This window comes from Salmo trutta, chromosome 27, assembly GCF_901001165.1.
Source record: "Salmo trutta chromosome 27, fSalTru1.1, whole genome shotgun sequence".
NCBI classification, from domain to species: domain Eukaryota; kingdom Metazoa; phylum Chordata; class Actinopteri; order Salmoniformes; family Salmonidae; genus Salmo; species Salmo trutta.
In genome coordinates, this window is record NC_042983.1 from 35787751 (window position 1) to 35931929 (window position 144179).

Genomic DNA, 144179 nt, shown 5'->3' on the forward strand with positions numbered 1-144179 from the left:
CTTTACAGTTGGCACTTTGCATTGGGGCAGGTAGCGTTCTCTTGGCATCCGCTAAACCCAGATTCGTCTGTCGGACTACCAGATGGTGAAGCGGGATTCAAATCAAATCAAATCAAATTGTATTTGTCACATGCACTGAATACAACAGGTGTAGACCTTACTGTGAAATGCTTACTTACAAGCCCTTAACCAACAATGCAGTTCAAGAAATAGAAGTAAGAAAATATTTACTAAATAAACTAATGTAAAAAAAGTTACACAATAAAATTACATAACAACAATGAGGCTATATACAATAATTGTTCAGCAGTCTTAGGCTTGGGGATAGAAGGTGTTAAGGAGCCTTTTGGTCCTAGACTTGGTGCTCCGGTACCGCTTGCCGTGCGGTAGCAGAGAAAACAGTCTATGACTTGGGTGACTGGAGTCTTTGACAATTTTTTGGGCCTTCCTCTGACACTGCCTAGTATATAGGTCCTGGATGTCAGGAAGCTTGGCCCCAGTTATGTACTGGGCCGTACGCACTACCCACTGTAGAGTCAGATGTCGAGCAGTTGCCATACCAGGCGGTGATGCAACCGGTCAGGATGCTCTCGATGGTGCAGCTGTAGAACTTTTTGAACTTTTGTAGAACTTTTTCCCCCGTCAGTCTCCTGAGGCTGTTGTTGTGCCCTCTTCCCAAATGTCTTGGTGGGTTTGGACCATGATAGTTCTTTGGTGATGTGGACACTAAGGAACTTGAAACGCTTAACCCGCTCCACTTCAGCCCTGTCGATGTTAATGAGGGCCTGTTCGGCCCTCCTTTTCCTATAGTCCACGATCAGCTCCTTTGTCTTGCTCACATTGAGGGAGAGGTTGTTGTCCTGGCACAACACTGCCAGGTCTCTGACCTCCACCCTATAGGCTGTCTCATCATTGTCTGTGATCAGGTCTACCACTGTTGTGTCGTCAGCAAACTTAATGATGGTGTTGGAGTCGTGCTTGACCTCACAGTCGTAAGTGAACAGGGAGTACAGGAAGGGACTGAGCACGCACCCCTGAGGGCCCCCCAGTGTTGAGGATCAGCGTGGCACATGTGTTGTTGCCTACCCTTACAACCTGGGGATGGCCAGTCAGTAAGTCAAGGATCCAGTTGCAGAGGGACGTGTTTAGTCCCAGTGTCTTTAGCTTAGTGATGAGCTTCGGGGGCACTATGGTGTTGAACGCTGAGCTGTAGTCAATGAACAGCATTCTCACAAAGGTGTTCCTTTTGTCCAGGTGGGAAAGGGCAGTGTGGAGTGTGATTGAGATTGTGTCATTTGTGGATCTGTTGGGGCGGTATGCAAATTGGAGTGGGACTAGGGTTTCCAGCATGATGGTGTTATGTGAGCCATGACCAGCCTATCAAAGCACTTCATGGCTACCGACGTGAGTGCTATGTGGCGGTAATCATTTAGGCAGGTTACCTTCGCTTTCTTGGGCACAGGGACTATGGTGGTCTGTTTGAAACATGTAGGTATTACAGATTCGGTCAGGGAGAGGTTGAAAATGTCAGTGAAGACACTTGCCAGTTGGTTCGCTCATGCTTTGTGTACACGTCCTGGTAATCCGCCTGGTCCCGCGGCTTTGTGAATGTTGACCTGTTTAAAGGTCTTGCTCACACCGGCTACGGAGAGCGGGATCACACAGTGGTCTGAAACAGCTGGTGCTCTCATGCATGCTTCAGTGTTGCTTGCCTCGAAGCGAGCATAAAAGGCATTTAGCTCATCTGATAGGCTCGCGTCACTGGGAAGCTCGCGGCTGTAGTCCGTAATATTTTTCAAGCCCTGCCACATCCGACGAGCATCAGAGCCGGTGTAGTAGGATTCATCACTCCAGAGAACGCGTTTCCACTGCTCCAGAGTCCAATGGCGGCGAGCTTTACACCACTCCAGCCAACGCTTGGCGCATGGTGATCTTAGGCTTGTGTGCAGCTGCTTGGCCATAGAACCCCATTTCATGAAGCTCCTGACAAACAGTTATTGTGCTGACGTTGCTTCCAGAGGCAGTTTGGAACTCGGTAGTGAGTGTTGCAACGGAGGACAGACGATTTTTACGCTTTGCGCGCCTCAGCACTCAGCGATCCCATTCTGTGAGCTTGTGTGGCCTACCACTTCGCGGCTGAGCCGTTGTTACTCCTAGAGGTTTCCACTTCACAATAACATCACTTAGAGTTGACCGGGGCAGCTCTAGCAGGGCAGAAATTGGACAAACTGACTTGTTGGAAAGGTGGCATCCTATGACGGTGCCACGTTGAAAGTCACTGAGCTCTTCAGTAAGGCCATTATACTGCCAGTGTTTGTCTATGGAGATTGCATGGCTGTGTGCTCAATTTTATACACCTGTCAGCAATGGTTGTGGCTGAAATAGCTGAATCCACTAATTTGAAGGGGTGTCCACATACATGTGTATATATAGTGTAGCTTAGCCAACTACATTTCCTTACACAGTGTAGTATCATGGATGACACCTCTGGACGTGTGCCTCCAGTCATCTCTGAGTTGCAGAAAAATCTGCTCTAGCAACAGCTGGGGCTCTTGAACAAAGGTAGACCAAAATTAGAGGGATCTATTTGACCCAGTACCTTTGATTCGAAATGGACAATCTATGGGTATTATAATTCTATTCATTCCATGTTTTGTTTTTTTACATTGAATGTCTTCGGCTACTTGGGACGATGGTCTTACATGGTACAATGATAAAAAAAAATAATTTAACCAGGCAAGTCAGTTAAGAACAAATTCTTATTTACAGTGACAGCCTAGCCCAGCCAAACCCAGATGACGCTGGGCCAATTGTGCACCACCCTATGGACTCCCAATCACAGTTGGATGTGATGCAACCTGGATTTGAACCAGGAACTGCAGTGACTCCTCTTGCACTGAGATGCAGTGCCTTAGACTGCTGCGCCACTCAGGAGCCCAGATATCAATTGTCTTCCTTTTGCCTCTTATGTTCGTTCACTTTGAAATAGGTTTTTGACTCTCACTGAAAATCTGAGATAATGACAGTAGCACTAGCTTGGATGAGCGTTAATACTAACTTTTTAATTTGACTTACAGCGGGGTGATATAGGTCATTAACCTTTCAAATAGCTTTAGAATCAGGCATTGCCATTTCAAATCAACACAATCAACACATACTTGAAATGATTCTGTAATTAACATGTTAAAGGAAAAACAAGGTATAAAGACTAACATAAGTGCAAAGTGCAAATGATGTCCAAAGATGTGGACATTGTTTCCCCAACACGTCATTGACAATGTTTTTTTTCCAGAGATAACACAGTCACAAAGTCTGCATCGACTAAGGGTGGGCCGAAGTGAGGTGCACTCCAGTTGGTGGAAGGGGCAGCAGGTCCTAACAGCCTCTCTAGGAAATGCATAGCAGACCACAGCGATGACAGGAGGAAGTGGAAAAAGAATCAGTCATGCGTTCATTCATTATCATGCCTCCTCTGATAAGCACAATAATGTATTTGGTTTAATCTAGTTTGCTTTCACATTTTACACAATTTTTTCCACCCCTATACCATAACAATAATATGTTTATATATATATATATATATATATATATATATATATATACTCTCTCACTATAGAAATAAATTATCCAGATATGCCCTGCAGAAACGCATGTACTTTCAGAAGAATGACAGCCTTCTTTAAAACACGCCTTTCATCCCACGGAATAAAAAAAATATCCTATTTTTAAATGTTACAATCTCTGTAGAAATGTTTTATAAATATATAAATATATACAAATAAAATGTAATGCAAGTTATTCTTTCTTTAAGTGCAGGCCATATCTTTGCGAGCAACTTGTATGACATTAATCATACATAGATTTCTATACACTCAACAAAGCATTCCGAACACAAATTAGTGAACATCCTCAATTCCTATATTTTAGCCATTTAACTTGCCTCATATTGTATGTTGGATTTTCAATATGACACATGTATGTATTTCATGTTCCTGTATATTAAGAGCAGTCACTGCAGATCAACAAATCTTGACCAGCAGATTTTACTGGCTGTTTATGTCTAATATCTCACAATTCACAAAAACCTGTAACCAACACATACAATTATGAACTGTTCTTGTTCAAATGATGTCATAAAAAAGTAACATGAACATGGTTTGGTTTCTCTCTCTCTCTCTCTCTCTCTCTCTCTCTCTCTCTCTCTCTCTCTCTCTCTCTCTCACACACTTTCAATAGGAATGTCTGCTATAAGCAGACTTCCCACCCTTGAAGAGTTCTCAGAATGCTGGGGACATCAGTAATTCCACTGTCTATAATTATACATAGAATCTCCATTTCAATTGTAAATGAACCAGTCACATTTGGATGCAATGTTTTCATCTTATGTTTGCATTACATTTGAACTTTTACCATGCTTCTCCCATGAATAAAACTGTGCTACTATGTCTTCCAATTCTCTATGAGGATTAATTATTTGGCCTTGGCTCAGAGGATCTGGTATTCTGTCAAAGGTAGGGAGCCTCGTTCTCAGTGACTGTATGATGAACCAAAATTGATCCGTTTCATGTCAGTAAAGGCTGTTTCCACTTTTACCCAGAAGGACCTGCAGGGGAAACAAGGAAAACACATTAATGTGAGCATTCTGATAGGAAGAGGGAAATGCAATTGAACTTGCATAACAGCAGTAGCATGGGAATGAACAGATTAAAAAAGAACATGACCACAATTCAAATAAAAGGACGGGGATGTTTTTTTGGTCAGAACATTATTGCACAATTTCTTTCAGTGCATTCAAGGTTACATTAAACGTATTTGTTCATAAAATCACAAGGATTGTGAACAAAATAGTACATTGTGAATTCTCTTATGTTTTCGATGTGCATGCAGCTACACCATAATAGCCAACATCAATAATCCAGTATGTGGTTGGAACCTTACACTTTCTAACTCACAGATAGATGTTGGTCAACTTGAATGCCTTGTACTTTGACTAAATATCTTTATCTAATCATCAAATTCAAATGGATTACTTCAATGGTGATTACACATTATAGTAAAATGTTGATACTGTCCCTTTCTTTACAGTTTCTGGGTGACATAACATCTTCTGCATTTTAAGTGTCAGACAGAGGAACTGTGTGTGTTTCGTACATTCTTCATAGTCTCTTGACCAATTCTTCCACTTGACAAATTCTTGAGTGTAGAGCTGTACAGCTGTATCACCATTTGAAAAACAAACAAGTCCCAATTGCAATATTGTTTATCTTAAAAAAGGAGATGCAGCTGATGTCTCTCCTTTTAATAGTCTCCAAAGGAGAATAATAATCTGATGTCTCTCCTTTTAGTCACCAAAGGAGCATAATAATCTGATGTCTCTCCTTTTAGTCTCCAAAGGAGCATAATAATCTGATGTCTCTCCTTTTAATAGTCTCTAAACGAGCATAATAATCTGATGTCTCTCCTTTTAGTCTCCAAAGGAGCATAATAATCTGATGTCTCTCCTTTTAGTCACCAAAGGAGCATAATAATCTGATGTCTCTCCTTTTAATAGTCTCCAAAGGAGCATAATAATCTGATGTCTCTCCTTTTAGTCTCCAAAGGAGCATAATAATCTGATGTCTCTCCTTTTAGTCACCAAAGGAGCATAATAATCTGATGTCTCTCCTTTTAATAGTCTCCAAAGGAGCATAATAATCTGATGTCTCTCCTTTTAATAGTCTCCAAAGGAGCATAATAATCTGATGTCTCTCCTTTTAATAGTCTCAAAAGGAGCATAATAATCTGATGTCTCTCCTTTTAGTCTCCAAAGAAGCATAATAATCTGATGTCTCTCATTTTAGTCTCCAAAGGAGCATAATAATCTGATGTCTCTCCTTTTAATAGTCTCAAAAGGAGCATAATAATCTGATGTCTCTCCTTTTAGTCTCCAAAGAAGCATAATAATCTGATGTCTCTCATTTTAGTCTCCAAAGGAGCATAATAATCTGATGTCTCTCCTTTTAATAGTCTCCAAAGGAGCATAATATTTTAAGATTAACATTGCTTCACAACATTCTCAAACACACCCTCTCTCTCTCTCTCTCTCTCTCTCTCTCTCTCTCTCCTAATATGTATGAGATGTATTATTAGCACTCTGATGTTTTGATAATGTACTGTAGGTGAGCACTATTTTGATATCTCCATTATAGATGGAACGCCTCTGGAACAAAACTGTCTTGCCATATTTCACTTTCCATTTTGTTTAATGTCTTTTCACTTTATTTCAATTTAGGAAGCATGTATCCAATTGAAATGAAAGACCTAACCAAGTGATACATGTTGAGTATATCAACAATTGTGTCTGGAACTGTAGTACGATATGGAAGTGTATGATAGCTAATTGTATGATAGCTAATTGTATGATAGCTAATTGTTCATTGGAACAACTGTAATTGTGTCACATTTATGCATATTCCTCTTTGCCAGGTCGGCAAGCGATGATGTCACGCAGAATTTTTAACCATCAGCTCAATGGATGTTAGAGTTTTGCACAATAAGTTTTACACCAGCATTCTAAATGTCCAGAATAGTTTCCCACCCACAGGCACATGCAGAACATGTACTGTAGCTGGGTGGGTGGGATTCATCATTGCGATAGATATCTCTATATATAGTTCTGCTGTGGGCACACTGGTGGAAGTCTTTTCTGATCACCCTACAATGCCCATTTCCTTTTAGTGCATTTATGTATTTCAAGGGAATTGTTCTTAATTTGTTAGTATTCAATATGACATACATAGAGCTGTACTACTTGATGAAGGTTAACACATTTATTTTATTTCTCCAGAATAAAATGTTTTTTTACTAATCTCATCCACAATGCGACCGGGCGAAGCAAGCCTGCAGGGCATAAGCTGATATCGCTACATCCTTCATGGCATTCCTCATGTTTGTTACATTTTTTTCATGTTTCTGTTTATTTAAAATGCTTGAATAAGCACCAATCCCTATCTAAATGTTGAATGCGGGTTAGTAAGCTTGTCCATGAGAGCAAAGACATCATGCATTGAATCTCAGCAGCGTTCACATCCCACTTTATGTCTTTGTTCACACAGACTCACACACATTTTACACACACATCGCTTTCCCATGTCTACTTTAGAGCATTGTCAACATTTGTGTTGGTACAAAGGCAGTATGAAATAGTGTTATCAGCACAGTAATAGCCTAATCCTGCTCATTAGAAGGCTTGCTAGTAGGAGGTGCTACTATTTCCATCCACCTCCAGGGTATGCCTAATTTGTTCCCTTCCAAAGCACTGAAATGCTTTGTGCTTTCAAACCCTTTTGATCATTCCTTTCTGAATGACATGATAACATAATAAAGCACCACACACGGCCACCACTGTTTAATTACAGTTCTATAAATGTATGGTAAATTAAGATTAAAATACCAACATATGTTGAATGGTAATACATCTATCTAAGATTTAACCTCAAAACATCTGAGGTTAAACACTTTTGAATAGTGTCTGTTCAGTCCACCATGGGAGATTTGACATGGTTTGTCTTCACAAGCTAAACTCAATGTGACTATATTTATTTGATCTTCATATAACCTAAGCCACCAGTAGATGTTGCTCTAGATTCAGTAGTGTGACACCCTCCCCATCTCAAAAGGTGAAGTATGGCAGTGAAGCAATATCAGGTGACAAGAGATACTATATGCCATCATTGTATTACTGTCTCAGCCCTATACACAGAGGTGTACTGTAGAATATTTGGGTCAGCGGTCGGATTTGAGGCAAGCTTGATTTGTTGTTTAACCCAGAGCATAAATGAATGACATGTTCTAACACAGCTTCTTGTTTCTAAAAAAATCCCTTAAAAAGAATGATACAATGTTATTTCCCATCTCTCAAACCAATCCTGCCAAACCCTTACACTAGCAGGACAGTTGTTAGATGCCACTCACTCACCTCACCGTTCATTCTCTCCTTGTGCTTTTCTGAGCTCATGGCCAAGTCTTCTAGCTCTTTTTTCCCCTCATCGTTTAGATAATCCACGTTTGACTAGAGTAGAAAGTGCTCATGAAATAGAAAACACTATAAATTATTTAGAAATATTTAAATTAAGGGTGATTAACATCAAACCGTTGTGGTGGTTGATTTTCGAAGGATGGTTTTCTGTGGTTTCAGGGAAGGGTTAGAATGAGGCACACAAGGCAGTTTTGTAGGAGGGAAACTATGGCTGACACTGAGGCCGCCATTTTCTAACATGAGCTGGGATGGTGGTGAGGAGGAGGAACACTGATGGACAGGGCTCATGTCATCAGTAAATTCTGCCTGTAAGTGCATATCTGTGTTGTCAACGTCATATTGCAGGTCACAGTCAGGGCAGTACCCGTGATACTGGACCTTTTCACTGAATCGGACCCTCTCCCGGGTTGCCTGGGGGCATTTGGTCTTTTCATGCCGAAGCAAAGGCATAGGCATAAGTCCTCTCTCTTCCTTTGTACTATTAGAGATGCAGTATGATAAGTCTCTGTTTGGCTTCCCTGGGAAAACACCATTACGCATAAGAGTCCCGTTAGCCTTGGCTAGTAGGCTCCCTGATAGTGGGTTCTTGTTGTGCTCCTCTGCTTTGATAGGTGTCAGCCTGGGAGGGGGCAGCGGAGGGTGGGGCTTCTTCATCACGGTCAGGATGGCGTGGCTGACAGACGGGGGCCTAAAGATGGCGATCTTGATCTTGTCAATGCTGGAGGCTGTGGTGGTGGTGGTGGTGCTGCTAGAGCTGCTGTTCAGGGTGTCTGTCTTGGAACTGTCTGTCATTTCCTCCTCCAGCTGTAGGTCACACGTGAGGGAGTCGATCTCATGCACAACCTGCACCAGGAGAAAAGGAAAAGGAGGACAGTACATATTTAGTTTGACAGACATTGAAATATAACAGACTAATAGAGTAGAAAATACAGCAGCAGCCAAAATGTTACTGTATGAAGCACTTGTTGTTGTCCAACCTGGTTAGTAAATAGTTAGGCAGGGGGAGGGGGCTTCTACTAGGCTAACATATGGAATTGTTTTAAGATGATCATACCAAGGATCATTTAGCTATTTGATTTTGAGTTTTAGGAACCCTTTAGGTATATAATTAAAAAATATATATATACTCTATATAAAAAAAATATTTGATGAAATATTGAATTTGGCCTTACTGCTATTAGCCCATAGAAACACATTGAATAACAGATTCATACATAGTCCAAAAAATGTATACAAAGGAATTTTGTTTTAAAGTGTCTGTCCTATAGCTGAGAGATATAAGAAAGATACAGAAATTATTTGTATTTTTTTTACCCATATTTACCCCCTTTTTCTTTTGCACTGAACTACTTCCATATAGATATACACTACATGACCAACAGTATGTGGACACCTGCTCGTCTAACATCTCATTCCAAAATCATGGGCATTAATATGGAGTTGGTCCCCCCTTTGCTATAACAGCCTCCATTCTTCTGGGAAGGTTTTCCACTAGATGTTGGATCATTGCTGCAGGGACTTGCTTCCTTTCAGCCACAAGAGTATCACTGAGGTTGGGCACTGATGTTGGGCGATTAGGCTTGGCTCACAGTTGGCGTTCCAATCCATCACAAAGGTGTTCGAAGGGGTTGAGGTCAGGGCTCTGTGCAGGCCAGTCAAGTTCTTCCACACCGATCTCGACAAACTATTTCTGAATGGACCTCGCTTTGTGCACGGGGGCATTGTCATGCTGAAACAGGAAAGAGCCTTCCCCAAACTGATGCCATAAAGATGGAAGCACAGACTCGTCTAGAATGTCATTGTAGGCTGTAGCGTTAAGATTTCCCTTCACTGGAACTAAGGGGCCTAGCCCGAACCATAAAAAACAGCCCCAGATAATTATTCCTCCTCTACCAAACTTTACAGTTGGCACTATACATTGGGGCAGGAAGCGTTCTCCTGGCATCTGCCAAACCCAGATTCGTCTGTCGGACTGTCAGATGGTGAAGCGTGATTCTTCACTGCAGAGAGCGCGTTTCCACTGAGTCCAATGGCGGCGAGCTTTACACCACTCCAGCCGACGCAGGCATTGCGCATGCTGATCTTAGATTTGTGTGCGGCTGCTCTACCATGGAATCCCACTTAATGAAGCTCCCGACGAACAGATGATGTTGCTTTCAGAGGCAATTTGGAACTCGGTAGTGAGTGTTACAACTGAGGACTGACTATTTTTACGCATTATGCGCTTTAACACTCGGCGATCATGTTCTGTGGGCTTGTGTGGCCTACCACTTCGCAGCTGAGCCTTTGTTGCTCCTAGACGTTTCCACTTCACAATAACAGCACTTACAGTTGACCGGGGCTGCTATAGCAGGGCAGAAATTTGACGAACTGACTTATTGTAAAGGTGGCATCCTAAGGCGGTGCCACGTTAAAAGTAATTGAGCTCTTCAGTATGGTCATTCTACTGCCAATGTTTGTCTATGGAGATTGCATGGCGGTGCCCTCAATTTTGTACACCTGTCAGCAAAACAACCGACGTGTATGTGTTCGTGAGAGTCTCACCTTTTCATAGAGGCATATTCATATGTAGCCAAACAGTTTGGACGCTACTACAGACGTTTTCGTGAGAAGACCAATTTTTGGGATGTCTCATGGTCTGACAAACATCGCTGTAGCTCGGCCACCTTCCACCGCAGATGCGGAAGGCCGTCATTGGTGGATGCAGTAGAATGAGACATAGACATCGACTCTAGGGCGTTATAAAGGCCCACTGCAGTCAAAAACTTGTTTTACAGTGCCTTCAGAAAGTATTCACACATTTTCCACATTTTGTTGTGTTGAATTTAAAATTGATTAAATTGAGATTTTGTGTCACTGGCCTACACACAATACCCCATAATGTACAAGTGGAACTTTGTTTTTAGACATTTTTACAAAGCTGACATATTTTGAGTCAATAAGTATTCAACCCCTTTGTTATAATAAGTTCAGGAGTAAACATTTGCTTAACAAGTCACATAATAAGTTACATGGACTCACTCTGTGTGCAATTGTAGTGTTTAACATGATTTTTGAATGACTACCTCATCTCTGTACCCCACACATACAATTATAAGGTCCCTCAGTCTTGCAGTGAATTTCCAACACAGATCCAATCACAAAGACCAGGGAGATTTTCCCAATGCCTCGCAAAGAAGGGTGCATATTGGTAGATGGGTAAAAATCTTAAAGCAGACATTGAATATCCCTTTGAACATGGTGAAGTTATTAATTACACTTTGGATGGTTCATCAATACCCACAGTCACTACAAAGAAACAGGCGTCCTTCCTTACTCAGCATGCGGAGAGGAAGGAAACCGCTCAGAGATTTCACCATGAGGCCAAAGGTGACTTTAAAACAGTTACAGAGTTTAATGGCTGTGATAGGAGACTGAGGATGGATCAACAGCTTAGTATTCACTTTACAATACTAACCGAAATGACAGAGTGAAAAGAAGGAAGCCTCTACAGAAAGAAAGTATTTCAAAACATGCACCCTGTTTGCAATAAGGCACTAAAGTAATACTGCAAAAAATGTGGCAAAGAAATGTACTTTATGTCCTGAATACAAAGCGTTATGTTTTGGGCAAATCCAACATAACACATCACTGAGTACCACTCTTCATATTTTCAAGCATGGTGGTGGCTGCATCATGTTATGGGTATGCTTGCCATCGGCAAGGACCAGGGAGTTGTTTTTTAGGATAAAAAGAAACAGAATAGAGCTAAGCACAGGTAAAATCCTAGAGGAAAACCTGGTTCAGTCTGCCTTCCAATAGACACTGGGAGACAAATTCAAGGCCAAAAAACACAAGGCCAAATATACAATGGAGTTGCTTACCAAGACGACATTGAATGTTCCTGAGTGGCCTACTTACAGTTTTGACTGAAATCATCTTGAAAATCTATGGCAAGACTTGAAAATGGCTGTTTAGCAATGAGCAACAACCAACTTGAAAGAGCTTGAAAAACAAAAGTACTAATATTGTGCAATCTAGGTGTGCAAAGCTCTTAAAAACATACCCAGAAGGACTCCCAGCTGTAATCGCTGGCAATGGTGATTATAACATGTATACTTACAGTTAAAGGTTTGGACACACCTACTCATTCCAGGGTTTTTCTTTATTTTTACTATTTTCTACACTGTAGAATAATAGTGAAGACATCAAAACTATGAAATAACACATGGAATCATGTAGTAACATAAAAAGTGTTAAACAAATTTAAAAAAAATTATATTTGAGATTCTTCAAAGTTGCCAACCTTTGCCTTGAGGACAGCTTTGCACACTCTTGGCATTCTCTCAACCAGCTTCATGAGGTAGTCACCGGGAATGCATTTAAATTAACAGGTGTGCTTTGTTAAGTTCATTTGTGGAATTTCTTTCTTTCTTAATGAGCCAATCAGTTGTGTTGTGACAAGGTAGAGGTGATATACAGAAGATAGCCCTATTTGGTAAAAGACCAAGTCCATATTATGGCAAGAATAGCTGAAATAAGCAAAGAGAAATGACAGTCCATCATTACCTTAAGACATGAAGTTCAGTCAATCTGAAAAATGTCAAGAACTTTGAAAGTTTATTCACATGCAGTCGCAAAAACCATCAAGCGCTGTGATGAAGCTGGCTCTCATGAGGACCACCACAGGAAAGGAAAACCCAGAATTACCTCTGCTGCAGAGGATAAGTTCATTAGAGTTACCAGCCTCAGATTGCAGCCCAAATAAATGCTTCACAGAGCTCAAGTAACGGACACATCTCAACATCAACTGTTCAGAGGAGACTGAGTTAATCAGGCCTTCATGGTCAAATTGCTGCAAAGAAACCATTACTAAAGGGCACCAATAAGAAGAAGAGACATGCTTGGGCCAAGAAACATGAGCAATGGACATTAGACCGGTGGAAATCTGTCCTTTGGTCTGATGCGTCCAAATTTGAAATTTTTGGTTCCAACCAGCGTGTCTTTGTGAGACGCAGAGTAGGTGAACGGATGATCTCCGCATGTGTGGTTCCCACCATGAAGCGTGGGGGAGGAGGTGTTATGGGGAGGGGGTGCTTTGCTGGTGACACTGTCTGTGATTTATTTAGAATTCAAGACACACTTAACCAGCATGGCATCCACAGCATTCTGCAGCGATACGCCATCTCATCTGGTTTGCGTGTGGTGGGACTATCATTTGTTTTTCAACAGGACAATGAACCAAAACACACCTCCAGGCTGTGTAAGCGTTATTTGACCAAGAAAGAGAGTGATGGAGTGCTACATCAGATTATCTGGCCTCCACACTTACCCGACCTCAACCCAGTTGAGATGGTTTGGGATGAGTTGGACCGCAGAGTGAAGGAAAAGTAGCCAATGAGTGCTCAGCATATGTGAGAACTCCTTCAAGACTGTTGGAAAAGCATTCCTCATGAAGCTGGTTGAGAGAATACCAAGAGTGTGCAAAGCTGTCGTCAAGAAAAGCGTTGAAGAATCTAAAATCTAAAATATATTTTGATATGTTTAACACTTTTTTGGTTACTACATGATTCCATATGTGTTATTTCATCATTTTGATGTCTTCGCTATTATTCTACAATGTAAAAAATAAAGAAAAACCTTTGAAAGAGTAGGTGTGTCCAAACTTTTGACTGGTACTGTATGTAAATTAGATATTTCTGTATTTCATTTTCAATAAATTTGCAAAAATGTCTAAAAACATGTTTTCACTTTGTCGTTATAGGGTTTTTGGGGTAGATGGGTGAGAAAAAAACTTTCTGAAGGCACTGTATATAACGTATATTCCCACACTATGCGGTTGGAATAATATTGTGAAATTGTGAAAATGATGATAATGTCCTTATAGTGTAAGAGCTGTTTGAAAAGTCTGCCTGAAATTTCAGCCTGTTTTGGTGGGATGGAGTTTTGGCCTGCCTGGTGACATCACCAGGTGGTTAATTAGTTAATAGACCAATAAGAGAGTTTCAAGCCTCTTCCAATAACAGCTAGTCTTGCGTTTCCCCTCCCCACTCAGACCACTCGCAGACAGTCCTAGCAACATTTTTGCTTGAGAAATTACTCATTGCTGAGAAGCTATTTTTGCTTCTTTTTGACCATTTTAGTTGAAAACAATCACAGTAAGGTGCTTAATTGTTACCAGAAATGATTTGATATGGAAATAAAAACTGCTTAATTTGGCCTTTAAACTAATGAATTATTATAATAACTTTGTAGACATTATGGTCCTCTCAAGCCAGATTCGCATGCAACACAACAATATTACACAGTATTCTCTGATTAATTGCAGGTCATATTTGATTAATTAATTTGCTAGACGTATTTGTAAGGTAAGGGCAAACTAGAAACTACCCATAATAGTCCAATGAAAAGAACACACACCAAACTGTATGAAGACTCTTAATCAAAAGCAAGACCCTCTGGCAATACTAACTTGATAACATACATGATCAGTTTATATAAGAATGAATTCTGTGAGTATGCTCTTGCACGTGGTGGACATATTAAGATGAAATTGAAATGGTTGAAAGCACATACTTGGCCCCTCCATACATTCATGGTTGAGGTGATAATAATATACCTACAGGACAAGCAGTGAAAATTGCAAAGACATTTCTTTGTAGCAAATGACTACATCTTCCCTTAGGCATGTTTACTAGTTTTGAGTAGAAATAAACCTTGATTACTCTATGTGTATGTGCATATAGAAAAATACACAATATTCAACACTATTATGGAGATAGTCTGAAATTACTTGTTATTTTGTAATCTATTACTGACACAATACCTACTAATTAAGACCTATGAGATAGACCCTAAGATATAAGTTGCCTATCATTTCACATTTCAGTAGTAGCCAATACTTTGCCAAACCAATTCTGAGAACAGTATCCAGATAGTATACCATTTTAAAAGTCATTATATTTTTAAGTAAATGACGCTAGTGAAGTAATATCAGCATATTCACATTTAATGGAATATAAAACTGAGGTTGGGTTAAAAGATCATGTAGAGTGAAATCTCCATGCAGTCTTAAATGGATCGTTTAGTAGGACACAAAAGAGAGTCACAGTATCCATTGCAACATGCTTAGGGGCATGATAGTTCTCTCTGTGCCAAGCATCTGGGTTCAGCTCCCCTTAAACATAGGCTTCAATCCAATAATTCAAGTGTGTGAGTTGCACTAGATAAATACTGCATCTAAATGGGATTTACTGAAACATTGGCTTTGACAATGAACTGACAATCCCCGAGGTGGGTTGTTTTAGTAGCGCTGTTAGATTAACAGATAGTGTACACTCTCCTAAATAGAATATTGATTTGTATTTTTTACTTCTTATTTAACCTTTATTTAACTAGGCAAGTCAGTTAAGAAACAAAATCGTATTTACAATGACGGCCTAGGAACAGTGGGTTAACTGCCTTGTTCTGGGGCAGAAGAACAGATGTTTACCTTGTCAGCTCGGGGATTCGATCTAGCAACCCTTGGGTTAGATCAACGCTCTAACCACTAGGCTACCTTCCGCACCAGATTGATGTTTCTATAACATTGTGTTTATTTCAAATACTTGTTGAAAATGTTGAAAGAGTAGCACTATGTCAGAGGAAATGTGTGTCTTGTATCCATCCATTACATCCATCAATGAAGAAGAACAGTGTAGGTTTCATCTAAAGTGACAACCTGTCGTGAAAGGGCGGGGATTTCAGCACCAGCAGGCCGGACAGTTCCTTCCGTACAAACATCTAGGTAGGCTACATCCACCCGTCAAAGCAGGTTAGATTGCGTGTCATTATAGGGACGATGGAAGACCACAGAAACAGAAAACAGAAGATCAACAGAAAACAAATATAGTATGAGTTAAATTAATGAACACACTAAAATTGATATTCCCAACAATTGTATATCACTTAGACACAATGACAGCGCTGACACAATCCTGATACTGTAACAAGGTGCCTATCGAGAAGAGAGCTGCTGTATAATTTGACAGGAGACAATTATCATAAAAACAGTAGGCTAGACTGCATTTAGATGATGAAATGCAATGCAAAACCATACCGGTGAACTACACGTGATCAATCATGATACATGTTTGCACTTAAATGATCAAAGCCCAGTGTACGCACTAAGGCGCAGCTGCTTTGTCATCCTTCGCACATACTACGTGTCCTATGTCTTTCATGTTCACTGATAAGATATTTGGTCACATACGAAAGGGCAATGCATAGGCCATGGACTTAATTATATCTGAGCCTTCAGATGTTTATTATAGAACAATCGTTTTCCCAATCAGCAAAAAATCTATACCCTAAACATACCTGCGTTAAATCATAACAATGTTCATCTCAAATAAAAAACAAAACATAAGCCAGACATATTCCACTTACCTCTTTGAGTTCCTTGGCTACATCCCTCAAGTCTCCCAGTATGGTCTCCAAATCCTTCACGATAGTCTTGATCTGCTTTTTGACTTTAACTTTGGAGACTACTCCTTCGGCAGATTCTACATTTGATGTCCCTGACATTCTTCGTTGGCACAATGTATTTTTAAGGATCACAAGTAAATCCTTCCGCTGCCGTCAGACCACTTTGCCTATGCATTTTAATGTTCTGTTTTCTTCACTTTCCTCCCATACAGACTAAATCACGCAATAATGTAGCGAAGCGTGGTGACAGCGTCCCGGCCAGCACGCCTGCGCAATAGAGCATAGCAAAAATAATATTATCTTAAAAATATTGAACAAAATAATGTTGCTGGAGAGGTGTTTCTAGACAGTCGCTCGTGATCATTCCGCCGTTACCTTTCAACATTTCTGTCAAAAAAAAAAAAAAATGCTGATATGTCACATTTCCTTGTGGCAAGATGCCTAGTCAGATATCCGGTCCATAATTTTAATCAGACTGAAATAATAAGAGAATGAAAAGGAACATGGTACATAGTACACATCAATCCAATCCAAGTCCAATATTCTAACATAATGGTCCATAGGCTGCGCCAGACATCTCCATTGAATGGATTGTCTCTCAAAAATACATGTATATTCTATAGGCTACATACGACAGGCATAGTATATTCATAAACTGCAGTTACTATACTGAATAAATGACAAGTGATAATAATCCCTTCTTCACATTGCATCTACATCGAAGCCTCCGTGGTGTCTGATAGCCTGCCCATACACCAGGGGAGAGAATGGTCTTTGCACGGCTGCGCGTGTCATGACACGCGCGCCGCAGAAGCAGGTCACCTAAGGCTGCTCTTCATGTTTTGATTTGGAAAGTGATACATTCGTGTTACTCACCATTATTTCCATAGTGTTATGGTTTAAAACAATGTTTCCGAACCGGTACACGTGACATTACCCTCAGCCAACACTTTCACATAGGCTATGTCATCTATTCCAACACTAGCACACCTGATTCAAGTAGTCAACTACGGTTGGATCAGGTGTACTAGATAAATAGCCTTTAGATCACATTTGTCGAACGGCTGCGGTTCCCGATGACACGTTCCTGGGTTAAAGCATGGCTGCATTGAAGCAGTTTGGGAAAGTTTTGCACATTTCTCTTTAGACTTTCTAACTTTGGAACAACATAGATGGCTTTCCAACTCATGATTACATAACATTCATCAAGTTCCTGGAATATTTTCCAATGGGCTTGTTTCTTCTGTTTGGACAACTCATCTTATATTGCCTGCATGTTTATATGAGAACAGCTTTTGACTTCTGCTTTTTTTGGGTGATTATGCCTATAGACAAACTTTAAGACGTAATGAAAGAATATTTCCAACCATACTAATCGGTAATACTGTAGGCTGAATATCATCAGATGGATAGGGTCATTTATTGTTGAAGATCTCATGTCCAAGTTAAGCAATCACATCCATCATCATTGACCTGTGTGTGTCTTGCACACTTCACAAGGCATGGATTGCTTGCCCAGGGTAAGCACTCATTTATAATACTTAGGCCCCACTTGGACATCTAGTTCAATTTTGGAATAAGCGGTGGGGAGCTTCTGTGGTTTGGTCTGTATCCTCAAACCTTGACCCAAAAACATGTCTAGGCTATTTTTGCCATATATGATCAGAGACAGGTGTGATCAATGATTTCATTTGAATAACTTCATATAGGCCCTATGACAAGGTAGGCTATGTGAACAGACTAGAGATATTGGCTTTGTGAAGCTGTGTTTTTTAATTTGAGAATAAAATGAAAGGACATTTAAATGCTCCCACTTCTTTTCATTGATTTTCTCATAATAATGCAAAATGCTGAAGGCATACAATTGCAAGTATGTATCAGTCCAAGTTGAGTCACTCAAACGCCCACTAAATTGTCTTAATCCTTCCTCACACAAACAAAGTGATTTGGCTGGTAGTGCTGCAGTCTTAGTTGTATGTCAAGAATGTATCTAAGATCCCATGATTGAGGAGCCCTTTAAAAAGTGCTCCTCAATGTAATTGTCGAACTATAGCCTAGACTATAGCCTATTAACTCACCTGTATGTCTTATTGGCCAGAGTCAGAGCAGGGTCATCATCACTTATGTTGAGCCTGGTATTAAATTAGGCTACAACCTTCTGAAGATATATTTTGTTTGCTTGGAGAACTCAATGACAATGCCTTGCCATCCACAATGGTTTGGAGAGTTGTGACATTTGTTTGACAAGCTTTTCTTTTTTTTTCTTTTGCATCTGATGCCTCTAATTTGAATTCATTTGTGCATCAAATAAGCACTGGATCATTATAGCAGAAGGTTCAGCTCAAGACGTAAGCACTTTTCAGCAGAGGGCATTGAAGTAATTAACAGGTTAAATTATATAGGATTTATAATGGTTTGTACTTGGATCTCTGTGATTGGTTGTTGTTACCTTTGATTACCCAGCGCCCCCCTTGCGGAAGTAAGGCAAAGTTCACCCTGATAGCTGTTAACACGCTAGTCGTTGCCCTGCTGTCTTCGCATACTACCAGCACAGTTTTGAATCTGGACACAAAGTTAAAATCCAGAAGTACTTCATCATGTCTGTGCGTTTGGTTTTCGACGGGAAAGTTGTTGTCGTCACTGGGGCCGGTGGAGGTAAATGACTGCTATTCTTTGCTAACATAGCTAGCTCCATTGGGATATGCTCGTCTTGTTAACTAGCTACGTTGTGCAAGGTGGTGTTGTGTTTTAGTGGTAGTTGACATGGTTGTGAATCCATTGTAGGGATTGTGGTCAAGGGTATTCTTATTTGTCTGGTAGTAACAGTGGCTAACTAACTAGCTATCCTAACCAGCAGCAGTGCTTGGTGGCTAGGCGCTATGTCAGAAAGTAGCCAGCTTGCTAAGTTACTGTAGCAAGTTATCCACTGCTGTCATTGTTGCAACACTTTATGCTTGAGTCGGATATCGCTCGGCCGTACAGGACAAAGTACATTTAGTTCATTCCAGATACCTAATGTGAAGGCATTCTTGCAACAAAGTACCCAGTAGCCCATCCACGCATGACGACAACATGGACTGTACTGGACACTTTGCTGCAACCGTAAGTCTTATTTAACTTTTTCATTTGACCAAGTATTAACTTAAGCTTATTTCCATAGGACTTGGGCGAGAATATGCATTGGCTTTTGGTGAGAGGGGTGCCTCAGTAGTTGGTAAGTATTGTGAATGTATGTTTTTAAGATGTACATTAAATAAGCTGGCAACTATACAGAAAATATGCTGTTCAATGCTTAGTTCTTGGTTTAATTGTTTATCTTTTCTCTGCACACAGTTAATGACCTTGGAGGAGATATTAAAGGGGGAGGGAAGAGCTCCGATGCTGCTGATAAAGTCGTGGAAGAGATAAAAGCCAAGGGAGGCAAAGCAGTGGCTAACTATGGTGGGTAGATGGACCAAGTTATCTAACTCGATTTGAACTTTTGCACATGGTTCAAGAGTCTTGCGTGGCCAACCTTTCAAATCCTGTCAAGATCCCTGGAATCTGAAGTTAGGTTCAAGGCTATGTGGGCAGGTTACAGAGCAAAATCACAGCCTTGATACAGTCTCAAATTCCATCCTTCCATTGCCCAATTTTACTTCCTTATGTTTTTTTTTTTTTGAGCCCTCAATGAAACTACGACTGTAGACATCCAGAACTGTTTAGGAGCATTATATCAGCTGTGAAAAGAAGCCATGCACATTTGTCTGTTTGACGGTTCCCTTTTTTACCTGACCACCCAGAAGAGCATAGACTGGTCTCTTTCTTCCCAGAGTTTCTTTGCCACCATCACACCTTGGTTAGGCATTTTGGGGGTTTATTCTCATGTTTGTTAACCTGCTCATATTTGCACCACAGATTCTGTAGAAGATGGAGAGAAATTGATCCAGACTGCCCTGGATGCTTTTGGGCGAATAGGTGCGTATTTAGACAACTGTTTTCCTTGTTTAAAACCAATAACACTATGCACATTTAACAATAATTTTAAACATAGCATTGCTGATGGTGTTAAGTCAAGCATGATTGTACAGTGGGTTTGGAAAATATTCAGACACTTGGACTTTTTTTTTTACATTTTATTATGTTAAATCCTTCTAAAATTGATAATTGTTTTTTTCCCCCCACATCAATCTACACACAATGCACCATAATGAGAAAGCAAAAACGTGTTTGAAATTTTATACATAAGTATTCAGACCCTTTACTCAGTACTTTGTTGACGCACCTTTGGCAGCGATTACAGCTTTGTCTTCGCTACAAGTTTGGGGAAAAACTCCCCAAATACAGGTGTGCTGTTCTTCTCTGCAGATCCCCTCAAGTTCTGCCAGGTTGGATGGGGAGTGTTGCTGCACAGCTATTTTCAGGTCTCTCCAGAGATGTTCAAGTCCGGGCTCTGGCTGGGCCACTCAAGGACATTCAGAGACTTGTCCAGATGCCACTCCTGTGTTGTCTTGACTGTGTGCTTAGGTTTGCCCTGTTGGAAGGTGAACCTTTGCCCCAGCCTGAGGTTCTGAGCGCTCTAGAGCAGATTTTCATAAAGGATCTCTGTACTTTTCTCTGTTTCTTTCCCTCGAGCCTGACCAGTCTCCCAGTCCCTGCAACTGGAAAAACATCCCCATAGCATGATGCTGCCACCAGCATGCTTCACCCTAGGGATGGTGCCAAGTCTCCTCCAGATGTGATGCTTGGCATTCAGGCCAAAGAGTTTTGGTTATTAGGCCAGAGAATCTTGTTTCTCATGTTCTGAGAGTCTTTTAGGTGCTTTTTGGCAAACTTCAAGCAGACTGTCATGTGGCTTCCGTCTGGCCACTCTACCATAAAGGCCTGATTGGTGGAGTGCTGCAGAGATGGTTGTCCATCTGGAAGGTTCTCCCATCTCCACAGAGAAACTCGAGAGCTCTGTCAGTGACCGTCGGGTTCTTGGTCAGGGAGGTGACCAAGGCTCTTCTCTGATTGCTCAGTTTGGCCAGGCTGCTAGCTCTAGAAAGAGTCTTGGTGGTTCCAAACTTCTTCCATTTAACATTGCTGGAGAACTGATTTCTTGGGGACCTTCAATGCTGCAGAAATGTTTTGGTACCCTTCCTCAGATCTGTGCCTCCACAAAATCCTGTCTGAGCTCTACGGAGAATTCTACCACCTCATTCCTTGGTTTTTGCTCTGACATGCACTGTCAACAGTGTGATCTTTATATGGATAGATGGATAGATGGATAGATATGTGTGCCTTAGCAAATCGTGTCCAATCAATTGAATTTACCACAGGTGGACTCCAATCAAGTTGTAGAAACATCTCAAGGATGATGACTGGTAACAGGATGCACCTGAGCTCAATTTCAAGCCTCATAGCAAAGGGTCTGAATACTTATGTAAATAAGGTATTTCAGTTATGTTATATAAATTTGCAAACATTTAACCTGTTCACTTTGTCATTTTGGGGGGGAGGTCTGAATAAGGCTGTAACAAAAGTCGAGGGGTCTGAATACTTTCCGAATGCATTGTATGTTCAGGCTTGATTGAGCACATAATTACATGTTGATGTGCAAATGGTTTGTTTTGGCATCTTACAGTACATGATTTGGTGATGAGAATTTTGATTTAAACAGACCTGTTGCTTTTCTTTTCCAGATATTGTTGTTAATAATGCTGGGTAAGAATGTGATTTATCTAAATCTCTTTAATCAGATTTGATGAGCACTTTTTGCTAAATAAACTGTAGTGTTTCAGATGGATATGTGACATGGAAAACTATTCCATTTTACTCAATGTATAGAATAGAGGTCAAAGTGAACAACACCCTGTTTTATTGATTTCAAGGATACTTCGGGATCGTTCCTTTGGCAGAACGAGTGATTTGGATTGGGGTAAGGAGTTTATTTCTGAGTACACATTAATTCTGTCAATCATCACAGAAGGAGAATATTGCATATTAAACAGTCATATGGAATGAATAGTAAATGTCTATCAGGCTGGAGAAGAGCTTTAATTCCAAGGACTTCAGCGTAGAGAAATTAATGACGAATAAAGTCTGAGTAGTAATTTGCAAGGACAGGATAACCTCTACACAGTTATTGTAATGCAACATTCGAGCCTGGTTCCTCTCTAGGTTTCTTCCTAGGTTCTGGCCTTTCTAGAGTTTTTCCTAGCCACTGTGCTTCTACATCTGCATTGCTTGCTGTTTGTGGTTTTAGGCTGGGTTTCTGTACAGCACTTTGTGACAACGGCTGACATAAAAATGGCTTTATAAATACATTTGCTTGTATTTCAGACCTCATCCATAGAGTCCACCTGAGAGGGTCCTTCATGGTCACTAGAGCTGCATGGAACCACATGAAGAACCAGAAGTTTGGGAGGTGATGTCAAGGGTCAGACCCAGCACCATGTTGCCTATGTAAAAGGAAGTTGAGATGACTGTTCTGCTGAATCCCAAATCGTACCCTAGAACAGGCTCTGCAGTCCTGTAGATCAGTGTGGATTGGATAGGAATAAGCAACATGGTAATTGCCTTCTGATAGCCTGGATGGAATTCTCACCACCGCTTTGCTGTCATCTATTCCAGGGGTTCTTAAAGTGGGGTCCGTGGAGGTACTTCAGGGGGTTTGGGCTAGATCCCCCCCACATTATTATTTTTAAAATATACTGCTCAAAAAAATAAAGGGAACACTTGAACAACACATCCTAGATCTGAATGAAAGAAATAATCTTATTAAATACTTTTTTCTTTACATAGTTGAATGTGCTGACAACAAAATCACACAAAAATAATCAACCCATGGAGGTCTGGATTTGGAGTCACACTCAAAATTAAAGTGGAAACCACACTACAGGCTGATCCAACTTTGATGTAATGTCCTTAAAACAAGTCAAAATGAGGCTCAGTAGTGTGTGTGGCCTCCATGTGCCTGTATGACCTCCCTACAACGCCTGGGCATGCTCCTGATGAGGTGGCGGATGGTCTCCTGAGGGATCTCCTCCCAGACCTGGACTAAAGCATCCGCCAACTCCTGGACAGTCTGTGGTGCAACGTGGCGTTGGTGGATGGAGCAAGACATGATGTCCCAGATGTGCTCAATTGGATTCAGGTCTGGGGAACGGGCGGGCCAGTCCATAGCATCAATGCCTTCCTCTTGCAGGAACTGCTGACACACTCCAGCCACATGAGGTCTAGCATTGTCTTGCATTAGGAGGAACCCAGGGCCAACCGCACCAGCATATGGTCTCACAAGGGGTCTGAGGATCTCATCTCTGTACCTAATGGCAGTCAGGCTACCTCTGGCGAGCACATGGAGGGCTGTGCGGCCCCCCCAAAGAAATGCCACCCCACACCATGACTGACCCACCGCCAAACCGGTCATGCTGGAGGATGTTGCAGGCAGCAGAACGTTCTCCACGGCGTCTCCAGACTCTGTTACGTCTGTCACATGTGCTCAGTGTGAACCTGCTTTCATCTGTGAAGAGCACAGGGCGCCAGTGGCGAATTTGCCAATCTTGGTGTTCTCTGGCAAATGCCAAACGTCCTGCACGGTGTTGGGCTGTAAGCACAACCCCCACCTGTGGACGTCGGGCCCTCATACCACCCTCATGGAGTCTGTTTCTGACCGTTTGAGCAGACACATGCACATTTGTGGCCTGCTGGAGGTCATTTTGCAGGGCTCTGACAGTGCTTCTCCTGCTCCTCCTTGCACAAAGGCGGAGGTAGCGGTCCTGCTGCTGGGTTGTTGCCCTCCTACGGCCTCATCCACGTCTCCTGATGTACTGGCCTGTCTCCTGGTAGCGCCTCCATGCTCTGGACACTACGTTGACAGACACAGCAAACCTTCTTGCCACAGCTCGCACTGATGTGCCATCCTGGATGAGTTGCACTACCTGAGCCACTTGTGTGGGTTGTAGACTCCGTCTCATGCTACCACTAGAGTGAAAGCACCGCCAGCATTCAAAAGTGACCAAAACATCAGCCAGGAAGCATAGGAACTGAGAAGTGGTCTGTGGTCCCCACCTGCAGAACCACTCCTTTATTGGGGGTGTCTTGCTAATTGCCTATAATTTCCACCTGTTGTCTATTCCATTTGCACAACAGCATGTGAAATTTATTGTCAGTGTTGCTTCCTAAGTGGACAGTTTGATTTCACAGAAGTGTGATTGACTTGGAGTTACATTGTGTTATTTAAGTGTTCCCTTTATTTTTTTGAGCAGTGTATATTTACATTTCATCTATTTTGCCATTTCTGTTCTTAACCCTGGCCTACATGGGCCTGGGAGGCTCACAGGGATATTGGTATCCCCCCCCCAACTCCATACAACAAAATTCCCTATTACAAATTGTGTAGAATTGCAGGAAATTTGCTTGAAAATGGCAAAATTTGCAACCCATGCCAAGAAATGGGTCTTTAAAATGTTCCTGCTCGGGACTTGGTTTTTCAGGACATGCACTGCCATAGTCCTAATATAACTCCCTGCGTGCTATTTCTATCTCACTCAAGTTGTTCTGATTATGAGGGGGGTCCCTGATGACTTCGCCATTATAAAAGGGGTCCCCGTGCCCAAAAAGTTTGAGAACCCCCTGACCCATTCAATAATTTCAGCTCATAAGCAGTGCCTAGGGATTCAGAAATCCTTTTGCACATCCAATCAATCCAGCTCTCATACTGAGCACACTCCGAACAGTTAGGTAATGGTCGGTGCGGAGTCTAGAGCTGTTTCAGTTAGGTAATGGCCGGTGCGGAGTATAGAGCTGTTTCAGTTAGGTAATGGCCGGTGCGGAGTATAGAGCTGTTTCAGTTAGGTAATGGCCGGTGCGGAGTATAGAGCTGTTTCAGTTAGGTAATGGCCGGTGCGGAGTATAGAGCTGTTATAGGTTTGCGCACAGGTGGACCCTGTCTTAAATGAATGTAGAGAAATCATCCTTATGATACCCCTTGATTTGCAGCATCGGCACCAAGAATACATGAGAAAACAGTCTTCAAATGTTCTAGAATAGTTTTTAGGTGGCTGCTAGCTTTTGACAGGCAGTGAAGCGTATGGGTTTCTTAACTATTGTTATTGCCGCGTGCCTGAAACAGCCTTGGCGCTTCAGTCTAATTCAGTGCACAGTGTTGACTCAACGTGCCACGGTGCCCTGTCTGTGCCCAGGATCATCATGACTTCATCGGCTGCTGGCATCTACGGCAATTTTGGGCAGGCGAACTACAGCGCGGCGAAGCTGGGTCTGCTGGGATTGGCCAACACCCTAGCCATCGAGGGCCAAAAGTACAACATCCACTGCAACACCATCGCACCGACCGCAGGCTCGCGCCTCACAGAGACTGTTATGCCCCCAGGTCAGAGGAGCTGCTGAGAAACTGCTCTAAACAGGCTGAGCAGCACACATTACTGGGTCATCTTATTAAGACTCAATGATTTGAGTTGATCTGTTGTGTAATATTGCGATTGAGTTACCAGTGCTTGACATGTACTGATGGGTGCCTGTATTGTTTACATTTAGATGCAGGAGCTCTACATACTTTTGAGCTAATATTCTATTAAAGCAATAAGGCCTGAGGGGTTGTGGTATATGGCCGATATACCACGGCTATGGGCTGTTCTTATGCGCGACTGAACATGGTGTGCCTGGATACAGCCCATAGCCATGGTATATTGGCAATATACCACAAATCCCAGAGGTGCCTTATTGCTATTACAAACTGGGTACCAACGTAATTAGAGCAGTAAAAATACATATTTTTGACATACCTGTGGTATACGGCCTGATATACCATGGCTTTCAGTCAATCAGCATTCAGGGCTCAAACCACCCAGTTTAATACAGGAACTCGAGCAGTAGAAAACATTTGAGGTGCCGGTACTCTGCTCCAGTGATCTGCCTAAGTCAAGCACTGTTGCATCATGTAATATTATGAAGGAAAAAGGAAACCGCACACTGCTCTTGACAGTATCACTGATATTTAATAAGCTTACGTATCGGCCTAACGGCCTTCGTCAGAGCTTTTGTGAATTTTCTGAAAACAGCACTTCTATGTAGACCTAGCCCCACCCACATCCGTTCCACGCATGGAAAGGGGTTGGAGGCAAAGGAAAATAAGTAAGTGCTACCAAACATAACAATATGCATTTAAATATCAGTGATACTATCAAGAGCAGTGTGCGGTTTCCTTTTTCCTTCATCCTGTTTCAACTGTTGCTATGCACCTGCAATAAGATTGCTCAGATGTGCGAGTGCCTTTTGAATTTTGCATCATGTAATATTGACATGTAAATGTATTACTAAAGTTACCTGCTATTGTCAAACTAGTGCACTCACAAACTGAGTGAACACTGAGATTAATCATGCCTTCTGACAAATGATGTTTATTTATGGGTTGGGCATTTTAATGAGGTGTCGTAGATTGCTTTGGTGGCCTCTGCTTGGCTGACATCTGTTTTTATTTTATTTTATTTTCTCTGGTGTCTGCCACGTGATGCCCTTTTTATATCCCATATGAAAGTCGTGTGATACTGCCCCCTTTGCTGGTATTGAAAAAAAAAAGTATCTTAAACTGTTGGACATGGGTGGTAAACTCATTCCACAGAGGGCAGTGTGTCTCTGGTTTTCACTCCTCCCTTGTACTTGATTGCTGAATTAAGGTCACTACTTAGTAAGGAACTCCCCTCACCTGGTTGTCTAGGTCTTCATTGAGAAAAGATAAAACAGAAATCTGAGGACACTCGGCCCTCTGTGGAATGAGTTCGACACCCCTGTCCTATGGTTTATGAAGTTTCCAAAAATATAGTTGTGTATATACCAGCAAAGAGCTGGTATATCCCCACAATGTGCAAACCTTTTCATGTTATTAGCAACTTAACATTTAGCTTTTTTTGTCATAGATCTGTTGGAGTCCTTGAAAGCAGAATACGTGGCGCCTCTAGTTCTGTGGCTGTCTCATGACCAGTGTCAGGAAAATGGAGGCCTGTTCGAGGTTTGTTAGAGAACTGTATGAAATGTTCACTTATGCCTTAAACTGTATCGGCTTACTCCCAATCCTTACTGATTACTCTGTTCATGTTCTCTCCCTGTTAAGGTTGGTGCTGGCTGGATTGGAAAATGTGAGTTGAATTTATTATTGTCATTTGGGAGTATTTTCACCGTTGTACAATATTTTCCATCAATGTGTTTGTGTAGTGCGCTGGGAGCGTTCACAGGGCTGCATTGTGAGGAACAAGAACCAGGGCATGTTTCCTGAGACTGTACGAGACCAGTGGGACAACATCTGTGACTTCACCAACGCCACCAAACCTGCCAACATCAATGGTAACCAAGTCGAGCAGCCCTTAGACTGAACACCTATGCTGGCATATTTTGCCTCTGCCAGATACGTTACAGATATTATTCATTGACTTATACACAGATGTATTGAATTTAAACTTTTTTATAAAACATTTTTTAACAATAATATAAAATGCAGAAAGTTACTGACTAGGTCAGTGAAACATTCAAATAATAGTCCACCTGCAGTAAATGCTGGAACTCTTTTGGTGTTGTAATAACAACCAATTTCATGGGACAAGGTCTGCAGTGTAAACCGAGTGGCTCACCAGGGATCAAACCTCTAAGAGAAGGGGGGGGGGACAAGCTAGTAACCCAGTGAACAAACTCATTGGCTTGTGCTGCTATGACACAATGTCAATTCCACCGCCGCTATTTCCCCCTCGTCTTTGAATAAAGAGCACAGTATCGAGCGGAGCGCCTTTGGGTCAGACACAGAAGAGAACATGGCAAGTGTTCATCATTATTCTCTCCTCCCTCGGCTTGCCCTTGGATGTGCAGCAGCAGCATGGGGGTGGCAGCCTCCAGAGGAGTGCCTCATTACCATGACTTTGTAGTGCTCCTCATTTGTACCTTATTAGAGGACTTGTGGCCGTCTTTGTTCCACAAAATCCTTATTGAGTGACTAATGAATCTCCTCTTTTCCTGTTTTTTTATTTATATATTTTTTAGAGTCCTTGGCCACATTGGTGGAGGTGCTGTCAAGAGTGGAGACTGATGAGGGACTTGCCCCCAACCCCACCAGCGCTATGGCCACTGCTGCATCTGGGATCAGTCCTGTGAGTGGAGAGGTCAACAGTACTAGGCTGGATTGAAGTGACATCATGCCTGTTGGTGACAGATGGTCCCATAATGATGCTCTGTGTGCCATGTCTTCAAAGATGTCTGTTTGGAGTGTCTTTGACACCAAGGGGCCATGGCTCCAAGTCATACAGTCCCTGGCAGGCTGATGTCAGTGTATCCCTAGCTGACCTACGGGGCCTGGTTCTATCTAAAGGCATGCATAGTAACGACATGGCTTGTGTCCACTTCGTACTGTGCTGATTGTCACTGTGCTTCCCCTTCAGCTGGAGGCGGTGGGACAGAAGCTTCCGGAGTCGACCTTCAGCTACTCCCACACTCAGTGCATCCTGTATGCCCTGGGAGTGGGCATGTCCACCAAGGATGACCACCACCTCAAGTTCCTGTACGAGGGCCACGAGGACTTTAGCTGTCTGCCCACCTTTGGGGTCATCCCCTCCCAGGCGGCCATGATGGACGGAGGGCTAGGTTCCGTGCCTGGACTCAATTTTGACTTCACCAGGGTAAAAGCTCCAGGAAACAATCCCAATCATCTTTATTTCTGCAAGTACAGTAGAATTGACAGTTTATATGCATTATATAGAAAATAGATGCAGTAAACTCAGAACTCATCCCATACAGAAATGGCAAGCAACTGTTGCTGTTCTCACACATTTCATTTAGTGGGTAAATAATACATTTTATTTTGCTTGGAGCAAAGACTGAAACCGCTATTGTAACCATAACCAATTTACTCACCTTTGTTCATTCTGATATTGTCACTCTCTCTCAGTTGTTGCACGGAGAGCAGTATCTGGAGCTTTTCAAACTATTACCCACCTCCGGTATGTGTGCCCATTACAGATTCTAAGTATCTCTGAGAACAACATTTTCTGCTTACAAAAGCCTGTTAAAATAATTTGTCTGCATTTGCAGGAACACTGACGTCTCAGGCTAGAATCGCAGATGTGTTAGACAAAGGATCTGGCGCAGTCATTCTCCTGGATGGTTAGTTTTGTTACGCTTCCTTGTCCCTGAGAATTAGTGTGGTAGTGTAAAGGGTATGTAAGTGACGTTCCACAGGGTTGCATGAGATGAGCGAAGAAATAGCAGAGGAACTTTAAGAATTAGTTATGGACCTGATATTGAAGGAAGGAAATTGAACACATGCAGTCTAAAGATTATTTCAGAGAAACATAAAATAATATTTTATTTTCTCCTGTGGAATATAAAAAAACAACAAAAAAAAGCTATTTAGCAGGCACTTTTATCCAAAGCGACTTAATCATGTGCACACATTTGAAGTCCACTGTCGTGGCATTGCAAGCACCACACTGTACCAACTGAGCTACAGAGGACCATTTGGAAGATAACAACATTGTCTTTCTCCACAGTCCACACGTACAGTGGTAAAGAGCTGGTGTGTTACAACCAGTACTCTCTGTTCATCGTGGGGGCTGGTGGCTTTGGAGGAAAGAGAACATCTGATAAAGCCATGGTAACAAGGAGTGTGTTAACACCACCAATGCTTTCAAGCTTTTCAGAAGTAGTACCATTATTTTTTTTCTACAACAAAATGACACCTACTATTTTTCTTTCAACGTAACTTAATCTCATTCTTTCAGAGCACAGTGGCGCATCCAAATAGAGCTCCTGATGCTGTGATGACTGACACCACAACAAGGGACCAGGTTTGTTTCTCATCTAATGTATACACTGATTTTTTTACTACTAGTGCCCAAACTGCTAGGATTCTTTTCCAAAGTTGAAGCATCAAATACGTAGCCATAATGGCTCAACAGGAGCCCGACTCTCAGGATATTTCTGAAAGGAGGGACTTGACATTGATCCCATGCTTTCAGGCTGCATTGTATCACATTGATCCTATGCTTTCAGGCTGCCTTGTATCGTCTGAGTGGGGACTGGAACCCCCTCCACATAGACCCCAGCTTTGCAGCAATGGGAGGTGAGTCTTCTGACCTGGTACCAGATCTGTTTTGGCAATCGTGTCAACTCCTTGTCATGCCAAAAGAAGAGTGCCAAGGAGTTGACATGATTGCACCAACAGATCTGGCACCAGGCTTTGAGTCTTCTATATGAATAAAACACTGCACAGTGTTATGCAGGATATTGTGTTGAATCATAAAGACCACTTCTCTCCATTTTTCAGGATTCAAATCCCCTATTCTGCATGGCCTGTGCTCCTTTGGGTTTGCGGCTAGGCATGTGCTGAAGCAGTATGCCAACAACGATGCCTCCAGATTCAAGTCCATCAAGGTGAAGCACGATCTTGGCAGTAACGTCATAGACTGAATAGAACGGCCGTTCCCATCCAAATCAATGATGGCATAATGGGGGGACTGGCGGCCGTTGCGAGTGTACCCATCAATCTGTGCTGTGATTTGAGTCAGCTCAGCTGACATTACAAAAATATAGATTAAATTGCATGAGTGACATCAGTTAACTTTCTACATTACCATGGAAACCAGGCAGCCATTGTGAGTGCACCCATGAGTTTACCGGTCAAATTGCCAGGGTTAGAGGTTCCAAGCCCATTCTATGTTAACAGTTCCCTATATCTTTTTGGAAAAATAAGAACACCCTATCGTTGCACTTACCTTTTCTTACACTTGTCTCTTGACTATCACTGACTTTGCTGATAGCTGCTTTATCGAGGAAGGTTTGACTTATGACTGTGAGATGTGGTTGTCTCACCTAGCTACCTTAAGATGGGTGCTCTAACTGTAAGTCACTCTGGATAAGAGAGTCTGCTAAATGTCTAGAATTGAAAATGCAATCAGCTGTTTTTAAACAACCATTTTTTTCCTGGTCCCTACCGTATCGTTCAGGTTCGCTTTGTAAAGCCAGTGCTACCAGGCCAGTCCCTACAGACTGAGATGTGGAAAGAAGGAAACCGAATTCACATTCAATGCAAAGTAAGCAGTTTTATCATGGTTGTGCTAGAGGTTAATAGTGATCCATTAAGATTGAAAGAATTACCCAAATTAAGTCCAGTAACCTCTTTCCATGCGATACAGAATATCCATGTTAAATTGATTGGGTTATGTCTTATTCCTCAGGTCAAAGAGAGCGGTGCTGTGGTTTTGTCAGGTGCCTATGTGGACTTGCATGCTGCTGCAGATGGCTCCCCACAAATTCTTCCTGAGGTACATCAGTCAGACTTCATGTGTGACGCAAAAACACAAAGGTGGAAATTACCTCTGACTAGTTTTTCCTGTTTTGAACCCTTCTAGGCAGGGGGACTCAAGAGTGAGCTGGTGTTTGCTGAGATCGGCCGTCGCATTAAAGACCTAGGGGCTGAGATGGTGAAGAAGGTCAATGCAGTGTTTGGCTGGGAGATCACCAAGGGGGGAAACACTGCAGCCCAGTGGAGTAAGTGAACCCTTGTTGCTTTCCAAGCCCTTCTGTCAATCAATGCAGTCATGTTGAACCTATGCGGCTTCCCGGGCCCTGATTAAGCCAAGTCCTGGACTAAAAATGATTCTCGATGGAGAATTACCATTGTGCACTTTAGTCTACTACTAAACTTAATCTGGATCTGAGAAACTGGCCCATAGTGCTAATGCCTCAATCATAATTTCATTATGCTCTCCCCCAGCCATTGATTTGAAAACTGGAGCTGGCGCCTTACACAAGGGCCCGTACAGTGGCAAAACCGACGTGACCATCACTGTATCTGATGATGACTTCATGGAAGTAGTGCAGGGAAAACTCAACCCTCAGAAGGTACAAACATCTCCCCAATCCTACATGCCTGGCAACATCTGTGAGACACTGTAGAAAGCTGCAAGATGACTCAGCAGAGAGAACTGCCAATGTGTAGCACATTCACACTTCAAGCTTGTTTTATTTATTTTTTAAACTAAGTACATCCCAGTAAGAGTGGGTTTTCTTGGCAGGAATGAGCTACATTTCACCTTTCATTGTTTTGTGACTTTTGATCAGGGATGGACAACTGGTGGCCCTCCTTTTTGTAGGCCCGTGGATCAATTTCTGTAAAATAAAATGTTGGGGGGTCTCAACTTAATGTTGAGGTAGAATACACAAGGTGCAGTTTTGAAATGTGTTGTGCATCAGCAGTTTCTCAACAAAATTTCACTTAGGGCCCCCAAAAGGCTAGGATTGCCCTTTACTGCCTGTGTGGGTATGCAGACCTGTGAGCCACTGCAGCCCATCATGAGTTCAGATTTTTTTTGTGGCTCCCAATCAAAGTTGCCCATCCCTGATTTTTATACAGAACAAAAATATAAACGCAACATGTGAAGTGTTGGTTTCATGTGCTGAAATAAAATATCCCAGACATTTTTCATATGCACAAAGAAGCTTTTCTCAAATTGTGTGCACAAATTTGTTGACATCCCTGTTAGTGAGCATGTCTCCTTTGCCAAGATAATCCATCCACCTGCCAGGTGTGGCATATCAAGCAGCTGATCATGAAAATAAAAGGCCACTCTAAAATGTAGTTTTTTTTCACACAACACAATGCCACAGATGTCTTGAGGGAGTGTGCCATTAGCATGCTGACTACAGGAATGTCCAGCAGAGCTGTTGCAAGAGAATTGAATGTTCATTTCTCTACCATAAGCCACCTCAATGTCATTTTTAGAGAATTTGGCAGTATGTCATAACTGCAGACCATGTGTAAACCACGCCAACCCTGGACTTCCACATCTGGCTTCTTCAGCTGAGGGATGTTCCGAGACGTGCCACCTGGACAGCTGATAAATGTGGGTTTGCACAACTGAAGAGTTACTGCACAAACTGTCTCTGGGAAGTTCAGCTGCGTGTTCGTCGTCCTAACCAGGGTGAGGAAGCTGAAAATGTCCCAGTTCTTCCATGACCTGCATACTCACCAGACATGTCACCGTTGAGCCTGTTTGGAATGCTCTGGATCGACGTGTACGACAGCGTGTTCCTGTTCCCGCCAATAGCCATCAACTTCACACATGCCAATGAAGGAGGAGACAACATTCCTCAGGCCACACATCAACAACCTGAGCAACTATGCGAAGGAGATGTCGCGCTGCATGAGGCAAATGGTATCACACCGGATACTGACTGGTTCTGATCCAACCCTACCAACAACAATCTGACCAACCGATGCATATCTGTATTCCCAGTCATGTGAAATCCATAGATTAGGGCTTAAATTAGTTTATTTCCTTAACTGTAAATCTTTTTAAATTGTTGCATTTTATGTTTGTTCAGTGTCGCTCCAGGAAGCCCTTAGCTTATGAACATTAATATTGGATTGTAAGAGCATATATTTTTCTCAAAGTGACCTGAGACTTGTACTTGTTCCTCCAGGCGTTCTTTGCAGGCAAGCTGAAAGTGCGAGGGAACATCATGCTGAGCCAGAAGCTGGAGGTGATCCTCAAAGACTATGCTAAACTGTGAGGTTGAGCCACAGGAGAACCAATCATCTAACTTGTTTGTTTCACCTGAGGTAGCAGCATTAATTGCCAATGTGCATAAAGATGGCAGAACTCACGTCATTGTTATAACACCATCCACTGAGTTTTCCAATATGCCAATAAATCAGCACAATGTTCTTTTCTTTGGTTTTTCAAATTGCAGGTGTCTAAGATAAAATTGCGCCTCTATTGTTGCACTAATTTCACTGCATCATATGTGGTGAAATAACCTAAATGTGAGTTAAAATGATCATTTGTCCAGTGATTTTAATGCTATTTCAACTAATGTGTTACCTGGGGCTGCGATCATGATTTGTACTTTGACGCTGATGAAATGTATAGCGACGTTTATTGAACAAAGCGCTTATGTGGAATTCTGAATGTCAGTCAGATGACGGGGCCAATAAATTACTGATGCAGAACACTGGGCTATGCAGTAGGTGTGAAACTGTACATGAACAATATACTATAGTGTCAACTGGGGATGCTTGCTGTATTCCAGGGCAATGAAGAAAAGGCTAGCAGAACCTGTCTACTGTGCTACATCTTTTCACTAAAATTTCATTTGTGCTCCCAGATAAGGCATTGTTTTTTTTTCTCCAAGTGACCTAAAATCCAATGTAACCTACATTAATGTAATAAAACTGTAGCCATAGTGTTGGCTTGGTGCAACATGCTACACTAATTTCTAATAAATCTAATGCACTTTCATCATGTGGCTTCTGACGGGGATAAGCTTTAATACCCTTTAATCAAGGTTCCAAACAGACAAGTGTACGTTACATTAAGTTGCTTTATTATATTACACTTGTAAATCTGACTTAACATATTCATAAAATTAGCTTTCTGAGCATATTCACAGTGTAAAGGAAGAAAAACATGGAACCCCTATTGTATATGATGGTTCTAGTTAAATACTCATCCCTTGTCTGCGATGGCTATAAACCTAGATGTTATAGCATATTACACTAAGCAATTTGTATCAGGAAATTAACATATCTCCTACGCATCGTTGATTAAAGATTTTATTCAATTACTTTGCAATGAGTATGCAGTGAAATGTGTTTTTACAGGGACAGCCATAGTTGTACTGCACCTCGGGAGGAAATTAGGGTTAAGTGCCTTGCTCGAGAGCACACTGATTTTTCACCTCAGTGATTCGAACCAGCGACCTTTCGGTTACTGGCCCAACGCTCTAACCATAAATCAATGTACTTTGATTCTTATGATATTAAACAAACCCAATTCTGCATCATGATCAGACAGTATTGTTTAAAACACAATCCATAAATATTACTGGTATTTCACAGAATTGTCTTCATAAAGCAGGACTTGCTAAAACATCACAGTAAAGTTGTGAGGTGTAGTTTGTTCTATTTACAGAATGCAATAACTATTTTATCAAGAAAGCTTTTCTCCAGCTTATACCCCAAATATAGATTTTTCTACAGCAGCTATGTGACAGTATGTCAAGGGGGTGAAGTTATTGGGAATAATCGATATCACAATATACATGGGCCTAGATTCAATCTATAAGTTTATAAGGTCATTTCCTGAAGGCAATGCATTTTGTAAAAATAAAAAGCTATTGTTATTCGTCAAACCACACAAGTACCCCACTAAGGCAGCCAAATTCTGATTTTTTTTTAACCAATCATAAGCTCTGAAAATATCAGATGTGATTGGTCAAAAGACCAATTAGTGGAAAAAAGATATTTGGGCTGCTTGTCAAAATGCATCCTAACTGACAAGCTAGTTAACTCCATAATTTAAGTGACTTATCTATGCATCTGTGGTTGATTTGGGGATGGGAGTAGGAAAGTGCTGTGTTGGAATAAAACAATTTCATACTCAAGACACCCATTCAAATTAGTGCTCTCTTTCTCTTATTGGCTAAAGAAAAGGGTGCTTACGTGGTGTTACTATAAGCTTCTTGATAGTTACAGCATTCTGTCTAAAATAATCAAGGGGAAGAACAGACCAATTATATTGGTGTCCCCTGATAAGTGAGTCCTTATTAAAGCTACGAGTGTACCTCAATAAGATGAAGATCACTTGATTGGTCAATTGCACACAAGGTCCAACCAAAACTAAATACCACTCAACAATACCTAGGGGAAATGGGTGCAGTACCAGTATGAGTTAAAGATTTATAAGGACACATCACCACTGTTTGAATCTAGACCACAACATTACTAAACAGAATATTCTACTTAAGGCTTGGCTTGCTCTCTGGGATCTAAACTATGCACTGCATATCATTTTACCTTATTTATGAGCAAACAAAGCGAATTCCTTATGATTCGATAATGTGCTTTATATCAACTGGCCTTAACAACTCAAGCAAGCAGGGATGTCAGTATTTTAGTCTTAAAATGGATGCAGAGCACTGTAGAAACACCTGACATCCCAAATCATACACTGCACAGATAATCTCATCCTGACATGTAAGATTCCAATATGATGATTGCCTTAGAAAAGTGATCACTGGTGAGAGGAGGAAGCTTGCGTCCATTTTTGAGTGTCCTCTCCTTGTGCAGACAGACAGTCAGTCCCTCCACACTCATCTTGCAGTAACTTGTGCAAACAAAGGCAGTCTTGGTCACGTAAACCACAAGCTGAGGCTGTGCTCGGTTAGCTAAATTATGAACTTGACGTCGTTCTTCAGGTTGCCATTGTTGACGCTGAAGCGGTCAGGAAGAATCCTCATCTTCATGGTACCATCGGCGCCACAGGAAAAGATGTGGTTGGCTGGGCCCACCTCGATCTGCATCACGCCCGTGCCCAGATTCCGGAACAGGGACTGACGAGCGTGCTCGTTGGGGAACTGATGCAGTAAGCACTGCGTGGACAGGCTCCACACCTGCAACAACACGCCACAGTCAGGGTTGGAGCTAAAGTCACCTTTTTGTTATACTTGCATACGATTTATCGATTTAAATCTTTAACATGCTATACAGGGGGGAACCAATTATCTATTGTAATCCTGATTTTGCAATAGGCTGCTCCCACTTGAACCTCCCAAAATCTACCCATAAACCCACCCTATACCGATCCACAACCGTTGTTTTTGACCCATCCTAACCCAGTCACCTAGAAAGAATAAACAAACAACAGGTGCAGTGAGGGGAGGGCACCTTGATGTTGCCCTCGGCAGAGCCGCTGATGAAGCTGCCCTCGGTGGGGTCCACGGCCAGGGCCTTGACGGGGGAGTCGTGGGCCTGGAAGCTCTGGCGCTGGTGCCTGTGGGGGAGCTCCAGCACGCTGATCCAGCCCTTCCTGCCGCCTGTGATCAGCAGCTGCTGCCTGGCGGCCAGCGACAGCACCGTGGCCCCCGACTCATGACAACTAAAGGCTGCAGAGAGAGGAGAGGGGCAGAATAGGAACAACTTAAATGTAGCTAACTTGGCCACTCTGTATTATTGTTGATGATGTACTGCCTTCAATAGAAAGAGCCAGTGTTAGAGGACTCACCGTGCACTAGACTGTTAATAGTGTTGTGGAGGACTCACCGTGCACTAGACTGTTAATAGTGTTGTGGAGGACTCACCGTGCACTAGACTGGTAATAGTGTTGTGGAGGACTCACCGTGCACTAGACTGTTAATAGTGTTGTGGAGGACTCACCGTGCACTAGACTGGTAATAGTGTTGTGGAGGACTCACCGTGCACTAGACTGTTAATAGTGTTGTGGAGGACTCACCGTGCACTAGACTGTTAATAGTGTTGTGGAGGACTCACCGTGCACTAGACTGTTAATAGTGTTGTGGAGGACTCACCGTGCACTAGACTGGTAATAGTGTTGTGGAGGACTCACCGTGCACTAGACTGTTAATAGTGTTGTGGAGGACTCACCGTGCACTAGACTGTTAATAGTGTTGTGGAGGACTCACCGTGCACTAGACTGTTAATAGTGTTGTGGAGGACTCACCGTGCACTAGACTGGTAATAGTGTTGTGGAGGACTCACCGTGCACTAGACTGTTAATAGTGTTGTGGAGGACTCACCGTGCACTAGACTGGTAATAGTGTTGTGGAGGACTCACCGTGCACTAGACTGTTAATAGTGTTGTGGAGGACTCACCGTGCACTAGACTGGTAATAGTGTTGTGGAGGACTCACCGTGCACTAGACTGTTAATAGTGTTGTGGAGGACTCACCGTGCACTAGACTGTTAATAGTGTTGTGGAGGACTCACCGTGCACTAGACTGTTAATAGTGTTGTGGAGGACTCACCGTGCACTAGACTGGTAATAGTGTTGTGGAGGACTCACCGTGCACTAGACTGTTAATAGTGTTGTGGAGGACTCACCGTGCACTAGACTGGTAATAGTGTTGTGGAGGACTCACCGTGCACTAGACTGTTAATAGTGTTGTGGAGGACTCACCGTGCACTAGACTGGTAATAGTGTTGTGGAGGACTCACCGTGCACTAGACTGGTAATAGTGTTGTGGAGGACTCACCGTGCACTAGACTGTTAATAGTGTTGTGGAGGACTCACCGTGCACTAGACTGTTCATTGGATTCACCAATGTATCCCAAAGACACACATTCCTATGGAGACAAAACAAAGCATTACTTACAGCGCATTAGACCAACTGAAACAGGCCCTCCATAACATCAGCCCATTTGGTCCCCAGTGAAGTGATAGAGAGGTTTGAACACATGGCTCTGTAGCAGGGCTACGTAGTGTACCTGTTGTCTGTTGACAGCCCTGCTGTGGCTATGAGGGAGGATGAGCCCACAAACACAAAGTCGTGAGCCGTCTTATTATGGCACTGCAATGTCTGTGGAGGGAAGAACATCACCAATAAATAACAACAACGCTACCAGACAGTAGGAGGCACAGCTAACTGCCAAAATAAAGGAAACACCAACATACAGCGTCTTAATAGGGTGTTGGGCTACCATTAGCCACCAGAACAGCTTCAATGCATCTTGGGATAGATTCTACAAGTGTCTGGAACTCTATTGGAGGGATGCGACACCATTCTTCCACAACAAATTATGTTGGAAAATGCTGTCTCAGGCGCCGCTCCAGAGTTTCCGATAAGAGTTCAATTGGATTGAGATCTGGTGACTAAAACGGCCATGACATATGGTTTACATCGTTTTTATGCTCATCAAACCATTCAGTGACCAGCCTTGTCGTGTGGGGGGGATTTGTCATTCTGCCCATCATTTTTATACATGACCCTAAGCATGATGGGATGTTAATTGCTTAATTAACTCAGGAACCACAATTGTGTTGAAGCACCTGCTTTCAATATATGTTGTATCCTTCATTTACTCCAGTGTTTCCTTTATTTTGGCAGTTACATGTAGACAGAGACAGACGAGTGCTTTGTTCCTACCAGGTAGGGTTTAGGGGTGTTCCCAGTCGTATTGGTCTGCCATAGACGTAGGGCTCCGTCAGCGTCAACGATACCAAACTGGACAACACAGCCAAGAGATGACCATATTAGGAAGATCATTCAAATAGGGAGTAAAAGTAATGTCCAGCAACTACATCCATTCCTCAGCAGTAGCCAAGTTGTTTAGGGACTGAGATGGGCGGGGAAAACGTTACTCGGTGGATAATTCAATGTTCCAAATGGCACCCTATTCACTTAACAGTGCACTACTTTTGACCAGATTGTTATGAGCCCTGGTCAACAGTAGTGCACTATAAAGGGGAATAGGGTGCAATTAGGGAAGGAAAATGTAGTCACCTTGTTTCCTTGGTGGTTGAATCGTATCCGTGTGACTCTGGAATTGCCTGGACTTCGGAAGCAGATGATCTGCTGAGAGTGGCCCCACTCAAACATCCGGACACTTCCGTCCTGCGCTCCTGTTAAGTCTGAGGGAGGGAGGGACTTGGTAATCAAAACCACAACAATAGGATTCTCCAATCCCAATGTAGTACTGACAATAAAAGGACTATATTCTTGGAATATTAGCACAAGGCAAGGATGATAACACATAGCTAGCATGTGTGGCAGTTTCAGTCATTGTATACAAGCAGGAAAGAAGTCACATCTACTTACAGTAAGGCAAGGTTGGGTGGGAGGTCATCCTTCTCACGTTGTTGATGTTCCTTTTGATGAGCTGCACCAGGAAATAAAAGGACAAGATATTTGACAAGACATGCTAGTAGAATGTACTGCATTGTGCTCAATATCAGTGGCAAAAAAAGAAAAGGAACCGCAGTAAAAGCTCTATCAGTCTCACCACGGCAGCGCCTCTCCCCGTCTGCAGGCCCCCGAGCCAGGGCATGTTGATGGGCGTCCCTAGGCTGCTGTGGGTGTAGGGGGTGGTGCCGTGGAGGGTGTTGAAGTCATCCCGGGCCTGGATCACCAGGAAGTCATCACTAGTGTGAGAGTGTGTGTGTGTGTGTGTGTGTGTGTGTGTGTGTGTGTGAGAGAGAGTGAGAGAAGAGTTTGAGAGGACACTCCCAGACAGAACAGTATTAACACAGTGCTGACTGCATCCAAGAGCTAAGCTTGAGGCTTTTACTTCTTGCCAATCTGAACATCTCTGATATGGTCAATAGGAGGTATTCAGCAGCCAAATCACAGGTAGGTACACAGAGGGACACTCAAAGTTCCTACACAACTCTAGAAGACACTTTATTTTCTTGTTTGGGTAATTGAGATCCGGGCTCACCCTTTGGCCTCGGCCTCGGTATCGTCGTCGATCCACGTCAGAATCTGAGTGGCCAAGATGGAGGACACGTCCAGTTCCTGGATGTCATGAGTGGAGGCCATGACTAAGCAGTTCCGATTAGCCTGGGACACAGAGAGAATAGAGAAAGAGGAGCGAGAAAGAAAAGAGAGAAATCCAAATCAGTCCTTCCACTTCACACAGCCTACATGCGTAGAACAGACGTCTCCTGTGGAGAACATGCGTAGAACAGACGTCTCCTGTGGAGAACATGCGCAGAACAGACGTCTCCTGTGGAGAACATGCGCAGAACAGACGTCTCCTGTGGAGAACATGCGTAGAACAGACGTCTCCTGTGGAAAACATGCGCAGAACAGACGTCTCCTGTGGAGAACATGCGCAGAACAGACGTCTCCTGTGGAGAACATGCGCAGAACAGACGTCTCCTGTGGAGAACATGCGTAGAACAGACGTCTCCTGTGGAAAACATGCGCAGAACAGACGTCTCCTGTGGAGAACATGCGCAGAACAGACGTCTCCTGTGGAAAACATGCGCAGAACAGACGTCTCCTGTGGAAAACATGCGCAGAACAGACGTCTCCTGTGGAAAACATGCGCAGAACAGACGTCTCCTGTGGAGAACATGCGTAGAACAGACGTCTCCTGTGGAGAACATGCGTAGAACAGACGTCTCCTGTGGAGAACATGCGCAGAACAGACGTCTCCTGTGGAGAACATGCGCAGAACAGACGTCTCCTGTGGAGAACATGCGTAGAACAGACGTCTCCTGTGGAGAACATGCGTAGAACAGACGTCTCCTGTGGAGAACATGCGCAGAACAGACGTCTCCTGTGGAAAACATGCGCAGAACAGACGTCTCCTGTGGAGAACATGCGTAGAACAGACGTCTCCTGTGGAAAACATGCGCAGAACAGACGTCTCCTGTGGAGAACATGCGCAGAACAGACGTCTCCTGTGGAGAACATGCGCAGAACAGACGTCTCCTGTGGAAAACATGCGCAGAACAGACGTCTCCTGTGGAGAACATGCGTAGAACAGACGTCTCCTGTGGAAAACATGCGCAGAACAGACGTCTCCTGTGGAGAACATGCGCAGAACAGACGTCTCCTGTGGAGAACATGCGCAGAACAGACGTCTCCTGTGGAGAACATGCGCAGAACAGACGTCTCCTGTGGAGAACATGCGTAGAACAGACGTCTCCTGTGGAGAACATGCGTAGAACAGACGTCTCCTGTGGAGAACATGTGTAGAACAGACGTCTCCTGTGGAGAACATGTGTAGAACAGACGTCTCCTGTGGAGAACATGTGTAGAACAGACGTCTCCTGTGGAGAACATGTGTAGAACAGACGTCTCCTGTGGAGAACATGTGTAGAACAGACGTCTCCTGTGGAGAACATGTGTAGAACAGACGTCTCCTGTGGAGAACATGTGTAGAACAGACGTCTCCTGTGGAGAACATGTGTAGAACAGACGTCTCCTGTGGAGAACATGTGTAGTACCTTGTTGATGGCGAAGGCGGTAATGATGTCCGAGTCCTTGTGGATGATCCGGGCCTTGCCTCCGGGGTAGCCCAGATCTGCCTCGCTCTGTAGAGCAACGCATGAATCATTACACAGTCTCTGCATGTCTGAATCATTATACAATCTCTGCCCGTCTGAATCATTACAGTGTGACCTAAAGGAAGTGGTGGGAGATGAATGGACGACGCATGCCTGTCTGCAGTAGGAGGGTGTGTATCTCTAACAGAGCCTTGCCTCAGGGCTACAGGGTGGGAGACTAGAGCATCAAGAACCCACAGTTATCAGGATTAGTGCCATTTTCAATCTCTAGAGACAATGCTCAGCACATGAGGCTCAGCAAACCCACTGAGATGGGCGTCTTATTGTATAATATAAAAGGGGTGTATTGACACGAGACGGCGAACGGAGGATGGAGGCTTTCACAGAACATTAGGTTCAATTACATTCTACATCACAATTATTTAAAATGGTAAATACCACGTTTCCTCTCAGAGTGTTCGGCTTGACTATGAAATCTAAATATGGTGACTTGCCATTTTCACATAGTACTTATCTTAACCCGACGAACATTCAACGTGACACTCTGGGCCTGCTATTCAGAACCTATTGGACTTCATGACAGTCTCATTCTCCTCTGCACATTCTGTGGAATTAGTTAGTGACGAACTATTGCAACTTAATCACTGTATAGACTAGGAAAAGGCTTTATCACAGAACATGCATTTCATGTCATTATTTTACCGTTCAATAATTCTGAAAGTGTTATTTATGGTTCTATTAAGTAAAATCACACCATATACCCTCAAGAACGTATATATAGTGAATGTTGTCTCAGATCTAGTCTACTGTATAACATTCAGATAAAAGCATGGCAATGTCTTTCATGTAGCTCTATACCATGACAGTATAAACATTGTTTGATTCTTTATGAAGCTGTTCATTACAAAATTCATACAAATCTCAGATTGCCTAATGAAAGCAATGCACATGCATTTGTGATCCAACTCTTGTGAGCTCATGCTAACAAGATTTCAATAAAACCAATGCAGCTTTTTGAAATGAGCCAAATTGCTTAACTAATTGGTTCAATTATTTCAAGAAACTTGGGAAATTTGCCAAATGAATAATGCGCTGGGAAAGTGTGACATACACTTCCGTATTTTATTTGTTCCGTTTTTTAAATGGACTTCAAGTGCAAAATGCACAAAATGCAATGTAAAACCTTCATAAAATGCATTAGGTTGAAGTAAATTAATTCACTAATCTAATTTGATATACAATGCATCTGGAAAGTATTCAGACCCCTTGACTTATTCCACATTTTGTTACGTTACAGCCTTATTCTAAAATGTATTAAATTGTTTCTTCCTCCTCATCAATCTACACACAATATCCCATAATGACAAAGTAAAAACCAGTTTAGAAATGTTTGCAAATGTATTAAAAATAAAAAATAAAATATTACATTTACATAAGAACGTTTGAAAAGGCACACACCTGTCTATATAAGGTCCCACAGTTGACAGTGCATGTCAGAGCAAAAACCAAGCCATGAGGTCGAAGGAATTGTCTGTAGAGCTCTGAGACAGGGTTGTGTCGAGGCACAGATCTGGGGAAGGGTACCAAAAAATGTCTGCCGCATTAAAGGTCCCCAAGAACACAGTGGCCTCCATCGTTCTTAAACCACCAAGACTGACCGGGCGGCTGGCTCTAGGAAAACTGCGCAATCGGGGGAGAAGGGCGTTGGTAAAGTAGGTGACCGGTAGCGCAGCGGTCTAAGGCACTGCATCTCAGTGCAAGAGGTGTCACTACAGTCCCTGGTTAGAATCCAGGCTGTATCACATCCGGCCATGATTGGGAGTCCCATTGGGTGGTGCCAATTGGCCCAGTGTTGTCCAGGTTTGGCCGGGGTAGGCCGTCATTGTAAATAAGAATTTGTCCTTAACTGACTTACCTAGTTATATGATGGTTAAATGTAATCATTATTTTTGTTTTAACCCGATGGTCACTCTGACAGAGCACTAGAGTTTCTCTGTGGAGATGGGAGAACCTTCCAGAAGGCCAACCATCTCTGCAGCACTCCAATCAGGCCTTTATGGTAGAGTGGCCAGACGGAAGCCACTCCTTAGTAAAAGGCACATGACAGCCCGCTTAGAGTTTGCCAAAAGGCACCTCAAGACTCAGACCATGAGAAACAAGATTCTCTGGTCTGATGAAACCAAGATTGAACTCTTTGGCCTGAATGCCAAGCGTCACGTCTGGAGGAAACCTGGCACATCCCTACGGTGAAGCATGGTGGTGGCAGCATCATGCTGTGGGGATGTTTTTCAGTGGCAGCGACTGGGACACTAGTCAGGATTGAGGCAAAGATGAACGGAGCAAAGTACAGAGAGAGATCCTTGATGAAAACCCGCTCAAGAGCGCTTCAGACCTCAGACTGGAGCGAAGGTTCACCTTCCAACAGGACAACGACCCTAAGCACACAGCAAAGATAATGCAGAAGTGGCTTCGGGACAAGTCTCTGAATGTCCTTGAGTGGCCTTGCCAGAGGCTGGACTTGAACATCTCTGGAGAGACCTGAAAATAGCTGTTCAGCGACAGTCCCCATCCAACCTGACAGAGCTTGAGAGGCTCTGCAGAGAGGAATGGGATTAAGTCCCCAAATACAGGTGTGCAAAGCTAGTAGCGTCATACCCAAAAAGACTTGAGGCTGTAATCACTGTCATAGAAAGTACTGAGTAAAGGGTCTGAATAGTTATGTAAATGTGATTGTTTTTTTATTTGTAATAAATTAGCAAACAATTCTAAAAAAGTTTTTTTTGCTTTGCCCTTATGGAGTATTGTGTGTAGATTGATAAAAATAAATAAAACGTGTAATCAATTTTAGAATAAGGCTGTAACTTAAAATGAGGAAAAACTAAATGGGTCTGAATACTTTCAGAAGGCACTGTGTGTGTGTGTGTGTGTGTGTGTGTGTGTGTGTGTGTGTGTGTGAGAGATACATACATAAACTCAGCAAAAAAAGAAAACGTTCCTTTTTCAGGACCCTGTCTTTCAAAGATAATTTGTAAAAATCCAAATAACTTCACAGATCTTCCTTGTAAAGGGTTTAAATGCTGTTTCCCATGCATGTTCAATGAACCATAAACAATTAATGAACATGCACCTGTGGAACGGTCGCTAAGACACCAACAGCTTACAGACGGTAGGCAATTAAGGTCACAGTTCTGAAAACTAAAGAGGCCTTTCTACTGACTCTGGAAAACAACAAAAGAAAGATGCCCAGCGTCCCTGCTCATCTGCGTGAATGTGCCTTAGTCATGCTGCAAGGAGGCATGAGGACTGCAGCTGTGGCCAGGGCAATAAATTGCAATGTCCGCACTGTGAGACGCCTAAGACAGCGCTACAGGGAGACAGGACGGACAGCTGATCGTCCTCGCAGTGGCAGACCATGTGTAACACCATCTGCACAGGATCGGTACATCCGAACATCACACCAGCGGGACAGGTACAGGATGGCAACAACAACTGCCCGAGTTACACCAGGAACGCACAATCCCTCCATCAGTGCTCAGACTGTCTGCAATAGGCTGAGAGAGGCTGGACTGAGGGCTTGTAGGCCTGTTGTAAGGCAGGTCCTCACCAGACATCACCGGCAACAACATTGCCTATGGGCACAAACCCACCGTCGCTGGACCAGACAGGACTGGCAAAAAGTGCTCTTCACTGACGAGTCGCGGTTTTGTCTCACCAGGGGGTGATGGTCGGATTCGCGTTTATCGTCAAAGGAATGAGCGTTACACCGAGGAGCAGTGGAGCGGTGGAGGGTCCGTCATGGTCTGGGGCGATGTGTCACAGCGTCATCGGACTGAGCTTGTTGTCATTGCAGGCAATCTCAACGCTGTGCGCTACAGGGAAGACATCCTCCTCCCTCATGTGGTACACTTCCTGCAGGCTCATCCTGACATGACCCTCCAGCATGACAATGCCACCAGTCGTACTGCTCGTTCTGTGCATGATTTCCTGCAAGACAGGAATGTCAGTGTTCTGCCATGGCCAGCGAAGAGCCCGGATCTGAATCCCATTGAGCACATCTGGGACCTGTTGGATCAGAGGGTGAGGGCTAGGGCCATTCCCCCCAGAAATGTCCGGGAACTTGCAGGTGCCTTGTGGAAGAATGGGGTAACATCTCACAGCAAGAACTGGCAAATCTGGTGTAGTCCATGAGGAGGACACGCACTGCAGTACTTAATGCATCTGGTGGCCACACCAGATAGTGAGTGTTGCTTTTGATTTTGACCCCCCGTTGTTTCAGGAACACATTATTCCATTTCTATTAGTCACGTGTCTGTGGAACTTGTTCAGTTTATGTCTCAGTTGTTGAATCTTATGTTCATACAAATACTTACACATGTTAAGTTTGCTGAAAATAAACACATTTGACAGTGAGAGGATGGTTCTTTTTTTTTACTCATTCCAGGGTTTTTCTTTATTTGTACATTGTAGAATAATTGTAAATATATCAAAATTATGAAATAACACATGGAATCATGTAGTAACCAAAAAAAGTGTTAAATACAAAATATATTTTGATTGATTTAAGATTCTTTAAAGTAGCCACCCTTTGCATTGATGACAGCTTTGCACACTCTTTGCATCCTCTCAACAAGCTTCATGAGGTAGTCACCTGGAGTGCATTTCAATTAACAGGTGTGTCTTGTTAAATGTTAATTTGTGGAATTTCTATCCTTCCTAACCCTACCTTGTCACAACTCAAATGATTGGCTTAAACGCAGAAGATAGCCCTATTCGGTAAAAGACCAATTCCATATTATGGCGAGAACATATCAAATAAGCAAAGAGAAACAACAGTCCATCATTACTTTAACCTGTTGGGGCTAGGCGGCAGTATTTTCACGGCCAGATAAAAAATGTACCCGATTTAAACTGGTTACTACTCTTGCCCAGAAACGAGAATATGCATATAATTAGTGGATTTGGATAGAAAACACTCTAAAGTTTCTAAAACTGTTTGAATGGTGTCTGAGTATAACAGAACTCATATGGCAGGCCAAACCCTGGGAAGATTCCATGCAGGAAGTGCCCTGTCTGACAATTTGTTGTCCTTCTGTTGGATCTCTATCGAAAATACAACATCTGTGTTGTTACGTGACACTAAGGCTTCCATTGGCTCTCTAAAGCGTTCAGAAAGCGGAAGGACGTGTCTCCTGTCTCTGGGCAAAGTACAGCAGCATAGTTTGTAAGTGGCCTGCCTGGGGACAGTGAGACTGAGATGCGCGAGACTTCTCCATTTTTTTCTTTCAGTCTTTGAATGAATACAACGTTGTCTGGTTGGAATATTATCGCTATTTTACGAGAAAAATAGCATAAACATTTATTTTAAACAGCGTTTGACATGCTTCTAAGTACAGTAATGGAATATTTTGAATTTTTTTGTCACGAAATGCGCTTGCGCGTCACCCTTCGGATAGTGACCTGAACGCACGAACAAAACTGAGGTATTTGGATATAACTATGGATTATTTGCAACCAAAACAACATTTGTTGTTGAAGTAGAAGTCCTGGGAGTGCATTCTGACGAAGAACAGCAAAGGTAATCCAATTTTTCTAATAGTAATTCTGAGTTTAGGTTGCCCCAAACTTGGTGGGTGTCAAATTAGCTAGCCTGTGATGGCCGAGCTATGTACTCAGAATATTGCAAAATGTGCTTTCGCCGAAAAGCTATTTTAAAATCTGACATAGCGTTTGTATAAAGGAGTTCTGCATCTATAATTCTTAAAATAATTGTTATGTATTTTGTCAACGTTTATCATGAGTAATTTAGTTCACCGGAAGTTTTCGGTGGGTATGCTAGTTCTGAACATCACATGCTAAGGTAAAAAGCTGTTTTTTGATATAAATATGAACTTGATTGAACAAAACATGCATGTATTGTATAACATAATGTCCTAGGAGTGTCATCTGATGAAGATCATCAAAAGTTAGTGCTGCATTTAGCTGTGGTTTTGGTTTTTGTGACATATATGCTTGCTTTGAAAATGGCTGTGTGATTATTTTTGGCTGGGTACTCTCCTGACATAATCTAATGTTTTGCTTTCGCTGTAAAGCCTTTTTGAAATCGGACAACTTGGTGGGATTAACGAGAGTCTTATCTTTCAAATGGTGTAAAATAGTCATATGTTTGAGAAATTGAAGTTATAGCATTTTTGAGGTATTTGTATTTCGCGCCACGCGATTCCACTGGCTGTTGACTAGGGTGGGACGCAAACGTCCCACTGGCCCAGAGAGGTTAAGACATCAAGGTCAATCAATGCGGAAAATTTGCAGTCACAAAAAGCATCAAGCGTTATGATGAAACTGGCTCTCATGAGGACCGCCACAGGAAAGGAAGATCCAGAATTATCTCTGCTGCAGAGGATAAGTTCATTAGAGTTACCAGCCTCAGAAATTGCAGCCCAAATAAAAAAAGCTTCAGAGTTCAACACATCTCAACATCAACTGTTCAGAGGAGTCTGCATGAATCAGGCCTTCATGGTCGAATTGCTGCAAAGAAACCACTACTAAAAGACACCAATTAGAAGAAGAGACTTGCTTGGGCCAAGAAACACGAGCAATGGATATTAGAGCTGTGGAAATCTGTCCTTTGGTCTGATGAATCCAAATTTGAGATTTTTGGTTCCAACCGCCATGTCTTTGTGAGACGCAGTGTAGGTGAACAGATCTCTGCATGTGTGGTTCCCACCGTGAAGCATGGAGGAGGAGGTGTGATGGTGCTTTGCTGGTGACACTCTCTGATTTATTTAGAATTCAAGGTACACTTAACCAGCATGGCTACCACAGCATCCTGCAGTGATATGCCATCCCATCTGCTTTGCGCTTAGTGGGACTATCATTTGTTTTTCAACAGGGCAATGACCTAACACACCTCCAGACAGTGTAAGGGCTATTTGAAGGAGAGTGATGGAGTGCTGCATCAGATGACTTGGCCTACACAATCACCCGACCTCAACCCAATTGAGATGGTTTTGAATGAGTTGGATAGCAGAGTGAAGGCAAAGCAGCCAACAAGTGCTTAACATTTGAGGGAACTCCTTCAAGACTTTTGGAAAAGCATTCCAGGTGAAGCTGGCTGAGTGTGCCTAGAGTGTGCAAAGCTGTCATCAAGGCAAAGGGTGGCTATATAAAATATATTTTGATTTAAGACTTTTTTGGTTACTCCATGAGTCCATATGTGTTATTTCATAGTTCTGATATCATCACTACTTTTCTACAATGTAGAAAGTAGTAAAAATAAAGAAAAACCCTTGAATGAGTAGGCGTGTCCAAATGTTTGACTGGTATTTTCTACATTGTAGAATAATAGTGAGGATATCAAAACAATGACCGTGTTTTTATGTATTTCATGATATAATCTTGAAGTCCAGTTAAAAACAGAAAACGCGGACATGGAAGCGGACGCGGAAATAGATTACATTTTCCCAGCGTTAAAACACAGGCGTCAATTAAAAACAGGAAAAAAAACCAAATGATTTTACTGGTCAATGAACATGATAATTACAACCCATAAACCCCCACCACCAAAATGATCCAAAGCAGTACCTGGTTACAGCTAGGCTCCTCCATCCCTGAACATTTGTCATTTTCATTGTGGTCCTCAACCGACTTAATTATTTGAGAAGCCCCCAAGACATCAGACAAAACAATGTGATGAATCATGCAGAGTCAACAGGAAACACAATCTAGAATTAGACGGTTAATTATCAGTGTTTAAGAACAATATTATTCACCAGAAATCCATAAAGTAAAAGGCAATTAGGATATAAATACAGGAACCATGCAAAACAAAAGCACAAATGCGTCAACAGGGATAGAAAAAGTTAATGACTCTCTCTGGGACTAGAAATTATGTTTTAGGTATTATTCAATGGGAGATGTTATTCAGTGACAGTATGCAATGTGTCAGTGCTCAGACTGCTCAGCTGTCTGCATGCGGTGGGTGGATGGGTGAAGTGGAGCGGTAGCTACCTCGTTTTGGTCTCGTTTTTTGGTGAAAATATTGCGGATGAACGTTTCCTGCACCTCTTCCTGTTTGACCAGGTACTGCCACAGCCTCTTCACAGGCAGGGCAGAGTGGTGACTGGACCTGTAGCCACACAACACTCCCCTCGGTTATACAGCTCACTTACAACAGGCATTTATGACATTGTGTGGATCATATCAGAGTGTACCGAAAACCTACATTTACAGCAGTGGTCACTAACCTTTTTGGAGTCAAGATCACTTTCGATGTCAAAAAGCAAGCCTAGATCTGACACTCAGATTTATTTTAAAAATGACTTGTAATGCGCATATGCAATATTAACTTAATAAAAAAAATTCTGTAGGAATGTTTTGTGCAGTAGGACTGATACATTATCACAGCATATTGACTATGCTTGGCCTGCCAATATTGTTCTTCTCAGACCATATTATATTTTAAAACTCAATCTTTTATAACAAATTAGATCATTTGTTGTATCAGTTGGGAGGCACAGCTGAGAATACATTTAAATAATTAGCTTTTTTATTTTACTGGACTGATGGTCAGTCTCAGTGGTGGGAGAGAAAAGCAGAGGGTCCATCTCTCACTGTCCTCTCTTTTTCTCCAGTGAAACTGACCAGAGAGAGGAGACTGGCCCAACTTGAGACACACCACATTATTTCTGTCTCATGCACAAATTCATGTTGTTCCTATGACCAGAGAAAGTGAAATATCCCTTGATATTAAAATATACACGACAAGCTGCTAATAATACAAAATCTGGCCTATCGATATACTTGGCTACTCATGTACTGCAGCTGCAGTGCTGGTTGTAGCGTGAGTGGAAGTAGCGAGAAACACGTTTTATGTTTTGCAGAAGTGCTGAATAAAAACAGTTAACAGAGTTGAATAAAAACATAAACATGAAGTCACTCATAGAAACAGCAGCTCTTTGCTGTATTGTTTGACAGTCTCTCTGGTCATGGTTTTAAAAGTTATGAGATCTCACGTAAGCTAGTATCAAACTCTACTGTTGGGTGGTGAAAGCTGTATGCATGGTATTTTGAGCTATCCGACTGGCCAGAGCAGTAGGAGCACTTGATTTAGCTCTCCTGATCCATCTGGTAGGTGGAGTTTGTCCCTTCAGACAAATGAAATGGTTCAAAATGGGAACACTTCGCCTACCTAGCGCGGAGGGCCTCTGAATCAAGTGCACCTACCATCAACCTCGCAAGACGAATAGAACAAAAAACAATAGCACGCAAGGCTTTGGGCGCGTTCCTCTGCCCAGGCGTTGCTGATGCTTGCCAGATCTTATAATGACTGGATAGGTATTTTACGTATCAGCTAACCACATCATATGTTATAGCAATCTGTCAGTCGATGACGTGGCATGTAACCTCTGATCAGGGGACCAGCATCGTTGGCTTTTCTACAGAAACGCCTTGATGACCGACCAGGAACGCGCCTTGATGACCGACCAGGAACGCGCCTTGATGACCGACCAGGAACGCGCCTTGATGACCGACCAGGAACGCGCCTTGATGACCGACCAGGAACGCGCCTTGAAGATCAACCAGTCGAATGCAATTGACTGGTTGGTGACCACTGATTTACAGAATGTTATGGCAAACATATCAATATACAGAGAATTCCTGTTTGGAGCTCACCTGAAAGGTGTGTTGGAGGGCTCAAACAGGGCTTTGTGTCTGAGGATGGCAGGGCCCGAGGCAGCCGTCTCGTCTAGAGGGTGCGTGGAGATGTACTTGGAGGGCGGCCCCCCGAAGATCTCCAGCCTCTTCAGCAACACCTGCTCCCAGCGCTGGAGGGTCTTCAGCACCGCGTGACACAGAGGAGAGCCCACAGGTAGATCTAAGAGAGAGACACAAACACTAGGTGACATTAACAACAGTACATTCAGAGGCGTGAGACTTCACAAAAAGGGCAGGCAGTTATCTAAAAGGGAGGCTGGTTCAATATCACAGAATCCCTCTCTTAGTTTGGACTTCACAAGCACTAATGCTTCCAACTAAAATTGTCTCCACAAATAGACATTAGTCCAGTGGTTGTGTAGGCTAGTTGTCGTTAGTGTACGGTACCTAGTAGGTCGTGTCCTGCCATGGGGTAGAATGACTTCAGGTTTCCTAGGACCAGCTGGACCATGGCCAGGCGCATCAGACACCAACTGGACACACAAACACACACACAGAGAGCAAAATCACCATTGTTATGTCCAACCATCACTGACAAGCATAACGTCCATTTGCTTTGATAGTGCTGCCCACCGACTGTACCTGTAGGAGTTGGGATTGGAATGTTCTTGGCTAGGAGAGTTGGGGTCAATGTCTCCAAACTCGTCTTCATCATCATCATCATCCTCGTCCTGACTGCCTTGGCTCTCCTCCGAGTCGTACTCCACCCTGCTCTCTGACGGAGGGAGGAAAGGCTGTGGGAGGAGGAGGAGGAGAAAACACTATAAACACAGACATACAGTTGAAGTCGGAAGCTTACATACACCTTAGCCAAGTACATTTAAACTCAGTTTTTCACAATTCCTGACATTTAATCATAGTAAAAATTCCGTTTTAGGTCAGTTAGGATCACCACCTATTTTAAGAATGTGAAATGTCAGAATATAGCAGAGAATGATTTATTTCAGCTTTTATTTCTTTCATCCCATTCCCAGTGGGTCAGAAGTTTACATACACTCAATTAGTGTTTGGTAGCATTGCCTTTAAATTGTTTAACTTGGATGTCTGGAGATGTTGCTTCAATATATCCCCATAATTTTTCTCCCTCATGATGCCATCTATTTTGTGAAGTGCACCAGTCCCTCCTGCAGCAACGCACCCCCACAACATGATGCTGCCACCCCCGTGCTTCACGGTTGGGATGGTGTTCTTCGGCTTGGAAGCCTCCCCCTTTTTCCTCCAAACATAACGATGGTCATTATGGCCAAACAGCTCCATTTTTGTTTCATCAGACCAGAGGACATTTCTCCAAAAAGTACGATCTTTGTCCCCATGTGCAGTTGCAAACCATAGTCTGGCTTTTTTTATGGCGGTTTTGGAGCAGTGGCTTCTTCCTTGCTGAACGGCCTTTCAGGTTATGTCGAAATAGGACTTGTTTTACTGTGGATATAGATACTTTTGTACCTGTTTCCTCCAGCATCTTCACAAGGTCCTTTGCTGTTTTTCTGGGATTGATTTTCACTTTTCGCACCAAAGTACGTTCATCTCTAGGAGACAGAACGCATCTCGTTCCTGAGCGGTATGATGGCTGTGTGGTCCCATGGTGTTTATACTTGTGTACTATTGTTTGTACAGATGAACGTGGTACCTTCAGGCGTTTGGAAATTGCTCCCAAGGGTGAACCAGACTTGTGGAGGTCTAGAATGTTTTTTCTGAGGTCTTGGCTGATTTCCTCATGATGTCAAGCAAAGAGGCACTGGGTTTGAAGGTAGGCCTTGAAATACATCCACAGTGTACAATCTCCAATTGACTCAAATGATGTCAATGAGCCTATCAGAAGCTTCTAAAGCCATGACATCATTTTCTGGAATTTTCCAAGCTGTTTAAAGGCACAGTCAACTTAGTGTATGTAAACTTCTGACCCACTGGAATTGTGATACAGTGAATTATAAGTGAAATAATCTGTCTGTAAACAACTGTTGGAAAAATTACTTGTGTCATGCACACAGTAGATGTCCTAACCGACTTGCCAAAACTATAGTTTATTAACAAGAAATTTGTGGAGTGGTTGAAAAACAAGCTTTAATGACTCTAACCTAATTGTATGTAAACTTCCGACTTCAACTGTACATACATGTTAGAATGAGCTGAATGACTGGGTCTTTCAGAGGGGTGTGGTTTAAGTTAACTATGAACCTGAAAGTGTACACTACTACGGTACCTTTGCGATAAAGTAGTCCCAGATGCTGAGCTCCGGGGGGACAAAGTGCTCTTTGAAGATGGAGGTCTCTTGCTCCACCACAGGGCTGGTTGGGCTGGGGCTCTCTGGCCCCTCTCTGGAGGCACTGCGTGACGACGACGACAGCAGCTTGAAGCGCCTGGGCTTCCTATCGAACTCCTCACTGGCTGCTGAGACAACCACATACATGCCATATTTATATACTGGACTTGCCATTTTTCAAGGTAGTGATGCTTTATATTAGTGCGTAAAACTGACATAATATTATGGATATTAATGAGATGAACAAGAGCTGCAGTGTGTGTAGACTGTTGTTCCAGCCCAGCTGTAATACGCCTGATTCAACCAATCACAATCTTCAACAGATCTTTGAATCAGGGGTGAAGCCTGCCCACACGGCTCCGAGTTGCCCACCCTTCCAGTTCCAGTTAAATCAGCCTCTACATCTGGCGCACACACACACACACACACACACACACACACACACACACACACACCTGGAGATGACTTGGTCTGACTGGGCTTCTCTGTGATGGGGGTACGCGCCCCCCCTCCGAACACAGCCACCCACAGCTTGCTGTTGAGCGGGTGGGCCACGATGCGGAACAGCTCGTTGCTGGAGTGGGTGGCCAGGCCGTGCACAAACAGGCTGAGGAAGACGGCCGTCAGGATCTCACACAGCAACACGGCCAGGCCTGGCTGGCTCTCCTCACCAGCAGAGTTCAACAGGCGGATCAGGGTACTGATACCTGACACACAGAGACCGTGAGGGAGTGAGAGTGAATGAATTGACTAGAATTAAACAACCACTTTATTCAAAAAACATATTTCAGTATGTTGTTCATTAGTCCACTGTTGATGTGGTCCCAATAAATCGTACACTGTTTAAAAAAAAAAAAAAAAGATGAAGCACTTTCAGTAAAAAGCATCACACTTTTTTGCAAAATACTATTTAACAAAATACAAAAATGTGTTTTTGTGTTTAAAGTGATCCTTTAAAAGTTGTATGTTTAGGACTGTGGTGTTAAAAGGGCAATCTGCAATTGCTACATACATTTCACTTATAAATGAATACTAAGTACCCATTGATTCTTGAAGAATATTACTTAGAAATGCTTCATAAGATTAGTTCAACTCTCGTAACCCATCAGAACCCAAAATATATATATATATTTACTCCAATGTTTGCAAACAATGTAATTGTAAACAAACACTATCGCCTCAAGCCATGGTTAAAACTGTCATTTTGATCTCATGGATGGTCAGTCATTGCATCCCATAGCTGTCTATGAATTTGAGAGTGTTTACATTTCTCCAGACCCATCCCTCAGCTTTTTAGCAAAACAGGGGCGGGGTCTACACTTTGTTATTGCTTGAACTGCAGATCGCCCCTTTAATGTAGCAAACAAGCAATGGTTCTCCAAACAGGATACATGGGGCTCATTTCTGTGAAATGAAGTGAAGACTGGCGGAAGTAAAGTGGGTTTACCTGGCCACTGTGCTGGGTGGGTGTTGGGCAGTACAGTCTCCTCCATGCTCACGGTGCGTACCGGGTGGTGCTGGAAGGAGAGGATACTCTGGTACACTATCCCAGTGAACTGGTTCACATGGCTGGGAGGAGAGAAAGACAAGGACACCCACGGAGTCATTTAGCAAGAAGGAAGGAAAACGTTCCATTAAACAAGGGATTATCAACCAGGGGAAATGGCAACGTGTACATAGGCCTATATGGAGCGGACTGTAAATGTTTTAACTTCTCTGAATCCAGAGAAGTTTTGCCCGGCGGGAGGCAGACCCATTTAACACATAAAACACTAATACTGTGTAACTAGAGGGTGGCTCCTCACCCTCTAGTTACAATAAAGAATTCAGGAGATCTATAGATGAAGCGCAGAAGTATATTCTGACATCAAACAGCCTTCTCTAGATATTTAATGAGTTGGGAGGCAGCACGGAGTTCCATCTCTCACGGGGGGGATATATAGCTCTCTCAACATGATGGTTCTATTTCAGTATACTGACGGGTATATTACAGTGCATTGTATATCTACTAAGTCCTCTATTAAGCTTGCATGAAAGAGCTGATTCCTGTCACATAACACAGAATTGAGTTACTGGAAGTGTACCGGCTAAATCTGCAATATTAGAACATAAAGTGCTTCTTTAGTGGACAGAGCATGTTGAAAAGGACCGTGAAAGTGTCTGCTGTGCAACAACATAAAAAGCCAGCGTCCAAAGCCTTTCACATGTTCGCCAGATGGAATCACCTACCATGAGTTGAATTTAGAGTCAACGTTTCGACAAACCTCTAGCACGACTGCGGCGTGGGTTTTCATTAGCATAACAAAAGGGGAGTGTTGAATTAGAAAAAGCTAATTTAGTCGGACTGCACCGCTTCATTCTCCACACGAGAGGGGGAACTGTTGGGCACGGCTCAAAACAAAGTCCTTACTCATTTACAGATCTGTGAGCTTTGAAATGCCAAGGTCAGGCGGAGGGCCGGGCGCAGACACGTGATTCCTATTTTAAGGTCATTCAACTGCTAGATGAGTCAAAGAAAAAAAAGCCTTTTCTCTACTTTTTAACGTCATACACTTTTCTCCTTGTAGTAGTACAGCTGTTAGAGAATCAAAAAAACAGGATAATGTTTTAATGATCATTATCACATACATGCACTGACAGGCAGATTCTCAAAATCAGATGCACGGTGCAGTTCAAATGTCTGAACTGTTGCCTAATGTGCATTTCCCAGCATGCTCTTGGTTGTGTGCCGTTCTAGTACAGAGATCAGGAGCACAGATCAAAGTTGGCGGCGTTAGGATTCAGACTAACCTGTGGTTGTGGCCGTCGCAGAGACACTGGTATATGCAGGCGGACAGCGAGGCTGCCAGTGTGTGCATCACATAGATCTGGAAGAGCAGGAGGTATTAGACAGACACATTAGGAGCAGCAGAACACTCCCTCCCACCATCAACTACCGCCCCTGTCAAATTCACAGCACATTACCGCCCCTGTCAAATTCACAGCACATTACCGCCCCTGTCAAATTCACAGCACATTACCTCCCCTGTCAAATTCACAGCACATTACCGCCCCTGTCAAATTCACAGCACATTACCGCCCCTGTCAAATTCACAGCACATTACCGCCCCTGTCAAATTCACAGCACATTACCGTCCCTGTCAAATTCACAGCACATTACCTCCCCTGACAAATTCACAGCACATTACTGCCCTCCCCATCCACCAATCCACCACGCACAACCAACACAAGTACCACTCTGATCTCTCAACATGCTCTTTGTTTGGAGCACACAGCACGACGATAGCCTTGGCTGGTACACGTGTGTCTGACCTCGTTGTTGACGACGTCTGGGTGTGGCGGGGAGTCCAGTGCGTTGATGGTGTGCAGGATGTCGTGGGTGAGGTTGGTCAGATGGACGATGGGGTTGGCCACCACTGTCTTGGCACTGGCAGTGCAGGCCAGCAGGAGAGGAATGGAGGCGTGGTGCAGGTAGGGGGCGACGGCTGACTGGACACCGTCATCCTGTGGACATAGAGTAGTGTGGCGTGAAGTGTGGCTCCAAGACTAACAAAGAAAATACATAAACAACTGAGCTGCAGTTGGAGCTGTCTGAGCTAACTCTCTGTGTGTGTGTGTGTGTGTGCTGAGCCATATGGCAGACTGAGCATCTACCACTATAACATAGTTTTTGGCCCCCCACTTTTTTATCTGAAATGATCATCACCCACTGAGTAACTTCACATATAACAGTTTAAAATGTTTTGAGCTAGTAATGTCAATATTTATTTTTTACAAATTAGCTATGACATACATAGACAATTAATGTAATGCAACTTTGGATTTCACCCCCATTTGGAACTTTACAGAAAGCTGCTCTCTTCTCCCGCTCTGACCAGTACATCTTGCAAAAATGATTGCTGTCCATGTTATGAAATTACATCTTTACCCTGTTCATTTAAAAATTACCAAATGCACTGGCTGTTAGAAGCAGAACTACCAAAAATATTTTGTATAGTGAACCTGGCAATCGAAAAGCCCCAATCATCAGTTTAATGTGCAATCAGCAGCAAGATGTGAGCTGTGTCCACGATGGTAGACTACACAGCCCCGCTGGTAAAACACAATTTTATACAGCGCATTTGGTAACAATGACATATAAAATTACATTGGTTGTCCCTAAAGCCTATGATTTATTATTGCAAAAGCCATTTCCCAAACATCTGAATGCTGAAGGTGCGGCGCAGATATAGCCTACGCATATTGAAGCAGGGATAGGGGGCGGCCTACTTCTCGTTGGCGCGAGAAGCTGCTTCTCCTGCACTGTGCGCAGTTATCTGAATTTTAGATCAATGTCAAAAGCAGTTACGGATATAAAAGTTCAATAGGCTGAAGGAGAGGACGCATCAACTCAGTCACAACATGAGGTATTTTCGTAATAAGGCAGAAAAAAAGGAACAGAACACGTCAATGAACAGCCGATTCGGTTTTATTACCGATTAATGCTTTACTTTGATCAGTTTGGGATCCGCGGACCGATGCATTCGCATTTTAAACATTTGAACCGGTAAACGATGCGTCTCGGCGAATTGTTACATTCCTAAAAAAAAATTGCTACAGAATTGCATCCTGGCTACTATTCTGCGGTTCACTCATCAGATCAGATGCTTTGATGTCAAACTTAAAGTAAGTCATCTCAGACAGAGGCGTTTACTGTCACGTGGTATGACAGGAGCATCTGATGTTCCAAACGCTCCAGAGGAGAGCAGTGTTTGTGTGTTCCTGGTGTTGGTGACTCGAAGCGTGTCTCCCTATAAGTAGGACGAGACATCAGAAGAGAATTGGAATCAGTCTTGTCTGTCAGACAGCCACTGCAGAAGTCACTGATTCCAACCATCAGCTACGCGAAACCCCAGCCCGGCAAACGCGAGGCTGAGACAAAATGGCAAGCTCCGTTTTCTTTGCTTCAGTTTTTGTGTTGCCCTTTCTTCGTATCCCTCCTCAGAGAACTTGCTGTCAAGTACTGAGATGCAAGAGCCTTTTTCTTAGTCTTGTTTACAACAAAGATACTTTTTTGTTAGAAGAGTTTTAATAGTACAGTGAACAAAAAAAAAAAAAATATATATATATATATATATATAAACGCAATGTGTAAAGTGTTGGTCCCATGTTTCATGAGATGAAATAAAAGATCACAGAAATGTTTAATACGCACAACAAGCTAATTTCTCTCAAATTTTGTCCACAAATATGTTTACATCCCTGTTAGTGAACATTTCTCATTTGCCAAGTTAATCCATACACCTGACAGGTGTGGTATATCAATGATCTGATTAAACAGCATGATCATTACACAGGTGCACCTTGTGCTGGGGGCAATAAAAAGCCAGTCTAAAATGTACAGTTTTGTCACACAACACAATGCCACAGATGTCTTGAGGGAGCGTGCAATTGGCATGCTGACTGCAGGAATATCCACCAGAGCTGTTGCCAAAGAATTTAATATTAATTTCTCTACCATAAGTCGTCTCCAATGTTGTTTTAGATAATTTGGCAGGAGGTCTAACCGGCCTCACAACCGCAGACCACGTGTATGGGATTGTGTGGGCGACCGGTTTGCTGATGTCAACATTGTGAACAGAGTGCCCCATGGTCGCGATGGGGTTATGGTATGGGCAGGCATAAGCTACGGACAATGAACACAAATACATTTTATAGATGGCAATTTTAATGCAAAGAGATACTGTGACAAGATCCTGAGGCCCATAGTCGTCTCAATCATCCACCGCCATCACCTCATGTTTCAGCATGATAATCCACAGCCCCATGTTGCAAGGAGCTGTACAGAATTCCTGGAAGCAGAAAATGTCCCCGTTCTTCCATGGCCTGCATACTCACCAGACATGTTACCCATTGAGCATGTTTGGACTGCTCTGGATCGACATGTACGACAGTGTTCCAGTTCCCGCCAATATCCAGCAACTTTGCACAGCCATTGAAGAGGAGTGAGACAACATTCCACAGGCCACAATCAACAACCTGAGCAACTATGCGAAGGAGATGTGTCGCCCTGCATGATGCAAAATGGTGGTCACACCAGATACCGACTGGTTTTCTGATCCATGCCCCTACCTTCTATTTTTAAGGTATCTGTGACCAACAGATGCATATCTGTATTCCCAGTCATGTGAAATCCATAGATTAATCGATTTCAATTGACTGATTTCCTCATATGAACTGTAACTCAGTAAAACCTTTGAAATTGTTGTTGCGTTTATATTTCTGTTCAGTATAATTATAAAACTGGGTGGTTGGAGCCCTGAATGCTGATTGGCTGAAAGCCTTGGTATATATCACAGAATGTAATTACGTTGGTAACCAGTTTATAATAGCAATAAGTCACCTCAGGGGTTTATGATATGGCCAATATAGCTATGATCCTTATTGATGTCACTTGTTAAATCCACTTAAAATCAGTGTAGATGAAGGGGAGGACACAGGCTAAAGAAGGATTTTTAAGCCTTGAGACATGGATTGTGTATATGTGCCATTCAGAGGGTGAATGGGCAAGAACAAATATTTAAGTTCCAATAGGGTATGGAAGTAGGTCCCAGGCGTACTGGTTCGAGACAAAAACTGCAACGCTGCTGGGTTTTACATGCTCAACAGTTTCCCGTGTGTATCAAGAATGGTCCACCACCCAAAGGACATCCAACCAACTTGACACAACTGTGGGAACCATTGGAGTCAACATGGGCCAGCATCCCTGTGGAACACCTTGTAGAGTCCATGCCCTGACCAATTGAGGCCGTTCTGAAGGCAAAAGGGGTTCCTAATGTTTTGTACACAGTATATATGGTTATTGTATCCATTTGTTACTCATTTCAATAAGATTGACAACATACAGTGTGTGTTAGTGTGTGCTGTACCTGTTGGGACTCCTGAAGCAGCAGGATGAGTTCCATGCGTACCGAGGCCAGGCCTCCTCCGTGGGAGCCGTGCAAGCTGCAGTAGCTGAGGAACATGCGCAGGAGAGGCTGGTTGCTCTGGAGCCAGTATCTGCGGGTGCGCTGGGCCTCACCAGGCTGGGCCTCACCAGGCTGGGCCTGGGCCGCCTCCTCTCCACCTGGCCCTGCCATTCCCAGGGCCAGCTCCGGCAGGCAGGGCTTGTAGCTGCAGCACCTCTGCAGGGCCACCACCTCCCTCTCCAGCCACTGGCACAGCTGGTAGCGTAGCTTCCCCCCGTCCAGCTCGTAACCCGTGGACAGGGTCCGCAGCTCCGTGGTCAGGATCTTCAGGCAGGCGCTGAATTTGAGTTGAGCGGCCAGGATGTCCTCAGAGGGCATGAGGACGTCACCCTCGTCCAGCAGCGTCTCCGTCAATGGAGAGGTGGCGTCTTGAAAGACGCTACTGGTGTTGTCGGCACTCTTCATGGCCAAGCCCTGTGGTTCGTCGTCGTCGTCCTCCTCCTCCTTGTCGCTGTCCCATTTCAACTCCAGGGCTTCATCCTGAACCGACACAGAGGGCTGGCCCCAGTCAAAACTCAGCACAGAGTCCGATTGGCTATTGGACAAGCTGTCTGACACAGACTCGAAGCCGTTCAAAGCGGGCTGAGACCAGTCCAAATCTGACGCCTGTTCCTTTTTCGTCTCGCTCAGGTCGGGGTTGGTGGTATCGTCTTGGTGGAGCTTGGATCTTTTGACAACTTTGGGCATTTTGGAGAGGACCTCCAGGGCCAGCATGGGGCAGCCGGCCTGCAGGTGAGCGTAGGCTGCGGTGAAGAACAGCCTCCTCTCCACCAGGCTGATTGAGTTTGCCATGCGACCCTCCGCTGTCAGACCCACCCTGGTCTTCTCAGACGAGCCAAAATGGCGGCGCAGCAGTAAGGGATGTGTGCGGAGGTAGGTGTAGAAGTTGAAGACCTCCGGGCTACAGAGGGACGTGGACGAGGTACCTGCAAATCATAGCTTTGTCATTTCCCCAGGCATTCACATCATCAATTTACCTCAAAATAATCAAACGTCAAATCTAAGAAGGGAAAAAGCATCGTTCTCTTACTACTACCTGGTTGAGTTGTGTGGCCAGCCTGAGTGGGGGACGCTAGGTTTGGGGCAGCAGGCTGCTCCAGCAGAGTATCCAGGGCCCGGCTGTAGTCCTCCAGTACCCAGTAGGCCGTGCTGCGCAGGAAGGGGTCCTGGTGGGCAGGGAGCTGGCGGTCTTGGCCCAGCACGTGCCTCTGCAGGATGCGTTTGTAGGTGGAGGACGTCTCAAACTCGGACTCATAGAGCCGGGAGATCACCAGGGCCAGCTGCAGGTCCTGCATCTTCTCCAGGCAAACCTGTACAAGGCAGGCCAAACCAACAGTGTTGAAAGCATTTGCAGTAGCAGCACAGAAAAATACCTCACAGAAATATCAAATAAGGTCACCTCTACCCTTTGCATGGCCAGACGTAATTTGCATAAATGCTCAAAGATACAACTTTGTATTTAATTATATATATTTTTAAAGAGAGCTACCTCTCTCCTGAAAACCTTTGTATGAAAAAGGTGGACATCATATCTACTGTAGCTGCTGACAGTGAAATTAGGACATTTTTACCTCCACAGCATCCTTGAGGGAGCCTGCCAAAAGAAAGAAGGCTGCAGAGTGCTGGAAGCGCTGCTTCCCCAGCAGAGAGAAGGCGTTCTTCAAGGCAGCCCTCCTCCACCTTTCCTCACCGAAGTTGTTGCTGAAGAACGTTGTCATTTTGGCATTCTTCTGAGACCTTGATGGAACAACACACGTTGGCATTAGACTATCTGTAATGTGAAATAATTGTTTCAATCTTTTCAGGGGTTATGGGAAATTATATTCAAGAACTACTCAAAGACGTTACCTGTACAGTCCCCAGACCACTGCTTTCTTTTTCATAGCGAGATAGAAGATGGCGGCGTCCAGAGGATCGTTCTGCCTTTGAAAAGACGCTTTTGCGACCTGATGAATAACGGAGGTAGAAAAACACATTTGTATATAGGTCACTCCACATTCTCTGATTGATATTACTGAATTCTGTGTTGCAGCACAATCTGACTCTGTTCTCCTTTTGTATCTCAAAGGCAACCAATAACTTATCTATACACACACACGTTCAAAAGTTAGAGGTCACTTAGAAATGTCTATTTTTGAAAGAAAAGCACATTCTGTCCATTAAAAATTCTGTCCATTAAAATAACACTGAATTGATCAGAAATACAGTGTAGACATTGTTAAGGTTGTAAATGACTATTGTAGCTGGAAACGGCTGATTTGTAATGGACTCTACATAGGTGTACAGAGGCCCATTATGAGTAACCATCACTCCTGTGTTCCAATGGCACGTTGTGTTAGCTAATCCAAGTTTATCAGGCTAATTTATCATTAGAAAACCCTTTTGCAATTATGTTAGCACAGCTGGAAACTGTTGTCCTGATTAAAGAAGCAATACAACTGGCCTTCTTTAGACGAGTTGAGTATCTGGAGCATCAGCATTTGTGGGCTCGATTACAGCCTCAAAATGGCTAGAAACAAAGATCTTTCTTCTGAAACTCATCAGTCTATTCTTGTTCTGAGAAATTAAGGCTATTCCATGCGAGAAATTACCAAGAAACTGAAGATCTCAGTTTAGTATCTCACATTTTTACTATTTTATACATTGTAGAATAATAGTGAACATCAAAACTATCAAAACTAAATAACACATATGAAATCATGTAGTAACCAAAAAAGTGTCAAATCAAAATATATTTTATATCTGAGATTCTTCAAAAGTAGCCACCCTTTGCGTTGATGAGAGCTTTGCAGATTTTTTTGCCTCAATCTACACACAATACCCCATAATGACATCACAATACCCCATAATGACATCACAATACCCCATAATGATATCACAATACCCCATAATGACGAAGCAAAAACAGGTTTTTAGAAATTGTAGCAAATTTATATGAAATACTAAACTGAAATATCACATTTACATAAGTATTCAGACCCTTTACTCAGTACTTTGTTGAAGCACCTTTGGCAGCGATTACAGCCTCGAGTCTCCTTGGGTATGACGCTACAAGCTTGGCACACCTGTATTTGGGGAGTTCCTCCCATTCTTCTCTGCAGATCCTCTCAAGCTCTGTCAGGTTGGATGGGGAGCGTCGCTGCACAGCTATTTTCAGGTCTCTCCAGAGATGTTCGATCAGGTTCAAGTCCGGGCTCTGGCTGGTCCACTCAGGGACATTCAGAGACTTGTCCCGAAGCTACTCCTGCATTGTCTTGGCTGTGTGCTTAGGGTCGTTGTCCTGTTTGAAGGTGAACCTTCACCCCAGTCTGAGGTCCTGAGTGCTCTGGAGCAGGTTTTTATCAAGGATCTCTCTGTACGCTCTGTGCTCCGTTCCCTCGATCCTGACTGTCACCCAGTCCCTGCCGCTGAAAAACATCCCCACAGCATGATGCTGTCACCACCATAATTCACCGTAGGGATGGTGCCAGGTTTCCTCCAGACATGATGCTTGGCATTCAGGCCAAATCTTTGTTTCATCAGACCAGAGAATCTTGCTTCTCATGGTCTGAGAGTCCTTAAGATGCCTTTTGGCAAACTCCAAGCGGGCTGTCATGTGCCTTTTACTGAGGAGTGGCTTCCGTCTGGCCACTCTACCATAAAGGCCTGATTGGTGGAGTGCTGCAGAGATGGTTGTCCTTCTGGAAGGTTATCCCATCTCCACAGAATTACTTTTACCACAGGTGGACTTCAAATCAATTTGTAGAAACATCTCAAGGATGATCAATGGAAACAGGATGCACCTGAGCAAAATTTTGAGTCTCATAGCAAAGTGTTTGAGTACTGATATAAATGTCATATTTCAGTTTTACATTTTTTATAAATACGCAAACATAAAAAAAAAACTGTTTTTGCTTTGTCATTATGGGGTATTGTGTGTAGATTGATGTATTATTCTTAAAAAAAAAAATCAATTTTAGAATAAGGCTGTAACATAACAAAATGTGGAAAAAGTCAAGGGGTCTGAATACTTGCCAAATGCACTGTACAGTGGGGGGGAAAAGTATTTGATCCCCTGCTGATTTTGTACGTTTGCCCACTGACAAAGAAAGGATCAGTCTATAATTTTATTGGTAGGTTTATTTGAACAGTGAGAGACAGAATAACAACAAAAATATCCAGAAAAACGCATGTCAAAAATGTTATAAATTGATTTGCATTTTAATGAGGGAAATAAGTATTTGACCCCCTCTCAATCAGAAAGATTTCTGGCACCCAGGTGTCTTTTATACAGGTAACGAGCTGAGATTAGGAGCACACTCTTAAAGGGAGTGCTCCTAATCTCAGCTTGTTACCTATAAAAAAAGACACCTGTCCACAGAAGCAATCAATCAATCAGATTCCAAACTCTCCACCATTGCCAAGACCAAAGAGCTCTCCAAGGATGTCAGGGACAAGATTGTAGACCTACACAAGGCTGGAATGGGCTACAAGACCATCGCCAAGCAGCTTGGTGAGAAGGTGACAACATTTGGTGCGATTATTCGCAAATGGAAGAAACACAAAAGAACTGTCAATATCCCTCGGCCTGGGGCTCCATGCAAGAGCTAACCTCGTGGGGTTGCAATGATCATGAGAACGGTGAGGAATCAGCCCAGAACTACACGGGAGGACCTTGTCAATGATCTCAAGGCAGCTGGGACCATAGTCACCAAGAAAACAATAGGTGACACACTACGCCGTGAAGGACTGAAATCCTGCAGCGCCCGCAAGGTCCCCCTGCTCAAGAATACATATACAGGCCCGTCTGAAGTCTGCCAATGAACATCTGAATGACTCAGAGGACAACTGGTGAAAGTGTTGTGGTCAGATGAGACCAAAATGGAGCTCTTTGACATCAACTCAACTCGCCGTGTTTGGAGGAGGAAAAATGCTGCCTATGACCCCAAGAAGACCATCTCCACCGTCAAACATGGAGGTGGAAACATTATGCTTTGGGGGTGTTTTTCTGCTAAGGGGACAGGACAACTTCACTGCATCAAAGGGACGATGGACGGGGCCATGTACCGTCAAATCTTGGGTGAGAACCTCCTTCCCTCAGCCAGGGCATTGAAAATGGGTCGTGGATGGGTATTCCAGCATGACAATGACCCAAAACACACGGCCAAGGCAACAAAGGAGTGGCTCAAGAAGAAGCACATTAAGGTCCTGGAGTGGCCTAGCCAGTCTCCAGACCTTAATCCCATAGAAAATCTGTGGAGGGAGCTGAAGGTTCGAGTTGCCAAACGTCAGCCTCGAAACCTTAATGACTTGGAGAAGATCTGCAAAGAGGAGTGGGACAAAATCCCTCCTGAGATGTGTGCAAACCTGGTGGCCAAATTCAAGAAACGTCTGACCTCTGTGATTGCCAAAAAGGGTTTTGCCACCAAGTACTGTCATGTTTTGCAGAGGGGTCAAATACTTATTGCCCTCATTAAAATGCAAATCAATTTATAACATTTTTGACATGCGTTTTTCTGGATTTTTTTGTTGTTATTCTGTCTCTCACTGTTCAAATAAACCTACTATTAAAATTATAGACTGATAATTTCTTTGTAAGTGGGCAAACGTACAAAATCAGCAGGGGATCAAATACTTTTTCCCCCCACTGTATGTATGCATGCATGTATATATTTATTTAAAGGGAGGAAAAATGATCGCAATAGGTATATGGGACACATGGGCTCACTTTTTCAATACACCTCCGGAGTTTATTGGTGCTCCTGAGCCACCAGCCCATGCCCATGGCGCGGAGCTCGGGCCAGGTGGGGTCTCCTTTCTGCAAGGCAGGTAACATGTGGAGCAGCTCGTCCTCAGCCTCGGAGTGGAAGGCCCAGGCGTAGTGACAGGTGGACAGACCTGGAGGACCAAACACAGGTTGTCAAGACAATCAAACATCACACTAGTCTACACAGCACCAGGCTGGAGGAGCTAGAGTTGTTTGACCATGTAATAATATGTTAATTTACCCACATTGATTTAATTTATGTATTCTTTACAAAAATAAATAGGCTAATCAGCATAGGTCAGCCATGCAGGAATTAAACCCACAAGTCTAGTGTTGCAACAAGCATCATGTTCTAGCCCTCTGAGCCTCAGTGGGCTGCTGTGCTCAGTTGTGTTGAGTTCAGCCCTGCCTACCTTGGCGAAGCAGCTGGGCGCGATGGGCAGGAGGCAGGGTGGTCAGCAGGAACGTATGGAGCCTCACAGCCAACAGGAACTTCAGACCGCACTCATCCAAAGTCTCTCCACCTAGTCAATGGAAAGAATATGACCATCAGTACTCCTCCTCACAGGCCTTCTACTAGAATAAAACAAATACACCCCCTTTGTTCATATTAGTCCATTGAACAACATTTTGTAAGGAGAAGGACTATTAAGGACAGTCTGTGTTGGGTTAAATGAGATACCGTACCTTTACCCCTGCTCTGGCTCTCCCGGATGTCAGTGCTTGTGGTGGCGATGGTGTCGGCCAGGGCCATGAGGGACATCTGCTCCATGCGGGTCAGGCCCGGCAGGCTGGAGTGGAGCAGGTGGCTGGACAGAACCTGGGCGTGCTCTGGCCCAAAGAAGGTGGGGCTATATTGAGACAGGTCTATGACCTTAGCACCGCCGTCCTCTTGGTCGCTCTCCATATGCTCCAGGTCGTCCACACCCACCCCGCTGCTCTGGAAGAGCTCATCGTAGGCGTCCGTCTGACTGGACCCGTGGCCACTGTCTCCACTCAAGCTGGCCACCTTGTCCTTGGGCTTGGGGGAGCAGTCCTCGTCGGCCGCCAGCAGCGCGTACAGGGGCAGGGGAGGGATGGAGTCAATCTCTGTGTAGTCCGAGCTCTCGCCCTTGCTGAAGAGCTTGGGGTCTCTGGAGGTGCTGCCGCCGGCGCTGATGGTGCGCGAGCGGAGACGCTTGTCTTGGTTGGTGCCGTTGTCTTTGAGGGCCACGATCTCCCCGGCAATGCATTTGACGAGGTGGGAGAGGATGGCCTTGGCCCGCCGGACCTTCCCCAGGTCCATGAGCTCCAGCAGCTGTACCGGGTGGTACTGGGGCAGCGTGGGGAACAGGTGGTGTGCCGCCTCAAACAGCCCATAGTCCTCCATCTCCGCAGGCAGGTCGTACACTGTCCTCTTCCCACTCAGCTTCTGGGCCAGGCTGGTCATGGACCTGGTCAAGCTCTTCTTGGGAGGAGCGGGGTTCAGGCCCTCCTCATGGCTCTGTTTCATTGCAGCCAGGAGGGACGACACGCTGCCCATGTCTGTGGTCATGGTGTTTGAGGTCGTGGACTTGGCCGGGGGCTGCCACTGGGAGTACACGTGCATCTCACAGTCCATGCCCACCACCAGGATGCCGTCTCTCACCCAGGACAGGGAGACGGGGATGGGCAAGGAGCCTTCCACGGAGGAGACCAGGTCCACGGAGCGCAGGAGGACCAGGCGGGAAGAGCTCTGCTCCCTGGGGCCCTCAGACAGGCCCAGTTCAGGAGGTTTGCCAGAGAGCAGGCCGTACATGTAGAGTTTGGAACCAATCCCCACAGTAAGAATGTGGGAGCCGTCCTCCCTGGAGACCCAGTCCAGGTGGACCAGACTCTTACCAGAGGTCCCCAGGCAGGCGTCATTGGGCAGATAGATGTCCAGGTTATTATTCTCCACATTCAGGCCCTTGGCGCCACTCTCCATGTTATTGTTACCAGTGGGAGTGGAGGCATCCAGGACGAGGGTCTGCTCTAGCACCCAGTGGGAGCCACCTGTGGACTCACACTGGAATAACCCTACATGGACCAGTGGTTCCCTGACACCCTGCTGAGGGTTAGGGCTCAGGTGGTTAGGGCTCAGGTGGTTAGGGCTCAGGTGGTTAGGGTTAGGGCTCAGGTGGTTAGGGTTAGGGCTCAGGTGGTTAGGGTTAGGGCTCAGGTGAGGGCTAGGGTTGTGTCGGTAGGCCACTGCAATGCGGCTGGTGTGACAACAGCTGACCGTGACTGGTCTGCCTGACACGGTCACGGCACTGCTGTTGCCCAGCCCCTCCTCCACCAATAGAGGCCATTCCTCCCAAGTGTATGTCAGCTCCTTGGTGTCTGGCTCCACTGCAGCCACCCTGCACCTCCAGAACCTCACCTTCCCGTCTGAACAGGAAGTGGCCAGGAGATAGGGAGCGCCACCTGCCGGCTGCAGGGAGGACGCGCTCAGATGACCTGGAACAAGAACAATCATTGGTTAGTTAGTTTAGCCATACTTCCTGGGTAGGCTTGTACACTTGCGGCGGCAGGTAGCCTAGTGGTTAGAGCGTTGGGCCAGTAACCGAAAGGTTGGTGGATCGAATCCCCGAGCTAACTAGGTAAAAATCTGTCGTTCTGCCCCTGAACAAGGCAGTTAACCCACTGTTCCTAGGCCGTCATTGTAGATAAGAATTTGATCTTAACTGACTTGCCTAGTTAATTATTATTATTTATTTTTTTTAACAATTGACTTAAGCTATATCTATACTGAAATGTAACAGTTAAATGCCAGCAAAGTAACAAAGATGCATCCACCCCCAAAACCTTGCCAAACAAAGGGCTGTTAATGATCTCTTATCCAATTTCAGTTGAACTGGTTCCATTCTATAGAATTAGCCAACACTTTGTGAGTTGATTACATTCCTGTGGAAGAACAAACAGAATTGTCCCATTATACAGGAGAAGAGGGCGGTGTGACTGTGGTTCAGTGCCCTCTCACCTGCTGAGGGCGTGACACTGATCACCTCAACGCCGTCTGGAAGAGCTAGCTCCTGGCTGTACAACCTGTGAGTGGCCAGGGTGAGGCGACTGGCACTCTGCAGGTTGGACGTGCAAGGCTTGTTCTTCTGGGCCGAGGGGGAGCTGAACGTCTCAAAGCTAAAGGAGCTGTTCATTGGCGACAAAGTCACGTTCTCCTTTTCAGGCGGAGCGCCGGTCTCGTCTGTAAAGACACACAAAAACAAATCGTTTTTTTAGAGCCAGGTTAAAGCTGGCTGGCTGGCACACAATGCCCAACAATGCTGTAACATAGAAATGGACCCTTGAGGTCACACACCCATAGTGATTTGGCCAGCTGCCAGTTGCAGGTGCCACATATGCAGGAAAGACCTGCCAGTCTGGGTAAACTCTACCACCACCAGGAAGAAACGGGCGGAGAAGCCTGGCTGGCTGGAGGCTGCAGGAGCAAAAACAAACACACACAAGGACATGTACATCACACTGAATGAGATGGACTGGAGAGTAAAGTGAAGGTTGTATTAGTGAGTGTGTCTCCTAATCCTACCAGTCTCTGTAGCGGGAGCTTCCTGAGTGGCATCTCTCCGCTCACTGCCCAGAATCAGATCCTCTTCAAACACATGCAGCAGCTGAGTCTCCTTCCCCTGCTGCAGAACACACATTTTACATTTATATTTTTTGTCATTTAGCAAGATGCTCTCATCCAGAGCGATTTACAGTAGTGAGTGCATACATTTTTATACTTTTTTTGTTGTTGTACTGGTTCCCCGTGGGAATCGAACCCACAACCCTGGCGTTGCAAGCACCATGCCCTACCAACTGAGCTAGACAGGACACACAATAGGACAGGAAATACTTTGTCACCGAGGGGAAAAGTGTCTTGAACAATTAAAGAGTGTGCTAATGCTTCCATACATAAATACATAGAATCTAACCATACATCATCATCATAATACACACACACAAAAGTTAATTATTTCATGCCAAGGCCAGGCTGTGACTTGGTGGGTAGCTCCGCATGATTTAAGGCCTACTGGATAGGCTACAGTGTAAAACATCTATGGCATGGCTGAACTTTTCATTAAGATGGCAAGAAGCCATTAAACAATGTGTTAAATAGAGTTCAGTCATGTATTGAATATCGGATTGCGCTTACTATGCCTAGCAAACCCCAATCATGGTGCTGAAAAAGGTCAGTGAAAATCTGTGTGCACTCAATAGAACATATTTCCTTCTTCCATAAACGTATACTTACGAAGTCAGTAATGGCATCTAGCTCGATGATACAACCTGGTTTAGCAGTCGATTGCTGGCTGATGATGTTAAAAACTTTGCCGACATATTTCTGAGACAAAGTAAAAAAATATATATATATTTGTAAATGTTTAGAAATCGAGAATAGTGAGGGTAAATAAAAATTGTTAATCTGAGATATCAAAAAGACAGTGTGCTGGTGGTCGACTTACTGAAATATCTGGGTTGGAGAGCTCGCTGAGTAGTTTCTTGGCTTCAATAACAGCCTGGTAAAGCCTCAGCGAGTGACCGTCACTGGCCACGAAGCAGGCACTGGGAGAGTTGCAGTAGACACCTGCAGTAGAGAAGAAAACTATTGCAACAAGCCATCTGCTGACAGATATTGTAGCTACCAGAGTTTTCAAAGGTAAATACACTGACTGTCTCCTTCCTTACCAAGGCAGTTGCTGGGGATGAGTGTGGGCAGCCAGGCTACATTGGAGAAGGCGGAGGAGTGGAGAGAGTTGATCCTGGCCAGCTCAGACACCCCTCCAGAGAAGGACAGCGGTCCCACTGGATCCACCCTCCACAGAATGAGCTCGCTGTAAATGGCGTTGGGGTCCTGCGACACAGCGCCCAGGGACACCCGGCTGGGCCCACCCCCGAGGGGTTGAGAAAGGGTGGTCGAGGGGGCGGGGACACTGTCCACGTCGGGGGTGCGCAGGGCATTGTGGTGTGAGGTGGTGAGCAACAGGGGCAGCAGGGAGTGGCAGGCCAGGTCGTTGAGGTGGAAGCGATGGCCGCAGTAGCGTGACTTGTGGGACACGCTGAGCACAGTGGAGAAGGCCGACTCCTCTGCGAAGCTGACCGCCCATTGGTTGAGGGAGCCATCGGAGTGCGTGGAGATCATGAGCACGTTGGGGGTGAAGATGCTGAGGCGCAGGCTGCTGGAGTAGGAGGTCGCCTTGCTCTGGCCGTAGGGAATCAGCACCGACGAGGAATGTGGTAGGCCGGCAGGCCGCTGGCGGCCATGTTGGATGGCTAGGTCCACGTTCTTGTTACAGGCGTACATGACCACGCTGCGGCTCAGGGAGTTGGCGTCGCCCGTGGGGAAGGCCACAGGAATCCGGGACACAAAGGACACCTGTCACGGGACAACGGAGACATGATTGGTCAGTCGGTGCCGCTTCACTTCTTCACCAAAGATAATTAGCATATTATTACTTTATGCATTACGCTTTCTGCCATTTTTATCAAATGAAGGCAGCCAGCCCTAATAAACCTGGATGTCATTGAGATTCCATCAGCAGCGTTGACTGCCGGATCAAAAGAGGCCCAACCATTATACTGCAGATAAATGCATTTCCAATTTCAAATAATGTCAGACTTAATTAGAATATAATTAACCCAGCGTCAGTGAGAATCCATTAAAATGTAAGCTGTACAATGCAACTGTCAAAACGATTCGTTTCTTGGAGACAGCTAATGTTGTTTTCAACGAATAGCACGTTGATTTATGTTAATATTCCACGTATTAAAAGACACAAAAAAGAAACAAAAATGAAATCAGTCAGACCACTTAACACAGTGCCTACAGAAAGTATTCATACCCCTTGACTTATTCCACATTTCATTGTGTTACAGCCTGAATTCAAAATGGATTAAATCAATTTCTGTTCTCACCCATCTCCACACAATATGACAAAGTGAAAACATTATTTTTTTGAAATGTTTGCACATTTGTTGAAAATGAAATACAGAAATATCTAATTTACATAAATATTCACACCCCTTTGCTGACACTCCAAAATGAGCTCAGGTGCATCCGATTTCCTTAGATCATCCTTGAGATGCCACTACAACTTGATTTGTGTCCAGCTGTGGCCAATTCAATTGTTTGGATATGATTTAGAAAGAAACACACCTGTCTATATAAAATTTCCAACAGTTGACAGTGCATTTCAGAGCAGAAACTATTGTGAGGTAATTTTTGTTGTCTGAAGAAATAGCATCGAATTTTACATCTCGTCTCATACAATCATTGGTTCCTGTAGATGCTGGGTAGAGATATGAAGGGAAGACCGTCATGACCCCTCTTCAGACCTTTTGTCAGAACGCCCAGAATATGTTCTATAAGATAGGAGACGGCGCCAGTCACATACAGGAACCAACCCTATGAACCATGCCTGTGAAGCTTGTTTGTACAGCCGTAAATAAGAGAACTAACGGGACTGCCCCGACAGAGCTCCTGGCAGACTTCAGACTGGTACTTTAGGGACTGAGTGTCCCTGTGTTGAATTTCCACAACAATTTGGAGTCAACGAAACAGGACGATTGATTCTGCCTGCAGAGCTTTCTAGTGAGGGTCTACGAGGAAAACCAGTGGGGCATTTTATGTAACGTGAGGGAAATTCCCGTCTAACCAAAAGATGATGAGGACCCGCCCAGACCCATACTGCGAGCTGCCCAGGAGGAGACACATCATCCGCAAATAATTGAGGGACAGAGAGTTTTTCGATCTAGAACCTTAGTAAGGGGGTTCCGTCCACCACTGCCCATCGTAGTCTGGGACTTCTAGTAATAGCACGTGGTGCTGTTTAATATGTATAGGAAGTAGAAGTCTATAGGCATTTCTGAGAATTGTCCATGTGATCTGGGACCACTGTACCATAGTTTTGGGGAGGCTAGAGAACCGTTGAAGATAAATATGGTGCACAGGATGCAGATGGGGTGGTGTGGATATAAATACCTAAGTTGATTGATAACGGTATATAGGGATTCTGTGTGGTGTGAAGATATAGAAGGAGAGAATACTAAACTGAGCAAAAAAAAACAAAAAAAAACATCCTCACTGTCAACTGCTTTTATTTTCAGCAAACTTAACGTGTAAATATTTGTATGAACATAACGAGATTCAACAACAGACAAACTGAACAAGTTCCACAGAAATGTGACTAAAAGAAATTGAATAATGTGTCCCTGAACAAAGGGGGTGTCAAAATCAAAAAGTAACAGTCAGTATCTGCTGACACCAGCTGCATTAAGTACTGCAGTGCGTCTCCTCCTCATGGACTGCACCAGATTTGCCAGTTCTTTCTGGGAGATGTTGCCCCACTCTTCCACAAGGCACTTGCAAGTTCCCGGACATTTCTGGGAGGAATGGCCCTCACAGATCCAACAGGTCCCAGACGTGCTGAATGGGATTGCGATCCGGGCTCTTCGCTGGCCATGGCAGAACACTGACATTCCTGTCTTGCAGGAAATCACGCACAGAACGAGCAGTATGGTTGGTGGCATTGTCATACTGGAGGGTCATGTCAGGATGAGCCTGCAGGAAGGGTACCACATGAGGGAGGAGGATGTCTTCCCTGTAACGCACAGCTTTGAGATTGCCTGCAATGACAACAAGCTCAGTCCGATGATGCTGTGACACACCGCCCCAGACCATGACGGACCCTTCACCTCCAAATCGATCCCGCTCCAGAGTACAGGCCTCGGTGTAATGCTAATTCCTTCGACGATAAACATGAATCCGGCCATCACCCCCTGGTGAGACAAAACCGCGACTCGTCAGTGAAGAGCACTTTTTGCCAGTCCTGTCTGGTCCAGCGATGGTGGGTTTGTGCCCATAGGTGCCGGTGATGTCTGGTGAGGACCTGCCTTACAACAGGAATACAAGCCCTCAGTCCAGCCTCTCTCAGGCTATTGCAAACAGTCTGAGCACTGATGGAGGGATTGTGCGTTCCTGGTGTAACTCGGGCAGTTGTTGTTGCCATCCTGTACCTGTCCCGCAGGTGTGATGTTCGGATGTACCGATCCTGTGCTGGTGTTGTTACACATGGTCTGCCACTGCGTGGATGATCAGCTGTCCATCCTGTCTCCCTGTAGCGCTGTCTTAGGCGTCTCACAGTACGGACATTGCAATTTATTTCCCTGGCCACAGCTGCAGTCCTCATGCCTCCTTGCAGCATGCCTAAGGCACGTTCACACAGATGAGCAGGGACCCTGCACATCTTTCTTTTGGTGTTTTTCAGAGTCAGTAGAAAGGCCTCTTTAGTTTTCAGAACTGTGACCTTAATTGCCTACCGTCTGTAAGCTGTTAGTGTCTTAGCGACCGTTCCACAGTTGCATGTTCATTAATTGTTTATGGTTCATTGAACAAGCATGGGAAACAGCGTTTAAACCCTTTACAATGAAGATCTGTGAAGTTATTTGGATTTTTACAAATTATCTTTGAAAGACAGGGTCCTGAAAAAGGGACGTTTATTTTATGTAGACTTACGTAAGTGGTGTGAAACGTAAGTGGTGTGAAAGTTCAGGGTGGTCCCTTTATGGATCATTTTATAAAGATAAGGTTAAAGCATTGTATGACTGTCTAAACGGGTCTGTCTAAAGATTGGCGCATATCCACTTTTGGTAAAGGTACGGGACTTGATTTACCCCCAACCAATAAAATGATAAAAGCTTATGGGATTCCCTCCACCCCGGTAATACATTTTGAAACAATACCCATGCCCTGTTCAATAGGACCAATGAATGTTGAACCTGATTTTCTGTTAACTAAAACCCCAAAGTGGCGCAGCGGTCTAACGCACTGCATCTTAGTGCTAGAGGCGTCACTACAGACCCTGGTTCGATCCTGGGCTGTATCACAACCGGCCGTGATTGGCAGCCCCATAGGGTGGTGCACAATTGGCACAGGTTAGGGGAGGGTAAAATAATAATGTTCTTAACTGACTTGCCTAGTTAAATAAAAATGACTTAATGCTACAATTTATTGAAAAACTGTTTTCCAGTCTGTCCTGAACCACTCCCCCAGGAGGTGTAGGGGTCTGACACTGCCTCCCAGTTTATACTGGACCATTCCCCCAGGAGGAGTAGGGGTCTGACACTGTTTTCCAGTCTGTTCTGGACCACTCCCCCAGGAGATGTAGGGGTCTGACACTGTTTTCCAGTCTGTCCTGAACCACTCCCCCAGGAGGAGTAGGGGTCTGACACTGTTTTCCAGTCTGTCCTGAACCCCTCCCCCAGGAGGTGTAGGGGTCTGACACTGTTTTCCAGTCTGTCCTGAACCCCTCCCCCAGGAGGTGTAGGGGTCTGACACTGTTTTCCAGTCTGTCCTGAACCCCTCCCCCAGGAGGTGTAGGGGTCTGACACTGTTTTCCAGTCTATCCTGGACCACTCCCCCAGGAGGAGTAGGGGTCTGACACTGTTTTCCAGTCTATCCTGGACCACTCCCCCAGGAGGAGTAGGGGTCTGACACTGTTTTCCAGTCTGTCCTGAACCACTCCCCCAGGAGGTGTAGGGGTCTGACACTGTTTTCCAGTCTGTCCTGAACCACTCCCCCAGGAGATGTAGGGGTCTGACACTGTTTTCCAGTCTGTCCTGGACCACTCCCCCAGGAGATGTAGGGGTCTGACACTGTTTTCCAGTCTGTCCTGAACCACTCCCCCAGGAGGAGTAGGGGTCTGACACTGCCTCCCAGTTTATACTGTCTCAGGTGCCAGACTTACTATGGAATGATTGGGAGGGTCTTGAAGGAAACAGATATGGAGACTAGTGAAACCAACAAAGTAAATGGTAATATTAGTGGCTTTCAGAAAGCACTCTAATAATGCAATATCTTAGTAATTTGAAGAAGACAATGTTTCAATAAAAGGTCACATGACAAATGGAGGGATTGAGCCTTGGGACAATATATTAGAGACTGCCATCTGGTGTTTGGGTTAGAGATAAGCTTCCTGTGGACAAATAGATAACCCACCAGTGAAAATACGTGCTACTCACTGAACTCAAACAGGCTGTAAAAGGGACATAGTGGGACAATTGGGACAGAGGTATGAATAATTGAAAAAGATACGTTTTTGAAAATGTCCAATTATCATTACTCAATGCTATAGTTTGGGTAACACCAGTGATTTAAGTAACAAGGTAATGCCACCTAAAACAAAAATCTGTTTCCATTACGTGGAACTGTGTCCAAAATGTAAGTAGATCCAAGTAAATATTTGTAGTACCCGAATATTGAGCTGATAAGCCAGCACCAACTTTGAAGGACCTAGCAGATTTGTTGAAACAACATGTTTCATATTTTGACTAGTTGATGTCACAGGGACAGTCAGTGCAGGACATATGTCAATGCAACAGGTCAACATTATGAGATTACAAGAAAGGGCCTCTGGGATTGTTTACTTTAGAAGGTGCCTATTCCACTTAACGGGACACTATCAACTAGATTTTGTATACAGGATTTTGTATACAGGATTTCCTGCCCAAGATGTAGTAAACTCGATTAAGAATTGTTAGGACTGACTAAGTTTACCAATGATCAACCATGCCCGTAATTGATTTAGGCTTGTCCAAAATTGTTTATTTGGGGTATCAGGTTGATTGTGGAGGTCTGCACACTGAAAAATGTAGTCATTTAGGGGAAAAAAATGCATTGAGATGTCGATCTGTCATTTACATGCCACTCACGACAAAAGCTCCAGCTGAAATGTCACTTCCAGAATCCGTAAATGAAATTGTCTAATGAAGCATGTGTAACTGTATGAAGCGAAAGTCTTAAGTTAAAACCTTCTACTGCAATGGTTTTGCAAGTTGGATTGTACAGCCCATAATGAAGGGTTTGAAAAGATGAAGTGTCTGGTTTTGTGTGTTGATTTCGCTTACTTATGATGTATTTTGATAGAACCTCCTTTCATAGTTTAAGCAATAACCAAATGAATAAAATGTAAATAATTATCAGTGAGAAGAGGGAATGTGAGGGAAATGTCTGAAGACAACTAGTCCCGTGTAGCTCAGTTGGTAGAGCATGGCGCTTGCAAGGCCAGGGTTGTGGGTTCGATTCCCACAGGGGACCAGTATGAAAAAAATAAAAAATATATATAAATGTATGGACTCACTACTGTAAGTTGCTCTGGCTAAGCGCATCTGTTAAGTGTGGCTTCTTTGAAGAATCTCAAATATATATTTTGATTTACTCAACACTTCGGGTTACTACATGATTCCATGTGTGTTAGTTCATAGTTTTGATGTCTTCACTATTATTTTACAATGTAGAAAATAGTAAAATAAAGAAAAACCCTTAAATGAGTAGGTGTTCTAAAACTTTTCACTGGTACTGTATGTAAATGAGATTTCTGCATTTTATTTTGAATACATTTATTAATTATTTTTTTTAAATTGTATAGAAGGGTGCGATTTTTATTTATTTTAATACATTTTGAATTCAGGCTATAACAACAAAATGCGGAATAAGTCAAGGGGTACGAATACTTTATGGCACTGTATATCCAATTTATTATTTTACTGCAGTGGTCACCAACCGGAATTCCTAGTCGATCACCACACATTTCTTTCGATTTTTTTTTTAACCCTTTTTCTCCCCAATTTCATGGTAGCTCCAGTCTTGTTCCATCGCTGCAACTCCTGTACGGACTCGGGGGAGGCAAAGGTCGAGAGCCGTGCGTCCTCTGAAAACAAGACCCTGCCAAGCCGCACTGCTTCTTGACACACTGCTCGCTTAACCAGGAAGCCAACCACACCAATGTGTCGGAGGAAACACTGTACTACTGGCGACCTTGTCAGTGTGCATGCGCCCGGCCCGCCACAGGAGTCACTAGAGCGCGATGGGACAAGGACATCCGGGCCAGCCAAACCCTTCACAGACCATGCTGGGCCAATTGTGCGCCGCCTCATGGGTCTCCCGTTCGGGGCAGGCTGCAACACAGCCCAGGATCGAATCCAGATCTGTAGTGACGCCTTAGACCGCTGCACCACTCAGGAGGCCTCACCACACATTTCTGTAGAAAAGCCAACGATAAAGGCTTGCGCTTCTTTTTTTTTTTTTTTTTTTTTTTTTTTAATTGCGCTGTTGGCGGTAGGTGCCTTTGATTCAGAAGTCCTGTGCACCGGTTAGGCAAAGTGTTCCCGTTTTGAACCATTTCATTTGCCTGAAAATATTTAAAAAAATCTGCCTACTCAGCAGACCAGAAGATCTGTGGCGAAATCGAGTACATCTACTGCGCTGGCCAATCGGATAGCTCCAAATCACCATGCCTATAGCTTCAGTGCCAACTGACCCCGGCCACAGTAAACTTTGATATTAACCTACATTAGATTTCATAACTTTATAAAAGACCAGAGAGAATGTCAAAGAATACAGCAAAGAGCTGCTGTTTTTATGTTTCTCTTTATTCAACACCATTACAAAACATAAAAACATCTCTACTTCCACTCGCGCTGCAATGAACGAGTAGCTAAATGTATCAATAGCCCTGCGTTCTTTATTATTAGCAGCTCGTCGTGTCTATTTTAATATCAAGGAATTTCACTTTCTCTGGTCATAGGAACAACACGAATGTGTATGATTTGGATGCGGTGCGACTCGAGTTTAGCCGTCAGGTGGAAGACTGAGTCCCCTCTCTATGGTCCATCCGCTGAGACAAACATATAGTGTTCAAAACAACTGGGAACTCGGAAATCTCAGACTTCAGTGGGTTCAACACAACTAGTAACTCTGGGGGGGGGGAAAAAAACAAGATCCGACTTGGAAGAATCTTTTTGAACGGTCATCCAACTCAGAATTCAAAGTCAGAAACTCGGGCATCTTTCCAGAGCTCAGACCTGAAGATCACTGACATCATGATTTGATGTTCTTTTTTCACAGTTGTCTTGAAAGCACTATGGCCATCAGATGCAGGTACCATCAGTCCAGTAAAATAAAAAGCTAATTATTTACATTTTTGATCAGCTGTGCCTCGCAAGTGCTGCGCCAAGTGATCTATTTTGTTACCAAAGCTCGAGATTTGAAATATAATACAGTCTGAGAAGAACAATATTGAAAGGCCAAGCATACAGACAATATGCTGTGATAATGTATTAGGCCTACTGCACAAACCTAATTCCTCCAAAACTGTATTAGGTTAAAAGTCTGAGCGGTAGTTCATGGCTTGCTTTTTGACTGCATAAGTGATCTTAACTCAGAAAAGGTTATGTTCTATTGTGAAGCAGAAACCATAGAAATGTCAGTTATGCAGCTTTACTGATACTTTTTTTTTTATGACAGGGTAGGTCAATCCATCAGAGATCACATGCAGTTCGATCACATACATATACAGTGCCTACGGAAAGTATTCAGACTCCTTGACTTTTTCCACATTACTTTTTGTTACGTTACACCCTTATTCTAAAATTGATTAAATCGTTTTTTCCCCTCATCAATCTAAACACAACACCCCATAATGTTAAATCAAAAACAGCTAATTTATTACAAATAAAAAAACAGAAATATCACATTTACATACACCACGGTTCAAAAGTTTGGGTTCACTTAAAAATGTCCTTGTTTTGAAAGAAAAGCTAAAATCTTTGTCCATCAAAATACCATAAAATTTATCAGAAATACAGTGTAGACATTGTTAATGTCGTAAATGACTATTGTAGCTGGAAACGGCTGATTTGTTATGGAATATCTACATAGGCGTACAGAGGCCCATTATCAGCAACCATCACTCCTGTGTTCCAATGGCACGTTGTGTTAGCTAATCCAAGTTTATCATTTAAAAAAAGGCTAATTGATCATTAGAAAACCCTTTTGCAATTATGTTAGCACAACTGAAAACTGTAGTTCTGATTAAAGAAGCAATACAACTGGCCTTCTTTAGACTAGTTGAGTATCTGGAGCATCAGCACTTATGGGTTCGATTACAGACTCAAAATGGCCAGAAACAAGGAACTTTCTTCTGAAACTCGTCAGTCTACTCTTGTTGAGAAATGAAGGCTATTCCATGAGAGAAATTGCCAAGAAACTGAAGATCTCGTACACCTCTGTGTACTACTCCCTTCACAGAACAGTGCAAACTGGCTCTAACCAGAATAGAAAGAGTGGGAGGCCCGGTGCACAACTGAGCAAGAGGACAAGTACATTAGTGTCTAGTTTGAGAAACAGATGCCTCACAGGTCCTCAACTGGCAGCTTCATTAAATAGTACCCGCAAAATACCAGTCTCATATACCAGACTCTGGGATATTGGCCTTCTAGGCAGAGTTGCACAGAAAAAGCCATCTCTCAGACTGGCTAATAAAAATAAAAGATTTAGATGGGCAAAAGAACACTGACACTGGACAGAGGAACTCCCGGAGCATCCCGGAGTCGCCTCTTCACTGTTGACGTTGAGACTAGTGTTTTGCGGGTACTATTTAATGAAGCTGCCAGCTGCCAGTCTCAAACTAGACACTCAAATGTACTTGTCTTCTTGCTCAGTTGTGCACCGGGCCTCCCACTCCTCTTTCTATTCTGGTTAGAGCCAGTTGGCACTGTTCTGTGAAGGGAGTAGTACATGATGCTGCCACCACGCTTCACCATAGGGATGGTGCCAGGTTTCCTCCAGACGTGATGCTTGGCATTCAGGCCAAAGTATTCGATCTTGGTTTAGACAGACCAAGGAATCTTGTTTCTCATGGTCTGAGTCCTTTAGGTGCCTTTTGGCAAACTCCAAGCGGGCTTTAATGTGCCTTTTACTGAGGAGTGGCTTCTGTCTAGCTACTCTACCATAAAGGCCTGATTGGTGGAGTGCTGCAGAGATGGTTGTCCTTCTGGAAGGTTCTCCCATCGCCACAGAGGAACTTGAGAGCTGTCAGAGTGACCATTGGGTTCTTGGTCACCTCCCTGACCATGCCCTTCTCCCCCGATTGCCGAGTTTGGCCGGGTGGCCAGCTCTAGGAAGAGTCTTGGTGGTTACAAACTTCTTCCATTTAAGAATGATGGAAGCCACTGTGTTCTTGGGGACCTTCAACGCTGCAGACATTTTTTGGTACCCTTCCCCAGATCTGTGCCTCGACACAATCCTGTCTCGGAGCTCTTCGGACAATTCCTTGACCTCATGGCTTGGTTTTTGCTCTGAAATGCACTGTCAGCTGTGGGACCTTATATAGACAGGTGTGTGTGCCTTTCCAAATCATGTCCAATCAATTGAATTTACCGCAGGTGGACTCCAATCAACATGTAGAAACATCTCAAGGATGATCAATGGAAACAAGATACATCTGAGCTCAATTTCAAGTCTCATAGCAAAGGGTCTGCATACTTATGTAAATAAGGAATCTTTTGAAAAAAGTGTTTTCAGTTTGTCATTATGGGGGAAAACAATTTAATCCATTTTAGAATAAGACTGTAATGTAACATAATGTGGAAAAAGTCAAGGGGTCTGAATACTTGCCGAAGGCACTGTATTGGGATGCAAAACAACAGAAATGTCAGCTAGGTTGCTTTACTGATGAAGATAACATACCTGGACCTGCCGGAACATGCCGGGCTGATATTCATCCAGCCAGTCCACGTGCCACACCAGCAGAGAGCCATCCATGGGGTGGATACTGAACAGCATGTCTGCCCCCCTGTTCCAGTCCTCCAGTAGCACCTCTACCTGGTGCTCCACCGCTGCAGCAGGCAGCTGGGTGGACGCCACGTCGGGTCCTCGCTCTGCCGCTCGCCTAGAAGCCTCCTCTACCTCCTCATAGTCAGGCTCTGGGAGATAGACAGGAGAGCTCACATCCAAAGACCTTTCATTTCTAGGTTAAAGCGGCAATCAGCAGGTGAAACAATAAAGCGATCTCCCCAACCGTTTTGTTAAACAGCTGAGGGATATGGCTGGAGAAATGTAACTACTCAAATTCATAGAGCTACGGAAGCCAGGGCTGACCATCCATGACAAAATTACAGTTTTAACCGTTTTGTGACTATATAGTGTTTCTTTACATTTACTTTGTTTACAAACAGTGGAGTAAAACAAGCTTTTATTTTGGGTTCTGATGAGGTACGACAGATGAACTAAGCTAAGTTATATTGTTCAAGAAACAGTGGGTACATTTCATTAACTCCAAATTGGATGAAGCAACTGCAGATTGCCTCTAAAAAAGTTGATTATATTGCTCTATGACTTTTTATTTTATGACATGTTGTGCAATCTGGTAAAGTGTGAGAACGCAATCATTTAGGGCACATGTGTCAAACACATTCCATGGAGGGCCAGGTGACTACGGATTTTTGTTCCACCCTTACATGATGGATGAATTAAGGTCACTAATTAGCAAGGATCTCCAGGACAAGGGTTGCCTACCCCTGGTGTATTCACTAGGAACAAAACCTAAGCAAACAGCCAAAACTCTGAGGTACTAACATGAACTTGTCCAATTAAAAAAAGCTTGTTTTCTTTACAAAGCATTTTCTGTTGCAAAACATTGTGTCCTAATGAATCCACCCCTGCCCTCTACCTAGTACCTACCCTCCTGGGAGTGTTCCGAGTGGTTCTGCTCCACACTGCCTCTGAGCTGCTGCAGGAACACCTCCATGGCCAGGGTGAGAAGCAGCTCCTTGTTGTTGAGCCAGTGCACGGTGAAGGGCCCGCCAGGCTCCTCGTCATCTCCCCCACACAGCGACGTGATAGAGGGCAGCAGGGGGATATCTGCTCCAAACAACACACCCATACTGAATCACTTAACTGGTGTACAGTCATTTGTGCCCAGAGTTGGTCCTGGTTGCAGAGCCCTGCATTACCCTGGGACTCCCATATCGCCCGACAGAGAAATGTGCGGCGCGGTCGGAATGGATCATGCTGCGGGCGGGCAGCGGACGGTCAGAAAGACAAATATTATTTTATTTCCACAAATGATTTAATAATGGCCGTATCTCCGTTTAAATGCACTGTGATCTGTTATAAAACCACTTATCACATGAATCCCTCTCAGTCATTCTGGCTCCTCTCCTGGCCTCTAACTGGGGCTCGTTACAAAACCGGCTCACGCCTGCTTCAAACAGTAGTGGTGGCAAATATATATATATATATATTTTGATCTGATGTGTTTGAGTTTGTGGCCACTTGTGATGAATTATAAAAGCAATTATCAGCTTGCAGTTCTCACTGGAAAGTATGTTGTTAATCATTTTCTACAGGTAATGAAATAATGGCTATTATGATTGGGCACTAGTCAGCCTATCAATAGCCTATTTGTTGCCTTTCCATTTGCTTACTGACAGTTTGAATTGAGATGATTGGAATTGGAGGTTTACAAGGTGAACAGGGACTTTGTCTGGGCTGCTTTAAATGAGTTTGAAATCATGCATTCATTGCACAATATAATGCATAAGATGGAGGTTTTGAAGATGTGTAATTTTAACAGCTCCTGGCGGGAGCAGGTGGGATGTCGGTAAAAAAAACCTTCGGGGGCGGGCGCAGTATGAAATCGTGCCATCCTCTACCTGGTTGTTCTTTGGCAGGTCACATGATCCCATAATGTGTGTGATGATCAGTAGAGTTGGGAATTGCCAGAGCCAGACCGATGTGGTATTTTTGGTCCGATATCGATTCCGATTTTTTGGGGGGACAAAACCTACTCCTACCGATATATCTGCCGATATACTGTTTCACGGTGGGGAAATGAAAAAGTGTCATTTTTCCACACTGAATTCTCCTGAATTGGCATCCAAAAGAGCAATTGTCCATTAACTATGCTTAAAAATGTCGATTTCATACATTGTGACAATGACATCATGAGTATGGCCGCAATTGTTCAGATAAACATGAGATTCCCTTTTTCCATCCCATTTACTGAATATCGTTTAACGGTTGAATTATCGTCCGATACTGCTATAATCGGCCGATAATGTCAGTGAACCGATTTCACAAGACTTAGGTGCCGATACGATTGTATACGTATTGCGATCCGATACTGTGATTTTATTGCGATTCCATTGCTCACAATATGTCTGCTGCAGAGGGAAGCGAGAGCCATGAGAAAACGAGTTTTGATCAGTCATGGAAATAAAAGTGTGGGAAACAAATTAGCTCCCCATTCTAAAAAAAAGATTGAGTACAAGCTATGAAGGAAAAATACTGGTATTTTGGTGCAGGAACAGCCTAATAATATTGCGATGTTGTCAAAACGATACAATATATTGTCAAAAATAATATCCCAATATGTAACTGTATCAACTCCACCCTCCATCACTAACGGTCAGTTAGAGGGGCTTATAATATTGACTCTTAGGCATAACCTCTGCGTTGTCATTCTTATGCATGAAGTACAGAAGGGGTTTACGACAGGCTGTGTTATCCTAAAATTAACTGTTAAGCAATGTAAACAATGTAAACATCCTTGAATTAATGCCACTGAACCACTGTTTGTGTGCGGTACCTGTGGCAGGGTTGATACTGGCAGCGATGTGGAAGTGGCAGAGAGCGTTGGCATGGGGCACGCTGTTGGTCTTGTGGTTGTGGTGACTGTTTTGCTGGGTCGGGAGGCGGCCGGTCAGGGAGGGCTGGGCCACACCCCTCAAGGGGGCTCTCCACGACTCCTGCAGATTCAACTGAAGCAACAAAACGGCTCCTAAGTAGGGATCTCGCTCTCATATGCTTTGGAAAACCAGACCGAAAGTAAAATAGTACCTCTGATATCGCAGTCAGTGATGTTAATGAATAACTCAGCAATGTTAGCAGACTTTCCTCTGGGCATTGAATATACATTTGCATATCTATTTTTCCTGCAATGTAATTCGTCCCTTGCTCCTCAATATTTTCTTTCAAGATGCATAACCATGTAATGACAGTCTTCCAATAAGGAAAAGTTCTGTACACAACTAAAGTGAAGGCAATGCATCTGATCATATAACTAGTTACTAGAGCACCTCAACAAAAAACTAAATACATTTGTCAGCAAAATGATCAGACGTACTTTAATTAATGGATGTACTGTATAGAAACAATATTTTTTTAGTGATGTTCTCAAGGGCTGCGATGCATGGAAAATGAGCTTCCTGTCAGATATCCTTTTAGCTCTAAGCCTGTTACGCTCTCTAAACTTCTCACCAGCCTGATGGACTACACGGTGGAAACATTCTTCCTACCTCCAGGGGATTCCTGTCCTGCGTTTTGATACGAGAGGGAGTCTTCTTGCTGCCTGACGATTTCAGAGAGTCGCTGCTCTGTCCGTTATTATTAAGGTGACTGAGCGTGTGTCCGGACAGCAAGCTGTCACTGGGAAGCAGGGTCTCGGCCCACAGGCGACACACACTGTCCTTACAGCATGTCAGTAGAACATTGCACACTGAACCCCTGGAGGGAAAAACACAGAGGACACAACTCCATCAGGTCAGGCATGGAGAAACATATTCTAAAGACTTAACGATGGGCCTTACCGTGGCATGTACTTGCTGGTCTTCCTCCAGGAGAAGCCCGTTACAGAGCGTGGGTGTGCCAGGTAGACAAAAGAGAAGTCGAGCTCGCCCTGAGCGTTGTGCTCCGGTGGGGTGAACAGCTTGGTCACGCCAGACTGCCATTTGCTGGTGCCGTACCACACTTTGACCAGACAGTCGTCCTGAAAACAACGGCATCACTGGGAGTTAGTACACAAAGGACTACATGGCTGTTGTTAGAATGCGTTTCTCTGTAAGGTCTTTACTTAAAAAAAGGAACATCTTTATGCACATGAATGGACACCAAAGGCCACCCACCTGTCCGGCAGTAGCAAAGAATTCTCCATCTGGAGAGAACTTCATGAGCTGAATTGGGGAGGCGGTTCTATTAAGACGAGGGGGACACAACAATACATCAGATGGATCCATGAGAATGTTTTTTTTTCTAAACAGGCTACATTAGGACTATTTCATAGTGCAGTTCTTACTTGCAGTGCCAGATACACCTCCAGGGACACTGAGGGTCACCAATGGTCATGTCTGTCTGTTCCCCTTCCTCATCAAAACCATCGCTGATATTGGACCACAGCTGGAGGCTAGCGGACCCAGTTAAGAGACGGGTGCCTGTGTGCAAAATATAAAACAAAAAAATATATTTTTAAAGAACACAGGGCGTTTTAATTTGCAAAGATAGTATCAAGAGCAGTGTGTAATCTTAACGTGGATCCATAAAGCTTATTACAGAGCAGTGATACTATCAAGAGCAGTGTGTGGGTTTCCTATTTTTTCTCATGTTATTCAACTGTTACTATGCACCTGTAACAAAGATAGCTCAGATGTTCGAGTGCCTTTTGGATTTGGAAAGATACCAAATATACATAGAATAATGGATTTACCTGTGGGGTCCCAGGCCAGGTTACGCACTATGGACTGCAAAACAAACTGTCCACTCTTCTGCCACTGGTAGCTCAGTTCCTGTAAGAACACAAGCATTCAAACGATCAAATCCAAATTGTCAAAACCAAGTCATTAGGAACAATAAATTAATAATTTCCTCACATATTACTTGTATCAGGAAGTTACACTGCAGTGCAGTCAGTAAGAATCAATTAGTATTAGAGAATCAATACAATTAGCACTTACTGCTGATGTCCTGTCCTTCTGGTTCATGAGCTGAACCGGCTCAAAGACACAGACAATACTTCCATAGGAAGCTGCAACCTGTCAGCAGCAATTGAAGAGAAGGGACATTTTATTCAATTTGAAGGCTTGACCTTCTCACTCTCATTATACCATAACAAGTACCAAGCACAATACTTGTGCCTTTTGAAAGGACTGTGAGCTGCAGCCTAATGGTTAGAGTGAAGATGATTAAAGGTATGAGTACTGCAATTATGACTTAAGATAGTTGTGGTAACTGCATCCTCACAAATTGTAAATAACAACATGAATTATAAAACATCTTAGCAACCTTAGAAACGTAATGTAATTTTACTGTAGCCCTTTACACTCGTACCTGTATACGGGTTGAACATAATAGATTTGGACACCGATACATTTTAAAATTGGAATGAAATTGCGGTACAGTAACATGCTTTATATGACGTCAGAACTCTGGCTGTGCAGTTCACATCGGTGTTTGGATTTTGACTGACAGATGTTCAGAACTTGGGTGACAAGCCAATCCCTCCCACTAATTGGGCAACTTTTGCAAATGTTTTGTTGTCTGAGTGAGGTAAATGCTGTAAATTAACAGGCCTACGCATACTGAATAAAAATATAAACACAACATGTAAAGTGTTGGTCCCATATTTCATGAGCTGAAATAAAAGATCCCAGAAATGTTCCAAAAAGCTTATTTCGCTCAAATGTTGTGCACAAATTTGTTTAGATCCCTGTCAATGAGCATTTCTCCTTTGCCAAGATAACCCATTCACCTGACAAGCATGGCATATCGAAAAGCTGATTAAACAGTGTGATCATTACACAGCTGCACCTTGCAATTGGCATGCTGACTGCAGCAATGTCCACCAGACCTGTTGCCAAATAATTGAATGTTCATTTCTGTAACATTAGCTGCCTCAAATGTCGTTTTAGAGAATTTGGCAGTACGTCCAAATCAGCCTCACAACCGCAGACCACATAAGCCCAGGACCTCCCCATCCGGCTTCTTCACCCTGTGATGAAACTGTGGGTTTGCACAACCAAAGGATTTCTGCACAAACTGTCTCAGGGAAGCTCATCTGCGTGCTTGTCATCCTCACCAGGGTCTTGACCTGACCTCAGTTTGGCTCCGTAGTCGACATCAGTGGCCACTGACACACTGGAGAAGTGTGCTCTTCACGGATGAATCCCGGTTTGAACTGTACCGGGCAGATGGCAGACAGCGTGTATGGCGTCATGTGAGTGAGCGGTTTGCGGATGTCAATGCTGTGAATAGAGTGCTCCATGGTGGCGGTGGGGTTATGGTATGGGCAGGCATACAACGCACTCGTAAAGTATTCCCCTTTACTTTTTCCACATTTTGTTACGTTACAGCCTTATTCTAAAATGGATTACATTAATTGTTTTCCTCATCAATCTACACATAATATCCCATAATGACAAAGCGAGAACAGGTTTAGAAAGTTTTGCTTGTTAAAAATAAAAACCAAATACCTTAAGTATTCAGACCCTTTGCTAAGACTCGAAATTAAGCTCAGATGCATCTAGTTTCCATTGATCATCTTTGAGATGTTTCTACAACTTGATTAGAGTCCACCTGTGGTAAATTCAATTGATTGGACATGATTTGGAAAGGCACACACACCTGCCTATATAAAGGGCCCACAGTTGACAGTGCATTTCAGAGTAAAAACCAAGCCATGAGGTCGAAGAAATTTTCCAGTAGAGCTCCGAGACAGGATTATGTCGAGACACAGACCTGGGGAAGTGTTCCCAAAAATGTCTGCAGCATTGAAGGTCCCCAAGAACACAGTGGCTTCCATCATTCTTCAATGGAAGAAGTTTGGAACCACCAAGACTCTTCCTAGAGCAATCGGGGGAGAAGGACCTTGGTCAGGGAGGTGACCAAGAATCCGATGGTCACCGAGTTCCTCTGTGGAGATGGTTTTCCTTCTGGAAGGTTCTCCCATCTCTACAGCACTCCACCAAATCAGGCCTTTATGGTAGAGTGGCCAGAAGGAAGCCACTCCTCAGTAAAAGGCACTACAGCCCGCTTGGAGTTTTCCAAAAGGTACCTAAAGACTCCCAGACCATGAGAAACATGATTCTCTGGTCTGATGAAACCAAGATTGAACTCTTTGGCCTGAATGCCTAGCGTCACGTCTAGAAGAAACCTGGCACCATCCCTAAAGTGAAGAATGATCGAGGCAGCATGCTGTGAGGGATGTTTTTCAGCGGCATGGACTGGGAGACTAGTCAGGATCAAGGGAAAGATGAACAGAGCAAAGTACAGAGAGATCCTTGATGAAAACCTGCTCCACAGCGCTCAGTACCTCAGACTGAGGTGAAGGTTCACCTTCGAAAAGGACAATGAATCTAAGCACACAGCCAAGACAAAGCCGGAGAGGCTTTGGGACAAGTCTTTGAATGTTCTTGAGAGGCCCAGCCAGAGCCCGGACTTGAACCCGATCGTACATCTCTGGAGAGACCTCAAATTGCTGTGCAGCGACGCTCCCCATCCAACATGACAGAGCTTGAGAGGATCTGCAGAGAAGAATGGGAGAAACTCCCCAAATACAGGTGTGCCAAGCTTGTAGTGTCATACATAAGACTCTAGGCTGTAATCGCTGCCAAAGGTGCTTCTAGCGGTTAGAGTGTTGGGCCAGTAACCGGAAGGTTTCTGGATCGAATCCCCAAGCTCACAAGGTAAAAATCTGTCGTTCTGCTCCTGAGCAAGGCAGTTAACCCACTGTTCCCCAGGCGCCGAAGACGAGGATGTCGATTAAGGCAGCCCCACGCACCTCTCTGATTTCCCTTTCAACAAAGCACTGAGTAACGGGTCTGAAAACTTATGTAAATGTGATATTTCAGTTCTTGCTTCGTCATTATAGGGTATTGTGTGTAGACTGATGAGAAATAAGGCTGTAATGTAACAAAATGTGGAAAAAGTCAAGGCGTCTGAATACTTTCCGAATGCACTGTAAGCTACAGATAATGAACACAATTGCATTTTATTGGTGGCAATTTGAATGCACAGAGATACCGTGATGAGATGCTTTAAGCCCATTGCCATGGCATTCATCCGCCAGCATCACCTCATGTTTCAGTATGATAATGCATGACCCCATGTCTCAAGGATCAGTACACAATTCCTGGAGGCTGAAAATGTCCCAGTTCTTCCATGGCCTGCATAGTCAACAGACATGTCACCCATTGAGCCTGTTTGGAATGCTCTGGATCGATGTGTACGACAGCGTGTTCCAATTCCAGCCAATATCCAGCAACTTTGCACAGCCATTGAAGAGGAGTGGAACAACATTCCACAGGCCACAATCAACAGCCCGATCAACTCTATGCAAAGGAGATATTGTGCAGCATGAGGCAAATAGTGGTGACACCAGATACTGACTGGTTTTCTGATCCACGCACCTACCTTTTTGCATATCTGTATTCCCAGTCATGTGAAATCCATAGATTAGGGCCTAATGAATTTATTTCAATTTTATTATTTAACTAGGCAAGTCAGTTAAGAACAAGTTCTTATTTACAATGACGGCCTAGGAACAGTGGGTTAACTGCCTTGTTCAGGGGCAGAACGACAGATTTTTACCTTGTCAGCTCGGGGATTCGATCTAGCAACCTTCGGGTTACAGGCCCAACGCTCTAACCACTAGTCTACCTGAATGGTTTCCTTATGTAAACGGTGTATTTTGAAAGATGAGACATTTAGGATTATAATAAATACCCCTATGATGTCATACAAGCAAGCCAAATACCTGTGAGTCCAGAAGTGCACATTTCCACATTATAAAACTCATGTAATATACAGTGTCAGTTTATGATCACTATGTTTGATGTACATTTACAAGGGTTGTTCTGAACCGAATTAGTCTGTCTATTATTAAGAAACACTAGCGTGTGCCACGGTGAATTTATCACGATACCAGAATTTTGACTTCCATATCGATACCAGGTTTAGAATCACAATACTCGATATCACCACGATACTAAATATCAAAACGATACCACAAAAAAAAGACTACATATTAGCCAAAGTCACAGAATGGCACTTGATCCAAACAGATAAACTCAGCCACAGCTCTGTTAAATCGTTAGTTCAATATCATTACATTTGAACATTGTCAAATTTTTGGAGAAAACCATGTATGCATGAATTGAGTAAATGATACAATCAATTTGACTTTGTAACTTCAAAACAATATATTGTTAATCATTTATTTGAATGATAAATTCCATTGATAAACCGGGTAAATCAAGATGCAGCCTAGGTCTATTCACAATACAGGTGAATGCATATTATTCAATAGGAGTGTGTGCATGCTTTGAGTTATTGAGCTTGTTTTAGCTGATTCCATTGGGCTACAAATGATAATTTTATTGGCAACTGATAAGATAATCAGCACAATAAAGTAGTAAGTCAACAACATTTGCATAGATGGGTTAGCTGACAACATCACGGAAACAATGCACACGTTTCTATGGGGCAGAAGTCCGCGTGTTGTTGTGATTCTGGATGGCGAGAACGACAAGAAACTGCCACGTGGGGAATCGTTTCATCTTGTTCTTCATACCATGTCTTATTTTCACTGACCTCATGTCTATCCTAATATGGGTAAAATTCACTAACTAACAACAACTGTAACGAGGTATTGACAACAAGTGCTCATTGTGCAAATGTATTTACATGTTCAATAAACATTGGCGACGAAATATAGTTTACATGTCATCAACCTAAGCCAACCGCGTCTGTTTTGCCCCATAACTGCGCACGCGTCAAATTTGTTGCTAAGACAACCAACCCTTCTATAGAATAAGCAATCTCTTATTTTCTAAGTGTGCCTGTATAAGAAATGAATGACAATTTCTTAGGCAGAATGTGGCTGTGGAATCTGACTTCGTGGTTGTGGAATCTGTTTTGGTAAAGGAAGATGAAGAACTGAATTAGTTTTTGGTGGCAAGGAGATAAGGTGAATTAATAAAATGTTGGTGAGTCAACTTTGAAATCAGCAATTTTTGGCGTCATAGTTTGCATATTATCACGAACAAAGTACTAGGGTAGTGAATTCAACTGTAAACTAGCAAGGAAAGTCAGCTTACAATTAAAGCTGTAAGCTACCTGCATCGTCTTGCATTGTAAGTGTTCTAGCCTGTATGGACATTGTTTTTGCAGACAGTAACGAACAGTTTCAACATAACGTGTTGCATTATTCAAGTTAACTTCTGTGCAGCATGTGGGGACTAGGGAGCTAATGCAGCGCAGACAGCTCTAGCAATGAATGAGTAAGTAGAGCAAGCTCTTTGCACTATAAAAGGGACTGCGCTGATACGTACTTGATCCTCTGAAGCACCCGAATGCACTCATGACTCCTTTCTATGAATGGCAATGTGAAAGCCTAACACCGTCATGCTAGTCTTGTTGACAACAGATCAAGCTTTCAAAATGATGCCCGCTTGACCCAGATTGCGATTTATAACGGGCCGTTCTTGGATTACGTAAACAGTAATTGTGTGATGGCGGGGATGCAGGGATGAGTTCCAAATAAAACAACTACAAGTGTGCTTGCTCTAGTTCAACGGCACAGCTTGGAGAGTAAACAACAACCAAAAAAAAAAAAAACACCTTATAGTTGACTTTTCTTTGAGTAAAAAAAATTCTATATATAAATATGAGAGAGAGAGGAGAGAGAGGAGAGAGAAGAGAGAAGAGAGAAGAGAGAAGAGAGAAGAGAGGAGAGAGGAGAGAGGAGAGAGGAGAGAGGAGAGAGGAGAGAGGAGAGAGGAGAGAGGAGAGAGGAGAGAGAGAGAGAGAGAGAGAGAGAGAGAGAGAGAGAGAGAGAGAGAGAGAGAGAGAGAGAGAGAGAGAGAGAGAGAGAGAGAGAGAGAGAGAGACTGGGCACACTATGGAGAGATGTGTGGACACTTGGAGACGCCAGTTACTCCTCTCACTCAAACCTATGTAATTTTAGGGCTTTATGTTGCATCTACCCCACGTTTTCCATAAATATTCTTATCATGTTACTGAAAGTAACCAGAGGACCTTATGATTTATCAACAAATGCGGCGAAAAGTACAGTAAATGTAAAATGCACATAAAATCAACAGCGTAATGTTCGGATTCAGTCTGGTGTCAGGTGAACAGTTGTGTCCTCACCTTTGGTCGAATAATCTTCCCACAATCTCCAAACTGTTCCCTGTCAATTGCTACCATGGTTACACATATGCTTTTTGTATTTATTCTGTAAAAAACATTTCAATTTATCATATAGGCCAATTCCCATGAGTGTAAAGGGTTAAGCATTTTACCACATGCTAAATGCCTACTTAGCATAATTTGAAATCTGCACCAGACCCAATAATTAACACACAGGCCAACATACTTGACTCCTCTTTCTAACTCTGCAAGTTACTGACTGATCTAAAACGAGGTAGTCCATGGTCAGGCACAAAAATAACTGTAGGCTAACTTCCTTAGATAATACAGGTTGTGTCTAATAAGGAGACTATTCCAACAGTCAGGAGAGCTACATGTCATGAGTAGTGACTAGTGAGTCTGAGTCACAACATACCACATTTTCCCACCGTGTATTGGCTGGCTAATTTTGTTTCTCTTTCTTCATTTCCTTTTTCTGAAATATTGTGATATCTTTTGCAGGGTGTAGCTGGCCAAGCTCAATGACTCGTACACAGCTTAAAATGCATCGTTGACCTAGGACAAACACAATGGAGCCAGGCAACATGGCATTTTGCTAAGATTTAAACAGAGTTTAGGCAATATGGCATTACAGTGAGAACAAAAGGCCCGCCTCTCTTGAGTTGCTGTACTGTGTTCCATCTGTTAAAATGTACCCGGATTTGGGGGATTGTTCAACATTTGTAATATTGCATCATAATGCACATATTTGCTGCTTAGAAACAATATAGCAAATAAATGGTCAATATTGCTAAAGGTTTAGCTACAATATAGCCTACAGCAAATTGATGGTCAATATTGATACAAAGCAACGGCCATGTAAAAAATACAACATGGATATACAAATAGGGTCATATTAGCATGCAAACTCAACTGGTTCTTCGCCAAACATAATTGTCTATAAGTTGCAGTAACTACACCAGACAAGTAATACAAGAAACAATGTCTCTTACCTGGCCTCCCTGTAGCGAGCTGTCCACACAGCCCACCTGGATGTTCCCATGCTTTGCTCCTGGGATGATCTGTAGCCTTTCAAAGTCACTGCCCAAAATCACAACGTCACAGCCAGAGGCATATGCCTATCACATGAGAGGGTGGGATGAGGGAGGAATGTTACTCAGTTAGGACAATAATCACAAAGAACTGTCAAGGGTGATTTAATGAAAGTTGAGCTTCTAGTATGACTTTGCATTGCATGACAAGCAGATGATATCTGTAGTATGCATACTAATTCAATGAATAAATATACGGACAAAATGCAGACTGTCAACACGGCATAAACAGCACAATGTAACTTTTGCCTGCACTAGAGGACAGAGACAAAAATAATCTGATATTGATCGGCTCAGTGAAAGACTGTGGGTATAGTATCAGATTCTCTTCTCTGAGCAGTGCTGCTGGACTAGCACAGAGCACTCCCAAAGCATGCTTAAAATGTAGGGAGACTGACTGCCTGAAATATCTTACCGTGAATGGTTGGTTGTTTATGCTACCTACAGAAAAACAATTGTCCCCTGGGTTGACAGCCCCAGTAAGGACTTGGTGAAGATTCATGGTCCTTTGTAACTCTGTCTTCCTGCCCTCACAATGTGGCCTTGATCCAGGACAAATTCATGAGAAACCAATGCAATGACGTGGTCATTGTGCTTCAAATCATAAAGTCAGTTCCCCTGTGAGAAAGAGAAACACGTCCGTTGTTAGTTGTGCTACTGACAGTTAAGACACTAGCTAGGTAACTTGTAGCCACCGCACTCAATGTCATATTCTCAGCAAGACAATCTTCAGTGGCAAACATCACCAGACATGTCAGTTAGTGAGACAACTAACGTTAGGTTGATAACTTGGTACAGTACAACATTGCTAGATTAGCAAGTAATCCATGTTTTGTGCACTGCACTACTTACTTAGATCACAAGATTAGCGATAGACATTCATTTAACTAAGAGCAATAATTGGGTGATATTTTTCTATGGATTAGACCTATGCTAGCAAAACCAGTGGCATTTGGCTGGTAAACAAAATGACTACATACCTAGCTAGCCAATGACAGCAAACTAGCAGTAGCAGGTAGCTAGCTGTAGCTAAAGATTACAGCTAGTTAGTCAGCTAATGACAATGTTGAGACATTAGCCCAATAAGTGCATTTGACAATTTACACCCCTGATCCCATGAAATCACCGCTCTTACATGGAAAACCAACCTGAATGTAGAGGCGTTTGGCCCGCAAGCTAAAACGGACACCGGCATAACAATCGTTTCTAAACTGGAAAGAGGTGAGCAAGTTCCGTGTGCCAACTCACGTGACACCATCACTCGGAAATAGATGACAGATAGCAACCCATTTAGCCTTTAGCTAAATAAAAGCAACATAGTCTATCATTGTGATATTTTTTTTTTTTTTTAAAGATATAGCTATCAATTAGCAAGTGGTCAACTATCAAGTCAATTCACGCAACAACCAACAAGCTAGCTAGCAAAGGCACGGGCAGGCTACCTAGCTTTGGGACACAACATCGGGATTCACTGTAACTAATACATAGATTACAGATGTTTCTAGCTAGCCTTGTCGTTACAGGCTTACTAGCTAGCTATCGTCAACTAAATTAACTAGTTAGCTGCAGTTTCGATAGAAAATATTACGTTATAGTATAGAACACTATTGGGCGAAATCCGAAATGTAACGTTACAGCTAGCTAGCCTAGTGTCAAAATGCACTTACTTCTCGTCGTTTGGTTTGACTCATGAATGCATCGCCACCTCGCGACCTGCTATCATATGACTGCTAGCAAGCAATCTGTCATTCAGTCACGTTGGTAGCTAGCTATTCGTCTTGTAAAATAACGGACAATTTCAAATAATATGCTAAATACACACGTTAAACCATTTAGCTAAACTGTGGTATAGAGTTAGCTAGTGGCGTTCCTTCTCCCGTGTGACGGTCATGAAACCGTGCTATGGATTGTGGTCATTGTAGTAATTGATGGTGCGTGATTTCATCAATGACGATGCTGTTTGCAGAATGTGTTTGCCCTTTACGGATGACCTCTACATACGGAGAGGAGCTTATGATAAACCCTCGAAGTTCCAGAATGGAATGAAAAATGGCAGCCATATTGGTCAGGGAGAAATCAGTCTAGGGAAAGAGAGGAGATACCTAGTCAGTTGTACAACATAATCCAGATTTTTCTTCCACAGGAAAATTTAAGTAAGGCCTGTGATTTATCAGAAATTGTGTAATAGAATTATTGTCAACCTAAAATCGTGTCATATAATTATAAATACAGTTTATACAGGTTTTATACAAATTGTATGTATAAGTAGTCTCTACAATATATGTAAACAGACCATAAATGTCTCAAATTGTGTTGTCTTGGAAAGCTGTGAGTGCTATTATATGATACAATATCAGTCCTACCATCAACTGATTTCAGCCAGTGTATGGCTGTGTATTGACTGCATTGTTTGAATGGAATGTTGGCATATTGGCAGTTAATACTAACAAACATATGGTGCAAATACTTTCTTAAAATGCATTATTTTACTCCATTTCTTATCACAGAACTGGCAAACCATGGTTGACCAACTCCCTGACCAAAATAGCTGACCTTTAGACCATCAGAAGAAGGTTCATGTCCGGTATTCTAAATTATAATTCCTTACTTGCTACACCATTCAATATCCTCATGCCTTCATAACTTGGGGCTCCCGAGTGGCACAGCGGTCTAAGGCACTGCGTCTCAGTGTTCAAGGCATCACTAGACACCTTGGTTCGATTCCAGGCTGTATCACCGACCAATTCCCAAGTCATTCCCCATTCCCCAATAATGATAAAAAACAACAAGGGAGTTGTACTCTTTATGTCCAAAAAGGTAATTTCTGGACAATATTTCTGTCCATTTAGGGGACGGACCACTTTTGGCTCAAGAGCACCCCCAGAGGCAAACATTCTGTATAGTTCTTTAATTTTCTCTTTTCCTCGGACTATCCTCCTCACTGCTGACAGCGATGGGTAAATCAATGATGCTGATCTGGGCCTATGATTTGTATGAACATGAAATGTTTTAATTTCTTTTATGAAGGGAGAGCGTAGACGCAGTCCCCCACTACCAAAAATGAAGTAGTCGAGATTCCCACATTGGTAGAATTCACAGAAGTCAGCACGGCCAATATTGCAGATTATACCTTTAAAGCTAGAAGAGTTAATTGAAACAATAACAAAGCATTTACCTCACCTCTGTTAGTCAAAAGCTAAGAGATGGGCCTGGAGAAATGTAGCCACTCTCAAATTCAAAGACAGAGCTATGCATGCAAGGACTGAATATATAGTCAGGAGCCGCTCTGGCGGCTCCTGACTAGCGGGCGGCTCTGGCGGCTCCTGACTAGCGGGCGGCTCTGGCGACTTTCGACTGGCGGGCGGCTCTGGCGACTTTCGACTGGCGGGCGGCTCTGGCGACTTTCGACTGGCGGGCGGCTCTGGCGACTTTCGACTGGCGGGCGGCTGTGGCGACTTTCGACTGGCGGGCGGCTCTGGCGACTTTCGACTGGCGGGCGGCTCTGGCGACTTTCGACTGGCGGGCGGCTCTGGCGACTTTCGACTGGCGGGCGGCTGTGGCGACTTTCGACTGGCGGGCGGCTCTGGCGACTTTCGACTGGCGGGCGGCTCTGGCGACTTTCGACTGGCGGGCGGCTCTGGCGACCTTCGACTGGCGGGCGGCTCTGGCGACCTTCGACTGGCGGGCGGCTCTGGCGACCTTCGACTGGCGGGCGGCTCTGGCGACCTTCGACTGGCGGGCGGCTCTGGCGACCTTCGACTGGCCGGCGGCTCTGGCGACCTTCGACTGGCGGGCGGCTCTGGCGACCTTCGACTGGCGGGCGGCTCTGGCGACCTTCGACTGGCGGGCGGCTCTGGCGACCTTCGACTGGCGGGCGGCTCTGGTGACCTTCGACTGGCGGGCGGCTCTGGTGACCTTCGACTGGCGGGCGGCTCTGGTGACCTTCGACTGGCGGGCAGCTCTGGTGACTGTTGACTGGCGGGCAGCTCTGGTGACTGTTGACTGGCGAGGCTGGGCTGACGCACTAGACGCCTGATGTGTGGGGCTGGTACTGGATGTGCCAGCCTGGAGACACGCACCTCAGGGCTAGTGCGGGGAGCTGGCCTGGGGCTCCATCCTTGCCCCTTCAAACAGCCCTTGTGCCCCCCCCAAAAAAATTATTGGGGCTGCCTCTTGGGTTCCCTTAGCTCCCTTAACTTGTCCTCCCAGGTCCATCCTTCCTCCTCGTTCTTCCGCTGCTTGGTCCTTTGGTGGTGGGTAGTTCTGTCACAAAAAAATGTCGTACTGGAGAGAAGAGGACCAAGACGCAGCGGGTATGTGGATACTCATATTTTAATTACCAAAAAAGGAGTAAAGCATCCACTTGACAAAACAATAAAGATCACGACAGCAACAGTTTTACAGGCTCTACAAACGCAGTGCAAAAACAACTACCCACAACCCCAAAGAAAAACACACACCTATATAGGACTTCCAATCAAAGGCAACTCAACACACCTGCCTTCAATTGGAAGTCCCAATCACCAACAAACATTCACACACACAAAACTGCCACGTCCTGACCCCAAAACTAATACAATAGCTCCATCTGCTGGTCAGGACGTGACATGTATGTACATTTCTGACCCACTGGGAATGTGATGAAGGAATAAAAGCTGAAATAAATCATTCTCTCTACTATTATTCTGACATTTCACATTCTTAAAATAGAGTGGTGATCCTAACTGACCTAAAACAGGGAATTTTTACTAGGACTAAATATCAGGAATTATGAAGAACTGAGTTTAAATGTAGTTGGCTAAGGTGTATGTAAACTTCCGACTCAATTGGGTTGAGGTCAGGACTCTGACTGGGCCACTCCAGAAGGCGTATTTTCTTCTGTTGAAGCCATTCTGTTGTTGATTTACTTCTGTGTTTTGGGTCGTTGTCCTGTTGCGTCAGCCAACTTCCGTTGAGCTTCAATTGGCGGACAGATAGCCTAACATTCTCCTGCAAAATGTCTTGATAAACTTGGGAATTCATTTTTCCGTCGATGATAGCATGCTGTCCAGGTCCTGAGGCAGCAAAGCAGCCCCAAACCATGATGCTCCCTCCACCATACTTTACAGGGATGAGGTTTTTGGGATGAGGTTTTGATGTTGGTGTGCTGTGCCTTTTTTCCTCCACACATAGTGTTGTGTGTTCCTTTTTTCTGTCCCGTTGCACTTTTGCAAACTTCAGACGTGCGGCAATGGTTTTTTTTGGACAGCAGACTCGTCAACAGAGATGTTAGCGTGTTCCAGAGATTTCTGTAAGTCTTTAGCTGACACTCTAGGATTCTTCTTAACTTCATTGAGCATTCTGCACTGTGCTATTTCAGTCATCTTTGCAGGATGGCCACTCCTAGTGCTGAACTTTTTCAATTTATAGACAATTTGTCTTACCGTGGACTGATGAACGTCAAGGCTTTTAGAGATACTTTTGTAACCCTTTCCAGCTTTATGCAAGTCAACAATTCTTAATCTTAGGTCTTCTGAGATCTCTTTTGTTTGAGGCATGGTTCACATCAGGCAATTTCTCTTGTGAATAGCAAACAAAAATGTTGTGAGTGTTTTTTATAGGGCAAGGCAGCACTAACCAACATCTCCAATCTCGTCTCATTGATTGGACTCCAGGTTAGCTGACTCCAATTAGCTTTTGGAGAAGTCATTAGCCTAGGGGTTTACATACTTTTTCCAAACTACACTGTGAATGTTTAAATGATGTATCAATATAGGCAAGAAACATACAATCATTTCTGTGTTATTAGTTTAAGCACACTATGTTTGTCTATTGTTGTGACTTAGATGAAAATCAGATCAAATTTGATGACCAATTTATGCAGAAATCCAGGTAATTCCAAATGGTTCACATACATTTTCTTGCCACTGTACATCTAAGTGTGATACGTGCTGCTTTGTTTTGGACCAACTGCAATTTACCTATGTCTTTTCCGCACATGACCACACAGCTGGGCATTAGTCCAGGTGCGACAAAACCAGGGCCTGTAGGACCTGTCTGGTCAAGTGTGACGTCAAGAAGGCAAAGCAACGCCCTATCATGGACAGACCTCTTCCCACTATGGTGTTGAAGGCTGTGCTGTAGTCGATGAACAGCATTCTTACATATGTAGATGGGTAAGGGAAGTGTGCAATGCAATGGCGATTGCATCATCTGTGGATCTGTTGGGGCGGTATGCAAATTGTAATGGGTCTAGGGTGTCGGGTAAGATGGAGGTGATATGATCCTTAATTAGCCTCTCAAAGCACTTCATGATGACAGAAGGGAGTGCTTTGGGGAGATAGTCATTTAGTTAAATTACCTTCGCTTTCTTGGGTACAGGAACAATGATTGAAATCTTGACACAATGGTTACATCAAGCTTGTGACTTATTCAGGACTATCCGTAAGTATTGTAGCATCCACATTCATTTAGAAGTGTTTAGATACATATTCTGTTCTTATTTACAATAAATAAAACTCAAAAATGACATAATGCCTTATTTACCAATGATTTTCTATTGGAAACAAAATAATCTGAAACACAACCAAAACAAACAGCAAATCCATCCAACAGATGGAGAGTCACAAGCTTGATGTAATCATTGTGTGCTATGAATATGGGACCAAATATTAAACTTTTGACTACTTCAATACATGTGAATTTGTCCCAATACTTTTGGTCCCCTAAAAAGTGGGACTATGTACAAAAAGTACTGTAATTTCTTAATGGTTCACCCGATATGGATGAAAATACCCTCAAATTAAAGATGACAGTCTGCATTTTAACATCATATCATTGTATCATTTCAAATCCAAAGTTCTGGAGTATAGAGCCAAAACAACAACACAAAATCATCACTGTTCCAATACTTTTGGAGCTCACTGTATATCATGGTCAAGAGCATTTAACATAAAGCAAAGCTATTTTGAGTAGTGCAATATGGTCTACATTTTCATGAGCTCTAAAAAAGCGATCTGTACTGTATGTACAGTGGTTAATGTAATCTAGCCAGAGGTAGGCTAGCCTACCCCCCCCCCCTTTAATGGAAGCCCTCTGGGTTGTGGGTTTGTGGTATTATCAGGCCGTCTGGTGTTATTACTGCGTGTCCCCCCGCAGGGATATTTGGTCAATAATCGCTTTATTAATCACTGTGTATTGTCATAATGACAGTATGCCTGCCTTCATTGTCAAGGCTAACGTCACAGTGGAAGTGCAGGGAGGTCATTTCAAGGTCCAGTAAATAGTGCAGAGATAAGTGGGACAGACAGTCTCCTGAATAATTAAAAGTCTGACATGTCATTGACATTAAGATGGTTTAGGGATATATCTTTTTTTCTACGGCAGTTGGTGAAACTGTTGACTGTGCTGATCAGAAGTAGGTCACAACGTCATCAAAGATGCAGTCCATGCCTCACACTAAATATTACATTGCTTAGAACACACACACACACACACACACACACACACACACACACACACACACACACACACACACACACACACACACACAGCAAGAATTCCTACAAAAAATACTGTTTTATTTTCATTTTTTTTCCTAAATGACGGGTGTCCTCATATGTAGCTACGGGCCTGCACACACCACAGGTTTCGTCTCCCTCAGTATAAACATGTCACATTATCTGTGTGTACATGATAGTACCCCCCCCCCCCCCCATTGAATATGGCTTTGAATAGAAACACACTGACTGGAAAAGGCTAGAGAAAAGCTATGCCCCAAGTGTGTTATGTCAGGTAATCTGCATAAGAACTTGTTTTTCGGAATAAAATGTAATTCTCTTAGGCCTCACTGGTGGCTAACTTTGTTAGTGAGTGCACGAATCAGACTTCTGCAAAAATAGATATTCTATTTTGACATGGCAAACAGTTGCAGTTGCAATAGCTAAGTAAGAAAGGAAACAAAAAAAATGTATGATTTTATATCTTAAGAGTCTAAGCCGTTGGTGGGTGGGGGGGTGGGGGTTCTAAGCTGACATATGGAATTGTTTTAAGATGGTCATAGCATGGATCATTTAGCAATTTGATTTAGAATTGTAGGACCCCTATTGGTATACAAAAAAATATATATAAAAAAATTATTTGATAAAATATTGAATTTGTCCTTTACTACTATAGCCAATAGAAACACATTGAATAACACATTCAGAAATGGCAAAAGACATCCAACAAATAAGTCATAAGAAATAAGGTTTGGAAGTGTCTGTCCTGTATCTAGGATATATAAGAAAGCTCACATATTTAACCCCTTATTTTTGTTGGCACTAAACTACCTCCATACTTCCATCCATTTTATAAACCAGTACTGGTTACCTTCAGACGAGTCCCGTGACACTTGTGGGGGTCGTAGAACAAAACAGAGACGACCATCGTGTTAGTGAGAGTGCAGATCCAGATCCACTGCAAATGCAGAAGACAACAGTGGATTGACACGCAGCCCAGATATCTCTAGCTTAAACTGACAGATTTTGATGGTGATTTTTTTACTATGTTACTTAGATTGATGCACCGGTGCGTCAATAGACTCTAGGGGTCTTTAAAGACATCTATTTCTATATTTCATAGTTGACGCTGACGCGTCTATCATCTGTCTGGCAACCCATCTGCCAGATATCCTACATTGAAAAGATCACACATCATCCCCATCCAAAATACATGGTCCAAGTAGCCTCAATGCTGATAAAAACATTGGAGAGATTTGTGATTCAACATCACTTACTTGCCACAGTGGAAATGAAGCTGGACCCATACCAATTTGCTTACAGAAATGAGTTCAGCCAGCACCTAATCCTCAAACAGACAGATCAATCAAAGACTAACGCCAGACTCTCTTTATAGATTTCTCCTTCGCTTTCAACACCATCCAACCCTACATCCTACATGCCAAAATGCAACAGCTGGACAGTGGACATTTAACCCACCCATCATTTAACTGGTGCCATTGGTTCCTTACTGATTGAGCTCAGCTAGTACAACACTCACAAATCCACCTTGGTCTGTGTGTACAAACTGTGTAGCACCAGCATGAGTTAGCTCACCTGCACTTTCCATTTGGCACACCAATGACTAAATGGGGTTGACCATCAATCATGACATAATTTAGTTGTCAGATGACACCTAAACAGTGCTTCAAGTTCCTCAGGTCCAACAGGTTTAAAACCTCGTACTCAATTGACCTGCTTAACAAGTATCAAGGAGGACAGTTAGGGTATATAGGGATGTATAAGAAGACCGATGATTCATTATTCTGGAGTGTGCAGTGTACAGGGATCATGGATGTGCAATGTATTAATTAAGAACATACATACAAAAAACCCAGAAAGTAATAGACTTGTATTTGTAGGGGAAGCAGTAAGTAGCAGGATGTGTTAGATGTATTGTGCTATCTGTTTGTCGACCATGTCTGTTTGTTGACATGTTTGTTTGTTGACATGTCTGTTTGTTGACATGTCTGTTTGTTGACCATGTCTGTTTGTTGACATGTCTGTTTGTTGACATGTCTGTTTGTATACCACGTGTGTTTGTTGACCATATTTGTTTGTTGACATGTCTGTTTGTTGACCATGTTTGTTTGTTGACCATGTTTGTTTGTTGACCACGTCTGTTTGTATACCACGTGTGTTGGTTGACCATATTTGTTTGTTGACATGTCTGTTTGTTGACATGTCTGTTTGTTGACATGTCTGTTTGTTGACCATGTCTGTTTGTTGACCATGTTTGTTTGTTGACCATGTCTGTTTGTTGACCACGTCTGTTTGTTGACATGTCTGTTTGTTGACCATGTCTGTTTGTTGACATGTCTGTTTGTTGACCATGTTTGCTTGTTGACATGTCTGTTTGTTGACCATGTCTGTTTGTTGACATGTCTGTTTGTTGACCATGTCTGTTTGTTGACCATGTCTGTTTGTTGACCACGTGTGTTTGTTGACCATTTTTGTTTGTTGACATGTCTATTTGTTGACATGTCTGTTTGTTGACCATGTTTGTTTGTTGACCATGTCTGTTTGTTGACCATGTCTGTTTGTTGACCATGTCTGTTTGTTGACCATGTCTGTTTGTTGACATGTCTGTTTGTTGACCATGTCTGTTTGTTGACATGTCTGTTTGTTGACCATGTCTGTTTGTTGACCATGTCTGTTTGTTGACATGTCTGTTTGTTGACATGTCTGTTTGTTGACCATGTTTGTTTGTTGACCATGTCTGTTTGTTGACCATTTTTGTTTGTTGACATGTCTATTTGTTGACATGTCTGTTTGTTGACCATGTTTGTTTGTTGACCATGTCTGTTTGTTGACATGTCTGTTTGTTGACCATGTTTGTTTGTTGACCATGTCTGTTTGTTGACCATGTCTGTTTGTTGACCATGTCTGTTTGTTGACATGTCTGTTTGTTGACCATGTCTGTTTGTTGACATGTCTGTTTGTTGGCATGTCTGTTTGTTGACCATGTCTGTTTGTTGACATGTCTGTTTGTTGACATGTCTGTTTGTTGACCATGTTTGTTTGTTGACCATGTCTGTTTGTTGACCATGTCTGTTTGTTGACCATGTCTGTTTGTTGACATGTCTGTTTGTTGACCATGTCTGTTTGTTGACATGTCTGTTTGTTGACATGTCTGTTTGTTGACCATGTCTGTTTGTTGACATGTCTGTTTGTTGACATGTCTGTTTGTTGACCATGTTTGTTTGTTGACCATGTCTGTTTGTTGACCATGTCTTTTTGTTGACATGTCTGTTTGTTGACATGTCTGTTTGTTGACATGTCTGTTTGTTGACCATGTCTGTTTGTTGACCACGTCTTTTTGTTGACATGTCTGTTTGTTGACATGTCTATTTGTTGACATGTCTGTTTGTTGACCATGTTTGTTTGTTGACCATGTCTGTTTGTTGACCATGTCTGTTTGTTGACCATGTCTGTTTGTTGACCATGTCTGTTTGTTGACATGTCTGTTTGTTGACCATGTCTGTTTGTTGACATGTCTGTTTGTTGACCATGTCTGTTTGTTGACCATGTCTGTTTGTTGACATGTCTGTTTGTTGACATGTCTGTTTGTTGACCATGTTTGTTTGTTGACCATGTCTGTTTGTTGACCATTTTTGTTTGTTGACATGTCTATTTGTTGACATGTCTGTTTGTTGACCATGTTTGTTTGTTGACCATGTCTGTTTGTTGACATGTCTGTTTGTTGACCATGTTTGTTTGTTGACCATGTCTGTTTGTTGACCATGTCTGTTTGTTGACCATGTCTGTTTGTTGACATGTCTGTTTGTTGACCATGTCTGTTTGTTGACATGTCTGTTTGTTGGCATGTCTGTTTGTTGACCATGTCTGTTTGTTGACATGTCTGTTTGTTGACATGTCTGTTTGTTGACCATGTTTGTTTGTTGACCATGTCTGTTTGTTGACCATGTCTGTTTGTTGACCATGTCTGTTTGTTGACATGTCTGTTTGTTGACCATGTCTGTTTGTTGACATGTCTGTTTGTTGACATGTCTGTTTGTTGACCATGTCTGTTTGTTGACATGTCTGTTTGTTGACATGTCTGTTTGTTGACCATGTTTGTTTGTTGACCATGTCTGTTTGTTGACCATGTCTTTTTGTTGACATGTCTGTTTGTTGACATGTCTGTTTGTTGACATGTCTGTTTGTTGACCATGTCTGTTTGTTGACCACGTCTTTTTGTTGACATGTCTGTTTGTTGACATGTCTGTTTGTTGACATGTCTGTTTGTTGACATGTCTGTTTGTTGACATGTCTGTTTGTTGACCATGTCTGTTTGTTGACATGTCTGTTTGTTGACATGTCTGTTTGTTGGCCATGTCTGTTTGTTGTCCATGCTTCTTGTTGATCTGGCTCGATTTAGTTTGTCACAATACACTTTTGTACGCAAAGTACATTTGTGAGAAAAGATCTAATTGAATCTAATTTTGTTATATAAATGAATGTTCCAACAGTATAATTATCATGTCTGACCAAAAATGAAGAGCACATTGAAAGCATTTTTATTGTGTACATTTGCATGTTAAATATCATGCACAAGAGGGCAGTGTTGAAACATGAAAGTACTTCAGTGGGGAGAACTTCCTAGCTTTACAAAACAGTCAAGCCTTTTTAAACAAATGCAATGCTTAATGGAATATTAATTTTGGAACAACCATAACTCTCTTAAGGAAACATTTTTTTATGGAAGTTGTTCATAATGGGGTTTCCCCAAAGACCATTGGCCCAATTTACAGTTGTATCATTGTATGAGAAGTACAGCAAGCTAGAATATATTATTAAAGGTATTGTTCATCTTCTTTATGGTTGACATACAATGCTCCCATTAGCTTTGGAGAGGTCGAACAATTCCTAATACATAATCCATGGCTTTTATTTCCCCTCCTCTTGAAAGTGTTTTGTAGTGTTATTATATCCAGACTTGATGGGTAATAATGTTGTATTTTCCGAGCTGTAATTACTGTATAAGAGACAGGAGGGAGGGCAATGTCAAAATGTGCTTGAAGTTGCAGTGTGCCCATCCTTTGATGTTCAAGGAACAAAAATGCAGGCCTTCAAACAAATATCTGAGAAGGCCATACGCAGCAAACCTTAATGACACATAATGACAAATAAAACAATCATTATTTGAAGAGGAAACCATCATCATTTGGCCCCAGTAATCATAAAATGGGAAATGATGTCATTTTGGTGAATTAGTGTACTTTAAACACCTTTTCAACGCTAAGCTTTGTTCTTGGCATAAATGTGTGAAACTGTACTTAGAGAAAGCTTTGCGCTCTTAGCAGCTACTGCATGTTCAGGGGATTCCTAGTCCAACTGTACCATGATGATCACATTGCTTTTGTTATCGCCATTTTTGTTAGATTGTGTGAGTTTTGAATTCCTCTTTTCTGTGGTGCAGTGTCAACGCTGTCTATCTAAGTGAAAGCGTCCTCAGCTGTGTCTGTTGTTGAGTCACCTGGAGGTGTCTGTGTGCGCTTCAAGTGCAGCATCCTGCAAAGGTGACTCGGACTGTGGGAACAATTAATTACCGTATGAGGAAGAAGGGCTGGCAGCAGCAGGATATCCCATCACATTAACTGCACCCACTTCCTGAATCGTTTCCCAGCAGCAGCATCCAGGAAGAGGTTGCCAGGGGTCAAGTAGCCTCCTCCCACAGTCATTATCCTTCCATCACCTGCATGCCTGCCGTTGTTGTGCTGACAACAACAGAACTACAGTACTTTCTCTCTCACAGAGGAGAGCTCAGGGAGCGTCTGCTGTGTTCTCTTTTTGTTATTCTGGGTAGCTTGTGGCTTTCTCTCTCACAGAGGAGAGCTCAGGGAGCGTCTGCTGTGTTCTGTTTTTGCTATTCTGGGTAGCTTGTGGCTTTCTCTCTCACAGAGGAGAGCTCAGGGAGCGTCTGCTGTGTTCTGTTTTTGCTATTCTGGGTAGCTTGTGGCTTTCTCTCTCACAGAGGAGAGCTCAGGGAGCGTCTGCTGTGTTCTGTTTTTGCTATTCTGGGTAGCTTGTGGCTGTGTTTCGAAAAGACTGAGACTTAAATAAATAACTCATCACATGATTTGATGAATTTGTTTTGCTGCTGAAAATGTCTATTTACATTTTAATTCAATTGAATGTTGGTAATGAACAACAATATGTAGTATAATGAAGTATTATAATGTATGCATGTTGTGTAAGGTCAACTATCAAAAGGACAATTTGTTAACTAGTCATTTTCAATTATGCAAATTAATGTAAAATGTATTTCGGTCTGCACAGCACTAACATTGGAGATGTTTCTCCAGTGGCAGACGTCATTCACAATCTCTTAACCACCTTAGATTTTTTTTTGGCACAAACTTGGTTCCTAAAAGGTAAAAAAAAATATTGAAACTGTTTTTTAATTATATATGTTACACAGCTTAATTTCACGGCACTCTTCACCTCTGATGACACAGTCTATGTGCCTTTTGAATATAGCTATGAATTGACGGGTTGTTTTCTGGTTCTTCAAATGCCTTTGCATCATTCATTGTTTGGCAGCCCCTCTCTTGTCTCTGAAAATGCTAAGTGAACCAGGCTTAATGAGGAAAGGAGTACATTTTCTTTTACAGGATTTAACAATAGGAGATAAGCAGATGCTCTGAGCACTTCTCACTCAGATAGCGTACTCTCACCAAGACATTTCTCACTCAGATAGCGTACTCTCACCAAGACATTTCTCACTCAGATAGCGTACTCTCACCAAGACATTTCTCACTCAGATAGCGTACTCTCACCAAGACATTTCTCACTCAGATAGCGTACTCTCACCAAGACACTTCTCACTCAGATAGCGTACTCTCACCAAGACACTTCTCACTCAGATAGCGTACTCTCACCAAGACATTTCTCACTCAGATAGCGTACTCTCACCAAGACACTTCTCACTCAGATAGCGTACTCTCACCAAGACACTTCTCACTCAGATAGCGTACTCTCACCAAGACATTTCTCACTCAGATAGCGTACTCTCACCAAGACACTTCTCACTCAGATAGCGTACTCTCACCAAGACATTTCTCACTCAGATAGCGTACTCTCACCAAGACACTTCTCACTCAGATAGCGTACTCTCACCAAGACACTTCTCACTCAGATAGCGTACTCTCACCAAGACATTTCTCACTCAGATAGCGTACTCTCACCAAGACATTTCTCACTCAGATAGCGTACTCTCACCAAGACACTTCTCACTCAGATAGCGTACTCTCACCAAGACATTTCTCACTCAGATAGCGTACTCTCACCAAGACACTTCTCACTCAGATAGCGTACTCTCACCAAGACATTTCTCACTCAGATAGCGTACTCTCACCAAGACATTTCTCACTCAGATAGCGTACTCTCACCAAGACATTTGAAACCTAGTTGAGAATGAAAGACAGGTGTGCAGAGATCCTTTTTCGCATGTCCTTTTCCACATACAGTAGATATTCTTTGATGAACGTGTTTATAACTACTATATATATATATATATATATTGCCTCAGTGATTGTATGAGGAAGAGGAAAATAAATGTGATTTTGTAAATGTACTTTTTGAAAAGAAAAGCAGTAATAGCAACATTAACTGGAATTACTTTCTTATATAGCAAACCGTTGTCAGGGAATAAAAATATCTAAAATATAGTAAATATGAATTGATTTCCTTTGGCGCCATGCTGTTTGTTGTCTGTTTATTGAATATTGATCCATCACCGTAAATCTTGACATCAATAGCCCATTATAAAATTACATATATGTTTAATATCCTAAATACTGTAGATCACAAATGTACCTGCGCCAGACATAAGTGACCATGTAAAGACCGGTTGTTTGAGTTATGGACCTTTAATGCACCTGAAATGGTCTGATGGGCCATTATCTTTCATGGTAGTTGGTTATTATCCTAGGTGATTTATGCTGTGCATGTGGATCCTCACCCACAATGACCTACATTGCTTTCATCTGACACATCAATCACGTATCAGTTCAAAGTCAGGTCTGTCTACACTGCAAAGTCAAAAGCCTGATTGTGATGTTTAATCATGGGTGGATATCAGTTTCTCTTGATTCCTTTCAGTTAATCAAAACATTGTTATTGTTCATATACAATACATGTAGATACAACTTGGTGAAGGTGCACTGATTTCAGCGCAGAAACCCTTGCTTTCCACACAGTCTTCACCATGGGCAACACGTGCAAAGCTGCAGGTAATTGAATAAAACAAGTTTCCGAGACCCCTGAGAAAGAACATATGACTCAATAGAGAGTTCAGATGATGCTAAAATATGCAGAAAAATACGCCCGCCTTACGTGTACATACGCATCCACGTTGAGAGGGTGACAGAGATGGATTGGCTAAAAAATGTATGAGCACTATCGCGTGTTAGCACTGGAAGGATTATTTATTCAGCAGGGCCTGAGCACAGTTGTCATTAAAACATCTGGTTTACCCACAGCTGGCAAGAGATGGGGCTAATGGGGACCCCCCCCCCCCCAAAACCAGGGACTCAAAGACGCACATGTGACTCACAGAGCCGAGGCAGGGCGGGTTCCTGGTCCAGTTACCCCGTGCCTGAAGCAGGTGCCTCCCTGCTGCACCAGGTCCATTTGGAAAGGCACATGACGGCAGATGACTACTGAAGCCCAAAACACTGGGCTCTTTAACTGTCACTCGTCACTATAGGGACTCAGGGAAGAAACACTGACTTATTCATGCTTTTAAGCAAGCCTCGGTGCATGCTCTGGCTCAGACTCAAGTTGCAGGTTTCTGAGTGAATCTCTGCCTCAGCTTTACAACGTTTTGCCATTATAGGTCACCAGGCTTACCTTCATTTAATATGCTGAGGTAGATGTCTGAAGCTTTCAGTCAGAGCTCAGAGCTCATTTCTGAAAGAGCTGACGTGCAAACTGCAACACTATTCTAAAACAGTGATGATGGGACAAAATATAATGGTTGGCATAACTGTACAAACAGTAAAACCATGGTCAGTAAGAATAATGGTCAGAACCTATTCTGGATAATCATCTACCAGAGGCATTTTAGTAGCCTATCACTTACAACATATCACTTTAACACAGTTCAGAGAAGAAGAGGATCCTGCTGGAATTAAGTAGAATATATAATAAAGGGAACGCGTATTACCTGAATATACATTTATTTATATATTAATAACATGTTACTGAGAGTATGGTGGCCTATGTGTTGATGAGAAAACCGTTTCACTGCAATTTTCTCTGAGAACAATTAAATACTGTGAAGCTGTTCCCTGACAGAGAGAAGGTGTTAAAGACTACATGCCCTTTCCAATGCCACAGAATTAAAAATGTTCCTGCCGGAATGAGGTGACAGCTCTGGTCATCATCATGTGCCATTCTTACGCATCTGTCTGTCTGTCTGTCTGTCTGACTTTTCAAAGGATCCTCCACTTGAAATGCATAACAACTCCATTTCAACTTGTCACGAATGCTCCAATGTTTTTATTGTACATGTCAACTGGAAGCTGACACATCCCCTTGTGAAATAAAACAAGAATATTATAAACTGTTCAACAGTAGTGGATACTAAAATATATAAAAGTTGAAATTGATGATCAAACATATTGTGCCGTCTTTAACTTAGACAATAGTATGAAATAATAACTGTCTCTTGGAGCATGGGTGACTCTCTTCTCTCTCAAGACTGCATGTGGCAGGGCCCCATACCTTTCCTACAGTACATACAGTAGCTGAGACTGCATGTGGCAGGGCCCCATACCTTTGCTACGGTACATACAGTAGCTGAGACTGCATGTGGCAGGGCCCCATACCTTTCCTACGGTACATACAGTAGCTGAGACTGCATGTGGCAGGGCCCCATACCTTTCCTACGGTACATACAGTAGCTGAGACTGCATGTGGCAGGGCCCCATACCTTTCCTACGGTACATACAGTAGCTGAGACTTAATGTGGCAGGGCCCCATACCTTTCCTACGGTACATACAGTAGCTGAGACTGCATGTGGCAGGGCCCCATACCTTTCCTACGGTACATACAGTAGCTGAGACTGCATGTGGCAGGGCCCCATACCTTTCCTACGGTACATACAGTAGCTGAGACTTAATGTGGCAGGGCCCCATACCTTTCCTACGGTACATACAGTAGCTGAGACTGCATGTGGCAGGGCCCCATACCTTTCCTACGGTACATGGTACATACAGTAGCTGAGACTGCATGTGGCAGGGCCCCATACCTTTCTTACGGTACATACAGTAGCTGAGACTGCATGTGGCAGGGCCCCATACCTTTCCTACGGTACATACAGTAGCTGAGACTGCATGTGGCAGGGCCCCATACCTTTCCTACGGTACATACAGTAGCTGAGACTGCATGTGGCAGGGCCCCATACCTTCCATACTAGCTGTCTCATTGTCAAAGCAGGTGAACAACAGCAAAGGGTTCCTGGTAACAAAGAGGAATTAACCAGCAGACTTAAATCCAAAGCCTGGGCAACCAGTTACCAGTCACGATTTAGAGAAACAATGGACAATTCCAGTATCCTGGTATCCTGGTATCCTGGTATCCTGGTATCTTTCCCTTGACAAGTTTTTTATTTAACCTTTATTTAACTAGGCAAGTCAGTTAAGAACACATTCTTATTTCCAATGACAGCCTAGGAACAGTGGTTTAGCTGCTTTGTTCAGGGGCAGAACGACAGATTTGTACATTGTCAGCTCAGGGATTCAATCTAGCAACCTTTGGGTTACTGGCCCAACGCTCTAACCACTAGGCTACCTGCCGCCCCGGTTTAATGCATCAGTGGCTGTGTCCTCCCAAAATAGGCCATTGAACACACAAGATTAGTGCATCTGGGATGGCTTGGCTGTATCTTCACAGCGAGATCAACTTTGATACATAGCTGATCAAGCTAGCCCAAGTGTATAACCCAGGTGTATTCATACCCACGCAAAACACTTATAGGATATCAAAGGTTGTCAAGCTAGTAGGAGCATACATTCAGTGACTTCAGAAAGTATTCACACCCCTTGAATTTTTTCACATTTTGTTGTGGTACAGCCTGAATTTAAAATGGATTAAATTGACATTTTGTGTCACTGGCCTATACACAATACCCCATAATGTCAAAGTGGAATTAGGTTTTTACAAATGTTTACAAATGAATAAAAAATGAAAAGCTGAAATGTCTTGAGTCAATAAGTATTCAACCCCTTTGTTATGGCAAGCCTAAATACATTCAGGAGTATAAATGTGCTTAACAAGACACATAATAAGTTGCATGGACTCAGTGTGTAATAACAGGATTTTTGAATGACTACCTCATCTCTGTACCCCACACACTGACTGTAAGGTCCCTCAGTCAAGCGGTGAATACAGATTCAACCACAAAGACCAGGGAGGTTTTCCAATGCCTCGCAAAGAAGGGCACCCTTTGTAAGGCTAAAAATAAAGGTGAAGTTATTAATTACACTTTGGATGGTGCATCAATACACCCAGTCACTACAAAGATACAGGCGTCCTTCCTAACTCAGTTGTCGGAGAGTAAGGAAACCGCTCAGGGATTTCCCCACTAGGCCAATGGTGACTTGGAACAACAGCATTGTACTTACTCCACAATGTTAACCTAATTTACAGAGTGAAAAGAAGGAAGCCTGTACAGAATACAAATATTACAAAACATGCATCCTGTTTGCAACAAGGCGCTAAAGTAATATTGCAAATAATGTGGGAAAGAAATACATTTTGGTCCTGAATACAAAGTGTTATGTTTGGGGCAAATTCAATACAACACATTACTGAGTACCACTCTCCATATTTTCAAGCATAGTGATGGCTGCATCATGTTTTTTGGCTGTGCGTGTAATCATTAAGGACGGGGGAGTTTTCAGGATAAAAAATAAACGGAATGGAGCAAAACACAGGCAATATCCTAGAGGAAAAACCTTTTTCAGTCTACTTTGCACCAGACACTGGGAGATGAAGTCCAAATCTACAATGGAGTTGCTCACCAAGAAGACAGTGAATGTTCTTGAGTGGCCGAGTTACAATTTGGACTTAAATCTACTTGAGAATCTATGGCAAGACCTGAAAATGGTTGTTAAGCAATGATTAACAATCAATTTGACAGAGCTTGAAGGATTAAAATAAAAAATAACAGGCAAATGTTGCACAATCCAGGTGTGGAAGGCTCTTAGAGACTTACCCAGAAAGACTCACAGCTCTTAGAGACTTACCCAAAAATACTCACAACTGTAATCGCTGCCAAAGGTGCTTATACAAAGTATTGATATTTCTGTATTTCATTTATAAAACATTTGCAAAAATTTCTAAAAACATGTTTTCACTTTGTCATTATAGGGTATTCATTATTTGTCATTATGGGTGAGACTTTTATTTATTTTATCAATTTTGAATTCAGACTGTAACACAACAAAATGTGGAATAGGTCAAGGGCTGTAAATACTTTCTGAAGGCACTGAATGTTTTTGTTTTGGTTGGAGGATTATTTGGCATGTTATTTATATTGGATTAATGCCACCGGTATGGCTATGTCACATGGTATGGCTATGTCACATGGTATGGCTATGTCACAGGGTATGGCTATGTCACATGGTATGGCTATGTCACACGGTTGTCACACGGTATGGCTATGTCACACGGTATGGCTATGTCACACGGTATGGCTATGTCACATGGTATGAATAATATTACCATACATAATAACAGGTTTATCAACTTGCATAATGTAGATTTGTTCCAAATGCATTTGACCTTTAGAGCACTTTGTGACATTTGCTGATGTAAAAAGGGGTTTAGAAATGCAATTGATTGATTGATTGAAACAGCGTTCTATGATTTTACGTTACATAATTTTTATGTTGTCCACCAAAGAGAGCACACTATCAAATACATGCAGGTCTAGAAGAACACATGGCACAAGAACTTTAAAGAGACAACAGCCATTTATCTGGGATAGTTGATCATCTTTTGGTTATTGACTCACACACAAGGATCCACTTGCACTGCTACCAAGTGATGTAATAGTGAGTTACTCAAATGCAATTCAATATAATTCATGATGATAAAGGAGGAATATCGAACCATGCTGTAGGCATACTTAAGCAGTAAGGCCCAAAAGTGGTGTGGCATATGGCCAAAACGATTGTTACATTAACATTCAAAATGTAACACTATAATCAGAGTTTTACACTCTGTAGAGTGGCACTATCTGACATGGTGTTAAAATTAACACTTTAAGTGTTGATTTAACACTGCAAAATGTATTGTATACAGATTAAATATGTTATGGTGAACATCACAGGGTGGTGAAAGTGTATGGTGATGAGATTGATGCGCCTTTCCAATGAATATTGAGGGTCTTACTCTGGTGACATGAAGATCGATCCCTGGCAACCATTTGACAAATAAAAATAATCTAGTTTTTATCCATAATAATCTCATCATGTAGGCTTGCCTATCCGAACACTGTACCTGCGAGCGTTTAGCTAGAGGCAAAGATTGAAGGGGTTTGATTAATCTTGCCCAAGCACCCGTGTGGGTGTGTTTTAACACGACGCAACACGGAGTGCTTGCATGCAGCCGTGGTATATCAAATCAAATCAAATGTTATTAGTCATATGCGCCGAACACAACCGGTGTAGACCTTACAGTGAAATGCTTACTTACAAGCCCCTAACCAACAATGCCGTTTAAAAAATATGAATAAGAAATAAAAGTAACAAGTAGTTAAAGAGCAGCAGTAAAATAACAATAGCGAGACTATGTACAGGGGGGTACCAGTACAGAGTCAATGTGCGGGGGCAACGGTTAGTCGAGGTAATTGAGGCAATATGTACATGTAGGTAGAGTTATTAAAGCGACTATGCATAGATAATAACAGAGAGCAGCAGCAGCGTAAAAGGGGGGGGCAATGCAAATAGTCTGGGTAGCCATTTGATTAGATGTACAGGAGTCTTATTGTCAGGGCTTTCAGAAGGATCGGACAAATACGCAGCGTGATCGTAGTTCCACATCTTTTATTCAATCGTAAAACTAATGCAATATACAATAAACTTGAAATACAAAACAAGAAAGTCGTGACGCAGAGCAGGCATACACTACTCACAAAATTAACAACCCACGGCATACAATTGGAAAACCCCCTACATAAATATGATCTCCAATCAGAGGCAACAAGAAGCAGCTGCCTCCAATTGGAGATCAACCCAAACAAAACCCAACATAGAAACATAAAACCTAGAACCCAAAACCTAGAAATAACAACCCAGACTGTCAACCAAACACCCCCTGTCACGCCCTGACCATCTGCTATAGAAAATGACCTCTTACACTGGTCAGGACGTGACACTTATGGCTTGGGGGTAGAAGCTGTTTGGAAGCCTCTTGGACCTAGACTTGACGCTCCGGAACTGCTTGCCGTGCGGTAGTAGGGTGGCTGGAGTCTTTGACAATTTTTAGGGCCTTCCTCTGACACCGCCTGGTATAGAGGTCCTGGATGGCAGAAAGCTTGGCCCCAGTGATGTACTGGGCCATTCGCACTACCCTCTGTAGTGCCTTGCGTTCGGAGGCCGAGCAGTTGCCATACCAGGCAGTGATACAACCAGTCAGGATGCTCTCGATGGTGCAGCTGTAGAACCTTTTGAGGATCTGACGACCCATGCCAAATCTTTTCAGTCTTCATGACTGTCTTGGTGTGCTTGGGCCATGTTAGTTTGTTCGTGATGTGGACACCAAGGAACTTGAAGCTCTCGACCTGCTCCACTACAGCCCCGTCGATGAGAATGGGGGCGTGCTCGATCCTCCTTTTCCTGCAATCAACAATCATCTCCTTTGTCTTGATCACGTTGAGGGAGAGGTTGTTGTCCTGGCACCACACGGCCAGGTCTCTGACCTCCTGCCTATAGGCTGTCTCGTCGATCAGGCCTACCACTGTTGTGTCATAGGACGAGCGCCGGAGCCGGTGTAGTACGATCCAATGTTAGTCCTGTATTGACACTTTGCCTGTTTGATGGTTCGTCAGAGGGCATAGCGGGATTTCTTATAAGCTTCAAGGGTTAGAGTCCTGCTCCTTGAAAGCGGCAGCTCTAGCCTTTAGCTCAGTGTGGATGTTGCCTGTAATCCATGGCTTCCGGTTGGGGTATGTACATACAGTCACTGTGGGGACGACGTCATCAATGCACTTGTTGATGAAGCCAATGACTGATGTGGTGTACTCCTCAATGCCATAGGAAGAATCCCGGAACATATTCCAGTCTGTGCTTGCAAAACAGTCCTGTAGCTTAGTATCTGCTTCATCTAACCACTTTTTTATTGACCAAGTTACTGGTGCTTCCTGCTTACAGCAGGAATCAGGAGGATAGAATTATGGTCAGATTTGCCAAATGGAGGGTGAGGGAGAGCTTTGTACACGTCTCTGTGCGTGGAGTAAAGGTGGTCTTGAGTTTTTTTCCCTCTGGTTGCACATTTAACATGCTGATAGAAATTTGGTAAAACAGATTTAAGTTTCCCTGCATTAAAGTCCCCGGCCACTAGGAGCGCCACCTCTGGATAAGTGTTTTGCTGTTTGCTTATGGCGGTGTACAGATTGAGTGCGGTCTTAGTGCCAGCATCGGTCTATGGTGGTATGTAGACAGCTACGAAAAATACAGATGAAAACTCTCTAGGTAGATAGTGTGGTCTACAGCTTATCATGAGCTACTCTACCTCAGGTGAGCAAACCCTTGAGACTTCCTTAGATATTGTGCACCAACTGTTGTTTACATATATGCATAGTCCGACACCCCTTGTCTTACCAGACGCCGCTGTTCTATCCTGCCAGTGCAGCGTATAACCAGCCAGCTGTATGTTGATAATGTCGTTGTTCAGCCACGACTTCATGAAGCATAAGATATTACAGTTTTTAATGTCCCGTTGTTAGTTTAATCTTCCTCATAGGTTGTCAATTTTATTTTCCAATGATTGCACCTTAGCTAGTAGAACGGCGGGCGGGGGGGTTTATTTGATAGAAGGCAGCCCGGCCTCCGTCCTCTTTTTCTCCGTCGTCTCTTCGCGCAAATGACGGGGATTTGGGCCTGTTCACGGGAAAGCAGTATGTCCTTCACGTCAGGCTCATCGGGCTCGTTAAAGGAAAGAAAAAAAGCTTCTGCCAGTTCGTGGTGAGTAATCGCTGTTTTGATGTCCAGAAGTTATTTTCTGTCATAAGAGACGGTAGCAGCATCATTATGTACAAAATAGTTTACAAATATTGGCCATACCACAACCCCCTCAGGTGGCTTATTGCTATTGTAAACTGGTTACCGACGTAATTAAAACAGTAAAAACTGATGTTTTGTCATACGATATACGATATATCACGGCAGTCAGCATTCAGGGTTCAAAGTACCCAGTTTATGAATTATAATAGCACGCCTATAATACAATTTGTTGCAGCAAGCATCTGGACTAGTGGCTTTCTGGGACACAATTAACATTGCCATCACAGGTGGTCTGTTATTAGCCTACATAAAGCAAACACTCCCAAGCTGAGCATGAGCCATTATGAATCCTTGGCCTTCTTAGAGTGTGAGCCCCTGGTTGCAGATTGTCAGCCTGATTTCAATGTGCCTTGCTTCTATCCAGAGTATTACATGGTTTTTTTAGGTGTAGAAAACCACAAACAAAAGTAGCTGCAACTTCAGCAGGATTTGCTGTTATTCTGATAAGGGGCCAAAAAACCGATCGGCTTCTATGTTATGTGGAACCGACTGAAGGGCGATTATGAACACTGTGGATGGGACCACCGGAGTGGGGTCTCCCATTGATGAAGACAAGAGAGGCTTTGAACCTGGTTGCATTCATTCCCTTTCGCATTGGCTGGCCACAGAAATCTCAAAGCAATAGGGGTACCAATGCGTAACTGTGGGTATCATCATTGTCACCCCAATATTGTTTCTGACACTTTGTGTGCGAGCCAGAAAGGGTTCACTTTTCCATATGGAATAAATACAGTTTGTTGTAATATTGTTGTTTCTCTTTTAAACTAATAGTACAGCCTACACAATCATTATATTTTGCCATTTAGCCTATAGTGGTTTATTTTTTGAATTGTGTATTTTCGTTGAATACCAATGTAAATTCTAAAAATACAGTCGTCCATAAAGTGGCACCCATGAAACAAAAGATCCTGTTTCACCAGCACACTCCAGTCTAGGGCGTATAGCTCCTCCCAGTGTGTAGCGGGTGACAGCTGGGATCGCTGTGCACTAGTAAGAAGGCTTCATCTCGAAATAGGATGACCTGCAGCTTTTGTAGCGGGACTGAGTTCGCTTTCCACGAACGGTTCGGAATCCTCAATTGTTAGTTATTGGATGCCAGGTTGTCCTGTCAGTTTTCTCAAAGGAGTTTTTAAAACCGCTGGGTTTCAAGTGGATTTCCGATGGATATTCCGACTTGAAGAGTTGTGTAGGCTACAAGCGCGGCATGTAACAAAAAAAAATCTCAAGAGGTTTAGAAAAGTAGCGTTTCGCATTGTTTTTTCGAAATGATCATTGTCTGAGCTGCTTTATGAACATTATTTTGAATGGATTAATAAAAGGACGAACGATACATTTACCCCAAGGCATTTCCATTCATGAGCTGAAGGTATTGTATTTTTATTCTCTAACTTTGTATGTGCATAATAGTAGCCTATTTATTTGGAACCTATGGCTATAATGTTTTCCCAATCACTACTAGGACAAGTGCACAACTAGGCGCCTGCAACAAGGTAACTAACTATACGTCACTTCAGTAACTTTATAATTCTTTATTTCTGTTGCAGTTAATGAATAACAATTCATTGGGGAAATGTATAATTATTTCTTAAAGATAATAGTTATTTTGCCAATTTAAATATGTGATGTTTGTGCGTAAATACGTATTTACGCGTATTTATCCAAGCTGTTTCAGGTCCATTCCATTGCATTTAGAATTACTGCGTGCTTGCAAAGCTTCAGAAAATAGCCTATATGTTATTATAGACAACTCTGCGACAATTTCCCCAGGTGATGAAAGCGTTTATAATTTCAACGCCTGTCATTTATGGAGACAAACACTCCGTTGCTTTTAGTGTGCTGTGAACTGATAGGCTACAGGACTCAGCATTATAAACTACTTGGATAATTTCTCTGCCCTTCGTTGTTGGCCCCTCCATGGTAGCGTAATGTAGAGATGCAATTCTCATGTGTGAGAAGACAGACAGGCATTTCAATGTTCAGTGTTGGCAAAACGAATATATCACCTGTGTCTTTCCGGTATAATACGGTATTTCAATGTATAGGCCTTTATCTGTCTTCAACAGGAATCATACATTATTTATGGTTGTGGAGTTAATTGTAGCTATTTCATTAATTTCGTTTCACTTTTATATACCCACAATTCAGACTGAAATGTCTTAACTGGTGTAATATGGTTGTAGTTACATCACTTCTCTCCCTCACTCTCTCTCTCTCTCTCTCTCTCTCTCTCTCTCTCTCACACACACACACACACACACACACACACACACACACACACACACACACACACACACACAGAGAGAGGAGTGAAGCATTGTCCACACAGGGTTTGTTGAGTGACTCCAGGCTTTAAAGGCCATTTCAGGGCGGGTCACTGGTGTAATTGCTCCATTGGACACATGTGTTACATTACATGTAAAACATATTTGATATTTCCTTTAGAAAGGGATATGTCTGGTGCAACATATGTCACGGGTCACTACTTCAACGTAATATATAACATAAATATAACAGAATATTTCATGTTAATATAACAATTTATTTTCATTTTGCGTCATGTTCAAATTTATCTTTGACTTTTCCAAAATTCTTAAATTGGGTTACAAGCAAATAAATACATTCCCTGTAAATCAAAAAAGTTTGTTCATTAACATTAAATACCTCCAAACACAATATTTACAAAAAACATTCACATTTGTGACCCATTTCAGGAAACTAGGCATATGTCACAGGTCACTACTTCACATAAATTACAAGCTTAGTCATTTCAAATTTTGCTATAAAAGACCAATTTGAGCCAGTCAGTCACATTTATTGACCACAATATTGTAACTAAATGACAATCATTATATCAATGGAAACCTGAAGTTTAATCTTGTATAATGAATACAACAGAACACATTAACTGGAATGACATTCACTCTCACGGATGGCCAAAAAGAACAAACTGAAAGCCACGCCCCCAATAAGCCATGCCTCTAACTCTTCTGATTGCCCCCAATGTTACATTGCCCCAACCGCTATACAATGAGCATGTGCATGAGGTGTCGAAAGCAATTTAGAAGCATTCATTAAATTTAAAAAATGAACCAAAACATAACGTTAGATCACACCATTCAATTAAAGCACTTCAGATGAACAACAGCGCCATCTCACTTTTTACAGTGATATCCTGGAAGCTGTGTTTAGGTGCAGTACAGAGGCCCCATGCAACACCCAGGGCTGCTAACACCTCGGCTCTTTCAGCCATTTCTCCCTCTCCTCAACCAGTTTGAAGACATCTGGCTTGCTGTATTTGCAAAGGGACTCTAGTCAAGGGATGTTTCTCAGTGTGTATAGATGCTCCATGGCCTGTGTGTTGATAACATCAAAACAATGAGGAATAGGGCTAAATCCTTGTGAACAAAAATATATATATATTTTTTTACAGTAATATGTGATATTTGAGGGAATTACTTTTAAGATGAGAGGGTCTTGTAAAAACATATTGATAGGAAAAAAGTATATAATCCATTATTTCATGAAATCACTAAAGAATATTTGATGCGTTTCCATCCTCTTCACTAGCCCATGGAGATAAGGTCTAACAGTTAAGTTGAGATGAGATACTAGAGAAGATATGTACTGTAGGTAGGCTATCCGTGTGTAGAATACAATCCAGTATTGCTACAGTGGTGCGCAATAATCCTGGAGCCATTTTGAAACACCTGCCATAAATGCTAGACTGTTTACAAGATATACATGAAAAGCGGATCATGCTGCCATTGATGTATGTGTACATGTGTGCCTGTCACTGTGTGACTAACTACCTTTGGAGAAAGCATCGTTTTTTTTTGTCATGCAGAAAAAAGGGGAAACACAAAACATCAGCATGCATTGTGGGTAACCACTGTTTGGAGCAATGCTCTGTGGAGCATTTGATCTGCAGCTTCCTAACAATAGCAATGAGGTTGGCATTGTGTGTGACTGATGTGGATTTGTCACACTGGTGTGCTTGTATACGCTGTGCAGGGGTGTAAGTTGGTATTTACATTTGTCAGTCAAGGACAGATAGACGTGCTTGGTATTGAATAATTGATAAATGGCATGCCTATGTGAAATGAATTGCACTCAATTACGCAAAGCGAGGCCATGTTAATCATTGATTCAAATTCAGTGTCAATACGGTAGGTCGAGTAGAATTGTGTATTTATGCATTTTTTATGATTGCATGTTTAATTCATGTTCATCCAGTGTGATTTAGAATTTATTGTAATCAATTAGAGTGTATGAGAGCATTACAATCCTCACACTCATCAAAATGTGATTTATTTATGATATATATATGTATGTATGTATGTATGTATGTGTGTGTGTGTGTGTGTGTGTGTGTGTGTACACACAGTATATTAGAGCATTGAAAATTGTAGTTGTAAATTATGCTTCAATCATTTAAAAAACAGCTTTCATTGCATTTTATTCGGCCTCCATTAGTAGTCCACTGATAGCAGAATCATATACATTTTAATACCATAATCCTGTGGGGAAATTACATCTCAGATATGGAATATAGGCTACGTTTCAATGTGAACATTAACCGGTCTTCGCTCTAGCGCCTTTCACCTTTTTGCCAAATGGAAAATTCTAATTTTGTGTGTCTATGGGGATATTTTCTTCAAAAACTCATTTTCCATGAGTATCTCTCTGTGTGCCTCCTGCTGATAGAAAATGATAAACACCTAGCATTTTCCAACCACCCCCACAATAGAATGGTGTCATACTCAGGTGAAACCAATAGCGTGCTGGTGTTCAGAAGCTGCATGGCATTTAGAGAAGGTTTTCTTCCGCTCATCAGTCCCCTTATTGCAAATATCATGACATCATTTTTTGTGGGAGAGCTCCACTCTAAGGTGAAATCGCATCCCGTTATATTAAAAACCTGACCATTGATCTGACAATAATGAATTAAATGAAATGTATTTGGTTGTGGGAGATATGGTTCATTCTGTTCTGTACATTACGCCTCATTTCAAGTGTACTGATTTGTTAACATCGTTGCTGTTGTAGCTTAGCCTCTGTTTCTCACCTTGCGTTAACTCCCCAGGCACTCAATACACTATATATTTTTTTTAATTAGTAGGCCTTGTGTAAAATCCCCTTCCCTTAGACTCATTAAATGAACATAATTGAGGGCATTTTTAGTGCCAGAAAAGCCAAAGGCATACAATATGAAGCTTTTGGACAGAACCTCTTAAGTCAATGGCTGAATTGGCAGACTGTCTGTTGGCATGTTCACTGTTGCTCTTTGGCAAGACTTTGTTTATGGAAATGTATTAAATGAAATTGTGATGAGAGGAGAGTTGACGTAGCCAAACTGCTTGTATCATAGACGTTATCAGAGATGATTCACCTGTCTCTGCAATGGGGTTTTATTGTCTGCAAACAAACTAGAAACTGTCGTAGATAGACAAGTGTTGATAAGGGTCTAATGTGATGCCAGACATCCCATAGCCTTTGGTATGTAAATAGTTAAATGTCCTGAATGTGTACTGTACTTATACAGGTATGTGGCCATGAGTCACAAACGCTGCTCGCTGTGAACACTCATTATGAACAACTGCGGCTTCCGGTTATGGTTAGCTCATTGGCTGCTTCCTGTTGTGGTTAGCTCATTGGCTGCTTCCTGTTGTGGTTAGCTCATTGGCTGCTTCCAGTTATGGTTAGCTCATTGGCTGCTTCCGGTTGTGGTTAGCACATTGGCTGCCCATTAAGTATGCATTGATGCTCATGTAGGACTACATGGTTCTACAGCAGCCTGTCCTGGGGGTGTTCAATTACTCTTTGTTGAGGGGGTGTTCAATGACTCTTTGTTGAGGGGGTGTTCCATGACCCTGTGTTGAGTGGGTGTTCAATGACTCTTTGTTGAGGGGGTGTTCCATGACCCTGTGTTGAGTGGGTGTTCCATGACTCTTTGTTGAGGGGGTGTTCAATGACTCTTTGTTGAGGGGGTGTTCCATGACTCTTTGTTGAGGGGGTGTTCCATGACTCTTTGTTGAGGGGCTGTTCCATGACCCTTTGTTGAGGGGGTGTTCCATGACCCTTTGTTGAGGGGGTGTTCCATGACCCTTTGTTGAGGGGGTGTTCCATGACTCTTTGTTGAGGGGGTGTTCCATGAGTCTTTGTTGAGGGGATGTTCCAGGACCCTTTGTTGAGGGGGTGTTCCATGACCCTGTGTTGAGGGGGTGTTCCATGACCCTGTGTTCCGGGGGTGTTCCATGACCCTGTGTTGAGGGGGTGCGTGTTGTCTGCGTCGCAAGGCCCTCTTTCCTCCTTCCGTGTCGCGGTGTGTGGCGGTGAATCACAGAGAGGGGCGTACATCTGTCCCCCTCCCCAGGCCCACCGCGATTGGCACAGCATTTCTCATCTATTAATCATGGAGGCTGCTCTCTTGTTCGGTTGCCATAGTTTCAGGGTCTGAGATGGTGTTGGGGTGCCTGGAGAAGGCCAGGAGAGATTGCAGGGCAGCACTCGGAGCAGCCTCTCTACCTGGGTGTGTGCTTGAAGAGGCAAAATGGTTTGCAATTTCATCTCAAAGCAGTATGCTCCCTCTATAGAAGGAGGAATAAAATGTAAGGAGGGTTTCACAGTAGAGCTCATACCTGGAATCATGTGTCCTTCACTGAAGAGGCTGAAGCTATGTCTACTGTAAACCAAACAAGCCTTATTGTCCTTTGTTTACAATGGGTGACTCAGAGATAGAATTGGCTTCCACTATTACACAGAATGTGTTTGGAGAGATTGATGTTGTTGTCTGGTTATTTTTTTTAAAAGTGGATGTTGGGGAGTTTCGAGGAGACCACTTTCCAAAATAAAATGTATTTTTTCTATCAGTATGTTGAGATGATCAGTGTTGAACATTTATTTTTGAATTCCTCTAAGATGGTCTTTCTTGGTCATGTTGTACCTCCCAAAGGAGTCTGTAAACTCTGCTGACTTGTAATGATTTAATGTGGCCATATTGTTGCTGTGCTTCATCACATTACACCTTGCCAGTGGGTATTTTCAGCGGAACTAGTGCCTAGTGGGAAAATCAGTCTCTAATCATGGGACTTTCTTCATGGCCTTTCATGTGGGCCACATTAAGAAGAAAGAACCTTGTCATTGTCAGTGCCATTGGGCTGAAATCCAAGCCTAGTGGGATTTAGACGCTGCAATTCTCTCATCTGAGTGACCTTTCTGGAGGGAATCATACCATGGGTTTACAATGGAGAAATGGGCTGTTTGCTCAACTTACCCATTTAGATGTTTTATGGCTTTGAAGTGATATGATTGTAGACTCAGTGACATCATCTTGTTATCATTCCCCAGTGCAGGTGACTGGTGTGGGTGCAGGGCTGCTGGACTTTAGAAGGGTTAGCTGACAACATAATGAAAAGGATGTTCGCGCGTCGGTGGGGCAGAAGTGTGTTCTCATTCTGGACGATCACATAGGTACCAACAATGACAAGAAGCTGCCATGTTGGGAATCGCAGGTGGCTCATTTCAGCTCATTGGATCTTGTTATTGATATCATGTCTTGTTTTGAGGTGTTTTGACTGATGTCATGTCAATGCTAATATTGCAAAACATTTGCTAGCTAGCTAACCAACAACTGTAACAATGTATTTAAGAGTCAACAAGTGCTCATTGCGCAAATGTATTTGTTTTCAATACAGTTTGGAAAGGAAATATAGTTTATATGTTGACATTAATCCTTTGATTCTAAGCCAAACCGCCAGTTCTGCTCCACGGTTAAATAACCCACCCGTCTATTGTAGGTATTGATATTTGTGTGGAGAAATGCACCTTGTTTTAAGTGATATGTGATTGATGTTACTCCCAAAGGTCAGGTCTATCTCAAAAGCTTATCAAAGCACACCCGTGGTTAGTAAGTGTTATTTAATACATCAGATGTCATTTGTAATGCCCTCCCAAGTCATGTCAACTTTCAGACGATGACAGAGTATTTGCAATAGTGCTTTATGAGGTATTTCCACATTTCTAAGTTTACCCATATGAAAGCAATCTCAGCAATTTACCAGTTGTACAATTGGACTACATGGTTCTACAGCAGCCTGTCCTTATGTAAAGATACATTTGTAAACCTAATTGACAAATAGATTTTTCATTAACTCTAAAGAATGTTACTAAAGACATACAAGAAAAAATATTCACCACAAAGAAATGTATTCACCATCCCTCAAATCTGGGGGAAAAACGGGTCTTACTACTAGGGCACAGTTGTTGGTAGACTACATTAAGAGAACCACCTGAACCCCCCTCCAATCAGGACAAAAAAGTGAACAGTAATACCTCTGTGTGTACATTTATGACATATCTAGTGAACCAATTGCAGCCATGTGGCGTGGTCATGTGACTGATAGTAGAAGCGCATGACCACAAGGCCCCCAGTGTTTCAGAACTAGTTCCTGCCTGTCCGTCATCTCATGTGGAGCGGTGGGCTGGGAACACTTATCATCACTCTCACAGGGGCCACACAATGCCCTCGCTCACGTTTCACTCATCCAAGAGAGGAACAGCTAGGTTCCTTGGCCAGCCCTGATTAAATGTATGGCAGCGGATGCTGTATTGCTTCATACATAGTGATGTGTTCATTGTCACAATTCTGATTTTATTAGTCGCGCTGCACGTTTCATTCATGTCTTTACAGCCTGTGTACAACTGACAAATCTGCTCTTTATTGATAATGCTGCTAAGACAATTCAACGCTAGCTGATTTAATTGGGTTTGGAGACAGTATTAAGATGCATGGCCCTGTGGGTAGTCTACTGATGTAGCAGTCAGAGGGAATATGGTTTGACTTCAGAAACAGTTGGATAATCTGGTAGACCGAGCATTCTGTCATTTGTTTTCTTCCCCATGCTGTTCATATAACAGTTCAAACACGTTCCTCAACGACAGTCCATTTTAAGTAGCTAGTGAATTAGGAAAAATTACCATCAGCAATTCATTAGTCACCCTCTCTTAGGTTACGGTGGCCTCCCCTGTCAGCTGATTATTGCATGTTGAGCTAATTCAAGGTAACCAGAGAGGAAGGGAGGAGATGATCTCCAGGCACCGCAGCACAGCTCCTGTTCATCATCTGACCTACATAAGAGAAGAATCCTCTTGTATTGTTGTTTCTGGAGAACAGTACCTCTCTCTACCACTCCCTTCAGGGTGCTGTGAGGGTTTATGTCCCTCTGAGGTGCAGCCTGCCTGCGTCCATACTGGGTTTGTGTCCCAGTGCCAGCTAGCTAAATTCCCCTGCATGGTTCATATAGGGAGATGTTATCTAAAGCAAACACCATTTCATGCAGCCTCTGCAGATAAGGTGGGTCGTTGCTGTTAAATAGTGGTGTCGTTGTGCAGTCACTAATTTCTCACGCTAACAGGTGAATGGCTTAATGTGGCCTTGTGTTCCACAGGCTGGCTGCTCATGACTGTGGTTGAGACATTGGTAAGTGAATGGTCAAAGATAACGGACACTGTATTTAAGGTGACGTGATGTTGAATCAAGGTTTTCACTTCCAAAATATTGTTTTGATCATTGAAGTAATTAGCCAATGATTGGTGTAAGAGTTGGCCATGTTGTCACTCCATGTCATTCCATGAAAGTGGAGATTAATTGAGTTACCGATTTCCAATAGTTTGATGCTCCTTCTCATTATTTTCTGGAAGTCATCTGCTTTACAACTAGTATCATCCTAGAAGTCTCACCTAGCTGTAGCTACTGTATCTCAGGAAAATCAGATACAGTATCTCTTAGGAAAATCAGATACAGTATCTCTCAGGAAAATCAGATACAGTATCTCTTAGGAAAATCAGATACAGTATCTCTTAGGAAAATCAGCTACAGTATCTCTCAGGAAAATCAGATACAGTATCTCTCAGGAAAATCAGATACAGTATCTCTTAGGAAAATCAGATACAGTATCTCTCAGGAAAATCAGATACAGTATCTCTCAGGAAAATCAGATACAGTATCTCTCAGGAAAATCAGATACAGTATCTCTCAGGAAAATCAGATACAGTATCTCTTAGGAAAATCAGATACAGTATCTCTTAGGAAAATCAGATACAGTATCTCTCAGGAAAATCAGATACAGTATCTCTCAGGAAAATCAGACACAGTATCTCTTAGGAAAATCAGACACAGTATGTCTTAGGAAAATCAGATACAGTATCTCTTAGGAAAATCAGATACAGTATCTCTTAGGAATGGTTGTGTTTGTTGGAGAGTAACAGCCAACCACCAGTCTAATTACAGGACCCCATATGTCTCACCTCCACCATGAGTATAATAAGACGTGACTTTCTATTTGAGTGCTCGTTGTTTTCCCCTAAGGCAGTGTAGACAGTTATTACTGCATCATGGTAATTTCCATGGCTGTAATGCTGGACTAATTGCTAGAGTAAATACTACCTCTGCATCGGTCTACAATATTTCCTGGATGGAAGTGTGAACGACATGTGCCTCTAGTATTTCCCCACAGTTTTAGTCTCTAATTCTCCTTGCCACTATATTGAAATTGAAAAGAGCTTGCTTAAGTTTAATTTAGTTTTGTTTAGTTACATTTATTTGCACCAAAGAAAACAAGTGATAAACAACAATACAGATTGAAAAAAAGGAGGTTGGAAGCCCAAGGGCTGGCTTTACAATCAGTACAAAAATAAAAAAGGTTTGTTAAAACAGATAACAAAACCTACTAATTATAAATGTAGAAACGAATTGATCAGTAATCACAAAGTATTTGTTTTGTTTAAATGTTTGTGTGCATATGTGTGTGGGAGAGTTAGTCTCAATGGAGGAGATTACTGACAGTCTGACCCCCAGTCTTTGCTTAAAGTTATTTAGGGATGATGATGTTTTGGCAATGTGAAGATAAGAATTCTAGAGTATGGTACCTCTGTATCTGATAGAGACTATGTGAGATGCAGCAGTGGGGAGGGTGAAGGTTATCACAGTGTCTTGTGTTATTGTAATGCGGTCTGTGTGTAGCTTGTGTAGAGGAGTCAGGCGCAGGACAGCAGATATGAGTAAATAAACGTAATTTACTCAAAATAGACAAATATAATACAATAAAGCGTCCCGCATAACGGACCGTCTTACATACAAACAATTACTCACAAACAAACATGGGGGAACAGAGGGTTAAATAATGAAGTAATTGGGGAATTGAAACCAGGTGTGTAAAACAAAGACAAAACAAATGGAAAATGAAAAGTGGATCAGCGATGGCTAGAAGGCCGGTGACGTCGATCGCCGCCCGAACAAGGAGAGGGACCGACTTCAGCGGAAGTCGTGACAGTTATATACACTACCGGTGAAAAGTTTTAGAACACCTACTCATTCCAGGGTTTTTCTTTATTTGTACTATTTTCTACATTGTAGAAAAATAGTGAAGACATCAAAACGATAAAATAACACATATGGAATCATGTAGTAACCAAAAAAAGTGTTAAACAAATCAAAATATATTTGATATTCTTCAAAGTAGCCACCCTTTGCCTTGATGACAGCTTTGCACACTCTTGGCATTCTCTCAACCAGCTTCATGAGGTAGTCACCTGAATTACATTTAAATTAACAGGTGTGCCTTCTTAAAAGTTAATTTGTGGAATTTCTTTCCTTAATGCGTTTGAGCCAATCAGTTGTGTTATGACAAGGTAGGGGTGGTATACAGAAGATAGCCCTATTTGGTAAAAGACCAAGTCCATATCATGGCAAGAACAGCTCAAATAAGCAAAGAGAAACGACAGTCCATCATTACTTTAAGACATGAAGGTCAGTCAATCCAGAAAATTCCAATAACTTTTTAAGTTTCTTCAAGTGCAGTCGCAAAAACCATCAAGCGCTATGATGAAACTGGCTCTCATGAGGACCGCCACAGGAATGGAAGACCCAGAGTTACCTCTGCTGCAGAAGATAAGTTCATTAGAGTTACCAGCCTCAAAAATTGCAGCCCAAATAAATGCTTCACAGAGTTCAAGTAACAGACACATCTCAACATCAACTGTTCAGAGGAGACTGTGTGAATCAGGCCTTCATGGTCGAATTGCTGTAAAGAAACCACTAATAAAGGACACCAATAAGAAGAAGAGTGCATGAAATGAAATGTATGCATTCACTACTGTAAGTCGCTCTGGATAAGAGCGTCTGCTAAATGACTAAAATGTAAATGTAAATGTAAGAGACCTGCTTAGGCCAAGAAACACGAGCAATTGACATTAGACCGGTGGAAATTTGTTCTTTAGTCTGGAGTCCAAATTGGAGATTTTTGGTTCCAACCGCCGTGTCTTTGTGAGACGCCGTATGGGTGCACGGATGTCCGCATGTGTATTTCCCATTGTAAAGCATGGAGGAGGAGGTGTGATGGTGTGGGGGTGCTTTGCTGGTGATACTGTCTGTGATTTATTTAGAATTCAAGACACACTTAACCAGCATGGCTACTGTACCACAGCATTCTGCAGCCATACGCCATCCCATCTGTTTTGGGCTTAGTGGAACTATAATTTGTTTTTCAACAGGACAATTACCCAACACACCTCCAGGCTGTGTAAGGGCTATTTTACCAAGAAGTAGAGTGATGGAGTGTTGCATCAGGGGTCCTGGCCTCCACAATCCCCTGGCCTCAACCAAATTGAGATGGTTTGGGATGAGTTGGACCGCAGAGTGAAGGAAAAGCAGCCAACAAGTGCTCAGCATATGTGGGAACTCCTTCAAGATGGTTGGAAAAGCATTCCAGGTGAAGCTGGTTGAGAGAATTGTCAAGAGTGTTCTAAGCTGTCCTTAAGGCAAAGGGTGGAAAGCCAGGAAGAATCTCAAATATAAAATATATTTAACACTTTTTTTGTTACTACATGATTCCATATGTGATATTTCATAGTTTTGATGTTTCTCTATTATTCTTCAATGTAGAAAATAAAGAAAAACCCTTGAGTGAGTAGGTGTTCTAAAACTTTTGACCAGTAGTGTAGATGGATTTCAGAATTAAGCTGGAAGAATCCATTGAAGGGTTTAAGTAAACCATCTGGGAGGAGGGAGTATTTGTAGATGAAAATGCATAATTGCTGTACATTAACGTCGTAAATAGACAAGATATTGAGTTTCTTAAACAAAGGTGCAGATGGAGCCAGGTAATTAGAGGAGGTGGCTAGTCTTGCACATTTCTTTTGTATGATGAGTCATTTGTGTAGGTAGGAGGCATATGTACTGCGGTTGGAGGAATATTGATTGTTCCCAATAGAATGTTAGTAGAATCCAGGGTGCTTTTTATAGCCATTAGTAATGATTATTTATTCACTTGGATGCATTGTATTACATCTGGGAGGTTATTGAGCAGACACTGAGACACTAATCAATGAAAGCATTAATAGCCATGTTTGTCCTGTGCCTTCTCACTCTCCCAGAGCCAAAAGCTTTGACCTAGGAACTCATGAGTTGTTCAAATGGACAATTATGTTTTTTTCATCGTCGTGTGGGTTGTCATGAGAACGGCCTTGCCCTAGAAGACTAACATTGAAATAGGCCCAAGAGCAGATCATTATACAGAAGACTTGAGTTAGGAAAAGAAAGCCTAACATACAATTGAAAAGCAACTTCAAGTTTTACTTGAAAATACTCACCAAAAAATACATGTACCTGTATCTTTGTATTGGATTACATGGATATAGAACTCCATCCATAGTTTCTAGAGTTGGGCTCTCAAGTTCAACTAGATGCCAAATAAAGCCAGTGACAACACAAGGCTTTTATGGCATTGTGATGGTTGAAACTTAAGATGACGAACCCAGTTATAAAACAGTTGTTGCTGTTGTGTTAAAGTGCCCTCTGGGTGGTGTAGGGTATGGGCTGGGTTTGTGAGCCAGGGCTCTGGTATCTAATGGGTAGGGTATGGGCTGGGTTTGTGAGCCAGGGCTCTGGTATCTAATGTGTAGGGTATGGGCTGGGTTTGTGAGCCAGGGCTCTGGTATCTAATGGGTAGGGTATGGGCTGGGTTCGTGATCCAGGGCTCTGGTATCTAAAGGGTAGGGTATGGGCTGGGTTTGTGATCCAGGGCTCTGGTATCTAATGGGTAGGGAATGGGGTATACATTATCTGCTGGGACATGTGCTGGGGGCCAGATATCCTAGTGGTCAGAAAAGTGTCTGATCCTGTGGAAGACAAAGCGGTCATGTTTCCTTTGTGTTGTTGGAGTCATATGTCTGCTAGACCTCAGGCCTCATGACGTCCATCAACGCTGCTGGACTATCACATGCATGCAGTATTGGAAATGGTGTATCCATATATGGGACATGATGAACATGTTTTTGTCAATGGGACTAGAACTGATTACAGTTGTCAACAGATTGTGTTTCCACCTGCCCCATAGGGTTAGGGTTAGAGTTAGGGTTAGAGTTAGGGTTAGAGTTAGGGTTAGAGTTAGGGTTAGAGTCAGGGTTAGGGTTAGAGTTAGGGTTAGAGTCAGGGTTAGGGTTAGAGTTAGAGTTAGGGTTAGAGTTAGGGTTAGAGTCAGGGTTAGAGTCAGGGTTAGGGTTAGAGTTAGGGTTAGAGTTAGAGTTAGGGTTAGAGTTAGGGTTAGGGTTAGAGTTAGGGTTAGAGTTAGAGTTAGGGTTAGAGTTAGAGTTAGGGTTAGGGTTAGGGTTAGAGTTAGGGTTAGGGTTAGAGTTAGGGTTAGGGTTAGGGTTAGAGTTAGGGTTAGGGTTAGAGTTAGGGTTAGAGTTAGGGTTAGAGTTAGGGTTAGGGTTAGGGTTAGAGTTAGGGTTAGAGTTAGGGTTAGGGTTAGAGTCAGGGTTAGAGTTAGGGTTAGGGTTAGAGTTAGCGTTAGGGTTTCATAGGCCGGGATGTAAACTAGAAGTTGATCACAATAACCTTCAGCAAACTTCTGCCCAAAACAGATGAAATGAATAGATAAGACAAATAGACCTGTGTCATGTATAGGGCCAACCACATGATATTTCCTGTGTTCAGTTTCAGTCAATATGGATGCTGTTTGGTGTAATGTGGTGGATCATTGTGTCAGAGAACTGATATGATAGAGAATCTGAACTAGGTCGTGGTATTGCATTCACCTGTACGTCTTCTAGTGAGGAAAAGGAATGGCATTGTTACATAAAGAGACATTTCTCTCTTTGCTGTAGTGTGCTGTATGGTAGGTAGTTAATTATGTGTGTGTGTGTGTGTGTGTGTATGAGGCTCCTGAGTGTACGTATGCGCGTGTGCATATCTCTCTGTGTGTGTCTGTGTGTGTGCCCCCTGTGAAGTAATTGTGCTTGCATCCTGCTCATACAGAGGCAGGGCACTCATTGTACACTTCAAATAACAGGGCTTGAGTACTGACAGTTTTGGCCCAGTGGAGATTTGTCAAGGTTATACATTATTCTGCAGTTTTCATATGGTAATCGTTTCCGAACTTGTTTCTCAAACAGAGTTGTTTTAATGAATAAAGTAGTCATTCATTGTATGCTTCTGGATGGAATGTGACAGCCTGTACTGTTTACAGATGTAGGATCTTAATTTGAGACAGTTTGCTTCAGCAGGAAAATAATAATTAATGGACATTTTGTAGGGGTTGATAGATTTTTCATAAGGGAAAATCAAGTCTGAAAATGTCAAATTGGAAATTACAAAATTCAGAAGCATTTTTTAAACCTCAAATACACTACAAGTTTTAAATGTCCTGCATTGCAGGAAAGTTATCCTGCAACAGGGTGATCAAATTAAGATCCTACATCTGTAGGTGGCTTAATTGACCATAGAGGTTGAAGGGTAGAGAGGAGAAAGGACGAGGATACTTCATTATAGCCCACGCTTCACTGACATTTCTAGTTCATATAAAACCCATTGTTTTATTGGTAAACAGAACAGGAAATGGCTTCCACTGAACTTCCCTCTTTTAATGAGGAACGTGTCAAGAATTATCATCATTATAATTACATTTCTTTTGAGTTCCTATTTACTGTACACAGTAGCCATTACAATGACGGGATTGAGGAACATTTGAGAATGCCTTTTTTTGTGCCTTTATAAAAGCGTTGTAAAGGAGTGTGTGTTCCTCATCAAGGGAGACATCAGCTGTTTATGTGAGATTTCCTAATCAATGTTATTAAGTCATATTTTCCTGAAACCGAGAACACTGAGTAACCCCATTAGGTTTTGTTTATAACACTGAGTCCAAAGTGGATGGTTGTCGTAGTTGTATATGTCTATGGGAGATGTCTATGTCAGATTAAAGCTATTATGTAATGGCTGCAGAGACCAACTAAAATGCAAGGTGCAAGGCCACAGGAAGACTGGCAGTCCTCCTCCTTCCATCTGTCTCAACCAGGAGGTGGCCTGTAATCAAAGATGGCGACCGGTGATACCAGGTTTTCCATTATTTGGTTTAGCGGCACCCAATCTCTGTAGCTATTTTAAGGCACCCATGAACTTCCTATGTTGTGGGAACATTGAGTCATTGATGTATGGCAGCCAGCTCTGACTGTGGGGACCCACAAAGTAGCGGTTTCACCTTCATATTACATGTGAATCATGGCCAAAACGTTTAAATGACATCCTCAACTTCATGTGGCCTTCTCAACTTTTTTACTCAAGAACTCTGTTGAGTTTGATCATTTGATAATGTTGAATTGTATGCACTCTGAATCTGCATAACTCTCTCTCTTTATATTCAGGATGGTATTTCTCTGGCGTGTTGACTAAAACTAGGATAAAATGCTCACTGACTGACCAATGGTGCATTAAATAGCCTGCCTGAGCACTGTTGATTATGAATAACTAAACCGTATGTGCATCACTTACCGTGAAGAAAACACTTTCTCACCGAGTGTTTTTACTTGTTAGTGATTTGGAAGGGAGAGGAGAATGTTTCTGTAATGCCTTTTACAGAGGTTTATTTCCCTCAGAGTGGTACACAAAGGCCTGGAGTGTGGCATCGTTTTGGGTGATTCCACTGGCAGGAGCGTTAGCCTAGCGACAGTACCAGCGACATTTCCACAGTGCGAAGCCAGCTCTGGTGGAAGAGACCTCATGTCCAGATTCGGCCTGCATTCCAGACCCTAGTTTAAGCCAATGGTCAGTCTGAACTATCTGGCCAGAGGTTAAAGAAGCGAGGGAAAGAATCGGCAAACACTCGTGACGTTGGGAAACACTCGTGACTTGAATCCACATTTAAATAATAAAATAAGCATGACACTGAAATTAACAAATCCCCCCCGTCCTTTTACAGGATAGAAGCCTCAGTAACAGTTAAACATTTAATTTGGGAGGTATTCCATTTGTTACATGTGTCCAACCTCAAAATCAGACATGATGTGTCATATAATTAGGCACACCTCCCCATTCTTTTTCTATTAAATTGCGCAAACTCCAAACATATCACGGTGTGTGTTGTGATACCACTTCTCCCTGGAGCCTGCAGCCTTGATGGCCTGGTCGAAGTGGCTATCAGAGGGTCTAGGTTTGACGTCAATTGGCCATAAAAGCTGTTGATGAAAGACCACATCAGTTTTACTGACTCTACACATCACATTATTTGTCTCGTCCATGTTGTCCATCTGCAGGTTACGTCCACCAACACTTGTGGCTTTGCTTATTCAGATCATGATTTTAAGACAGTGTTGTTGTTGTTAGTGTGACTTGGTGATTGGTGGGGAAATCCTCTTTAACGGGCCTGGAAAGCCAACATCCTGTGAGACATGGCAGCACAAACAAGGTATAGCATTTCATAACCAAGCGTAACTATGGTAACCAGACATATGCTGACCATGTCGTAGACTAGAAAACCTCAGGATGCACTGTTTGATATCACTAGCAGATGACAGTTAGGCTCCATAGGCATGACGGAGGTTATATGCGTGGACTGTTTGGGGGTCCCTCTATTCATTGGCCATGTCACCCCATGGGGGTTGGCTAATTGGTCGCCCCGGCTAGCTCCTTTTTGTTCACAAAGGCGTCGGGCCCCATCCGTGGCGGTGGAGGGAGTTAGAGAAGGGCCACATGGGGGAAGAGGGAAGCAGGTTTCCCATACAAAGCTCTGCTGGGAATAGCCCGAGCCGAAGGGGGTCTTGCCGGTTTGGGGGAACAGATCCTGACAGTTGTTGGCCTCCACAAGTTATCCCTGACCCACATAGCCACCCATGTGTGAGCCGTTTCTTTACAGAGCTCCTCTCTCTTGAAACATTGAATTATGGGTGTTCCTGAATCTCCCTCCTTGTTTCTCCACTGGGAGCCAGAGGAGGCCCCATGTAGGCTGACATTGTTCCCCCCGACCCATGGACAATGAACTAGTTGGCTCCGCCAAGCAGAAGAGTGCTTCACTCAGGGAGAGAGTATTGATTATTCTATACGCTGAATGTCTTCAGCTGCACTAGGATACAGGGAGAAGTCGTTATTGCTCCTGAATCATGGAATCATAGACGTTAGTGGGTCTTTAACATACTCTATATTGATTACGCTGGGAGAAGAATGGCATGTTGTCTGAGGATAATGTGTTAATTAGCCCCTGGTGTCTGAAAGCACAGTTAGAGACATTGCGCTGCTGGGTATTGCAATGCTAGCAGCTCCAAGAAGGGAAAGAAACATTGAATGAGAAAAAGGTTAATGTTACTACTGCTGATTTTATGCCTTATGCTTTTTCATCCGTTTAGGAGTCATTGCTTTTTTTGTGTGAAGAAGCTGATGACCTAGTCTTGATACTGATCTTAAAGGCATATAGACTATGAATGAGTGAAATGTGAGCAATGAGTAGGTCATGGATCATTTAGAATTTCCCTCTTCTCCATTTGGCCATGATTAGTGTTCAATCTGAACGGTCTGAAAACATTTCATTTGTGAACGACTCTAGTAAATCAAGTGTCAACACATACCCCCTCAACCGCCTCACCACGCACACGCACACGCACGAACTGGACAACACTGCAAGAAAATGTACGGGTTCCACTCTGGCTGTACATCTGTGGACTGACTCCTTGAAGAAGTCAGTCACTCTTTTGATGTTGCAAAACATTGACAGACAGATAAAAGTGTAAATTGAATGATAAAAGCTGTTTGATTTCTACAATTTTTTGGGGGTTATGTTTTTGGGCGTTATGTTTTTGGGGGTTATGTTTTGGGGGGTTATGTTTTTTGGGTGTTATGTTTTTTGGGGGTTATGTTTTTGGAGGTTATGGGAAGATACAATCTCTTTACTGTCCTTTATAAATGATTTTATCACTCTTATCGCAAAGACGCATAGAAGGGCTTTTTTGCTTTTTAAAAGACATTTGTTTTCAGTGAAAATAGGAGGTATAACAAAAAACTGGCAATCATCACAAACACTTTTTCACCTAGGAGGATCTGGCCCTACTGTTCCTTTCCCAGAATACACTCACATACAGCGCACACATATTCAAACACTCGCCTGTGCAAGCACGCACGCACGCACACACACACACACACACACACACACACACACACACACACACACACACACACAGTAGCATGTCATCAAAGGCTTAGAATTAAGCTGTGTGTATGCTGCTTCCCCTTCACTGGAGCCCATTTTAGGGGAGGAAACCACATGAAACAGCCTGAGCCCTCCCACTCCTACTCGGCAGCCATTATAAGATTAGACAACTTTACTGGATCTTATAATCAGTGATGTCAGGCCCAGATGAAATGCCCAACAAAATGCTTTTTGATATCGCACAAGAAGCCAGAGCCATATGCAGGTCATTACAGACCCTCAAAACCAGCTGCCGTTTCCAGACCTGACTGAAACTCAAGCATAAATTACCATATAATTACCATATCAGAGATCAAGACTGGTCTGACATCACTTTTTCAAATTACTCCGAAAGGTTGTTAAAATGCTAATTCAACAAAATGGCTAAACCCTCCGAGAGGGATACAGTTTCTAACATTTGCTAACAATTCCTTACCTCGTCTTCAGGGTGAGGGATGTAAACTAGAGGAATTGACTGTGCTATTCCTCTTTACCCTGTACGAAAAGCTGGCTAAGCTTCATAATCTTGTAATTACAAGGTTGCTACTGGAAATAAGCCATTGAAGGTTCATGTCCTTCCTAACACAATTAAGTGAATATTCTGAAGTCTGTCCTTTTTGTGGAGAAGGAGCTTATAGATGAATGTTGTGTTTTTATCATCAATTACCTTTTTCATGGCGAGCTAACTGAGCTGTTTGTTGACTCAAAAGTTTGTTTTCCGTGTTCTAATATTTGATTTATTCTGATGATGTTTTGTAATGTCTATGAATTATGCAACATTCTCTATATCTCTTGGGAAATTCATATTATGTCATTTTGTTATTGCCTTGAGCACTTGCTATACAAGTTAGTCAGTTCTATACTGAACAGTGTAAGGGAAAAAATATATTATTTCTCAAGCTCTGACACTCAGACGTTGCCGCCAAAGTGTCACCACAGTGGCAAGCGTTAGAATGACATCATCAGAAGTGGACAGATCCTGGGAAGGTCCACTGGCAGGGCTGTTCAGAGCTACTGTATATCGTGGCAGGATAAAGGCAAGTGGGAATCCAGCAGGGAGGCGGGGAAGGGAGGCGGCGCTGACTGGAGCAGGGAGTGCTCTGAGGTCATGCCATAGGGGCCAACCCGTGGGGCCCACCCTGAATGCACTGGCAGCCATCCTCACCACTGTGGGGGGAATGCCAGATAGCTGGGTCCTGGAGACGCCGCAAGCCTTGTCCAATGAATGGCTGCATGTTAATTATTTCCACTCTCTCTCCGCAGCCTGATTATGAACGGGTTGACGGGGGTAGTGGAGCTCTCAGGGAGTTCCTGTGTAGTGTGGTAGAGGGTAGCAGGATGTAAGGAATGTGTCCTCTCAATAGGGCATTTAGAAGGGTTGTCTTTACAGGTTAGGGTAACACTTTCTATGAGCCTCCTGTGTGAGATGCATTGTGAATGCGTTTATAATGTATTCTATTACAGACATTAAACCAAGATATTGAACCAAATCTGGATTGGAATATGATTCTCCTTTCCTCTGAGTAGATGACAGTAATATGCACAGCGTTGTACGTAGTTGTGTTAATTGAACTCAGACTTTTCTGGTATTTATTTATTTATTTGCACTTCCACGCTTTCATGTTTCAGTGTGTCTCTTTGTTTGGCATTAAGTAAACATGAGTGTATAGACTGTATGTCCCATGTGTCCCGTGCCCCTCCTCCTCCCAGTGATAGAAACACATTCCCAGTGATCTCGGTCGTTCATGCCATTGGAGCAGTGTAATGAGTTGTAAACAGCAGCAGCCCCGCTGGCTGTATTTCATTACACTTTTGGCATGGTTGTGCGGGCGTTTTGATTGGAGCTGCTCTCAATGAGCTTATGTCAGACCTTGATTAGATGGCGAGCTTGCCGGGCAGCTAAAATAGTTAATCTGTTTCCCGCCCACCCTTCCGCAGTAGCTTACTGCTGAGGCCCGCCCGCTAGATTAGTTTCTGTTGTCCACTCCTTGCTGCCTCTCATCACAGTGGCTACTGTTTCCATTTCCTTTGATATAGCCATCTAATAGGGCCATAAGACATAACCATATGTTGCAAATCCACTCCTAGACTGGAGGACTTCTCCACTGTAGTTATTTTCTCTGAGTCGCTACACCATGCCATTAGAATGCATCACGGCAGTGTGCCACGACAGACTTTACAGAGGCATCATTTCGAAAGCCTGTCTTCATGAAGGTAGGAAATGTTTGAGAATGCCGCTGTGAATGAGTTTGTATAAAACTCACAATTATCACCTAGAGAGTGGCAGAGTGTTAGTTCTAAATGGGAAATGTTAATTAATTCTGACTTTACGGAGGTGACCTAATCTTGTACAGTTGAACAAAGAGCAGCTGCTTTGATTTTCAGTGCTGGCTAGAGGGGGGGTTCTGTTCCCACCAGATAGAGACACATCTAGAGTAAAGCTTTCACTAATCCCCTCAATGAGCCACTCCAAGGAGGATTCACCTGAAATGCTCAATACTGAACTGTGGTCCTGCATTGCTTAACATTTTCATGCAGTGCCTGCCCCCCCCCCCCAAAAAAACAGTCTTATTGTTGTCTGCCTCTCTTTCTTTCAACATCACCCTCTTCAATAGGAAAGTAATTCCTGTCAATCAAAGTGGAGTAGGATATCTCCTACATTAAATCAAATGAAGTGTATTTAGTTTGGCCTTAAAGCAGTCATAATATTTGGATAGTAAAGGAATAATGTGTTTCTAAAGCTGACAAGTAAAATAAGTAATGTTGACAAAAGATATGCATTGCTATGCAAATACCCCTTGACTATTGCTCAGTATGTTCAAAGCCCCAGAAAGAAAGTAGTCTGGTAACTTCAGAGGGGTACTCAAAGCCAGCGTGAGTAAAAGACTTGGGCAGGGTATTAGGCCTTAGTATTGTCTGCCATGGGGGCTGATTGTCTCCAGTATTAAATGCAGAAACAGTTAAATGGTTTAAGGCAGAGGATGAGCAGGCTTATGGTCTTAAGTCTTAGTGCCTGACACCGCCAGTAAAGCAGACAGATGTCATTGTTGTATACTGTAGGTGGTGGTTGTATACAGTAGGTGGTGGTTGTATACAGTAGGTGGTGGTTGTATACAGTAGGTGGTGGTTGTATACTGTAGGTGATGGTTGTATAGGTGGTGGTTGTATACAGTAGGTGGTGGTTGTATAGGTGGTTGAATAGGTGGTGGTTGTGTACAGTAGGTGGTGGTTGTATAGGTGGTTGAATAGGTGGTGGTTGTGTAGGTAGTGGTTGTATACTGTAGGTGGTTGTATAGGTAGTAATTGTATAGGTGGTGGTTGTATCGGTCATGGCTGTATAGGTGGTGGCTGTATAGGTGGTGGTTGTCTCGGATCTGGTTGTATAGGTAGTGGTTGTATACTGTAGATGGTTGTATCGGTCGTGACTGTATATGTTGTGGTTATGTAAGAGGTGGTTGTTATATAGGTGGTTGTTATATAGGTGGTTGTTATATAGGTGGTTGTATAGGTGGTGGTTATATAGGTGGTTGTTATATAGGTGGTTGTATAGGTGGTTGTTATATAGGTGGTTGTTATATAGGTGGTTGTTATATAGGTGGTTGTATTGGTGGTTGTTATATAGGTGGTTGTTATATAGGTGGTTGTTATATAGGTGGTTGTTATATAGGTGGTTGTTATATAGGTGGTTGTATTGGTGGTTATATAGGTGGTTATATAGGTGGTTGTTATATAGGTGGTTGTTATATAGGTGGTTGTATTGGTGGTTGTTATATAGGTGGTTGTTATATAGGTGGTTGTTATATAGGTGGTTGTTATATAGGTGGTTGTATTGGTGGTTGTTATATAGGTGGTTGTTGTATAGGTGGTTGTATAGGTGGTTGTATTGGTGGTTGTTATAGAGGTGGTTGTTATATAGGTGGTTGTTGTATAGGTGGTTGTTGTATAGGTGGTTGTTATATAGGTGGTTGTTATATAGGTGGTTGTTATATAGGTGGTTGTTGTATAGGTGGTTGTTATATAGGTGGTTGTATAGGTGGTTGTATTGGTGGTTGTTATAGAGGTGGTTGTTATAGAGGTGGTTGTTATATAGGTGGTTGTTATATAGGTGGTTGTTATATAGGTGGTTGTTGTATAGGTGGTTGTTGTATAGGTGGTTGTTGTATAGGTGGTTGTTATAAAGGTGGTTGTTATAAAGGTGGTGGTTATATAGGTGGTGGTTATATAGGTGGTTGTTATATAGGTGGTTGTATTGGTGGTTGTATTGGTGGTTGTTATATAGGTGGTTGTATTGGTGGTTGTTATATAGGTGGTTGTATTGGTGGTTGTTATATAGGTGGTTGTTATATAGGTGGTTGTTGTATTGGTGGTTGTATTGGTGGTTGTTATATAGGTGGTTGTATTGGTGGTTGTTATATAGGTGGTTGTATTGGTGGTTGTTATATAGGTGGTTGTATTGGTGGTTGTTATATAGGTGGTTGTTATATAGGTGGTTGTTGTATTGGTGGTTGTTGTATTGGTGGTTGTATTGGTGGTGGTTGTATAGGTGGTTGTATAGGTGGTTGTTATATAGGTGGTTGTATTGGTGGTTGTTATATAGGTGGTTGTTATATAGGTGGTTGTTATATAGGTGGTTGTTATATAGGTGGTTGTTATATAGGTGGTTGTATAGGTGGTTGTTATATAGGTGGTTGTTATATAGGTGGTTGTATTGGTGGTTGTTATATAGGTGGTTGTATTGGTGGTTGTTATATAGGTGGTTGTTATATAGGTGGTTGTTATATAGGTGGTTGTTATATAGGTGGTTGTTATATAGGTGGTTGTATTGGTGGTTATATAGGTGGTTATATAGGTGGTTGTTATATAGGTGGTTGTTATATAGGTGGTTGTATTGGTGGTTGTTATATAGGTGGTTGTTATATAGGTGGTTGTTATATAGGTGGTTGTTATATAGGTGGTTGTATTGGTGGTTGTTATATAGGTGGTTGTTGTATAGGTGGTTGTATAGGTGGTTGTATTGGTGGTTGTTATAGAGGTGGTTGTTATATAGGTGGTTGTTGTATAGGTGGTTGTTGTATAGGTGGTTGTTATATAGGTGGTTGTTATATAGGTGGTTGTTATATAGGTGGTTGTTGTATAGGTGGTTGTTATATAGGTGGTTGTATAGGTGGTTGTATTGGTGGTTGTTATAGAGGTGGTTGTTATAGAGGTGGTTGTTATATAGGTGGTTGTTATATAGGTGGTTGTTGTATAGGTGGTTGTTGTATAGGTGGTTGTTGTATAGGTGGTTGTTGTATAGGTGGTTGTTATAAAGGTGGTGGTTATATAGGTGGTGGTTATATAGGTGGTGGTTATATAGGTGGTTGTTATATAGGTGGTTGTATTGGTGGTTGTATTGGTGGTTGTTATATAGGTGGTTGTATTGGTGGTTGTTATATAGGTGGTTGTATTGGTGGTTGTTATATAGGTGGTTGTTATATAGGTGGTTGTTGTATTGGTGGTTGTTGTATTGGTGGTTGTATTGGTGGTGGTTGTATAGGTGGTTGTATAGGTGGTTGTTATATAGGTGGTTGTATTGGTGGTTGTTATATAGGTGGTTGTTATATAGGTGGTTGTTATATAGGTGGTTGTTATATAGGTGGTTGTATTGGTGGTTGTTATATAGGTGGTTGTTATATAGGTGGTTGTATTGGTGGTTGTTATATAGGTGGTTGTATTGGTGGTGGCTGTTTAGGTGGTGTCACGTTGTGTGTGTGTAGGTGGCAGGGAAGTCAGGCGCAGGAGAAACAAACTTGGTGTAACTGTAGTAGTTTAATAAAGTTAAAAACAAACTCCAAATCAAAGTACATAATAAAATAAACATGGGTATAATAACCCGTCGCGCACCAATCCAACAACACGAGCACATAACAACAAACAATCTCTGACAAGGACATGAGGGGAAACAGAGAGTTAAATACACAACATGTAATTGATGGGATTGGAACCAGGTGTGTAGGAAGACAAGACAAAACCAATGGAAAATGAAAAATGGATCAATGATGGCTAGAA

The 144179-nt window shown here is 42.9% G+C and overlaps 4 protein-coding genes across 14 annotated transcripts in view; 2 read left to right on the forward strand and 2 right to left on the reverse strand.

Annotated features, from left to right (window-relative positions):
* Positions 1-4169: 4169 nt before the first annotated feature.
* LOC115164961 (protein Largen-like) lies at positions 4170-17305 on the reverse strand. 2 transcript variants are annotated; one of them, XM_029717927.1, is made up of 3 exons: positions 16424-17305; positions 7963-8860; positions 4170-4603 (listed from the first exon to the last, which is right to left on the reverse strand). In XM_029717927.1, the coding sequence occupies exons 1-2, from the start codon at positions 16559-16561 to the stop codon at positions 8126-8128; spliced, it is 873 nt and encodes a 290-aa protein (XP_029573787.1). In that variant the 5' UTR covers positions 16562-17305; the 3' UTR covers positions 4170-4603; positions 7963-8125. The 2 variants fall into 2 exon arrangements, with proteins under 2 accessions (XP_029573787.1, XP_029573786.1); XM_029717926.1 differs by having other exon boundaries at positions 7958-8860.
* A 1627-nt stretch (positions 17306-18932) lies between these two features.
* On the forward strand, positions 18933-34722 carry hsd17b4 (hydroxysteroid (17-beta) dehydrogenase 4). The gene is made up of 24 exons (XM_029717918.1): positions 18933-19117; positions 19623-19676; positions 19796-19903; positions 20360-20419; positions 22126-22147; positions 22315-22361; positions 22766-22850; positions 25627-25814; positions 27358-27449; positions 27552-27576; positions 27653-27781; positions 28469-28575; positions 28864-29100; positions 29370-29421; positions 29513-29584; positions 29971-30074; positions 30202-30267; positions 30473-30542; positions 30747-30853; positions 31426-31512; positions 31657-31743; positions 31831-31969; positions 32196-32323; positions 33905-34722. The coding sequence occupies exons 1-24, from the start codon at positions 19060-19062 to the stop codon at positions 33992-33994; spliced, it is 2214 nt and encodes a 737-aa protein (XP_029573778.1). The 5' UTR covers positions 18933-19059; the 3' UTR covers positions 33995-34722.
* Positions 34723-34790: 68 nt separating this feature from the next.
* On the reverse strand, positions 34791-96719 carry dmxl1 (Dmx like 1). Of its 8 annotated transcripts, none has more exons than XM_029717899.1 (45): positions 96478-96719; positions 95226-95428; positions 94712-94837; positions 87527-87604; positions 87280-87358; positions 86872-87007; positions 86702-86768; positions 86387-86565; positions 86096-86303; positions 85387-85558; positions 83478-83657; positions 82485-82720; positions 71648-72335; positions 71425-71546; positions 71214-71303; positions 70506-70605; positions 70278-70397; positions 69942-70163; positions 67649-69418; positions 67375-67485; positions 66923-67092; positions 63064-63161; positions 62787-62952; positions 62249-62525; positions 61117-62141; positions 57521-57712; positions 56999-57075; positions 55656-55777; positions 54664-54915; positions 54149-54336; positions 52531-52682; positions 52336-52421; positions 51907-52108; positions 50242-50359; positions 49816-49878; positions 42175-42261; positions 40656-40777; positions 40221-40359; positions 40037-40097; positions 39722-39849; positions 39365-39442; positions 38706-38797; positions 38512-38564; positions 37149-37366; positions 34791-36874 (listed from the first exon to the last, which is right to left on the reverse strand). In XM_029717899.1, exons 2-45 carry the CDS (start codon positions 95310-95312, stop codon positions 36650-36652), a joined length of 9162 nt encoding a protein of 3053 aa, XP_029573759.1. In that variant the 5' UTR covers positions 95313-95428; positions 96478-96719; the 3' UTR covers positions 34791-36649. The 8 variants fall into 8 exon arrangements, with proteins under 8 accessions (XP_029573759.1, XP_029573763.1, XP_029573761.1 ...); XM_029717903.1 differs by lacking the exon at positions 96478-96719 and adding an exon at positions 95959-96469 and having other exon boundaries at positions 70506-70602; XM_029717901.1 differs by lacking the exon at positions 96478-96719 and adding an exon at positions 95959-96469 and having other exon boundaries at positions 62252-62525.
* Positions 96720-119582: 22863 nt separating this feature from the next.
* Positions 119583-144179, forward strand: part of LOC115164955 (semaphorin-6A) — a 91025-nt gene continuing 66428 nt past the window's right edge. For all 3 annotated transcript variants that reach the window (XM_029717913.1, XM_029717914.1, XM_029717915.1), the window contains exon 1: positions 119583-119992. The gene's annotated coding sequence lies outside the window, so the exon portion shown is untranslated. The remainder of the gene's footprint in view (positions 119993-144179) is intronic.

Excerpts from the sequence above, each read along its gene's own strand:
- LOC115164961 (XM_029717927.1), bottom strand. The coding sequence starts at position 16,561 with ATGTCAGGGACATCAAATGTAGAATCTGCCGAAGGAGTAGTCTCCAAA. Across the intron at positions 8,861-16,423 it reads TAGCCAAGGAACTCAAAGAG|GTTGTGCATGAGATCGACTC; the intron begins GTAAGTGGAATA and ends CTCCTGGTGCAG.
- hsd17b4 (XM_029717918.1), top strand. The coding sequence starts at position 19,060 with ATGTCTGTGCGTTTGGTTTTCGACGGGAAAGTTGTTGTCGTCACTGGG. Across the intron at positions 27,577-27,652 it reads TGCTGGCTGGATTGGAAAAT|TGCGCTGGGAGCGTTCACAG; the intron begins GTGAGTTGAATT and ends GTGTTTGTGTAG. Across the intron at positions 30,075-30,201 it reads GAACATCTGATAAAGCCATG|AGCACAGTGGCGCATCCAAA; the intron begins GTAACAAGGAGT and ends TCATTCTTTCAG.
- dmxl1 (XM_029717899.1), bottom strand. The coding sequence starts at position 95,312 with ATGAATCTTCACCAAGTCCTTACTGGGGCTGTCAACCCAGGGGACAAT. Across the intron at positions 86,566-86,701 it reads TCTTTGCTACTGCCGGACAG|GACGACTGTCTGGTCAAAGT; the intron begins GTGGGTGGCCTT and ends CGTTGTTTTCAG. Across the intron at positions 70,164-70,277 it reads AGCTGGCCAAATCACTATGG|ACGAGACCGGCGCTCCGCCT; the intron begins GTGTGTGACCTC and ends GTGTCTTTACAG.